The sequence below is a fragment of the Eleutherodactylus coqui genome, chromosome 7 (assembly GCF_035609145.1).
Source record: "Eleutherodactylus coqui strain aEleCoq1 chromosome 7, aEleCoq1.hap1, whole genome shotgun sequence".
Taxonomy (NCBI): domain Eukaryota; kingdom Metazoa; phylum Chordata; class Amphibia; order Anura; family Eleutherodactylidae; genus Eleutherodactylus; species Eleutherodactylus coqui.
Genome location: NC_089843.1, coordinates 220,919,007 through 221,022,415, shown reverse-complemented (window position 1 = coordinate 221,022,415; position 103,409 = coordinate 220,919,007). Strand labels below are relative to the sequence as shown.

Genomic DNA, 103,409 nt, shown 5'->3' with positions numbered 1-103,409 from the left:
AGAGGCCCAGCGCTGCCCTGGCCTTGGCTGCATGTATCCCTTGGGAGGGAGCGTGGTAAGTGCTGCTGTGACAAGCCAGCATCTTGCCCTCCCAGCTCCTCAGTGTATGCCATGTGTCCGGAGTCACTCCACGGGATGCTGCAGCAGCCTACTTCTTGGCGTCACGAACAGGATTAAATCCTCTGTGCCACACAGTCATGCTTACAATAATGCAGAGGTACTACCTAAAAAGAAGAAATGTTCAAATAGTTTACAAATGTTTACACTGCACGTTCCGACCGGGACTATTCAAAATGGCGCTCAACTGCCAAAGCTCCTCTCTGGCTCACTCATGTCCGCCAAAAGACTCCCGCCAAGTATTTGGTGCCAAAAAGACTGTTCCCTGGCCAGATAGGGGGGAGTACTACCCCATCAAAAGGACTTAACCTGGAATTGAAGACAACCCAAAAGGGAGGAGTTATCTGCAGCTGGATCGTCCCTCAGAAGGCAGCTATTATACCAGGAGGAGGATCCCCAACTAATCTGGCTATCCACTAGTTCCATGTCTCTCGCTACTACTGATCAGCGAACTAATGTGGCCACCAGGGATGCTACAGAGCCCCGGCACCCTATGTACACTTTTAGAAGAAATAATGTGACCGCCCAGGTGGAATACCTGCCGTGGATATTGAACCACCACCAGAACTCTGTCGTGAGGAACTATATTCCAAAACTCCTAAGGGCCTTTGTTCTAGAGTTTGGAAACTCCGACTTAGCCTTCCACTTCACTGGGGAGTGTCAGGCCGTGCCAGCCCATCCTTGCAACCACCTTTGAGGAGAACCGCTACGTCTCTCATTACCATTGTGGACATTTCATCCTCCAGCGGGAGCTCCATGCAAGTCTCCCCTTCCACCGCCAGTGCGGTAATATCAGATGGAGAGGAGGAAAGTGACCCAAGTCTGCGACGCAGCCTGTCAGAAGGCTCTGTGGTGAAGGTGCTGGTGAGTGACCAGTCTCCGTCTGTCATATTAATATCCAATTTTGACAGCGAGGGAAGTCAGAGGTTCCCGATCAGCAGACTGTTACTACCTGCCAACAACTTCCATTGTCCATAAAAAAAGACTTTACGTAAGAGGCATTGTTTCTGACCCTCGTTAAGCCCTTATTTTTCAAAAGACTCTAAAGTTACCCCATTTTCGTAGTTCAACACATACTTTTGCTTTTCACATTGAAAAAGTTTATAAAGTTATGCAATGTTATAATGTTTAAGTAATGTGCAGGAGGAGGTTTAATACAGCGCTTATTGTTTGCTTCACTTGCTCATGTATAATTTAAAGTAATACATCCTCCTATAAATGTAATATGCTAATTTAGAAATGTTTAGCTTAGTTATGCCACCATGTGTGCAAAACTGTGTGCATGGGATGTATGATTTAGGTGTATGGCTGGAGGTTTCATGTTCCCCATGTCTCGTCTCAGTGTTTGCAGCCCGTCTAGTCTGTCCTAATGGGTGGGGTCTTCCTTTCACCTTTCTCTTCAATCACGGACAGCGGTATTGACTTTAGCCACTCACTGTGCCACCAATTTCTACTGTTTCAGGGAGAGTGATAGTCATGCCAGTCTCCCTTTCTAATTTTTGTGGTGGTCACAGTGTGTTTCATCCTCAATAGAGAAATTGATGGTCATTCCACTTATCTCAGTTCTTTGGTCTTTGGAGAAAAGAGTCATGATTGTGCTCCATAGCAATACTAGTGTCCCTGAATTCTGTTCAGCCTAGTAGAATTTCTAAATGTACTTGCAAGTAATATTCCTTACACGCTGTCATAAACAAAAAGCCATACTCAAAAATGACACCCTCTGCACAGCTGCAGCAAATGATGGGTTAATGTATGCAAAGTGTGAGCTGACTGTCTGTAAATGCATTAATTTATGTCCTGTCCCGTGGTATGAGTGAAGGTATAAATGTGAGTGGTTGAGAGCGGGAAAGGGCTTCCATCTTGAATTCCATCTGATAGAGCAAAGCACATAGGCACATGAGGGTAGCTTCAGCCCTTGTGCGTTGAAGATGAAAGAGGAGGAGAGATTCCCCAGAGTGCCTGCTTCTATGAAGAGAGAGTGAGCCCCCAGAGATAGAGTGAGCAGTAAGTGAGCGCATTCTTCCAAGGCCTAGTGCAGAGGTACTCATTCCTAATTGTTTCACACCCAAGCGTTCTGTAGTCTGGGATCGCCAGGTGGAGGTATTCTACTTTCATTATTCACACTTCAGTGTCCTGAAGTCTGGGTCCCACTGAGTGGAGGTACGCGTCTATATTTAGTCACACACAGGCGTCCTGAAGTCTGGGTCTGCCTTGTGGAGTTACTCTAGCTTATCTAATTCCTGCACTTCTCAAATCTGTTATCTGTGCCTTGTGTATTGCTGAAGTTACGTTAAGTAAAAGTTATTCCAGGCCCTGACCGTTCACGGGGTCCTGAAGTACGCTATCATTGTCTGTAGCTCAATTATTTCCCCACCGATGTTCATGCCAGGGGGTTCCAGAATAGTGGCATCACCCGTGACAACCTCATCACCTGTTCTCCTGTTTGTGAGGCATCCCCATGCTGGGGGTGTCCGGAAGAGGCCCCGCGCTGCCCTGGCCTTGGCTGTGTGCGTCCCTCCGGGAGGGAGCGTGGTAAGTGCCACCGTGACAAGCCAGCATCTTGTCCTCCCGGCTCCTCAGCGTATGCCATGTGTCTGGGGTCAACCTACGGGACGCTGCACAGGTCATTTCAGCACAAGCTAGTGGTGTAGATGTGCAAAATGATACACAAAATGAACCTACTCTATGCAATAGATTTCTAGCTGTGACTAAACAATACTGTTTTGGCTTCCGTCTCTGCTCAGGTTTGTAGCCTGAAAGAGGATGTTGAATTTATAAGACATGATTTGCAGAAAGTTACTGAAAGATTGTCTAAAGCAGAGACGCGGATTAAGGAAATGGAAGAATAAATCATTCTTATGCAGGATACAATAAGTAAGTGCAAGCAGTCTATCCGTACTTTGCCATATAAAGCAAATAATCTGGAAAATAGGCTAAGGAGAAATAATTTGCGACTGGTGGGGATCCAGGAAAGGTGGAAGGATTGTGTCTGAGATAATTTTTTGAGGGATGGCTGAAGATACTTCATGAAACCGATGATCTTTGAGGAAGGGGAAGCAGGGGGTCGTTTTTTGGCTTCTATTAAGGCACAGGAATCATCTTATGTGGCAGCAGTGAGAAGGCCTGATAATTCTTTGGTTATAAAGGAGGATTACTTTCCTCTCTTAAAGGGGTTGTCCCGCGCCGAAACGGGTTTTTTTCTTTTTTCAATAGCCCCCCCGTTCGGCGCGAGACAAACCCGATGCAGGGGTTTAAAAAAAAAAAACGGATAGTACTTACCCGAATCCCCGCGCTCCGGTGACTTCTTACTTACCTTGCGAAGATGGCCGCCGGGATCTTCACCCTCGGTGGACCGCAGGTCTTCTGTGCGGTCCATTGCCGATTCCAGCCTCCTGATTGGCTGGAATCGGCACACGTGATGGGGCGGAGCTACGAGGAGCAGCTCTCTGGCACGAGCGGCCCCATTCAGAAGGGAGAAGACCGGACTGCGCAAGCGCGTCTAATCGGGCAATTAGACGCTGAAAATTAGACGGCACCATGGAGACGAGGACGCTAGCAACGGAGCAGGTAAGTGAATAACTTCTGTATGGCTCATAATTAATGCACAATGTACATTACAAAGTGCATTAATATGGCCATACAGAAGTGTATACCCCAACTTTGTTTCGCAGGACAACCCCTTTAATAAACCTATATGCGGTATTAGTGTATCTTGACACCACCAGGAAGCTAGGGGTTTGACAGGGCTTGGGTGCAGGAACGCCCCTGTCACACCCTTGGCTGCATTCCCCCAGGTCCTTGAAGGTCCTTTAGCTGTGTCTGTAGTGATTTTACCCTGCTGTCCACTGTTAAGGGTCGGGTTAATTTTTCCACTTAGGCTTCAGTTATAAGCTGAAGAGGCTTCCATAGAAGCATCTACAACTACTAATGTAAGCCTACCAGGGGAACAGTAACCAAAACCCTAAGCGTGTAGAGCAGGGAAAAATCACTAGACACGCTGCTGTGACAGGGGAGCGCTGATGGAGCAGAGCTCAGCTACTGCCCTTCACTGAAGCCTCCCTGTGGTGCGCTCCCTGCTCAGTGCCTACCTCTGTGTATGCTTGTGATCGCTTGTGGCAAAGCAGAGTAAATGGGAAACTGAATGACTGATAGCGGGGACTGGAGGTGGCGGAGGAGAGCCGGTGGCAACGGGGACCCTACAGGGAAGACTGAGTGACAGCGGGGGGCAAGAGGTGGGAGCCGAGCCGGCAGCAGTGGGGCCAGTACACAGAAGACTGAGTGAGTGACAGCGGGAACCGGAGGTGGCAGAGCAGAGCCTGCAGCAGCGGGGCCGGTACACGGGACACTGAGTAAGTGACAGCGGGGACCGGAGGTGGCAGATGACAGCTGACGGCAGGGGGACACTACAGGGGAGACGACCACAGTGAGAATGGGGTGCAGAGCAGCTGGGAGAGGACTGCTGCCGGGAGCCAGGCCAGAAAATCGGAGACTGACAGCGGGGAGTGGAGGTGGCAGAGGACAGCCGCAGGGAGCAACCACGATGTCTGCTAGTGCTCCTTTGCCTCCTGTACCTGCTGCAGCTGTCACTGCTGACAATTCCCCCTCCTTATTTTCTACTCACTGACTGCCAGAACTTGGGAGAGGAGACTGCCAGCTGGCCAGTCAGGAACAGGGGGCGTCAACCCCCTGTCAATCTTGACTCCACCAGGACTTCCTGGTGGCGTCAAGATACACTAATACCCCTATATGCTTCTGAGTTAAGAGTGGATTATGAAGATCTTTATGAATATTTAGCTCAGAGAGTGATGGTAGAGGCTCCCTTGACGCTGAATGAGTTAAGGGATGCAATAGCAGCACTTCCTAATGAAAAGTTGGATGGTCTTGCAAATATATATTTTTAAGCGTTATCAGGATATGCTTATTGTTTAATGCATGAAGGTATACTTCCACCATCAATGAGAGATGTTATGATTGTCTTAATTCCTAAACCAGGAAAGGATTTGTCTCTTCCTGATTCCTATTGTCTAATATCTCTGTTAACGACTGATGTTACATTTATTCTGTTTATCAGATTTTGTCAACAAAACAGAAACAATAAGAAGGAGATGCAGTTACAAATAATTCAAGCAGTACTGAACTGATTGTAGCAGTGAGTGCCTTCTACAAGCCTCTTAGTGCTTTTAGGAGGTATCTTTCATAGTCCCAACATGGTCCTCTCAGGCGATAAACAGTCTGTGAAAAACAGCTGAAGCGTAAATGAATCTGAATCCATGTCCATATACACAAGTGATGAGGCGAAAGTAATTGAGCTCTTATAATAGGAAACTGGGGAAGGCAATGGCAAACCACCCTGCAAAAACAGCCTGCCAAAAAACGTCACAATGTGACGTGACCCTAGGAGTCGGTCATGACTCTGTGCTCGAACCAGGGTCTTTACCTTTACCTAATAGCAAGCAATGAAAAAGGCAAGTTCTCAACCTGCGATTATTTGTTAAACAGCGGCACTTACCTAGCCATAACATTGTTACATATTATTGCTGGCCAGACGCTTCAATGAGGAGTCCTCCGGTGGAAGGCTTTGTAGTTGCCCATAATGGCAAGTGGTGCAAGCCTTGAGGGGTGTTGTGGCAGGATAAGGGCTTATTCCATGGTAGAAGTAGCGTTAGGATGCAGCCTCACTCTGCTGTAGTCAGGCCACACCCCCTTGACCACTGATGTTAAAACCTTGGTGAAGGTATTTGGGAATAATTACTTTTAGTAATGACTCATTTAATACAGGAGGATCTGTCTGGCTTTATGCCTAACAAATCAACTGCTATTAGATTAAGGTTATATATGAATCTGCAGGAATATCACCGAGTTTGTGGGAGTAGGGTTATTTTTTCATTCGATGCTGCTAAATCTTTTGACAGCATCTAATGGAATTATTTGTTTGTCAGTTTGTCACAAGGCTGCTGGATCTGAAAGTTGGCACTCTCCACTCAGAGAGAATGTCCTTGTTGGTCCTTCCGAGATCCAACAGTACCCTGTTGCTAGGCCTGCCTTGGCTTTGTTTGCATAATCCACCTTGGATTGGAGTAAGTTGGGGGATATCCTGCTTTTCTAAGTGCCTGCTTCCAGTCCAACCTGTTTGTTGCCCCCCTGTGCCTCAGAACCTCCTCTCACCTAAAAAAAGCAACGTCTTGACGATGTCACTCTTCCTAAACAAGCCAATAGATCCATCTGTTCCCCTGTCCACAACTGGCGTTGAGAACAGAGCTGTAGATAGTTTGGCTCCAGATGGGGTTCTCTGTTTTCAGGTGGACATTGCAAAGCAAGCTACTTCAGTTTTTAATGACAAGTCATGGACTCTCTCCATAATGGGTCCACTGTAGAGAATAGTAGCATTGAGCTTCTTCAAGATCATACTTCACATTCATACTTGCTATTCCGGGTAGATGCGGGCATCGCTCTGCTCCTTCTGTATGAATGTACTTTGCTTTTACTTTCTATCAGTACACTGTAGTTGAGCCTTCTCAGTACTCACAACCCAGCTGCAGCTTAATAGGCAATTACCCTCCTATTTAAGTGAGCTGGGGACCCTCCATCTTTGCCTGAATGTTATTGTGTGTTTGTCTCAGACACCCAGCATACACAGGTTGCCTGTCTCCAAATTATTGTCTGTTCTTATCCTGTACTTATATCTGTATTTGTTTGTCTGCTGCCAGATCCTGTCTCTGATGTATTGTCTGTTCTTATCCTGTATGTGTATCTGCATATGTTTGTCTGCCACCAGATCCTGTTTGCAGTCTGGCCTGTTTCATGGTGCCTTGCATCGGTGCTTCTGACTCTCAGGGGTCAGCTGCCAACCACCCCGGGACTATTCCAAGAAGTAGCGGTCTGCTCGGTTCCATGCAACAAAAGGCCAGATCCCTGTATAGGGTTTAAAGGGTGAATACCGGGGAACCCGCAGGATAATGCCCTTAGATTTAGCCCAAAGTCAAACCAGTTGGTTGGCACAGTGGGTCCACAATTGCTGTCTGTAACACCATCCATCTATATTGCCTTTTCATGCTATGCTCTCCTTAGTTTAAGTTTACTGGGTATTACCCTGATAATGATTTTTTTGTTGAGAGCCCTCCTCTTACCCACGCTAGCCTTGTGGCCACTATAAACTGTTTCAGTACTGTTTTTGGGGGGCTCCCCTGTGCCTCATTCAATTCTGATTTCCATTCACAAGGCATGGCCTATCCATTTTTGTTTAGTAATAGGAGCGAGCGTGATATTCCTGGAAAGCCTGGCTGTCACTTTCGCCCCATAGTTTGCGCATTTTTTGGTAATGTTTAGCTACCCCAAGACAGTAACGTGCCTACTGCTTCTTTGGTTGTTTACTGCCTGCTTTACCCCATTTTCTAGTTACTTCCTACAGCAGGACCTTATTTTTAGTCGGACATGGAGGATCCTGTGGGACTCTTAACACATGATGACTTTAAAAGTTAGCTTCCTTCAGTGTGAAGGGGATGAACATCCAGGTGAATCGGGCCCAGGTTTTGGACTTTTATTGTAAAAAACAGGTACAGATAGTTTGCTTGCAATAAACTATGCCCCCCCCCCCCCCCCCCCCATTAAAACATACCAATAACCCAACGTCTAAGACTAAAGGATTCGCAACTGTTCTCCATCACAGCCTCATGCATCGGGCGCATGACTTTATGGCTGACTCAGCTGGCCATGATATTATCCTTAGTATCAGTTGTAGAATCAAAATGTGATTGTTCTCCGCAAGAAAAGCCAAGTCATCTTGTAGATGTGATACCTTCTAATGGCCAACAAAAATACATGATGTTATAGTTAGCCATTAAAAGCTATCAGATATATATAAGATTACTTGCTTTCTCTTGCTGAGAACACTCACATTTTGCTCTACTGGCGACACCGGACCAAACAATTCTTCTTTCTACCAGTTGTAAAATTTTTATGGTGATTAACGTCTATTCACCCAATCAGTCAGGTTCAACTCCTTCTGGGTTCGATGGATGCAGTCCTCCCTGTGGCCCTGGGAATGGTTATTATTTGTGGAGACCTTGATTTGAACCAAGACCCCACGCTTGATAATTCAACTGAAAAAGCAACTATTATATTCTGCTATTAAAAAAGTGGATTGTGCTCTCCTGTTACTTCAACTTTGAGACTCGTGATATATTTCGCACTCCGATATGAGATTCTACATTTTATTCCTCATCTCATGATTCTTATAGTAGGATCCAGCCCTCTCTGGGGTCCCAGAAATGTACATTGGGAGCATATGATGGTCAGACCAGGCTTCACTCTTTTCCTCTCTCACTATCTCTTCATTGCTTCGGCCGACTTAGTCCTATAGGCTGAAGAAATCTCTATTATTGGACTCTGTACAAGTAATGTGGTTGACACTTTTATAATCTTCATGCAGGATCGTGAACAGAATCCAATCTCCGCCCATGTCAAGTGGGAAATGGTGAAGTGTGTCCTACAGGAATAATTTATCAAGCATGGCTCAGGTTTAAAGAAGGAGAACTTCCCGCACTCATGGTGGGTTCCAGGTGTAGGGAATATCAGAAGAACAATGGGGGAAAGACATTTTTTCCACAGACTTTGAGGAGGAGTCCGCTAGATCGGCGGGACTCCTCTATAAGGTAAGTCAGCTCCAAGTAACCCCAATAGGCTGGTATGAGGGCCCAAGATTTTCTTATTTATTTCAAACAAACAGGAACAAAAATGTATAAAAAAAATAATAAGACATTTACAGTATACGCACGGCAGTGGTATAATCTATGCAACGCGTTTGTGAGGCATAAACCTTTTTCAAGCATGAATCTGAGGAGTAAGTAAGTGCTCTTTATATATTTCCCTCGTTGAAGGGAACAATGTATTTCTTCATATCTCACAGCCACATATTTACCTTCCCTTCATCCTAGTGGAATTGGAACTTCTTCGGTCATGGCCCAATCTTGAGATTAACTCAACCAAATCGGAATGTCACTTTGCCATGGGCAATGCCAGCCTCTATACAAACGAATTACCCCTTTGTATGGCCTTCTACCGGCATTCAATACACTCTGACCTCTTCAAGTTATTCAATATGAACTTCAAACCTTTACTGGCCCAAATTCCTAAAGATCTTGCCTGCTGACAAAAGGGAGACGACTCTTGGTTTGGCCGAGTTTATATAATGAAATTGTATGTTCTTCCCAGGTTGCTTTATCTCTTTTAAACCCTCCCAATTGTAGTTGCTTCTCCTTTCTGGCACTCCATGCGGCCGCTCATTTGTGGTTTTGTATGTCTCGGAAGACGCACTTGCATTATTTGGGATAAACTTCTCAGACCCCCACCCCCACCCCAAAAAAAACATGGAAAATAGCATCAATATATTTATAATATATTGTTGCATCTGTAAGAATCCAATTAAAAGAGTGCATCATTTATACTGCATGGTGCGCGCCGTACATTAAAAAGAAAAACAAATGTGTTTTTGGTCACCCCAAATAAAAAAAATGCAATGAAAAGTGATCAAACATATAAACCCCAAAATGGTACCGATAGAAAATGTCATTAAGTAAAAAACAAGCCTTCACACAGCTCCATCGATGGAAAAATGAAGTTTTTGTAATCTAAAAAAAAAATGTTCGATATTTTCTAAAATTTGCTTAAGCTCCACCAGGAAGCACTGCAAAAACACAGTTTTAGCCCCAAAAAAGAGAAAGCCTGCAGCAAACAGTGCACCTCTGATACTCTATACTCCCTTCAGAGAAGGTGCAAGTAAAACCTCCCGAGGATCACCGAAGGACATGTGGCCTACCTCGGGGCTTGGATCCTCAGCCTTGCTCACCTCCCACCCAGTGTTCTGAGAGGCCATTTTACCAACTTCTGCGGGGACCCTGACACACCGCAGGAGAGGAGGCTGCTGCGCTGATCCCTGCCGGCAACAGCTGCAGACCTGGGAGCAGAGTGGCGGCCTAGGGTACCTGTCACCGGCCGACGGGAAAGCCTGGGAGCGGCCCTTTCAGCTCCCTTGGGGATTCCAGAGGAGCAGCACCAGAGGATGAGGGAGGCCTAAACTCATCACGCCCCTGAAGATAGGGGGCAGGAGGGGACTCGGGGCCTAGCGACGGATCTGAAGCCACGGCCTGGATTTCGGAAGCCCAGCTGACCGGCCTGGTGGCCGACTCCTGGGCTTGTCCTGTGGAACCACCTGCTAACCTGCAGCAAACTTTGATACTGCGCTTGCTAAGCATCTCTTTCAAGTTACTGCCACCACCTAGTGGCAAGTTCTGATAGTACAACCTCCCATACCTTATATATATTGCATCCCCTCCACAGTGATTTTTACAAACAGTGTTTCGAAAAGGCCCACAGCCAGCAGAATGAGCTTAAGCCCTTGTACTCTCTGACCAACCCAACTTTTAACTCCCGGATATATACAGCAGACCCACTAGGACCCCTACTAAGCCGGAAGGGCATATACACAGGCACGATGCTTCTTTTTCATCCGTGACCTGTGCTCCACCCCCTGGACACTTCGGTGAGAGCCAGACTGATGCCACGACACTATGCCAAAGAGAAATAGCAAACAAAATAAATCACGACCGTCTACATCCCAGAGCATGCTTCCAGAACTATTCTCAAACTCCCTGGGGCGCCGCCGATGCGCAACCGGATACTAGCAGCTGCAAGAAACCTGAGCGCGCTCCCAGGGGCGCCGATGTCTGTCCAGATTTATGCGGATATTGCCCCACTCACCCTGGCTAAAAGAAGAAGCCTGAGACCCCTCACTCAAGCTTTACAAACAGCTAATATCCGTTAAAGATGGAACTTCCTTTTGGCATTGAATGTGAAGATCAACCAGCGAATATATAATCTCTGAACCCTGGAGGAAGGAAGAATCCCCCTTGATACTCTGAATGTCGTGATACCCAGAGCCCAGCGGTCTTTGAGGATCTGGTCAGTGACTGGAACTCCACGCCGAGATTGGCCACCCCAGTAGTGAGGATCTCCACTCAACTATGGGGCTATACGGTACACCTTCATATATCTCGCAGCACTACCCCTGGGAAGGGGGGGGGGGGGAATTACAGCGAGTGGGCTGTTATGGTGTATCCCCAAGCAAAAATGAAATTGCAATGCGTTCCCTATCACTGGGGGACACACTGGGGCGATTAGTTGCTCAAGTGATATCCTGAAGGGCCCCACATGTCTTGACTTTTATATTGGGTTGCTCTCGGAACCGACAGGATGCACAGTTTGACCGATACTGAATATAGTTAATTTTCAGAATTGGGGATGGTTATCTGGCTTTTAACCCTTTTTCTTCTAGCCATATCTAACTCCAGGATGAATTGGAGATATTCGTTGCCCATACCGCCCCGGACCTCGTGGGTGTCCCACATATTATGGGGGATGTGTCCGACGTCTGAACCACTCCGGGCTTACAAGCTGAATATATTGTTGTTATGTTTCTGTTAGTTGTATGCTTTCTCAGCTATGTGTTTCTACCCAAGGTAATACCCATATGTAAGCACTATGTCTACCTGCTCCAATATGTACCGGTAGGATCCTCTAGAAAAATAACCTATGGGAAGGCGGCAGCCCCTGGACTGGGGCCTCCAGGGCCATAAACAGGCAGAAGCTTTGGGGACTCTTGTCCATTGCTTGAGCTATCAACAGCATGCAAACAATCGGTAAAATGGTAGTTATCCTCTGCCATAATGTTAAGGGGTTCAATTCACCTCTAAAATGGTGCAAAGCTTTGTCCAATATTGGAAACTTAAGCCAGATATTATCTGCCTGCAGGAGACTCACTTCTCCTCCTCCCCACCAAAGTTTTTTCACCCCCAGTATTCTAAAGTTTATTCTCCAACCGCCCCCAAGAAACAGCAGGGGGTCACTATCCTCGTGAATAACTCTCTCCCCGATGGTCACCCATACGGAAGCTGATCCACAGGGCAGATTTCTCTCTCTATGACAATAAATAACGATAGTTAATTCCAACGCCCCTGCCACAAATCCACATAAACTCTTTTCCATGGTGGCCAATAAACTCCAAAACATCCCAAACTCCCATATCTATTGGATGGGAGCTTTCAACATGGTGCAGTCCCCCTCTATGGATCTCTCTTATTCGGGCTTTGATAGACTAAGTACAGCGCAGCGAGTCTCATTGAAGGCTGCATTGGTAGATTTGGCTTTAGCGGATGTGTGGAGGGAGAATCATGAAGCAAGAAGAGGTTACACATTCTTCTCTTCGCCTCATAAGTCTTATTCACGCATAGATTGGATTCTTGTATCCACCTCGATTCTACAGGCTTTGGTCCAGACCCGTCCTATCCCATGTGCCTGGTCGGACCACAATGTAGTTATGTCAAACTTCTGGATCACCCTTCACACACACATCCGGTAAGATGAAGACTTAATGAAGCCCTTCTTAAAAACCTAGTGTCTAATTTCCAAATTAATGACCAACTCAAAACCTACTTAGATACTAATGTCACCCCCGACTCACAACCGGTTTGGGTCTAGTTAACACATAAAGCATACATGAGGGGCAGATAATTAAAATCGCGTCACACAATGAGCGAGAGAAAGGTAGGAAAATATCAGATCCAGAGAGACATTTGGGCATCCTGGAGCGAACCAACAGCTCCCGAGACTAGCCCAGATTAAAGAAATAAGAGATGCTAAGCTCTAGTTGAATCTACACATCCAGGCCGAGAGGGCCCTCCAGTGGATGAGAGCCTATTACTACCGGTTAGCTAATAAACCCAATAAGCTGTTAGTTGCAAAGCTGCGGCAAAGAGAGAGACTCAACACAGTTTACTATATTCGATCCAGCTATGGGAATTGCACCTCAAACCCGGCACTATTGCAGACATTCTGACATTTCTATAGCTCCCTTTATAAATATAAACTGCAGAGACACCCATTAGCACCACAGTGGTCCTTAGATGGGATCTCCCTACCACAACTAGACCCGAATAAACAATCTGATTTAAATCAACCCATTGAGGCAGAGGAAGGGGAAGAAACCATGAAAAAAACTTGAACCTCTACTATAAAAAGTTTGCAGACTTCCTTACCGACCGCTTGGTTAGTTTGTACAATTACCTATTATCGGGAAAACATATACCTGAAGAATTCTTAGACGCTCATATAGTAGTAATCCTTAACCCTTTCCAATCCAATTTGTATCCTGGTTTTCCTAGGGGGCTTACTCTTTTTCTGCCGTTATAAAACGGCGCTATCTGCTGGCTAAAGCCAGTACTGCATGAGGTGACATGTTGGATTGGCTCCAACAGCAGAGAGGCTGGCAATATACAGTAAGAGAACCCCGACGGACGTCTTCCAACATCGGAGCTGCACAGCCCTAAATCATAATGTCTTTAGACGTCAGACAGTTGATTTGAAAGGGTTAAACCCAATAAAGATCACACCACCCCAAAAACTACCGCCCCATATCTCTCATTCTGGCCTCCAAGACTTCTCCAGAGCAGCACCGGTCCTCTGGAACGCACTACCAAAGGCTACCCGAGCAATCCAGGACTCGCAGAACTTCAGGCGTGCTCAAAAAATGCACCTCTTCAGGGGAGGCATACCGCATTCCCTAAAAAAAACCCTCTGTACCCCCCTGATAACATGCTCCCTGACCTACTGACTGCAATCCCTGCTAGCCATCATCAACTGCCCCTGCAGTCATACTGATTCTGCCGTCACACGGCTAAATGTCTGACCATTGTCTATGTGTATAACATCGCTCACTCTCCACCTCCCCATACCGTGCACATCTCCCACCCCGCCATACCATGCACATCATCTCTAGGCCCTTTACCTTCTGTATCACCCCACTATTCGTAGTATGTAAGCTTGTTGGAGCAGGACCCGCACCCTTATTGTTTCCATCAGCTGATTACTATGTAACAGTGGTTCTGTAATTTTTGTATTTTTGTCTTTCTGTATCCCCCCTGTCTATGTAAGCGCTGCGGAATATGTTGGAGCTATACAAATAAAGATTATTATTATTATCTCCAGGCTGAGTAGTTTGGAGATATGCACGTTTAGCGATTGTGCATGCGGGTGGGTGGCTGCATATTTCCGCTTGCGTTCCAATGCTTGGGTTATGGACAGCTGAACGCTGCGCTGGAACACATTAGTGGAGGCAATGGAGGACCGTGGAGGTGAAGGGCTGGGTGCAGGCAGGTAGACACTCGTGCCTATGTCCTGGAAGGGGGAACGCATCTCAGTGCCAAGATGTGACAAAGGGGAAGAGGCAGTGGTGTGACCCGCAGGCGGTGAATAGCCTTCGTTCCACCTCGTCAGGTGCTTAGCTATCATATGCCTGCGCATGCTTGTGGTGGTCAGGCTGGTAGTGGTGGCTCCCCTGCTGATCTTGGTGCAGCACAGGTTGCACACCACTGTTCGTTGGTCGTCCGCACTCTCATTAAAAAACCTCCATACCTTTGAACACCTAGCCCTCTGCACAGGAGCTTGCAATGAGGAGGTGCTGTGGGGACCAGTTGGGGGATCACTTGCTCTGGCCCTGCTTCTCCCTCTGGCCACCCCACTGTCTCTTCCAACCTGTCCTGGTGCTGCACTTGCCTCCCTATCTGAAGCCCTGTCCTCAGTAGGCTTACCAACCCAGGTCGGGTCAGTCACCTCATCATCCACCAGCTCTTCCTCTGAATCCTGTGTCTGCTCCTCCCTCAGACTTACTGCACTAACAACAACCTCACTGACAGACAACTGTGTCTCATCATCATCATCATCATCAACATCATCATCCACAAATACCTCTTGAGAGACTACTTGGAAGATCCTCACCCTCATCACCCTGAGACTGTGAAAGATCCAAATTTTGGGCATCGGTCACGACAAACTCCTCAGGTGGCTGATGAACCATTTTTTCCGACTCAGGGAAGGGACCCGAGAACAGTTCCTGGGAGTCTGCCTGTTCTGAATCTCTCTTTTTCCTGGAGTAACCAGGCTGGGAGGAAGGAGGACCAGCATGAGGATTCACATGTCCAGTGCCTTGGCTAGCATGAGTGGACTGCATGGAAGACTGGGTGTTGGATAAATTACTGGACACGTTACCCGATATCCAATTCATCACCTGATCGCACTGTCGTGCTTTTAATGATGGTCTACCACGCGGACCTGCAAAATGTAAGATGAAGCTAGGGAGCTTAAAAAACGCGGCGCTCTACTAATCCCTCAGCAGCAGGCACTGTTTCACCCCGCCCAGGACCTCGGTCTCTGCCCACACCCTCATTCGGACGCCCACGACCTCGACCCTTACCCCTACTCTTCATCATGTTGGATAATGCACTTGGTCAAAATGCTACGCAAACTGCGAGTTATTTTGTGTACGTCTATAGGCCAAAATAGACACAATAAACAGTGTATACTGTTGTTAGATAGCGTAGATTGACAGCCCCCTCACACGGGTATATAGCGTACGCTTTGAACCCCAAAACAAAATATTTAAACAGTGTATACTGTTGTTAGCGCAGATTGACAGCACCCACACAGGTATAAAGCGTACGTTTTGAACCCCAAAATAGACACAATAAACAGTGTATACTTTTGTTAGATAGCGTGGATTCACAGGACGCACACAGGGGTATATAGCGTGCGCTTTGAGCGGGCAAAATAAAATATTTAAACAGTGTATACTGTTAGATAGCGTAGATTGACAGCACCCACAAGGGTATATAGCGTACGCTTAAAGCCCCCCCAAAAAATAAAAAAGGAGTTTTGTTACTTCCTATCTAGTCTCTGTACACCACTAGCAGCATACTGCATAAAACTGGTAACAGTATGCAGTATACAGCCAGGATGCTTGATAAAGATTTGTGCGCACTACTGCCCCCAATGAGAGGAGTTGTAGTCCAAGAAAGGACTGTTGCATTTTCGGAACAAGGATCCCTGCCCAACCGCAAACTCTACCCCACACTATCGGTTTCCCTGAATAGCAGCAGGTCTGTCCCTCAGCTAATGCAGCCTGCGTGTGAGGCGAGCATCAGGTGACCTGAGTTTTTATACTCTGAGGTCACCTGATCAGGCCAGTCAGTCACTGCTATAGCGTACACAGGGTTGGCATGTCACAGCAAGAGGTGCCAAAGCCTTCCCTGCATATTCATTGGCTAAAAATGGCGCTAAACATGTGGAGAGGAGAGGATGAAAATTTCTCGAGCACCGCGTGATGCTCGCTCAAGTAACGAGCACCTTCGAGTATGCTACTGCTCGAACGAGCATGCTCGCTCATCTCTAATTAGTATATGAGGAGGAGGTCGTCTGTGTAATATCTTACTGCATGAGGAGGAGGTCGTCTGTGTAATATCTTACTGCATGAGGAGGAAGTCGTCTGCGTAATATATTAGTATTTGAGGAGGAGGTCGTCTGTGTAATATATTAGTATATGAGGATGAGGTCGACTGTGTAATATTTTAGTATATGAGGAGGAGGTTGTCTGTGTAATATGTTGGTATATGAGGAGGAGGTCATCTGTGTAATATCTTACTACATAAGGAAGAGGTCATCTGTGTAATATATTGGTATATGAGGTGGAGGAAGTCTGTAATATATTAGTATATGAGGAGGAGGTCGTCTGTGTAATATCCTACTGTATGCGGAGGAGGTAGTCTGTGTAATATGTTGATATATGAGAAGAAGGTCGTCTGTGTAATATCTTACTACATGAGGAGGAGGTTGTCTGTATAATATCTTACTGCATGAGGAGATCGTCATCTGTGTAATATCTTACTACATGGGGAGCAGGTCGTTAGTGTAACACTAGTATATGAGGAGGAGGTCATCTGTGTGATATATTGGTATATGAGGAGGAGGAAGTCTGTGTAATATCTTACTGCATGCCGAGGAGGTAGTCTGTGTAATATATTGGTATATGAGGGGGAGGTCGTCTGTGTAACATATTGGTATGTGAGGAGGAGGTCGTCTTTGTAATGTATTAGTATATGAGGAGGTCGTCATTTGTGTAATATCTTACTGAATGCGGAGGAGGTAGTCTGTGTAATATATTGGTATATGAGGGGGAGGTCGTCTGTGTAACATATTGGTATATGAGGAGGAGATCCTCTTTGTAATGTATTAGTATATGAGGAGGTCGTCATTTGTGTTATATCTTACTGCATAAGGAGGAGGTCGTCTGTGTAATATGTTGGTAAATGTGGAGGAGGTCGTCTGTGTAATATATTAGTATATGAGGAGGGGGTCGTCTGTGTAATATCTTACTGCATGACGAGGAGGTCATCTGTGTAATATCTTACTGCGTGAGGGGGAGGTCATCTGTGTAATATCTTACTGCATGAGGAGGAGGTCGTCTATGTAATATCTTACTGCATGAGGAGGAGTTCATCTGTGTAATATCTTACTACATGAGGAGGTGGTCGTCTGTGTAATATCTTACTACATTAGGAGGAGGTCGTTTGTGTAATATATTGGTATATGAGGTGGAGGAATTCTGTGTAATATATTAGTATATGAGGAGGAGGTCGTCTGTGTAAAACCATAGTATATGAGGAGGAGTTCGTCTGTGTAAAACATTAGTATATGAGGAGGAGGTCGTCTGTGTAATATCTTACTGCATGAGGAGGAGGTCGTCTGTGTAATATCTTACTGCATGAGGAGGAGGTCGTCTGTGTAATATGTTGGTATATGAGGTGGAGGTCATCTGTGTAATATATTGGTATATGAGAAGGAGGAAGTCTGTGTAATATCTTACTGTATCTGGAGGAGGTAGTCTGTGTAATATATTGGTATATGAGGGGGAGGTCGTCTGTGTAACATATTGGTATATGAGGAGGAGGTCGTCTTTGTAATGTATTAGTATCTGAGGAGGTCGTCATTTGTGTAATATCTTACTGCATGATGAGGAGGTCATCAGTGGAATATCTTACTGCATGAGGGGGAGGTCATCTGTGTAATATCTTACTGCATGAGGAGGAGGTCGTCTATGTAATATCTTACTGCATGAGGAGGAGGTCCTCTATGTAATATCTTACTGCATGAGAGTGAGGTCATTTGTGTAATATCTTACTGCATGAGAGTGAGGTCATCTGTGTAATATGTTGGTATATGAGGAGGAGAAAGTCTGTGTAATATATTAGTATATAAAAAGGAAGTAGTCTGTGTAGTATCTTACTGCATGAGGGGGAGGTCATCTGTGTAATATCTTACTACATTCAGAGGAGGTAGTCTGTGTAATATATTGGTATATGAGGGGGAATCGTCTGTGTAATATATTGGTATTAGAGGAGGAGGTCGTCTGTGTAGTATCTTACTGCATGAGGAGGAGGTTGTCTGTGTAATATCTTACTGCATGAGGAGGACCTCGTCTGTGTTATATGTTGGTATATGAGGAGGTAGTCATCTGTGTAATATAATAATATATGAGGAGGTGGTCGTCTGTGTAATATATTAGTATATGAGGAGGTGGTCGTCTGTGTAATATATTAGTATATGTTGAGGAGGTCATCTGTGTAATATCTTACTGCATGAGGAGGAGGTCGTATGTGTAATATCTTACTGCATGAGGAGGAGGTCGTCTGTGTAATATGTTGGTATATGAGGGGGAGGTCACCTGTGTAATATATTAGTATATGAGGAGGAGGTCGTCTGTGTAGTATCTATTTTTTAAATTCGTCTTATTTTGAAAAAGGCATTGCAAAGTACAGAATGAAGAAAATTTTGTTAGGTACATCCTTATTCATATATACATTTTCCGTTATGATTAAATCAATGCAAATCTTGTTACTGTATTTCTTAGATTACTTGACAACAATCAACTTTACAACTTTTTTTTCTAACCAGTTCCGCTCTGACTTATTTCGGTCTTAGTGGAAAAACTACAGTGTGGGTCTGCTGACACTTGTCTGGGGAGGGGGAGAGGAGGAGAAGGGAGAAGGGAGAAGGGAAAGGGGGATTGTAGAGGGAGGGTGGGGGGAGGGTGTATAAATCAGGCCTCGAGGCTCATTCCATAGATAAGGTAGAGTGGGAGTCGATCCATATCCCCCATATTTTCCCAAATTTGGCCGGGCATCCCCGGTTTTGGTAGATAATTTTCTCGTAAGAGGTTACGTTATTTACCAGTTGGGTCCAATGTAGGATTGAAGGGGTTTCCATAGCCATCCACTTCATGGCCATTACCTTGCGGGCCAAGAACAGCACTTTTTCCAGAAAGGTACGGGTGTGGTGTGGCCACACCTCCTCCTCCAGTAGGCCAAACAGCGCCACCCTGGGGTCTAGGTTGATAGCCAGTGGGGGAAGTAGTAGTGTGTTTATGAGGTTGATAATTTCTGACCAGTATTCATTAATTGGAGGGCATTCCCATATCAAGTGCCAGAAGTTCGCCTCTGGTTGGCGACATCTGTGGCAAGCATTTGAGGATGCAGTGCCCATTTTGTATAGGCGGCTAGGGGTAAGGTAGGCCTGGTGCGTTATGTATAGTTGGATTAATTTGTTGTTTACGGCGGGGGAAACTGCCAAGTGGGATTCGGAAATGTTCTGCCAGGGATGGAATAGCTTGTTTCCATTTGTCATATGCTAAAGGCGGGTTGAGGGCTATTTTAGCCAAAAGGAGATGCGTGTATAGGGCCGAGATTAGCCCCCTAGGTCCCTGAGACTTGAGGATGCCAATTGTGGGGAACTTGGATAAGTGTGTTGAGGCGGGCGGAAATTGGGAGTTCAAAGCGTGTCTTAGCTGGAAAAATCGGAATAGTTGGAGATGCGGGGACTGCAACCTGTTGCGTAGCTCTGTGAATGTGGGAATACTTCATCTACGTATATGTCACTTAGTGTGTGTACCCCCTGGGCCATCCAATATTGTGGATCTGGGACTGATTGTAAGGCGGTGAGACCAGGATTATTCCAAAGGCGGAGCTCGGGTATTATGTCTTGGTATCGCTGCAGTATCTTCACCTCCCTCCACACGCCAAGGGCTAGTTTGTGAAGCGGGACCATGTCGGCGGAGTTAGTGTATTGCGGGAATTCTAAGAAATGTAAGAGATTGTTACCTTTTACTTGCTTCGCCAGCTGTTTATCTGCTATGGGCAGTTCCCCGTCTAAGACCCAGGCCCGTATGTTCCTCAATTGTCCTGCCAGGTATTAGAGTCGGAGGTCCGGGAGGGGCCATTCCAGCTTGCTCTTTGGGCCTTTGTAATGTCGACAGGCTTAGTTTAGAACGGGAGGAGTTCCATACAAAGGAGATAAGGGAGTTTAATGACTGGAAAAAGCGTTTGGGGACGGTTACTGGCATGTGCTGCAGTATGTACAAGCATTTGGGTTGGATGGCCATTTTAATGAGATTTATGCGCCCAGCCACGGAGAGTGGCAATTTAGTCCATCCTTTCAACTTGTGCTTTATATTATCTAATAGCGGGTCTATGTTTTCTGCTATGGCGTTATTATGGTCATATGGCATAAGTATTCCCAGATGTTTGAACCGGTTTTAGCCGTACCTAGTAACGCAGGGGTCATTTCCGGGGTTGACGTTTGTATACAGGATTGTCGATTAAGACCAATTGACATATAGACCCAAGAAACTGGAGAACCTGTCTATGTGGATCATGGCTTGGGAGAAGGAGTTTATTGGGTCTGATAGAAAGAGAATTGTGTCATCCGCGTATAGTCCTACCTTACTCTTGAGGTCTGCCCATCTAATACCTTTCACGTTGGGGGCGCTTCTCAGACGAATCGCCAATGCCTCAATGGCTATGGCAAATAGGGCCGGGGATAGAGGGCATCCCTGTCGGGTGCCTCTTGCCAATTGAAATTCGGGTGATGGGATGCCGTTTACCACTACATTTGCACTCGGGGATTTGTATATGGTTTTGACCCATTGCTGGAATTTGACAAGTTTACAAGAGCAGTGGGGTCCCAGTTAGACCTATGGAAAGTTTACCACTAGGACCTTCCAAACTAATGAAATTAAAAAATAACTTTTATTAAATTACTTAAAAGAAAAGAAGAACAAAACACACACAAACAATCACAAGAGGAGTTATGATGTAAATAGACACCTATAACTGGTGATCAGAAGAAAGTTCGAAACGTAAATTTACGCTCGACTTGTAGAACAAAAGCAGTTGCCACTCATGTAGTATGAACAATGACAGATTAGAGTCATACGATGAGACTCTGTTGATGTAAATCATTGGTCATAGTCCAAGTGAAGGTGATTCAGTCTAATAAGAAGACGAATCCCGTACTTGGTCAGGTATAACACCGTGCGTCAAAGGATGGAAATGACTAGCACGTGAAAGAATTAGCTCATCAAGAGCGCGTCACCCAACGCGTTTCCCCCACCTAGTGGGTTCTTCAGGGGTTACAGTACGCTAATCCCAACTAATGTGTTGGGTCGTGGCTAAAGTCTACTTATGGAGACCACATAGATGTCCCGAATATCAAAAGCATGCTAGTGGTCGCCAAAAAATGGTCTGTTTGCGTCCATTTACGGATGCCGAGCACCGAGGAGATAGAGGTGCATTGTAGGTAAAAGCAGACCAAAAAATAATTGACCTTAAGCGTGACAAAAGAATAGTCACCACTATGGTCAGAAAAAGAGCATAACTATCCTCTTAGTACAAGAAAAGGGCAGGGAGATATATCCCAAGCCCTAAAGCCGTTAGATAGAGACATGATCTACAGTCCCTATGGTCCTAAAGATAGAGCATAACTACCTAGCAGATATAGGCTAACTTAGGTTGCTAGATACGTGGATAAGTGCAACCAAAGTAAGTAGTAACGGGGAACTCGCCCCTAGGTTTATCTTCTTCTATAAAGCATCGGGCTGCAATATCACATGCACCGTCATGTGATCACGGCGCTGGCTACGTGGCCACGCCCCCTTAACGTCATGACGTCATCTATCAACATTCCGGACCTCGGAGGTTTATGATATGCTACAGAAGGGATCAGTCAGTGCCATGTGACCGCTGGCTGGCGCTTTATGAGCACTTCATATCCCTCTGCATCATGCATGAGATGTAAGTACACTGGGTTCATCTAAACTAACAGCACAAAGCATTAGTGTACCGGTAGCCATGGCTACCAGGGACAAGGTGGACACCTCCCAATTCAACTCTGATTGGCTCTGTTTATACACACCCGCCCATGGGTGTTTCTTTGGGAACCCTATTTAAAGCTCTTTGGACTAGCTATTCATTATGCTGTCACTCCACCACAAGGACTGACATGCCGCCGTTTCTTTCTTTTATTTGATTTCAGTTTTGGGTCCTGACCTAGGGGCGAGTTCCCCGTTACTACTTACTTTGGTTGCACTTATCCACGTATCTAGCAACCTAAGTTAGCCTATATCTGCTAGGTAGTTATGCTCTATCTTTAGGACCATAGGGACTGCAGATCGTGTTTCTATCTAACGGCTTTAGGGCTTGGGATATATCTCCCTGCCCTTTTCTTGTACTAAGAGGATAGTTATGCTCTTTTTCTGACCATAGTGGTGACTATTCTTTTGTCACGCTTAAGGTCAATTATTTTTTGGTCTGCTTTTACCTACAACGCACCTCTATCTCCTCGGTGCTCGGCATCCGTAATTGGACGCAAACAGACCATTTTTTGGCGACCACTAGCATGCTTTTGATATTCGGGACATCTATGTGGTCTCCATAAGTAGACTTTGGCCACTACCTGACACATCAGTTGGGATTAGCGTACTGTAACCCCTGAAGAACCCACTAGGTGGGGGAAACGCGTTGGGTGACGCGCTCTTGATGAGCTAATTTTTTCACGTGCTAGTCATTTCTATCCTTTGACGCACGGTGTTATACCTGACCAAGTATGGGATTCGTCCTCCTATTAGACTGAATCACCTTCACTTGGACTATGATCAATGATTTACATCAACAGAGTCTTATCGTATGACTCTAATCTGTCATTGTTCATACTACATGAGTGGCAACTGCTTTTGTTCTACAAGTCGAGCGTAAATTTACGTTTCGAACTTTCTTCTGATCACCAGTTATAGATGTCTATTTACATCATAACTCCTCTTGTGATTGTTTGTGTGTGTTTTGTTCTTCTTTTCTTTTAAGTAATTTAATAAAAGGTATTTTTTAATTTCATTAGTTTGGAAGGTCCTAGTGGTAAACTTTGCTGGAATTTGGGTCCAAATCCAAAGCGAACCAGACAAGCCTCGAGAACGGCCCACTCCAGTGAGTCAAAGGCCTTTGCCATGTCCAGTGAGACTAAAGCCCAGGGCATATTGTATTGGTCTGTGTAGTATCTTACTGCATGAGGGGGAGGTCGTCAGCGTAATATGTTGGTATATAAAAAGGAGGTTGTCTGTGTAATATCTTACTGCATGAGGGGGAGGTCGTTTGTGGAATATCTTACTGCATGAGGAGAGGGTCGTCTGTGTAATATATTGGTATATGAGGTGGAGGAAGTCTGTAATATATTAGTATATGAGGAGGAGGTCATCTGTGTAAAACATTAGTATATGAGGAGGTCGTCTGTGTAATATCTTACTGCATGAGGAGGAGGTCGTCTGCATATCTTACTGCATGACGAGGAGGTCGTCTGCATATCTTACTGCATGACGAGGAGGTCGTCTGCATATCTTACTGCATGAGGAGGAGGTCGTCTGCATATCTTACTGCATGACGAGGAGGTCGTCTGCATATCTTACTGCATGACGAGGAGGTCGTCTGCATATCTTACTGCATGACGAGGAGGTCGTCTGCATATCTTACTGCATGAGGAGGAGGTCGTCTGCATATCTTACTGCATGACGAGGAGGTCGTCTGCATATCTTACTGCATGAGGAGGAGGTCGTCTGCATATCTTACTGCATGAGGAGGAGGTCGTCTGCATATCTTACTGCATGACGAGGAGGTCGTCTGCGTAATATGTTGGTATATGAGGAGGAGGAAGTCTGTAATATATTAGTATATTAAAAGGAGGTAGTCTGTGTAGTATCTTACTGCATGAGGAGGAGGTCGTCTGTTTAACATCTTACTACATTCAGAGGAGGTCGTCTGTGGAATATATTGGTATATGAGGGGGAATAGTCTGTGTAATATCTTACTGCATGAGGGGGAGGTCATCTGTTTAACATCTTACTACATTCAGAGGAGGTTGTCTGTGTAATATCTTACTGCATGAGGAGGTGGTCGTCTGGGTTACCGTATATGTTGGTATATGAGGTAGTCATCTGTGCATCTTACTGCATGACGTTATCTGTGTAATCTACTGGAATAGGAGGGGGAGGTTGTCTGTGTAATATATTAGTATATGAGGTGGTCGTCTGTGTAATATATTAGTATATGAGGAGGTGGTCGTCTGTGTAATACATTAGTATATGTGGAGGAGGTCATCTGTGTAATATCTTACTGCATGAGGAGGAGGTCGTCTGTGTAATATGTTGGTATATGAGGAGGAGGTCGTCTGTGTAATATATTAGTATATGAGGAGGAGGTCGTCTGTGTAATATATTAGTATATGAGGAGGAGGTCGTCTGTGTAATATATTAGTATATGAGGAGGAGGAGGTCGTCTGTGTAGTATCTTACTGCATGAGAAAGAGGCCGTCTGTGTAATATGTTGGTATATGAGGGGGAGGTCATCTGTGTAATATATTAGTATATGAGGAGGAGGTCATCTGTGTAATATATTAGTATATGAGGAGGAGGTCGTCTGTGTAGTATCTTACTGCATGAGAAAGAGGCCGTCTGTGTACTATCTTACTGCATGAGGAGGTAGTCTGCGTAATATATTGGAATATGAGGGGGAGGTCGTCTATGTAATATATTGGTATATGAGGAGGTCATCTGTGCATTATCTTACTCCAGGAGGTCGTCTGTGTAATATATTGAAATACGAGCGGGAGGTTGTCTGTGTAATATATTGGTATATTAGGAGGTCATCTGTGTAATATCTTAGTGCACAAGGAGAAGGTCGTCCGTGTAATAAATATATATATATGGTATATGAGGGGGAGGTGGTCTGTGTAATATATTGGTATATGAGGAGGTAGTCATCTGTGCATTATCTTACTGCATGAGGTCGTCTGTGTAATATTAGTATTTGAGAAGAAGGAGGTTGTCTGTGTAAGATATCATCTGAGGAGCAGGAGGTCTGTGTAATCACCTTAATTTTTCATTAATTCTCACTATGTTTTGTTTCATAAAATTCTTTTTCTCATCTTAGAATCCCCTGTGCAGGGTAGATTTTTGGCTAATATACGGCTATATTGTGACAAAAATTAACAAAATTATGTGAAACTAGGCAGGATTTTTGTTAAGTATATAAATTGTGAACGAAAATAAAAATTCTTGAAAATATGTTTAAACACAAAAATGCGATTTATATAATCGGTCATTTTCTAATGGCACCTTCTCTTTACATGAATATAGAACAAGTTCGAGTCTTTACCCATAAACTATATATCCGTCCGCTCGGCTCTAGAACATCATACCGGCAGGTTGGACACGTTCCCTGTAATGTGTTGCTATTATATGTAATATCACTTTATATACCCCTTTGTAAAGTGCTGCAGAATATAAGCCTGGGGTCACACGGGGCGGATTTGCTGCGGGAATTCCGTCTGGAATTACGCTGTGGCAGATCCGCCTGCGGCCGCTAATCCTGGTGTTGGCCAGCCATGTGGATGAGATTTGTCAAAAATCTCATCCACATGGGACTGCCAATCCGTTGCTGCAAAGCCGGCAAAAGCCAGAGCTGTGGCACAAATTCCCTGACCGCAGCATGTCTATTCTTTTTTCCGTTGCAGCCGCGCTCTCCTCTACGGGAGAGCTGGCTGCAACGGAAAAGCATGCAGCCAAGCTGCTCCAAAACCCGCGGCTAAGTGTTGCGGGTTTTGAACCTGCGCTTTCGTGGTGGAAATCTTGCGGCTTTCCCAGTGGTTTTTCGCTGCAGCAGAATCATGAGATTTCCGCTGGGAATACGTCCCATGTGACCCCAGCCTGAAGGCATGTACAAGATTATGTAAATAACAGTTTGTGTAAAATGAAAATATTGATACAATTTCTAGTAACGAGTTTCTTTCTACAACAGAAGTTACCGGACATTTACGTGAGAACCAGAGAGACCGGATCGCTTCTCAGAGAGACAGCGGATTACAGAATAAGAAGAGATCATTTTTTTACATTTCATTAGCAAAAGCGTTAAAGGGGTTGTCCTGCGCCGAAACGGGTTTTGTTTTTTTTCAATATCCCCCCAGTTCGGCGCGAGACAAACCCGATGCATGTGTTAAAAAAAAAACCGTTTAGTACTTACCCGAATCCCCGCGCTGCGGCGACTTCTTCCTTACCTTAGCAAGATGGCCGCCAGGATCTTCACCCACGATGCACCGCGGGTCTTCTCCCATGGTGCACCGTGGGCTCTGTGCGGTCCATTGCCGATTCCAGCCTCCTGATAGGCTGGAATTGGCACATGTGACGGGGCGGAGCTACGAGGACCAGCTCTCCGGCACGAGCGGCCCCATTCACCAGGGAGAAGACTGGACTGCGCAAGCGCGTCTAATCGGGCGATTAGACGCTGAAATTAGACGGCACCATGGAGACGAGGACGCCAGCAACGGAGCAGGTAAGTGAATAACTTCTGTATGGCTCATAATTAATGCACAATGTACATTACAAAGTGCATTAATATGGCCATACAGAAGTGTATACCCCCACTTGCTTTCGCGGGACAACCCCTTTAAGGCTCATGCGCACGGGCGTATGCGTACAATGCTGACATCTCCCCACAGCGATTTACGCATTCTATAACCATACGCTCTGGCAGCAGAGACTGCGTATGCCCGAGTATCACACACGGACATTGTGGGGTGGGTGTATGTATTGCGTATGGACAGCCTATACAAGTGTAGGGGCTCACGCTGCGGATTATCTCTCTCATGTATCGACACGCCCGTATGAATCCAACAATGAAAGCGCACCGACCTTCACGGACTCCATTCACCATGTGTCACATGTCTGCACAACGCATGTATGATACACGGGGAGGACACGCGCATGAGCCCTTAAAGGGGCAGATTTCTTTTAGTATAATGAAGTCCAGACTTCCAGAGATTTTGACTGCATTGAGATTCCCTCTTATAAGGAGCCTTAATGGCAAAGTGGAGACTTTCGTCAGCTGCAAGGAAACCATTTGCATAAAAATGTGTCCTTAGGGGTCCTAATGCTCGGCTACAGTCAGTGACCCAAAGAAAACCATGAATGGGGTTTACAGGGCTGGAAAAACATGGCTGCTTTCTTCCCAAAACAGCGCCACACCTGTCCATGGGTTGTGTCTGGTATTGCAGCTCAACTTCAGTAAAGCGAATGGAGCCAAACTGCGACCAACCTGTGGACAAGTGTAGAAAGCGGCCGTTCTTCTAACCCTGGAGCCCCCCCATACCCCAATGAGTGGAGGCACAGGGTTGTGTGGAAGGCAGTTAGATGCAGGAAGAGAACCGTATAAATAATGGACACATTGTGGACAGCCGGCGATCGTCTGATTTACGATTGGAGTATTTATTACAAGACTGGAGACATGAAATGTATGTGTTAGCCCTTCTAGCATATTAGATGCGATGGGTTCTCTAATACAACAATTTAGCTCACATTTGAAGGCCATCATAAAAAATTAAAGATTATATATGAAAAAAATACCATTTGCTGTAACAGTACAAGTAGTAACATATAGAGGCTACACCGCATATATAGTCAGGAGAAATCCTCAGAGGAGCAGAGTAAAAAGAAGTATAAAAGAATACAAGATCCCTAATCCTCCCCCGTGGCGGCCGTATACTCGCCTCTGGCGGAGGCCGTGTACAATAGACCTACTGTGCTAATATCTGTAGTGTTTGACCGGTTGTGTAACCAATCTTTTCGGTTTGTCCAGAAAGAGTTATAACAAGTTACATGGACGGAATTACTTTGATAGCTAGTGTCCTGCAGCTAACGCACCAGAGCAATAAAGCATTACCGACGCCCGCTGCGCAGAAGGCGGGGCGCACCCTCCTGCCCAGAGCAGCGACGGCACCAGCACCCCAGGGATTTGGTCCTCGTTAAGTGAAAGGCTGGAAAATGGCTCTCTGCAAACAGAAGAATGCAGACCTCACTGAGGTAACGGAACGAGAACCTCCACGTAGTTCAGGGGGAAGAATCCCGACATCCCGCTGATCATTCCTTCATACCAGTTCTCATCAATCTGATTGGTCAGCGTGATAATATCCCCTTCACGGAAGCCAAGCTCGCCGTCGTTCTCAGGATCAAAATCATACAACGCTCTACAGCACGGCTGGTCGAGCGGAGCTGCAAGTAGGGGGGGAGAAGGAGACAAGTTAGCGTTAGGGGAAAATGGCTTCCGTTAACAGGAATCTGCCCCCCAGGTTTGACCCTTATAAACCCCTGGCAGCAAGTAATCTGATCAGTCATTGGGATATACATTATGCCCCATTAGCCCATCATACAGTTAATAATTAGGTTTTTAAACATCCTGTTGTGTATGCAAATTAGTTTCAAAAAATCTGATAGGCAGACCCGGACCGCTGCAGCCGCGTGCAGTCATTACTATAATACAGCCCTCCTGCTGGAGGAGTATGGCAATGCCTACATCATTCACAGGCCAGTTCTGGAAGTCAGAGCAGAACGGGTGGCCGCCCCAGAGGAGACGGGGCAAGGGTGCCCGCCCCAGAGGAGACGGGGCAAGGGTGCCCGCCCCAGAGGAGACGGGGCAAGGGTGCCCGCCCCAGAGGAGACGGGGCAAGGGTGCCCGCCACAGATCAGGCTCCTAGTGCATACGCTGGTACCACTCCGACTCCTGGAACATAGTCTACATCATCCACGCCACCCAGAGACGGGGAAGCTGGGTTACAATGAAGACTGTGGGAACGATCCACATGCACACCGGACTGTTCAAACCTAATTTACAAATGGCGATGAATGTTTGAAAAGTTAATTTTCAAAGGTACGATGGACTCAAGGGGCCATAAGATCTACATATATGGAAGCCATCCTGCTGACAGATAACATGCTGCCACTGGTTTATAGGGGCCACACCTGGCGACAGGTGGGCTACAGGTAGGCACAAAGCCGGTCACTTACTGGAGCTGCGGTTGCTCGGTGTTCTGGCGGGCTTCTCTGAGCGGAAAGACGACGAAACTAAAACAAGAAAAACAAAAAGGAAAATCCTTAAGAACAAGTAACCGTTCTGCGGTACAGAGGGTCAAAAGTAGGAGGCAGGTTATGTATTACATACAAAGAACATGGAAATGCTGAGATCCGGAGGGACGGAGCGCTCTGCACATATCCAGGTACTAAATTACCCCGATCGGGGCTGATCTTACGGGTGTATGACTGCCTTCCATGACATCACAGTCATGTGATCAAGGTCCTACCTCCAAGGACCATTGCAGAAGTCTCCTGCCCAGCACCGCAAGGGCTTCTGGGAGGTGATGGCTGTTAGAGGTAGGGGGCCAACATATCATTGGGGAAACACTGTGGCTGTCATATATGGGGAAGAGTAAAACAAATGTCAACTTAGCTTTAGTAAATAACTACAAGGACAGGGGAGCAGAGATACATGAGCATTCACACTCGTTTCAAAGCCGCGGGGCAGGCTGTCCAAACAGATCATAATAGTGTAATCACAAGACCGCTGAAAAGAAGATCAAATAGTGCCGAGCGCTACATAAAATGAGCAAGGAGTAGATAACGAGCGAACGCTCATCTGTACTTGGAAGTTACGGAGCCGCACAGCAGGAATCCCTACTGCTCCCAGATCACACGAACCGCGCAACAATACAACACAACGCGCATTTGGGGCATAAAAACATAATGCAGATAATACATGATAGAAAAGAGTTATTCTTTCCGAGGAAGTGAAAAAATGCAAAAACAGTAAAAAACATAAGAAAAGTAAAATAGTCTCTCCTAAAAACATTTATATCGAGGTCCCATTTAAGGCTAATTTCTCAAATTCAATAAATTAATCCTACAATTAAGTCAAGTGATAATTACAAAAATAAGATTGTTCTATTAAATAGGACGGCAAACTCCGTCACTCAATCCTACCCATCCCTGCAATACCAGTTACAGCCAGGTGATGGCACTCTAACAAATGTTTCCCTAATATGGAAACACATTCTCCAATGCAACGAAATGGTAAGTCAGTTACTTCCAGAAAAGATACAACAGGAAGAAATCACCATTATTGTAATCAGCCGAATTAATCCCATTGTTCTATTTTCTGTTAAAATATCAATAAACAGTATGTCTGTATATAAAAAACATGTATAAAGTGGTGATGTAGATGTGTGTGTGTGTATACACACACACACATACATATATACATATTATATATATAAATAGGCATAATATAGTTTCAATTTTGGCTGGAGTGTTTCTATACCCCCTTAAAGGTTGCAGCTGTTAGAGACTATTGTGACCTTAGTAAAGCATTTGACAAAGTATTTCATACCATAATTATTGAAAAAATGACCAAATCTGGGATTAACAAGGCAACAGTTAGGTGGATTCACAACTGGCTGAGTGATCGTACTCAAAGAGTGGTCATACATGGCTGCACATCCAAGTGGGAGAATGTATCAAGTGGGGACCACAAGGATCTGTCCTGGGCCCAGTGTTGGTCAACATTGTTATAAATGATCTGGAGGAGGGAATTGGTGGGAAACTGATCAAATTTGCCGACGACACAAAGCTAAGAGGGATAGCTAACACTAGGGAAGAGAGAGAGTATTCAGAAAGATCTAGAAAAGCTTGAACAGTGGGCAGCGACTAACAGAATAGGATTTAACAAGGAGGAATGCAAAGTCCCACATCTGGGCAAGAAAAATGCAGAAAGCACATACAGAATTGGAGGAATTGGGCTAAGCAGCAGCATATGGGAAAAAGACTTGGGTATACTAATAAAGCATAGACTGAACATGAGTCAACAATGTGATGCAGCAGCCAAAAAGGCAAACACAATTCTGGGATGTATTAAGAGAAGCATAGAGTCTAGATCACGTGAGGGCATTATACCCTCTACTCTTCCTTAGTCAGACCTCATCTGGAATACTGTGTCCTGTTCTGGGCACCCCACTTTAAAAAAGACATCGACAAACTGGAGCAAGTTCAGAGAAGAGTTACCAGGATGGTGAGCGGACCGCAAATCATGTCCTATGAGGAACGGGTAAAGGATCTGGGAATGTTTAGCAGAAGAGAAGGCTGAGAGGAGACTTAATAGCTGTCTACAAATATCTGAAGGGCCGTCACAGTGCAGAGGGATCAGCCCTATTCTCATCTGCACAAGGAATGACTAGAAGCAATGGGATGAAACTGAAAGGGAGGAGACGCAGATTGGATAGTGAGGGGGATCAATGAGTGGAACAGGTTGCCACGGGAGGTGGGGAGTTCTCCTTCAATGGAAGTCTTCAGAGGCTGGAGAGACATCTGTCTGGGATGATTTAGTGATCCTGCACTGAGCAGGGGGTCGGACCCGATGACCCTGGAGGTCCCTGCCAACTCCACCATTCTATCATATGTATGCAGCCCTCTTCATTGTAGGTCTATAGGACTTATGAAATACTGGGCTGTTACCTCGATATCAATCAAGAGAAAGGGATGTTGTGAATCTTACCTGGCGGCTTGTTTAGAGGGTTACAGGAAATGCCTCCATTGGAATGGTCAGCATCGCCATAATCATAACTTTCCTGCGTCTTCACTTTTATTTCTCTCTTGGGCCGGGAAGAAGATTCGCGAACGCTGACCTTGAGCTTGTCTGACAACTCCTCCAGAATCTGAGCTGCTTGACGGTGATAATCTACCTGCGCCTCCACCAGGGCCGACAGCTGGCTGACTTGTTCTACCTGTAAGAGTGTAAAGATCATACAGTGAAATGGCCACACACTCCCCCCGCGGGGGCCAGCCACACACTCCCCCCGCGGGGGCCAGCCACACACTCCCCCCGCGGGGGCCAGCCTGTCCACGAGAAATCGTGGCATGTCCTAGCTTTTCACGTCCCTCGAAATGAATTGCCTATGGTTTTCAATGGGACAGTAAAAGACATTGCACGCCGTGCGATGTGTACATTACTGCAATGCGAGGTTTCGAATTGAAAACAATGGGAAACCCTTGCTGATCCATAACTCACCTGAGAGCCGCTACTTCACAGAAGTGATGGGAGGCACTTTTGCTGGAAAAACGCCTTGCATCGGTGTGAAAATGCACATTGGCGAGTGCGATATCGGGCCAAGTTTCGTGGCCCAAGATGGCGCTCGTCCGAGTATAGGTAGCCTAAGAGTGAATATTTTATATTTTGGCCAAGTATTCTTTTCACTTTTGGCGGACCGAGGGGCCTAAATGTGGTACCAAGAGGGAACTGGGATCTTTAAATTTTGAAGGTTTATGCAGGAAAAAGTATGGATGAAATATGTAGTTTCCTTCCTTTTCTCGCTCTTGTAATGTAATACAATTCATATAACCAGGCAGATTTAGAGGACAGAACATTCTGACCACGGTACGATGCAGAACTACACCAAATATATGTAATTCCCACCTACATGGCTTCAAAGCCTGACATCTACTGCCTTCAGATGGTATATGGGCTCTGCGAGTGCCCCAAGCATCCGTCTACTGAAAGGTTTAGGCATGAGAGTAGAGAGGGACGAGGGAGACAAAATGTGGCAACAAGTCATCAGACTTCCATCAAAGAAATTCTGTAAATAGGACTGATTATTATATGCATCCATGAGGTCCAAGTAAGATGCTCCCATGTCATAAAATAGTCCTGGAAAGGCATCTAGAAAGTGAATGAGGAGACTTATAAAGCCCTGCAAGCTCCTCTGGGAAATATATGCAAATAAGGGAGATGGAACAATACCTCTGCAGCGCCACCTATAGGATGGCAGGATTCCTGCAAGTCAATGTCCATATAATATAATCCATATAATCATTGCTATAAAGACCCGTATTAAGGGTCGGACATCGATTTGCAGGAATGCTGCCTTCCAGTAGGCGGCGCTGCAGAGGTATTGTTCCATCTTCCTTAATTGCATAAAATAGTCCCTGATGGTGCAGGTGGGTTTCCAGACAAGTGTTTTATTTTACATGCTTTTTATTTCCTTTTACCATTTTCTTCCCTGCATCAGGAGGCAGCGGGAACAACATACGCCCTCCCAGAAGTCTCTGCATGCAGTTCAAAGATAATGGTGATCCGATGCTCGCTGACCACTATCAGCAGTGATCTGCATACACAGATCCTGTCCTCTGCCCATCCGACTGCTGAAGCTTGTGAGGGCATCCAGCTGTCACCAGTCTCCACAGCAAAGGCATGAACGCAGCAAGGAAGATTCCTGCATTTGGGTCCTACGACAGGGACCACTTTGGGATATTTTGTGACATGGAGCTGTCATCCCAATTTCTTTAATGGCAGAGCACTATGCGGAGCGATCGTCCATTAAAGAGGACCATGTATATTTACGCCCAGCTGCACAGGGCATCAGCAGATGGAACACAAATATATGTATTGTAGTCAGCTAGATGGCAACAGAAGAAAACCATCAAGGCCAGAGTGAACTATTTGAATTCAATGGGAGCTGCGCCTGCAATACCAACCTTGGCCACTGCATTGTGAACAGAGCTGTCTGCTTCTTGCTCCATTCGTAATGACAGCTTGATATCAGCTGGATCCCAAACGGCGGACTTGCATCGATCAACTACTGATGATGTATCCCGATGATAGGTCAATAACAGTAAAGCCCCTGACAACCCTTTACGTTTTATTGGTGGATGTAGTTCATAGCACTCGGTAATTTGTAAATACATGACAGACCTCTTCTAGTTACACATTCGGGCGGATGGATGTAATGTTATGACCGATCCTTCTATACACAAAGGTTTCAGGGCTGCAGTTTTGTAACTCAATCCCACCTCCTCAAGATGAGATTTGGCATCTCCGAACGGACGCTAAGAAATGTCTTTATATTAACCCTTTCTTATCCACTGACGTCTAAAGACATTCTGATTGAAGGCGGTACAGCTTCAGATGTCGGAAGACGTCCGGCCAGGTATTCCTACTATATATTACTGGCCGCTCTGTTGTTGGGGGCCTCTCTAGCATGTCCAATACCGCAGTACTGGCTCTAGCCAGAAGGTGGCACCATTGTATAATGGCAGAAACAGAAAACCCCCTAGGAAACCCTGAATCAAAAATTGGATTGCAAAGGGTTAAACAACATATTTGCACTTAAGGAATAACAATAATGTCTGCTTCTTACATCCGTGTCCAACAGATTGAGCATACTGGTGGTGGCCACCTCCTTGGACTCTATGAACTTCTCCCAGGCTTGCCTCAGCTCTTCATCCGGGATCTTTCCTTGGCGTTTCTTTTTGTAGTCATAATCCAACCTGCGGCCTTCTAATTTCTTCAGATGGTGCTGAAAGGAACAAGAGGTGAAGGTGATGGAGGTTGTACAGGAAGGAGCAGCACACAGGGGGCGTCTAAGGAGGGACGCTGAACCAGAGACCCCTTCATTCTCAAGATCTACGGAAGTAACCCTTTACAAGGAAAACAAAAAGAAACGAGCAAAATAAGAAGAAAAGGAATACTATTGTACAGAATAACCTTTATATAGCACCAACATATTCCGCAGCGCATCATCCTTGTGAGCCGCTCTGTATAATACAAGAGTTGTACAGTAATACTACGGGCTGACATTCAATAAGATGCAATTAAAGGACTTGGGCCTCAAGCTACTATAATGGAATATCGGTACATTGGGAGACAAAATTCTAAAGGTCAGAAAGGGTCGGCAACATCTTGTACATCGGTCATGTGACCGCTGCAGCCAATCACTGGCCTCCGTGCTGAAGCTAGAGTGTACGCATGTGACCGCTGCAGCCAATCACTGGCCTCCGTGCTGAAGCTAGAGTGTACGCATGTGACCGCTGCAGCCAATCACTGGCCTCCGTGCTGAAGCTAGAGTGTACGCATGTGACCGCTGCAGCCAATCACTGGCCTCCGTGCTGAAGCTAGAGTGTACGCATGTGACCGCTGCAGCCAATCACTGGCCTCCGTGCTGAAGCTAGAGTGTACGCATGTGACCGCTGCAGCCAATCACTGGCCTCCATGCCGAAGCTAGAGTGTACCGCATGTGACTGTCGAGACCAGGAATGAAGTACATGAAATAATTGCAGTAGGAAAGGTGGGGGAGAAAGCAGCGAGACAATTAAAGGGCGAGTAATAGTCTTTTTATTAAGTATGGTTTCCTGGAATTAGAACACTAAAAAAAAAAATCCCCCCAAAAACCCTTTAAAATTGACAAAAGAATAAAAAGCAAAACCTAAAATAGAAAACTCACCGGAATTACAGCAAAAGATTGTTTCTGGACTATTCTAGGATCTGATTGTAAGCGGTCACAGAGGGCGCTGAGAACGGGTATAGGTTATGGTTATTATGAAGGATATTGCTTATACTGGTCGCCTGCGGCATTGGGGAAATGTGAGGGCAGGGAAAATATTCTGATAAGAAAACATGTCTACCTGGGGGAAAGATGAAGAAAAACCCGAAAAACCCCTTTAAGGACCAAAACCTTTCTTTTGCCCATATTATATCTATCTCCATATCCCTGCAGAAGTTTGGGAATGCCCCATGTATTGGACAGAAAGTCAGAAATATACGTCAGGTGCGCTCCTCATCTGACAGATATCTGTGTGTGAATATACCCTAGTAGAGAGTTACAGCGCTTGGATATGGCTGTGACCGGCTATGGTCTGTAACGCTGCCGACAAACCGTTGTCTACAGTTTAAGGCCTCCCTCACGGACGTTTGCAGAAAGGCGATTACTGCGGCTTTTAGCACAGCTAAAGAACCTGAAAAAAAAAAAAAAAAAAAAAATCAATACTGCCTAGTAGACGCCGTCGGTCCCTGCTGATGCTCTCCAGGGCTCTGTGCAGGCTTCCAGGCACTTGTAATCCCCGACAGACCATCTTTTGCTGATGCCATGGGTTGAATACCATGCCTCCAGCAAGAGATTGCTCTGATTGCTCGAGCCATTTAATGAATGGCTGTGATTGGCCAAGCGCCTCAGCCAATCAGAGCAATCTCTTGCTGGAGGCGGGGTCTTCAATCCCCGTTATCAGAAAGAGATGCTCTTTTGGGGATGACAAGTGCAGGGGAAGCCTCCACAGAGCTCCGGAGAGCAGCGTCCGGAACCCAACGGCGTCTGCTAGGTGAATATTGATCCCCCCCCCTCAGGTAGTTTAGCTAGGGTGCTTAATGCTGCCAAAAACACGGTACCAAGTTGTGCCGCATGTTCGGCAGCGCTGAAACTGCTGCCCATTCATTTCAATGGACAATGCAGGTCTAAAAACGGACAAAGATGGAACATACATCACTGTCAAAGCATGGCAGTGATGTATGTGTGAGCAGCCCACTGAAATGAATAGGAGCGTTGTATAGCGTTTAGCGTTTACGCCTGTGTGGGAGCCTGGGGCTTATCTGTATGGTTTTATAAGCAGTTCAGCGGTTTGTTTTTAGATTCCATTTTCGGTACGTCGGCTGTTCATTGAATTCTATGACGAAGGCCCAATGTCCGCAGGCAGATTTGAATTGTGGAATCCACGCATGCGATCCGCAGTTCAAGTCGCCCACAGCGACACATGGGCGCCCACAGCTGCATGAAAGCATAGAGATTTGATCTGCGGATCTTTGGATGTGGAAATAAAATTGCGGCATGCTCTATGTCAGTGCAGTTCAATTCAAGTCAATGGAAGCCATCCGATCCGCAGCCGCAGATTCTGCGGGAAAGCTGGAGTTTAGCCAAAAAAAAAAAACCTCTTCTGTACTGCGCAGGAGCCGGACAGGTACACACGGTCCTCGGCCGCGGGCAGGGTCAGATACCGCTGAGGGCTACCGCATGCGGAGTCCAACCTGCTTGTGGACATGAGGCCTCAGAAACCGTGTCATATCTTCAGCATGCTGCCACCACAAGGCCTTAAATCGAAGCGCTGCGTGCGGACAGCCCCATATGATAATACCGACGCTCACCATCTGACTGCAGCGATTCAACCCCCGCCACAAGTAGTGTAAATACCGACCACTTAGAGTGATGTGTAGCAGCGGCCTGTAACGCCCCGCTTCATCGAGTCTAACCTGGATTTCTTTGAGGTCCTTGTCAGAAAGGTTTTGCAGAGGATCCAGGAAGTTTTGCTTTACATCTATGTCCAGAGAATCTTTCACTTCTGCAAGTCTCTTCATCGCCTCTCCGGAATCCAACAAGGCATTACCTATTAGTAAAGAAATCACATGATAAGCAGGTCGTTAGTGAAATTACACTAACAGACGTCAGGCAAGAATGTGAGCGGACACAAGACTGATGGCGCCTCTCCTGTGGGCCGTGCCCAACATTACCAGTGTATGGGAGGCCGTACGGAGAGACCCTTTGGGAGTACCTGGCTCCCACACACTGTCTGCAGACTGTAAGGATCACCCACAGCAGTTCCTGGAGCACTTGTACCGCAGGGATGGTATTGCAGCTTCCAGCCACCATGGGGAGCTCATCACAGCAGACAGAGCTAGGTCTTACTTTCGAGGGAGGCCTTGCATTAGGACTTCTACTAGGTCTTATTTTCGGGGGAAACATGGTAGTTATACAGCCAACAAGGTCCTCGACAGAAGAGCCCTCACGTCACCATCAGAGGCGACACTTCCCTTTGTAAGGGCTCGCTCACATGGACGTATCTTATATAGAAATAAGATTTAAAGGTTTCCATTCCGCTCACCAAATTTAGATTCTTCTCCAAGTTCCTTCCCATAGCGGACCATGCTTTCTCCCAGAAGACCTTCTGGTTGAGGATATCCTGGATTCTTTACTTGCCCTCGAATTTTGGATACGGTGTTGAGCATGGAAAGCTTGGCACGAGAGGCTGGCCAGAGGAGAGAGGAAGGAACGGTCAAGATTACCAATGAACACGACACACCAGAGTACTTCAAAAGATGGCCTAGATAGGATGTATAAAGCTGAAGGCCCACATGGCTGCTGGGGCCGACCTCCTACCACGTGTCAACCCCAAACGTTAGCAGCGACATCCTGTACACAAGGCTGGAGCTATTATGTGGGAGCCAATGTGACCCGTATACAGGATGCCACAGGTCACATGATGCACCGCGGTGAAAAGAACGAGAGTATCAGCATGGGGGGGGGGGGGGGGATACAGTGTTTGAAGTTTTGACTGCAGGGTTTGTTCAGCTGAAGTCATGAAGGAAATGTACAAGTCCTGACCTTGACAGTCTGAAAGCCATGGAAAGAGATCTGTAGTCAGAGTGCAGAGGTACACAACAACAACGCCGCACATGAAGGGGGGAGAGACGGCCCATAGAGTGCCACATGTATTATCCAAGGGAGACAATCCCAAGACCCGTTTCCAGGAGCTGCTGACATCTATAACCTTCGGTCGGAGCACCTGGAAACTGCTCTACACATTCTCCACCTTGAAAAATAGCTTTGATAGCCAGGCCACCAAATGAAGAGCTTGGAAAATTCCACAAGTGCATCAAGAGATTTGGCTGTTAGCACAAGGCGACTGCAGACTAGTCATAGTGATTGCATTTAGGACTCAAATGATCCTTCCCATGAAGCATCTGTCCTCTCAGCTGGCACGGCTATACCCGCGTCTTACCCAAGGATGCCCATAGCCTGGCTCAGAGGCCTTGGGTTACAGCAGCAGGTCAGCAGTAAGTAGTGAAAAGGAAGATGCTCACATGAACAGGAACTTGCAAAAAAAACAACTAATTGTTAGGCCCCCTGCCCACGGCCGTGGGGAAAAAAAAAATCACCAGCAATATTCCGCCGCAGGGACGAAGGGGGAGCGCTGACAGGTCTCAGCGGTGAGTTCATCTAACAGACAGGCTCACTGCGGAGAATCGCGGCATGCTACAATTTAGATCCCGCGAGTGAAGAATCGCTATGGAAAGCTTCACACAGCGTGATCGCCGGTGGATCATCACCAGTGGACAGGCAGCCTTAACCTTGCTGGCATGGTCTGCGATGTAAATCATCAAGGAGACGGACCAGTAGATAAAGTTATTTCTTTAAAAGAAAATAAATAAAACCATTTACTACACGCTTCAGTCCAGGACCTGCCCCTTTGTCACCCCGATCCACGACCCGCCCCTTTGTCACCCCAGTCCACAACCCGCCCCTTTGTCACCCCAGTCCACAACCCCCCCCTTTGTCACCCCAGTCCACAACCCGCCCCTTTGTCACCCCAGTCCACAACCCGCCCCTTTGTCACCCCAGTCCACAACCCGCCCCTTTGTCACCCCAGTCCGAAACACTTGGTAAAATAAGGACCAACAAATACACTTGTATTTTTTTTATACCATTTCCTAGAGGTTTTGGGCTGAGATGACACAGAGCCGAGTCCTGGTTCAAAATACATACGTGGTATTTTACACACTGTCAAAAAAAAAAAAAAAAAGAAGAGAGCCCCCAGAAAACGTCATTTTGCTGCAAAAGTCAGCATGCAGTTCCATCTCAGGCAGATCTGTAAATCATGAGTTGTGGTGATTAGATGGACGGTCTTGTCACCTGAGGCTCTAAAAAAGGTTTTCTCTGCTGGCCTAAAAGGCTCCTTCACACGAGAATTTGCGCTCGCCTCATTACAACCTTTTTGCGCATGTATCCGTGTATCCAACTATACTTTTTTTCATAAATCCTTTTTTGTTATATTTTTAAAAATATCAAAACAATAGGGCATCATAGAGCGGAGCACATTATATGATATATATTAGAGCTGCGATCACAGGGATCCTTTGTCTCGGCCCCCGAGGAGGACATGCAGGAGACATTGGAAAAGCTTTCCAAACTTATAGCCAAATGATCGCACTCATGTAGCCGGTTGGTGCGGGCCGCTTCCCCTAGGCGGGAGTAAAGCGAGCAGAATACCCGTGATGGTAAGAGACATATCACCCCAATACTAAACCAGTAAATCTACAGGGGAGTATAGAGAATGTATCGTCTGCTCCATCTCTGGTTGTTTATCGATACATTGAAGACCGCAACATTTCACAATGCCACATTACAGCCGGCATCTGAGGAGAGCTTTTCCTATATGGGTATGGGATATTGGTTTAGGTTACTTTAAGGCCTCATGTCCACGGGATACTTGTTATATACTTTTGGCGCAGGGTTATACATACATGTTCATAAACATTTTTTTGCATTTTTACAGAAAATTGGAAACTTGAAAAATGTACCCGATTAAAACAAAAAGATAAGGATGTAACACTTGACTCAAAAACAACCGCATACATTTAGATGCACAAATCCATCGTCATCCATGTAAAACATTTGGTCACAGTGTAATTTATAAAGACTCCATGTATAAATACCAGGACATATTAAAACACAAAAATACAAAATCTAAAAAGGAAACAAGTCAACCGGTGACAGAAGGTACCTGGGTTTGGTTGGAGATACTCAGTGGTCTTAGCCAGCACTTCAGACACTGCTTTACTGGTAACATCGACCTTCTGCAAGAACACAACATAAATAAACTACAGACGTGCAAACAAGTTTATACCAAATTAATTAATTAGAATTCCTACAAAATAAAAAAACATGACCGACCAATTTCAGAACGAACACCGGCCCACCAGCTAGACTAAGCCTGAACCTGACAGAACGCAGCAGATTCAAGACAGAAAACCCCTTGTTAGGTTTGGCATTGAAGCCTGGTCAGGGTCTTGTTGGCGATTCAACCATCAGAAGTGCTGATGTAGGCCAGGATTTAGATGTGCTGCAGGGGGTGAGATCCTTCCAGGTGCCACAGCCAGTAGAGAGATGTACTAGGAATACGGTAAAGGCTGCACAGAGCAACAGTGACGCTGATCTTGTGTTGCATTTTGGAAGCAATGACTTGTTCTAAAATAAATTTAAATTTCTGCACAAAAAGAATTCCAACATTTTAGGCAAGAGATCTGCAAGAAAACACGATCCGTTACATCTTCATAGATTTTGCCAGTCTAATCAGATGAGCAACACTTCATATCTCAGAGATTAATGCATGGCTAGGACAGTGGGGTCAAACTGAAGGTTTGGGATAGGTTAGACAAGATGTCAGTAGGTGGTCTAACAGAAAAGATAGAGGAGTACTCGGAGAGGAATTCAGAATTTAGTTTTGCCAGACATTTAAATAAGGTGAAGGAAACAAATTTAATTTACAAGGACGATTTCTGTCCCCTGCCAGTTAGGTTGAAGCAGTGTGCCGTTAACTCCAAAGACATGGTGCTTAATATTGGGTGCGGAATTGACGTAACTGCTAAGCTGCATGTAATGTTCCCCACACCATGTGTACTAATGCCTGTAGCAATAGTTTAGACCTGGCTTCCATAACAGAGACCTAGTTCAAGGATTGTAATGACTGGGAAATAGCTGTACCTGGATACACGTTGTACAGGAAAGAGTAGAAAGAAGAGGCGGTGGAGTAGCTATTTAAGTCAAGGACAGTGTTAAATCAATGTGATTCAAAATACATGCCAAGAACTAGACACTTTCTGGGTCTGCATGTAAACTAAGGAGGAAACTAATGTAATACTGGTGTTGTACATAGGCCTCCAGGGCAAACTGAGGATTGTGACAACTTTTGTGGTTGATTAAATTACTCAAATGTCAATAAAAGGAAGATAGCTTTTACAGAATTCACAGTGTGGCAAAAAGGACTTGCCGCCTTTATCCTGTCCAGCAATACCCAGATTATGTCGTTTGCGTTTTACTACTTTTAAAAATTAACAAGCAGTCGCCGTCTTCAGAGACCTGAAGTGGATTTTATTTTATCAATGGGCGATGTGAGAGGCTTCCTTTTTTTGCCTGGTAAGCTGTAGTTTTCATTACTACCATTCTCTTATAAATACAATTTTTTGATTACTTTTTATCAAAAATTTTTTTTTTGGGGGGGGGGGGGGGGGAGAGGGGGGAGATGGGATGACCAAAAAGCCCTCCATTCTGGCATCGTGATTTTTTTTGTTTGTTTGTTCCACCACATGGTAATAGTGCGATATTATAGTCATTCGGGCTTTTACAAACACAGTGATACCAATTATGGTTTTTATGGTTTAGATTTTTATATGGAAAAAAAGGAAAAAAGTTTAACTCGTTTTTTTTAATTTTTAAGAATTTTAACCAACCCTTTTTTATATCTCTTCTCAGTCCCCATAGAAATGAACCTGCAATCACTTGTACATTATACTGCAATACTTCTTTGTTCAGGACATCTGACCATACACCCAGGAAGAGGGTAAACAAATCTTATCCCCAACAGTTACCGACAGATAATAATGTGGTACGGCAGGCAAGGCAAGGCAAAAAATATATATATATTTTACCTTCTCCATTTCCTTAAAGTCTTCATCTAGTTTTGTCCCTTCTGCTCCTCCAACCTTTTCACTTACAAGCTGAAACAAAAAAAAAAAAAAAAAATCACAAGTATGTTTATGTAAGACACAATCTTTTTATTTTATTTTGATTTTAAGAAATCTAGTAAGTTAGTTACTTTTATTTAGTTTTCTTTTTACATTTAAAGCATTTCTGACTTTTCAACAAGTTTTCTAAAACTTCTAGCAGGTTCTACTATTGTACCTTGTCACCACCAGAAGCTAGAGGCTGACCGCCTTAGGTGCAGTAGACGCCCCTTGTCACACCCCTAGCTTTCGATTGGCTCATGGGTTCAGTCCCGTTATCCGCTTATATGGGAACTGTATGATACTTCTTTTAATGAGCCTTGTCTTGCATTTGCTTGTCTAAACAGGCTGCACGACAACAAGCGGTGACGTCACTAGCTCAGTCAAACAATAATTAGCTCGTCTGAAACCGCCCCCCCCCCCCACCGGACCACTCCCGAGCAGAGGAACAGCAAAGAAACCGCCCCCCGCCGGACCACTCCCCAGCAAAGAAACCGTCCCCCGCCGGACCACTCCCCAGCAAAAAAACCGCCCCCCCGCTGGACCATTTTTGCATCACTTGCACACAGTGGTTTCAAGAGCATATTTCAGGGCTCATGAGAAAGGCCGAGTAGTGGGGACGTTACATATAGTCGGTTCTCTATGTTGTCAGCACCCCTGCTGTGATTTAGTAGGCGCAGGGATGCAAACAGATTCCACTAGAAGGGGTTTTACATCATTTTAGAGAAAAAAAAAAAAAAAAATTCACAATGGAAAATAAAAATAATTCATACTCCCCTCATTAAACCCATCGCAACTCCAGTGCTGGAGCTCCAATCACGGAAGAAGCTGCAGCGAGCTCATGCCAGTTTTTGTGCATGTGACCACTCAGCCAGTGACAGGCTGAGCGGTCAGGGGTACAACGGACAGCACGTGACTGCCACAGCCAGATGGCAGCGGGATACTAACTGCCCAGTGACCTATGAAGCGCCGCTCAGCGCTAAAACTAGGTAGCCCAAATAGATCCTCGATACACAGTGGCGAAAAAAAGCTGCCATGTGGTAGACGGAGAAAATCTGATTACTAATTAATAAAACGCGCGTCTGACTTCACCACTTCTAGGCGTTACGTAGAGGTGAGGGAGAGGCCGGCGAGGTGAGGGAGAGGCCGGCGAGGTGAGGGAGAGGCCGGCGAGGTGAGGGAGAGGCCGGCGAGGTGAGGGAGAGGCCGGCGAGGTGAGGGAGAGGCCGGCGAGGTGAGGGAGAGGCCGGCGAGGTGAGGGAGAGGCCGGCGAGGTGAGGGAGAGGCCGGCGAGGTGAGGGAGAGGCCGGCGAGGTGAGGGAGAGGCCGGCGAGGTGAGGGAGAGGCTGACCGTGAGGTCTCCGCTGATAAGATATGCCGCGTGTTCTACTGCTAGGATGACTGATCCAGGCTGACGCCCTACAAACCAACAGCAGCGCCTACTTCAGCCCAGCACTGTTAACACACAATATGCCATATTGTTCCCCGGCTGCGGACTCCGTGTTATATCCTTCAGGCTGCGATACCAACAATCACAGGGATCCCCTGCTATACTGCGGTTCAATGATTAGAGTTTTTCGCTATATCATGGAATTTTGCGGTACATGCAGGAAATCCAGTACGCCACTAGCGCTGCCAATGTGAGATTGTACACAGCACACTATTGGCTGATGGAATGTGTTCTGTATCCTGGGCGCTGATTGGCTCACTGATCGCAGCATCGGTCTGATTGCTCACTCTTGCGATTGTTCGGCAGACTGATCTGTATAAATATAACGCCGCTACTTTGCTGATTTTCACGTATCGCGGGGGTCTCCGGAACGTAACCCCCGCGATAGACGAGGGATCACTGTACTTTGGTATAACAAAAAATACATTTGGCGCGGTCCCACATTGAGGTATTTGACTTGGAATCAGGTTAGATTTGGCTTTTAGGCGTGTTGCCCCATGTATCTCCACAGATCTGTCCGCCTTTGTTCTGATGTTGCAGCCATATACCGTCATGCCGGCGGTTAGCGGACCGGAGAAGCAGAACCGACCAACTGGTTTTGTTCTTGAGCTGTGCAGTGTAACAATTTGGTTAAGCATTACGCAAAGTCATTTCGAAGCCCCTTTGAGGTTACATCGCGCGTCCCTTATTGTTGTGTGAGGCTGGTAGTACATTTTCCGTGTTCGCGGGCACAAGTTGAGCTTGTATGTTGGATTCCAGCATCACAGCCACCATAGTTCAGCGATGGTCACATGTCAGACTTTGCACAGCCTTCGCGGTTGCCGCGGTGCGGTTGGTGGGACCTCCATGCTAGCGGCTGTGGTGCTTCGGGGATATGATATCTGGAGCTGAAGCTTTACAGAACCTCCCGTCACACATACATGTTACATCCATACATCCATGGAAATTCTCAGCAAAATTGGAGCTGGTCCAGGGGGACCCCGGGTCCGGGTGACGCGGAATGACCCCGGGTCCGGGTGACGCGGAATGACCCCGGGTCCGGGTGACGCGGAATGACCCCGGGTCCGGGTGACGCGGAATGACCCCGGGTCCGGGTGACGCGGAATGACCCCGGGTCCGGGTGACGCGGAATGACCCCGGGTCCGGGTGACGCGGAATGACCCCGGGTCCGGGTGACGCGGAATGACCCCGGGTCCGGGTGACGCGGAATGACCCCGGGTCCGGGTGACGCGGAATGACCCCGGGTCCGGGTGACGCGGAATGACCCCGGGTCCGGGTGACGCGGAATGACCCCGGGTCCGGGTGACGCGGAATGACCCCGGGTCCGGGTGACGCGGAATGACCCCGGGTCCGGGTGACGTGGAGTGACCTATTGGGCTTTTTTGATCACTTTTATTGCAGCATAACTGGTTAATACCTTTGCCTTACCCAAACACGCCAATGTCTTTCTTGAATGTCAAACTTTTTGTACACATTGGCACAACAGGATATTTGTACATTACTTTACAAATCAGCGTGCCTTTAACCCTTTAAAGACCAAACCCCTTTTTGTGTGAAACGCCACAGGATTGGCTTCCTTTTGTCTCCCGGAATTACCGACGTTTTTCATACAGAACTGCTTGAAGTTGTTTGCAGGGTATCATTTTAGGCGGTGCACCCATTGGTGGTTAACCCCTTCCTGCTGTGCTCAGTTTATGCTTTGTCACTGTTCTAGAGCTTCTATTCCCGCTGGCACAGAGGTACGAGGGCCGGCGCTTCACCACTAGTTCTTTCTAATGGGAACATTTAAGTGGATCCACATAAAATACTAAACTTTTAAAACATTTTAAAGAGACTGTCACCATCTTTTTGCACCCCTCTCTGCGCACCTTTAGGTAGTGCCGCTCACACTGATTACATTAGATATCTGCTGGGTGGATCCGTGCAGGAGTTTGGGAGAAACTTGCATTTTATCAGTAGCAGCATAGAGGACTTGAAGTAGTCCTGGATATTCGCTAGCTCCACCCACCCTGCCCTCCAGCCAATGACTGACTGCTGTCTGCCTATTACTGGACATAGAAAGAGCTGCCAAGCATTGGCTGGAGGGTGGGGTGGGAGTGGCTAGCCTGCAAGCTCATGAATATGTAGGACTAATTCTGTTTGGCTGCAGCTAGTAAAATACAGGTTTCTCCAAAACTCCTGCACAGATCGCACAGCAGACATATCACTGTGATCGATCAGTGTGACAGGCACTACCTTAACCCCTTTGTGATCAAGCCTGCTTGCGCCTTAATGACCAGGCCAAATTTTGGCGATCTGACACGTGTCCCTTTAACATAGAATAACTCTGCAGAGGTTTTGCATATCCAAGTGATTCTGACATTGTTTTTTCGCCACATATTGTGCTTCATTTAGGTGGCAAAAACAGACCAATAGCATTTGTGTACATTTATTAGAAGCGCCAAAATTGGGAAAAATTTGAAAAAAATTGACATTTCTTCTCCTTTTCAACTGCAATACCTCAAATATGGGCAAACATACCGTACAAATTTTTGATAAGATATATATTTCCATCTGTTTACTTTATTCTGGAAGCACATTGGAAAAACTTTTGGTATTTTTAACCATTTGGGAGACGCACAAATTTAACATTATTTATCAACATTTTGAGGAACACTTTATTTTCCTGCACCGAGCCAAGATTGGAAAGGCTCCTAGGTGTCCGAATGATAGATAACCCCACAAATGACCCCATTTTATAAACTACACCCCTTAATATATTCACTGAAGGGGGTAGGGGCGTATGTTTTTGATTGCCTGCGAATTATCAGATATCACACGGGCAAATACTGCACGCATAATATGTGGTAATTTTACACTTGTGTGAGCCCGGCCTAAAGCCCCATTTACATAGGATGAATATCGGGCAAACGAGATCCGCCACAGGATACCGCAACGCCCGTGGACAGTGAGCCTTAGGCTGCTGCTGTCATCTTCCAATCTAATCAGATTCTATGGGCAATGGCTCCATGTTCCCTTGCGGCGGCTTGGATCTACCCCCCCCCCCCCCCGCCCCCCTATTTAAATTTAAATTTCCATTAGATCAGCTTGTTTAGTTACCAAATTAGAAAAATAGAGCAATTAAAAATAAACGACACATCAAAGCAACATTAAGGCCTCCTGCCCACGGATGGAGCGGGATGCGCCCGCGGTATTAATGGAGGCCTCCTGCCGCGGAAAAACGTGGAGAATTGAACATGCTGCGATTTTTTTCCTGCGGCAGAATCCCGCATGTGAGGACTGAGCCACGAGGTTCAATAGAACCTAATAGTTGCGTCATTTCGCCGCGGGGAACGCAGCAGACATCCGTCCGTGGGAATTAGCCCTTATGTATAAGAAAATGGGTTTAAAAAGAAGATATTCAGCCACTAGAACGAGAATACTAGCAACGCAACATTCGGGACGCCCATCTGTCGCCCGCCAGTCCGAAGCCTCAGACCAATCATGGAGAATTACTTTCCGACCAGCTGGGAGCGGCCGATCCTACGGCCGACCAATGAGACGCCGGCGACTAGAGGTCAGTCTATGGAAAGGGCAGGCGACAAAGTTTAAGTAAACTTATTACTAGTCTTCACCGCACAGTCGGACCGCTCTGCCACAGATCTGCTGAGGTCGGACGGTCATGGAGCGCCGGCCGCTACAACATAAATGAAGGTTTCAAGTTGTTGGATATTTTTTGACATCTTTGGTTGTTTTATCCTTCATATAAGGTAACGGAACAAGCTGATCTAATGGAAACTAAGGCCGCGCTCCCACGTTTACCATGTATTCCGCGCACAATGTCTGCGGTGTGACATGCGGTAATTCGCAGAAAGTCAAATACATTGCCTTGCGCTGTTTTGCCCACATTGGCGAGTGCGTAATACGAGGGTATAAGAAGAACGCAGCGTGCTCCATTATGCTGCGCATTACATGCGAGAGACCATTATTCTCTATGGGCGCATTATGAACGCCGCCCATACGGAATTGCCTTAGGGGCGGGGTATATACGCGCTGCTGCGATGACAGAGCGGGAAATGTAGACAAAAAAAGCAGGAGGAGGATTGCGCATGACACAGAGATACGCGGTCATACGAAGTACAATATGGCTGCCATACGTGCGGTGGGCCGGCTCATCAGCGGTTAGACCCCGCACGATTCACACAGGGTTTTACGTATATGGCCATGTGAGCCCGGCCTTAGTTTTTCCCGCATGGGCGATATGAGCTGACAATATGCGATTCGCATTGATGTACACGCGTTTTTTAGGCGGGTGGTGAAAAAAATAACATTGCGTGTGATTCTTATATCTAAAACGGTAAACGCGTCGCACGCAAATCGCATAGCATGTGGATGTGGTGGGTTTTTTGCTGCCCTAGGAAATAATGGGCAAGAACTCCCCAAATACAGGACTTCTGCCTCTACCTGAGGAGCGTCGCTTGTGCCCATTACCCGATTGGAAGTAACAGGTTATTTTCATGTGCAAGTTTTATCCGTCTCGCAATCAGGCAGAACTGACATTTACCCGCGTGACGAGCGGGTCGGACTCCAGCTGTGAGCCCGGCTGGTGGCCCTGCGGACGGCCCTTCACTGTATTGTGCGTGTCCGCAGAGGCTCGCTGGCCGTCAGGCGCAATACTGTTCTTTTCTTGTTCGTATTTCCCGCAGCGTGGCTTAGCGATGACGCAGGGACCCGCAAGCCCACATGTAATATTAACTGCACATGGGCTGCGGGCTCCACGCCTCCAATGACATCAATTAAAACACGTCTGCGCAGGCGCCGATCGCAGAGTCCGCAATTCACATCCAGTCGTGTGCGCCGGCCTGACAGTGTGGGGGGAACGTGAGAACGATGAACTTCGGGCATTTCGTTTTACTTTAAATGGATGTTAGAAGTTCTAGATTTTTTCACCCCGGACATTTTAAACCCCCATCAGTCTTTAGAAGGCGGTCCGTAGGAGCTAAAGAAGTACGGCCACCATATGCAGGGGGTCCAGAGGAGCCACAGTGCTAAAGGAGTACGGCCACCATATACGGGGGGGGGGCGGAGGAGCCGCAGCGCTAAAGGAGTACGGCCACCATATACGGGGGGTCCGGAGGAGCCACAGTGCTAAAGGAGTACGGCCACCATATACGGGGGGGGGGGGGGGGGGGGCGGAGGAGCCGCAGCGCTAAAGGAGTACGGCCACCATATACGGGGGGTCCGGAGGAGCCGCAGCGCTAAAGGAGTACGGCCACCATATACGGGGGGTCCGGAGGAGCCACAGTGCTAAAGGAGTACGGCCACCATATGCAGGGGGTCCGGAGGAGCCACAGTGCTAAAGAAGTACGGCCACCATATGCAGGGGGTCCGGAGGAGCCGCAGTGCTAAAGAAGTACGGCCACCATATACGGGGGGTCCGGAGGAGCCGCAGCGCTAAAGGAGTACGGCCACCATATACGGGGGGTCCGGAGGAGCCGCAGCGCTAAAGGAGTACGGCCACCATATGCAGGGGGTCCAGAGGAGCCGCAGCGCTAAAGAAGTACGGCCACCATATACGGGGGGTCCGGAGGAGCCGCAACGCAGAAGGAGTACGGCCACCATATACGGGGGGTCCGGAGGAGCCGCAGCGCTGAAGGAGTACGGCCACCATATACAGGGGGTCCGGAGATGCCGCAGCGCTAAAGGAGTATGGCCACCATATACAGGGGGTCCGGAGGAGCCGCAGCGCTGAAGGAGTACGGCCACCATATACAGGGGGGTCCGGAGGAGCCGCAGCGCTGAAGGAGTACGGCCACCATATACAGGGGGGTCCGGAGGAGCCGCAGCGCTAGAGTACGGCCACCATATACAGGGGGGTCCGGAAGAGCCGCAGCGCTGGAGCATGGCCACCATATACAGGGGGGGCCGGAGGAGCCGCAGCGCTGAAGGAGTACGGCCACCATATACAGGGGGTCCGGAGGAGCCGCAGCGCTGAAGGAGTATGGCCACCATATACAGGGGGTCCGGAGAAGTCGCAGCGCTGAAGGAGTACGGCCACCATACACAGGGGGTCCGGAGGAGCCGCAGCGCTGGAGTACGGCCACCATATACAGGGGGGTTCGGAAGAGCCGCAGCGCTGAAGGAGTACGGCCACCATATACGGGGGGTCCGGAGGAGCCGCAGCACTGGAGTACGGCCACCATATACGGGGGTCCGGAGGAGCCGCAGCGCTGGAGTACGGCCACCATATACGGGGGGTCCGGAGGAGCTGCAGCGCTGGAGTACGGCCACCATATACGGGGGGTCCGGAGGAGCCGCAGCGCTGGAGTACGGCCACCATATACGGGACCCCCAGTGATGATGTGTCCCGTCCCCCTGTGATCGGCCAGGACCCCCCAGTGATGATGTGTCCCGTCCCCCTGTGATCGGCCAGGACCCCCCAGTGATGATGTGTCCCGTCCCCCTGTGATCGGCCAGGACCCCCCAGTGATGATGTGTCCCGTCCCCCTGTGATCGGCCAGGACCCCCCAGTGATGATGTGTCCCGTCCCCCTGTGATCGGCCAGGACCCCCCAGTGATGATGTGTCCCGTCCCCCTGTGATCAGCCAGGACCCCCAGTGATGATGTGTCCCGTCCCCCTGTGATCGGCCAGGACCCCTCAGTAATGAGAGTTCCATGGACAGCGAGTGCAGAGCTGCGAGCAGCGCCCCTATGCGGTCACACCGACCCCCGCAGGCTGTGCCCCCGGCGGCCCCCGCACTCAGCGCCGGAATGTGGGAGCCCCGGGCGGCGGTGGAGCACAGGCTGCAGCCCGGCTGCGGGAGGAGGCCGCTCACCTGACTGGCCTTGTAGAACTGCTTCTTCAGCCCCGCCACCGACATCCTGCCGCCGCTGCCGCCCGCCGGCCGGACTGCAGGGAGTTTGGAAAAAGCCACCAACTTGTGAGCCTCTCGGGGCTCCCGGGTCAGGAAGTTACATGGCAGGCGCCACTTCCGGTATGAGGGAGGAAGCGGGGCGGGGAGGCGATGCTGGAGGCGGCGGTACCTCAGCGGTCAGCAGACAGTCCGGCCCGAGCCCCGCTGTAGTATGAGGCGGCAGCGGCCCCACAGCTACCCCGCCGCCCGTCCGGTCCGAACCCCGCTGTAGTAGGAGGCGATGCCGGAGGCTCCACAGCGGCCAGCAGTCCCGCACCAGTCCGGCATGACCCCCCGCTGTAGTAGGCTGACATGACTGATAATCCGGCCGAGACTCCCGGTGATAGTTGATACTTCACACCGAGACTGCGGGGCGCTGGCGGATCTTAGTGTGGGGGCGAAGCACAACACATGAGTACCGTATTGGCCTCGGGGTCCGGTCAGGCTGCGGGAGTACCGTCCCGGCCTCGGGGTCCGGTCAGGCTGCGGGAGTACCGTCCCGGCCTCGGGGTCCGGTCAGGCTGCGGGAGTACCGTCCCGGCCTCGGGCCCGGTCAGACTGCGGGAGTACCGTCCCGACCTCGGGGTCCGCTCAGACTGCGGGAGTACCGTCCCGGCCTCGGGGTCCGCTCAGACTGCGGGAGTACCGTCCCGACCTCGGGGTCCGCTCAGACTGCGGGAGTACCGTCCCGGCCTCGGGGTCCGGTCAGGCTGCGGGAGTACCGTCCCGGCCTCGGGGTCCGGTCTGGCTGCGGGAGTACCGTCCCGGCCTCGGGGTCCGGTCAGGCTGCGGGAGTACCGTCCCGGCCTCGGGGTCCGGTCAGGCTGCGGGAGTACCGTCCCGGCCTCGGGGTCCGGTCAGACTGCGGGAGTACCGTCCCGGCCTCGGGGTCCGGTCAGGCTGCGGGAGTACCGTCCCGGCCTCGGGGTCGGGTCAGGCTGCGGGAGTACCGTCCCGGCCTCGGGGTCCGGTCAGGCTGCGGGAGTACCGTCCCGGCCTCGGGGTCCGGTCAGGCTGCGGGAGCACCGTCCCGGCCTCGGGGTCCGGTCAGGCTGCGGGAGCACCGTCCCGGCCTCGGGGTCCGGTCAGGCTGCGGGAGCACCGTCCCGGCCTCGGCCACGTTGCGGGAGTACCGTCCCGGCCTCGGGGTCCGGTCAGGCTGCGGGTGCACCGTCCCGGCCTCGGCGTCCGGTCACGTTGCGGGAGTACCGGCTCAGGATCTGGTCACGTTGCGGGAGTACCGGCCCAGCCTCGGGGTCCGGTCACGTTGCGGGAGTACCGGCCCAGCCTCGGGGTCCGGTCACGTGCGGGAGTACCGGCCCAGCCTCGGGGTCCGGTCACGTGCGGGAGTACCGGCCCAGCCTCGGGGTCCGGTCACGTGCGGGAGTACCGGCCCAGCCTCGGGGTCCGGTCACGTTGCGGGAGTACCGGCCCAGCCTTACAGTATGGTCACAGATGGTGGATTTGCTACGGATCTTCAGCAGTGGACCACATCAAATGAGCTGATCACTGATCTTGTATGCTGTATAAATAATGGACGATCAGCTAATCCTGCAGTTTAAACAGCGGCTGTTCAGTAGTGAACGTCAGCTGTGTTATCTCAATGGAGAGGGGGCGGGGAAGTGAGAGAAATCTCCTGCACTGCCCCGCCCCCTGCTGGCTGCTCTGTGAACCAGCTAGCTCCTGTGCAGGAGCAGGAGAGCAAGAAAACACAGGGACGAGTGTCGGGCATCGTTTACCCAAACATTGGTCCCGTGTAAATGGACTTTCACCTGTTTGTAAATTTGGCACCAGAACTTACCAAAGTACATAAATACACCGTACCAGGAATACAGCTAAAGCTCATGACATAAATATTGTCCCCTGATATATTTATACATAGTATTTAGAGCGCCCTGATAAACATAGTTATTAGAGCGCCCCCTTGTTACAGTCCGGGGTATAATAGATGATAGGAGAGATCTGTACTGACCCCTGATATATCTATACATAGTTATTAGAGCGCGCCCCTTGTTACCGTCCTGGGTATAATAGATGATGGGAGAGATCTCTGTACTGACCCCTGATATATCTACACATAGTATTTAGAGCGCCCCCTTGTTACAGTCCTGGGTATAAATAGATGATGAGAGAGATTTATGTATTGTCCCCTAATACGTATCAATATATAGTTATTAGAGCGCCCCCTTGTTACAGACCTGGGTATAATAGATGATGAGAGAGATCTCTGTACTGACTCCTGATATATTATGCATAGTTATTAGAGTCCCCCTTGTTACAGTCCTGGGTATAATAGATGATGGGAGAGATCTCTGTACTGACCCCTTATATATCTATACATAGTTATTAGAGCGCCTCCTTGTTACAGTCCTGGGTATAATAGATGATGGGAGAGATCTCTGTACTGACCCCTGATATATTATACATAGTTATTAGGGTGCCCCCTTGTTACAGTCCTGGGAATAAATAGATGATGAGAGAGATTTATGTATTGTCCCCTAATACGTATCAATATATAGTTATTAGAGCGCCCCCTTGTTACAGACCTGGGTATAATAGATGATGAGAGAGATCTCTGTACTGACTCCTGATATATTATGCATAGTTATTAGAGTCCCCCTTGTTACAGTCCTGGGTATAATAGATGATGGGAGAGATCTCTGTACTGACCCCTGATATATTATACATAGTTATTAGAACGCCCCCTTGTTACAGTCCTGGGTATAATAGATGATGACAGAGATCTCTGTACTGATCCCTGATATATTATACATAGTTATTAGACCGCCCCCTTGTTACAGTCCTGGGTATAATAGATGATAGAGAGATCCCTGTACTGACCGCTGATATACATAGTTATTAGAGCGCCCCCTTGTTACAGTCCTGGATATAATAGATGATGAGAGAGATCTCTGTACTGACTCCTGATATATTATACAGTTATTAGAGCGCCCCCTTGGTACAGTCCTGGGTGTTATAGATGATATGAAAGATCTCTGTACTGATTCCTGATATATTATACATAGTAGAGCGCCCCCTTGTTATAGTCCTGGGTATAATAGATGATGGGAGAAATCTCTGTACTGACTCCTGATATATTATACATAGTTATTAGAGCGCCCCCTTGTTACAGTCCTGGGAATATATAGATGATGGGAGAGATCTCTGTACTGACCCCTGATATATTATACATAGTTATTAGAGCGCCCCCTTGTTACAGTCCTGGGTATAATAGATGATGGGAGAGAGCTCTGTACTGACCCCTGATACATTATACATAGTTATTAGAGCGCCCCCTTGTTATAGTCCTGGGTGTAATAGATGATATGAAAGATCTCTGTACTGACTCCTGATATATTATGCATAGTTAGTAGAGTGCCCCCTTGTTACAGTCCTGGGTATAATAGATGATGGGAGAGATCTCTGTACTGACCCCTGATATATTATACATAGTTATTAGAGCGCCCCTTGTTACAGTCCTGGGTATAATAGATGACAGAGATCTCTGTACTGACCCCTGATATATATAGTTATTAGAGCGCCCCCTTGTTACAGCCCTGGGTATAATAGATGATGGGAGAGATCTCTGCACTGACTCCTGATATATCTATACATAATTATTAGAGCGCCCCCTTGTTACAGTCCTGGGTATAATAGATGGTGGGAGATATCTCTGTACTGACCCCTGATATTATACATAGTTATTAGAGCGCCCCCTTGTTACAGTCCTGGATGAAATAGATCAAAGGGGATATCTCTGTACTGACCCCTGATATAGTATACATAGTTATTAGAGCGCCCCCTTGTTACAGTCCTGGGTATAAATAGATGATGGGAAAGATCTCTGTACTGACCCCTGATATAGTATACATAGTTATTAGAGCGCTCCCTTGTTACAGTTCTGGGTATAATAGATGATGGAAGAGATCTCTGTACTGACCCCTGATATATTATACAGAGTTATTAGAGCGCCCCCTTGTTACAGTCCTGGGTATAATAGATGATAAGAGAGATCTCTGTACTTACCTCTGATACATTATATATAGTTATTAGAGCACCCCCATATTACAGTCCTGGGTATAATAGATGATGGGAGAGATCTCTGTACTGACCATGATATATCTATACATAGTTATTAGAGCGCCCCCTTGTTACATTCCTGGGTATAATAGATGATGGGAGAGATCTCTGTACTGACCCCTGATATATTATACATAGTTATTAGAGTGCTCCTTTGTTACAGTCCTGGGTATAATAGATGATGGGAGAGATCTCTGTACTGACCCCTGATATATTTTACATAGTTATTAGAGCGCCCCCTTGTTACAGTCCTGGGTATAATAGATAAGAGATCTCTGTACTGACCCCTGATATATCTATACATAGTTATTAGAGCATCCCCTTGTTACAGTCCTGGGTATAATAGATGGGAGAGATCTCAGTACTGACCCCTGGTATATCTATACATAGTTATTAGAGCATCCCCTTGTTACAGTCCTGGGTATAATAGATGATGGGAGAGATCTCTGTACGGACCCCTGAAATATTATACATAGTTATTAGAGCGCCCCCTTGTTACAGTCCTGGGTATAATAGATAAGAGAGATCTCTGTACTGACCCCTGATATATCTATACATAGTTATTAGAGCGCCCCCTTGTTACAGTCCTTGGTATAATAGATGATGGGAGAGATCTCTGTACTGACCCCTGATATATTTTACATAGTTATTAGAGCGCCCCCTTGTTACAGTCCTGGGTATAATAGATAAGAGAGATCTCTGTACTGACCCCTGATATATCTATACATAGTTATTAGAGCGCCCCCTTGTTACAGTCCTGGGTATAATAGATGATGGGAGAGATCTCTGTACTGACCCCTGATATATTATACATAGTTATTAGAGCGCCCCCTTGTTACAGTCCTGGGTATAATAGATGGGAGAGATCTCTGTACTGACCCCTGATATATCTATACATAGTTATTAGAGCATCCCCTTGTTATAGTCCTGGGTATAATAGATGATGGGACAGATCTCTGTACTGACCCCTAATATATCTATACATAGTTATTAGAGCGCCCCCTTGTTACAGTCCTGGGTATAATAGATGGGAGAGATCTCTGTACTGACCCCTGATATATTTTACATAGTTATTAGAGCGCCCCCTTGTTACAGTCCTGGGTATAATAGATGATGGTAGAGATCTCTGTACTGACCCCTGATATATTATACATAGTTATTAGAACGCCCCCTTGTTACAGTCCTGGATATAATAGATGATGGGAGAGATCTCTGTACTGACCCCTGATATATTATACATAGTTATTAGAACGCCCCCTTGTTATAGTCCTGGGTATAATAGATGATGGGAGAGATCTCTGTACTGACCCCTGATATATTATACATAGTTATTAGAACGCCCCCTTGTTACAGTCCTGGATATAATAGATGATGGGAGAGATCTCTGTACTGACCCCTGATATATCTATACATAGTTATTAGAGCATCCCCTTGTTACAGTCCTGGGTATAATAGATGGGAGAGATCTCAGTACTGACCCCTGGTATATCTATACATAGTTATTAGAGCATCCCCTTGTTACAGTCCTGGGTATAATAGATGATGGGAGAGATCTCTGTACGGACCCCTGATATATTATACATAGTTATTAGAGCGCCCCCTTGTTACAGTCCTGGGTATAATAGATAAGAGAGATCTCTGTACTGACCCCTGATATATCTATACATAGTTATTAGAGCGCCCCCTTGTTACAGTCCTTGGTATAATAGATGATGGGAGAGATCTCTGTACTGACCCCTGATATATTTTACATAGTTATTAGAGCACCCCCTTGTTACAGTCCTGGGTATAATAGATAAGAGAGATCTCTGTACTGACCCCTGATATATCTATACATAGTTATTAGAGCGCCCCCTTGTTACAGTCCTGGGTATAATAGATGATGGGAGAGATCTCTGTACTGACCCCTGATATATTATACATAGTTATTAGAGCGCCCGCTTGTTACAGTCCTGGGTATAATAGATGGGAGAGATCTCTGTACTGACCCCTGATATATCTATACATAGTTATTAGAGCATCCCCTTGTTATAGTCCTGGGTATAAAAGATGATGGGACAGATCTCTGTACTGACCCCTAATATATCTATACATAGTTATTAGAGCGCCCCCTTGTTACAGTCCTGGGTATAATAGATGGGAGAGATCTCTGTACTGACCCCTGATATATTATACATAGTTATTAGAGCGCCCCCTTGTTACAGTCCTGGGTATAATAGATGATGGTAGAGATCTCTGTACTGACCCCTGATATATTATACATAGTTATTAGAACGCCCCCTTGTTACAGTCCTGGGTATAATAGATGATGGGAGAGATCTCTGTACTGACCCCTGATATATTATACATAGTTATTAGAGCGCCCCCTTGTTACAGTCCTGGGTATAATAGATGATGGGAGAGATCTCTGTACTGACCCCTGATATATTATACATAGTTATTAGAACGCCCCCTTGTTACAGTCCTGGGTATAATAGATGATGGTAGAGATCTCTGTACTGACCCCTGATATATTATACATAGTTATTAGAACGCCCCCTTGTTACAGTCCTGGGTATAATAGATGATGGTAGAGATCTCTGTACTGACCCCTGATATATTATACATAGTTATTAGAACGCCCCCTTGTTACAGTCCTGGGTATAATAGATGATGGTAGAGATCTCTGTACTGACCCCTGATATATTATACATAGTTATTAGAACGCCCCCTTGTTACAGTCCTGGATATAATAGATGATGGTAGAGATCTCTGTACTGACCCCTGATATATTATACATAGTTATTAGAACGCCCCCTTGTTACAGTCCTGGGTATAATAGATGATGGGAGAGATCTCTGTACTGACCCCTGATATATTATACATAGTTATTAGAGCGCCCCCTTGTTACAGTCCTGGGTATAATAGATGATGGTAGAGATCTCTGTACTGACCCCTGATATATTATACATAGTTATTAGAACGCCCCCTTGTTACAGTCCTGGGTATAATAGATGATGGGAGAGATCTCTGTACTGACCCCTGATATATCTATACATAGTTATTAGAACGCCCCCTTGTTACAGTCCTGGGTATAATAGATGATGGGAGAGATCTCTGTACTGACCCCTGATATATTATACATAGTTATTAGAGCGCCCCCTTGTTACAGTCCTGGGTATAATAGATGATGGTAGAGATCTCTGTACTGACCCCTGATATATTATACATAGTTATTAGAACGCCCCCTTGTTACAGTCCTGGGTATAATAGATGATGGGAGAGATCTCTGTACTGACCCCTGATATATTATACATAGTTATTAGAACGCCCCCTTGTTACAGTCCTGGGTATAATAGATGATGGGAGAGATCTCTGTACTGACCCCTGATATATTATACATAGTTATTAGAACGCCCCCTTGTTACAGTCCTGGGTATAATAGATGATGGGAGAGATCTCTGTACTGACCCCTGATATATTATACATAGTTATTAGAACGCCCCCTTGTTACAGTCCTGGGTATAATAGATGATGGGAGAGATCTCTGTACTGACCCCTGATATATTATACATAGTTATTAGAGCGCCCCCTTGTTACAGTCCTGGGTATAATAGATGATGGTAGAGATCTCTGTACTGACCCCTGATATATTATACATAGTTATTAGAACGCCCCCTTGTTACAGTCCTGGGTATAATAGATGATGGGAGAGATCTCTGTACTGACCCCTGATATATTATACATAGTTATTAGAACGCCCCCTTGTTACAGTCCTGGGTATAATAGATGATGGGAGAGATCTCTGTACTGACCCCTGATATATTATACATAGTTATTAGAACGCCCCCTTGTTACAGTCCTGGATATAATAGATGATGGGAGAGATCTCTGTACTGACCCCTGATATATTATACATAGTTATTAGAACGCCCCCTTGTTATAGTCCTGGGTATAATAGATGATGGGAGAGATCTCTGTACTGACCCCTGATATATTATACATAGTTATTAGAACGCCCCCTTGTTACAGTCCTGGATATAATAGATGATGGGAGAGATCTCTGTACTGACCCCTGATATATCTATACATAGTTATTAGAGCATCCCCTTGTTACAGTCCTGGGTATAATAGATGGGAGAGATCTCAGTACTGACCCCTGGTATATCTATACATAGTTATTAGAGCATCCCCTTGTTACAGTCCTGGGTATAATAGATGATGGGAGAGATCTCTGTACGGACCCCTGATATATTATACATAGTTATTAGAGCGCCCCCTTGTTACAGTCCTGGGTATAATAGATAAGAGAGATCTCTGTACTGACCCCTGATATATCTATACATAGTTATTAGAGCGCCCCCTTGTTACAGTCCTTGGTATAATAGATGATGGGAGAGATCTCTGTACTGACCCCTGATATATTTTACATAGTTATTAGAGCACCCCCTTGTTACAGTCCTGGGTATAATAGATAAGAGAGATCTCTGTACTGACCCCTGATATATCTATACATAGTTATTAGAGCGCCCCCTTGTTACAGTCCTGGGTATAATAGATGATGGGAGAGATCTCTGTACTGACCCCTGATATATTATACATAGTTATTAGAGCGCCCGCTTGTTACAGTCCTGGGTATAATAGATGGGAGAGATCTCTGTACTGACCCCTGATATATCTATACATAGTTATTAGAGCATCCCCTTGTTATAGTCCTGGGTATAAAAGATGATGGGACAGATCTCTGTACTGACCCCTAATATATCTATACATAGTTATTAGAGCGCCCCCTTGTTACAGTCCTGGGTATAATAGATGGGAGAGATCTCTGTACTGACCCCTGATATATTATACATAGTTATTAGAGCGCCCCCTTGTTACAGTCCTGGGTATAATAGATGATGGTAGAGATCTCTGTACTGACCCCTGATATATTATACATAGTTATTAGAACGCCCCCTTGTTACAGTCCTGGGTATAATAGATGATGGGAGAGATCTCTGTACTGACCCCTGATATATTATACATAGTTATTAGAGCGCCCCCTTGTTACAGTCCTGGGTATAATAGATGATGGGAGAGATCTCTGTACTGACCCCTGATATATTATACATAGTTATTAGAACGCCCCCTTGTTACAGTCCTGGGTATAATAGATGATGGTAGAGATCTCTGTACTGACCCCTGATATATTATACATAGTTATTAGAACGCCCCCTTGTTACAGTCCTGGGTATAATAGATGATGGTAGAGATCTCTGTACTGACCCCTGATATATTATACATAGTTATTAGAACGCCCCCTTGTTACAGTCCTGGGTATAATAGATGATGGTAGAGATCTCTGTACTGACCCCTGATATATTATACATAGTTATTAGAACGCCCCCTTGTTACAGTCCTGGATATAATAGATGATGGTAGAGATCTCTGTACTGACCCCTGATATATTATACATAGTTATTAGAACGCCCCCTTGTTACAGTCCTGGGTATAATAGATGATGGGAGAGATCTCTGTACTGACCCCTGATATATTATACATAGTTATTAGAGCGCCCCCTTGTTACAGTCCTGGGTATAATAGATGATGGTAGAGATCTCTGTACTGACCCCTGATATATTATACATAGTTATTAGAACGCCCCCTTGTTACAGTCCTGGGTATAATAGATGATGGGAGAGATCTCTGTACTGACCCCTGATATATCTATACATAGTTATTAGAACGCCCCCTTGTTACAGTCCTGGGTATAATAGATGATGGGAGAGATCTCTGTACTGACCCCTGATATATTATACATAGTTATTAGAGCGCCCCCTTGTTACAGTCCTGGGTATAATAGATGATGGTAGAGATCTCTGTACTGACCCCTGATATATTATACATAGTTATTAGAACGCCCCCTTGTTACAGTCCTGGGTATAATAGATGATGGGAGAGATCTCTGTACTGACCCCTGATATATTATACATAGTTATTAGAACGCCCCCTTGTTACAGTCCTGGGTATAATAGATGATGGGAGAGATCTCTGTACTGACCCCTGATATATTATACATAGTTATTAGAACGCCCCCTTGTTACAGTCCTGGGTATAATAGATGATGGGAGAGATCTCTGTACTGACCCCTGATATATTATACATAGTTATTAGAACGCCCCCTTGTTACAGTCCTGGGTATAATAGATGATGGGAGAGATCTCTGTACTGACCCCTGATATATTATACATAGTTATTAGAGCGCCCCCTTGTTACAGTCCTGGGTATAATAGATGATGGTAGAGATCTCTGTACTGACCCCTGATATATTATACATAGTTATTAGAACGCCCCCTTGTTACAGTCCTGGGTATAATAGATGATGGGAGAGATCTCTGTACTGACCCCTGATATATTATACATAGTTATTAGAACGCCCCCTTGTTACAGTCCTGGGTATAATAGATGATGGGAGAGATCTCTGTACTGACCCCTGATATATTATACATAGTTATTAGAACGCCCCCTTGTTACAGTCCTGGATATAATAGATGATGGGAGAGATCTATATACTGACCCGTGATATACACAGTTATTAGGGCGCCGCAACTGTTCCTTTATTGATGATTTCGAGAGAGAAAGTGAGAAACTGCCCAAAAGACTTATGGATCGAGGCTATCTAGAGATCATTAGGGTGGCCAAACAATTTGCAGCAAACCAAAATAGAACAGAATTACTACAGCCGAGAAAAAAACAACAGAGGGGGGAAAAAAAAAAAATCTGGATTATTGGTACTTTTGATTCAGCAGCTTCTGACATCTGGAAAATCGTGGGCCGGTTCGGAGACTTACTGAGAGAAGACACAGACTTGATAGAACATCTCCCTGAATACCCAGCCATTACAGTCAGACGCGGGCGGAGTCTACGTGACACATTAGTTAAGTCATCTGCAATCAATAACCCCAGACACCATGCGGGTTGGACGCCACCATTTTGTGGGTAAATACCCATGTTCGAACTGTGCAGCCTGCCCCTTTATTAATAAACGTTCCTCCTTCACAAGCGCATCTACACTTACCACTAGAGATGAGCGAGCATACTCGATTAGGAAAACTACTCGAGCGACTAGTGCCTTATTCGAGTATCTGCCCGCTCGTCTCTAAAGATTAGGGGGCGGGGAGAGCGGGGAGGAACAGAGGGGAGATCTCTCCCTCTCCCCCCCCCCCCCCCCCCCCCGCAACTCACCTGTCACCGGCAGCCGAATCTTTAGAGACGAGCGGGCAGGTACTCGAATAAGGCACTACTCGCTCGAGTAGTTTGCCTTATCGAGTATGCTCGCTCATCTCTACTTACCACCTATACTAATCCCGAGTTCATCAATTGTAGGAGTGCAAATGTGATACACGTAGCAACCTGCACTTGCCCTTAATTGGCAAGGCTTCGCAGCAACTACGTAGCCGTATTCTAGCACATGTGGGGAATGTGAGAAGGAGAGGTAATACCCCCATTGCTAACCATATGTGGGAGAAACACCCAGGGGATCTAAGCCAATTAAAATTCCAAGATATTGAATCTATCCGTATATACGGTCGCAGGGGGAATATTGATAAAAGACTCCATCAGAAGGAGGCCGGTTGGATCTGTAGGTTCAACTCTGTCCATCCACCGGACTTAACGAGAATCTGTCATTAAATTGCTTTATTTAATACCTGTATCAACATAATTGTGGGTCGTGTAGCATGTACTGAGTGTTTTGTAATAAACTAAGAGACTCATCGAACGTCCACTGTACTAATGAACGAAGACTAGCTATAAGACATCGCGCTATATACCTGTATATACATGGTCTGAATATGACAAAGTGGTACTAAATAACGACAAGCACATGGTGAACGATAGAATCTCTTTATTGAGCACTGACCTGAGATCCAGGCTGACAGTCATATAATAGTACAATAGTCTGTATGCATTACCACCGCCCATTTAGCCTATAACGCATGTCCTCTAACATACCACGCAGGCACAGTGTTGGGGATTATGATGCGCAGCCTTACTCTGTGCGCATGCGTCAGACCCTGGGATACCGATGTGAGTACTGACATCTCACCGTCATTATATCATAACGCTGTTCGCTGCGGACCATCGGCTACTACACCCCAAGCTGATACAGATGAATATGCTAAGGCGCATGCTCAGATGGGGTGATGCGCTTAGCTCATCGGACGCTGCGCTCCAGATGGTGGAACGCAGCAGACACCATCGGATGACGACATCTTAGCTGCGCCCCCGGGAAGGTGGAATATGACTTGAGGGCGGAGATATGCATATGGATGGAGTGAAGCTTCTTCTCCTTGTGGCGGTGTATGGGAAGAGTGATCGTACAGTGGAATAGGGCAGAATGCACTATATGAGGTCAGTTATATGGCTGATCATACGATAGATGGTCGTACTGCATTCAAACACTGCTCTATATGGCTTTCCCTGGTTACCATGGCCACCTGTTCAGTGCTGTGGATCTGAGGGTTGTTCCCTCGGAGGCATATATGTGCCTTTTGGTTCATCCTAATACACACCCCTGAAAGGAGGGTCAAAGTAATCCCTATATAAGAGCCCGCACTGGAAACAGCTCATTGATACCAGCAGCCTACCATCAAGGCTGTTGGTTAGTTGCTCCACCATTTCCTTGATGTAATTCTTTACCATACTTACCAACAAGAGGCGTATTTAGAGAACAGAAAGCAGGAGACGGGTCAGATTATTAAAACTACTGTGTATTCTGTATAGAGCGGAGGATGTAGTATTCATTCCTTATTACAATCTCACCTCTTGCATGAATATCTTCTATTACCTCTTACTGGTATAAGATATATGGCGGTGTTGCACAATCACCTATATGCTATTACTAGAGGAATAGCTGGGTCCCTGCAGAGCTCCTTTTGTGAGTGAAACGCGTCAGCCCAGGACCAATTTATCTTTAGATTGACCAAGTTGACGCGCCCCTCCGCCTCCGGGGGTGCCGAACAGGATAAACTATTTTTTGATAAGTCATAGTGACACCAAACACAACTCTACAGCCACCTACTAAAGTGGATGAAAAACTTGTCCACATGAATCCCGATCAGATCACTCACAGAAATAAGTGAGAAATGCTCGATGGTTTTCTAATCCTCATTAATATAAGATGTTTGTTTGTGAGTCGGTGTTTTAATTTTAACGGTATTATTAAAAGTTACGTTTTATAGTCCAAAACAGTGAAAAGACTTTTCAGTCAGCTTTAAAAACCTCATTGGCTCGCTGGCTTCTCGTCCTGTGTAAATCCTCCTATAGGAGGTGAAGCGCCGAGAGAGAAGCCCACGATCCAGCGGCAAGTCTTTCAGTTTAAATGCACTGCATGAGCGCTGATGACATCAGCGGTGACGTCAGCGCTCGTACAGTCGTTTGAAAGACTGTCAGCCCGTGTAAAAGGGTCTTTACACGATGCAGGACAGCGCTCCTCTATAGTGTAATATATATGCAGAACAGCCTCTGACATCGAAGAGAGGTCCTGCATAGCGTTAGAAACACGGCTATGCACATTGTATACAGTTATAGGATGCCTCTATCTCTGTATGACAGACAGGAAATAAACATTGTCTTATTATATAAATGTATGTAATATACGAATATTTACAGGATTATTACAAATGATCTTCCCAAAACACTCATAACTTGTGTGTCATTTTCAAACAATTGCTAATAAGATCATCATGAAGGGTCGTTTTTATGTATTTCTGTGGAGTAATTCCAAGGAATCCACAAAGCGCTGTCCCACCCAAAATAAATCAGCGCTGGGGAGCGTGCGGGTGGCGGGGAAAATCGGATTGGAAAGGGTTAAAGCAGAAGATAGCAAAATCCAAAAGAAACCTCACGTATAAAGACAGTTTACCAATAACTCATTACAACCTCACAGGTAGACTTATGGAAACCTGCACAAAAACAAGAGTGCGATGGGATTGGGTGCTGGAGCCATGGGTGGCATGCTACGGCCCGGAGCGTCCCATGAGTTATTAGAGGGCCTTAACCCATTACTGTCGGCTCCAAAACTAACGGGACAGCAGGTCTACAACTGGACCTTGTGCACGGCCATCCACACGAGAGACAGAGAACTTTACACTCCAGCCAGCTGAAGCATTTGGACTGACTGCGGCCCCCATAACATCTGAGTAAGTGGACCTCTATAGGGATCCCGAAGAGCGTGAAGTCTCTGCAGTGTACTCAGATGGGTGGGTCACCTTGGCATCATGGTCTGGTATCACTGGAGGTCTATATTACAGCTATATGTGCACTGTTGCCGGTCAGTAAGCCGCATGGTTACAGTTGATAAACAGGTATACAGCATGTGGCCTTGGGGTTCATTTATCTTGTCCGACTCGTTCCTGGTATTTCTTGGTCTTCTCTACTCGGTGTCATCGCTGTCAGAATACGCACCCAACAAAGACAAGGAAGTTGCTCCTGAATTTGAAGTAGCAATTTGGGTGTGATGGGCGTTTCCTGCAGAAGAACAACAGATCATTAAAACACTATATGGCAACAGAATATTCCATTGTACATCAGGAGAAGCCCAAGCAGCCATCACTGTGATCTGGCAATGTTGATCCAGAGGAAGACTAAACAAAAAAAATGAGGCACTGTAACAAGGGGGCGCTCTAATAACTATGTACAGATATATCAGGGGTCAGTACAGAGCTCTCTCCCATCATCTATTATACCCAGGACTATAACAAGGGGGCGCTCTAATAACTATGTATAGATATATCAGGGGTCAGTACAGAGATCTCTCCCATCATCTATTATACCCAGGACTGTAACAAGGGGGCGCTCTATTAACTATGTATAATATATCAGGGGTCAGTACAGAGATCTCTCTCATCATCTATTATACCCAGGACTATAACAAGGGGGCGCTCCAATAACTATGTATAATATATGAGGGGACAGTACAGAGATCTCTCCCATCATCTATTATACCCAGTACTATAACAAGGGGGCGCTCTAATAACCATGTATGGATATATCAGGGGACAGTACAGAGATCTCTCTCATCATCTATTATACCCAGGACTGTAACAAGGGGGCGCTCTAATAACTATGTATAGATATATCAGGGGACAGTACAGAGATCTCTCCCATCATCTATTATACCCAGGACTGTAACAAGGGGGAGCTCTAATAACTATGTATAGATATATCAGGGGACAGTATAGAGATCTCTCCCATCATCTATTATACCCAGGTCTGTAACAAGGGGGCGCTCTAATAACTATGTATAGATATATCAGGGTCAGTACAGAGATCTCTCCCATCATCTATTATACCCAGGACTGTAACAAGGGGGCGCCTTCTACATCTAGAAGAAAGGTTTCTGCACGGACCTAGAATGGGGTTCTTTACTGTAAGAGCAGTGAGACTATGGAACTCTCTCTACCTAAGGACATGGGGATAGTGAAATCGATAAAAGAGTATAAGAGGGTCCTGGACGCCCTTCTTGAGTAATACAATATTACATGTTATATCACTGATTACTCAGGAGGGTCGGTGATCTGCGGATTATTCCAATTGACAGATTGGAGTCGGGAAGGAATTTTTTCCCCTTAAATGATGAAAATTGGCTTCTACCTCATTGTTTTGTTTTTTACCTTTCTGTGGATCAACATTGGGGGGCAGAGGGGTGGCTTAAAAGGCTGAACTGGATGGTCATGTGTCTTTCAGTGTAGCTAGATGATGGGTGGGGGTTCACCGCTCGGAATCCCCGCAGATCAGACGATTCTCAGCACTGCTATCAGTACAGACAGAGCAGCAAGCCAACTGCACCCCCCATATTGCAGCGGCCTGGACTGGTAGTGAGGGCACCGATCCTAGTGAACTCCATGTACACTGGCACAGGGGCAGCAGGGGTTTTGGAACTGATGCTAAAGTCCTAGATAAAAACACAAAACAATGGCCATATACTTACTATTATGTAACACGGGGTGCAGGTAATGCCCCATATCCCTCAGCATGCAGACAAGCAAACTGCTATCAGGAGGGGCACAGGATAGCATGTGTTACATATTAGTAGGTATATGGCCATTTTTTGTTTGCACATGTCCTTTTTCAAATGCCTAGATACGGCTGGACAGTAATGGTATACAGCTGGATAAGCCTGTATACATCATCACTCCTCCGATCTATGTGGAAAGGGCTGTACCACTTACCGCAGACTGTATGGGCAGCTCCCACGCATTGCAGGGAGGTACTGCGTACACGACTGCCCACATTCCACTTACACATGGCAGTATTTGGCATCAGTATTTGTAAGTCACACCCAGGAGCGGGTCTAGAAGGCGGACGTTCTATTGCAGTATATAGCAGAATCCTGCTGTGTGAGTGGGCCTCGGGCTGTAGATGTGACAGACTTGCTACAAAATTTAGTGTGGATTGAACAAAATCCACTACAAAGAACAGTACATGTGAGTAGCGGCACCTCCGTGCGCCAGGCCTGACCTACTGTATATCCCTGCATATTCTGCCATAAATTCTACATAAATCTGGCAGATTGGGAAAGTCACGCCCCCTGGCAAAGCCCCACCTACTTTGCAGAAAAGTGTCGAGGTCGGCACAAAAAAAAAGCTAACAAGTCCTCAATCTTTTATGCAAGTAGGACTTGTACAACTTTGTCAGAATGCTGCCATAAAAGCCTTTATAAAGGTCCCCAGAGAGTTCTGAGACTTTTCTGCTGTAGATTTGCAAATCCCCAACATGCCAATTATGTTGCACATTTGCCGTCAATTTCAACAACGCTCCAACCCATGCAGCCCGCTTGTGATTCACAGTACACTTAGCACAGCAAGTTTAATCCCTGCATCCAAACTCACCCGTAACTTATTATAGAAGCACTTTTGTAACTCTCGCTACATGATCTGTAGACTAAAGCCCCATTAACATGGGACGAATGTTGGGCAAACGATGCCCAACACTTGTGCCCATATGTACTGGCGCACATGCTGCTGCACAGGAGTATCGCTGGCTCACAGCGGGGCGGCTGCAGGAGATTTCTCTCCTCTTTCGCCCCTCTTCATTCCCTTAACGCAGCGGCCGTTTAGGACTGATCGGCTGATATTTACACTCATCGCTCATCGGTTAAGCTGCATAACATCCTGATCGCTCAGTATAAACAGCCACCGGTCAGTACTGAACGGCCGCTATGTTAAGTGAATGGAGAGGGGAGAGTGAAGCAAGAAATCTCCTGCAGCCGCCCCGCTGCGAGTACGAGTGTCGGACATCGTGTGACCAACAGTCGTATCGTGTAAATGGGGCTTTAGGCCTTATTTAGATAGGAGAGTGTAGTAATCCCTCGACTCTGGAGATCTCAGAGTTCCCCGACAAGATTGAATTGGGCAACGGCTATGGATGAAATAGGCCGGATGGAGGAGCTGAGGGCCAGAGAGGATGATAAATACTTGGGAGGCTTGGATGACATTCCACAACTGTGCAGGGTTCGAGCAGTGGCTAGCGGACGGGGCCTTACCTAATCATGGTTAGGTGAAGGGTATTGTGGTTGATACTGGACTGAGGCATTTCTTCCTTTCTTCTATACGTTCCTTCCATACTAGCCTTCTTTCTCCCCCCTCCCCCCCCCCCCGATTTTCCTTGTTTCCCCTCCCTCCCCCCCCTCCTCCGTATTCTTTTGACCTTACAGGGTGCCCTTGCTATTCATTAGCTTCTGGAAGTATGGTTACATGTTATTGGTCTTTCCTTTCTACTCAGTTCCCATGGGCCGGTTTATTTCGCCTGGTTGGTAATGCAGTAACATGGGTGACCTGCGTAGAGGTGACTTAACCACCCAAACGACTGGCTACCAATGTTTTGTATATTTGCCATTACATTGGACACACCAAAGTAATGTATTTAGGTCTGCTGTAAAGGTTGCATTGCACAAAGTTTCTAATAAAGATACTTACTGAACAGGTAGGTGAGCGTGATGTTGGTCAGCTCATTACACTGCAGAGGCCGCGCACTTTACACCGGTTTTCGAATTAACGTACAAAGGAACGCGCTTCCACGCCCTGCAAGTACTTTTTTTTTTTTCTTAAACGCACCCTGTGAGCCGTACCCCAATAGGACATGCTGCGATTGTTTTCCCCCTTAGAGGCATCACTGGTCTGTGGGGGAGGGGTGGGAACGGACATGTGACGTAACACGTTGACTTTAATGGCTGCGAGTTCTGTCAGTATAAAAGTTATATAAATCTGAAGCCGTCCGTGTGAACAAGACCTCGGGGTGCCTTCACCTCCCACCGGAAAAATGCCAATGGATTTATCTTGATTTGACATGGATATCGATGTGGTTTAGCGAAAACCACAACCGCATCGAAAACCGCTATAAAAGCTCACGCCGTTTCCGCAGTGCCGTATAAACCACGCCTCAAGTATACTTTCTGAATACACCCTAAAAGAAGTGAAAAGTAATCCAAAAATTGGACAGATCCTAGTAGGAGAATCCATCAAAACCATTCAAAAAGTTCCATAAAGCAACAGAAAGTAACCCCAGTCTAAGTGACAGATGTGAAGGAGACGTCTGCGGCAGCCAACGGGCGGCAGCCAACAGGCGGCAGCCAACGGGCGGCCGGCATCCAGAGAATGGAGACGATTCATCCAGTTCAATTTAAAAAGTTATGCAGTTTTTTAAACACTTCATCAACTTCTTGTGGTTTCCATGATGTTGAATTCCTGACATGACTTGTGTGTCCTGGGAGTAAATGATGAAGGTTCCTACTGAAGGATTACAAGATCTTAACCCACAAGCGGTGACATTGTCCAATATACTTTATCTTACACTTCAAGCAGCAAAACACTGCATTTTCTGAGCCCAGAATCCCCTTGACCGGCTGTCCTTACAGCGGAGGACATGCTATATGTTCAGTGTGATGCCCCCCTTACCTGTGGTAGAGTCCCAGCGACCCCCCCTATCTGTGCCATAAGGGGCATCGGCCTGCTTGGACAAAGGCTTCTTTCCTTGATCGGAGTCCGGGTTCCTTGAAGTCCTCACGGGATCTTGGCTGACGCCGGCCACGGAAGTCACTTTAGTTTCAGGACCTTTTTTCCTTCTTACAAGTTGGGAAAGTAGATTACAGCTCTTAGATCTGCCGCCATCATCATCTGCCTTTTCACCGCAGTGCTTCTTGCTGGGATGGGAGATCTAGAGTAGAAAGCACAAATGTGTCATATAACACCAAATGGAAACATATAACCTCCACGGCACATAAGAGCCGCCATTAGGAGGGATTATCCTCCGGACAGGCCATCAATAGCTGATCCGTGGGGCTCCGCTGTTGGGGTCCTCCACTGAACAGCGGATTGAGGGGTCCGCGGCGGCCCCTTCAGTCTTTACATTAGAGTACAATCCTGTTCACACGCCGAAGGCAGTACCTTTTAAAAGACACGTTTATTGGTCTATTTCTGCAGTACAAGAAAAAAAAACCAAAGATAAATGTGCAAATTCAAAGAACAGCAATTGGAAAAGAACGTAAAAAAAAAGGAGAATTTCAACACTGAATGGCTGTGATTGGCTGACGCCGCGTGTGTTAGCCAATCACAGCATTAGCTTTCTGGAGGCGGGGATTTCAAGCCCCACATGCAGAAAGCAATGCTCTGTCGGGGACCAGGAGGGAGCGACAGCCTGCAGCAGCGCCGCAGAACGCCGGGAGAGGCGAGTACTGCTTTTTTTTTTTACACCGCATTCCCGGCGTATAAGCTGACAGTTGGGGGTCGTCTTATACGCCGGACTATACGGTATTTCATTTTATACGTAGATACAACAATGCTTATTCCGCGCATCCAGGCCGCTCTGGTCGGCTACTTAGCAGGTTTCCAATTAAGCAATATTACTTATTTTTAGTAACAAAAGATCATCAATTGTATAGTCGGAGCTGCTGAATTAACTGGAACACCTCCAACAAGGTCAGAGAGGCACGCCTTAGGGTGCAAGATGGGTGGCGCTCCCAGTTGGGACTCCATGAACTCCAGGACATCACGCCAGAAGTCCCGCAGAACGTGTGCATGACCGTACCCACACCCATTAAGGATCTTGGAAAATCCCCACTGGGGACAAACCCAGAGTATATAATCAAGAAGGAGTGCAATAGATCCTATGTAGAAGTGTAACTTGTATTAGTTGCTCCCTAGCGCTAAACCAGAGGAGGACCAGAGCTGAACAGCAAAATCTCTCCGAGCATCCGAGTCCAGTTCTAGTAGATCAAGCTCCCATTTCCAAAGGGGCAAAACTTTGTGTCAAATGCCTATAAAAGTTAGAGTGGTCTCCGAAAATTGGCCATCTGAGTCAGTCCCTCCAACAGAGTCCGGGTGAGGGGGATGGTAAAACTGCCACACTGCTCTAATGGCATAACCGCATTGAAGATATCGAAAAAATCAGCTACTGGGGAGGTTCAAGAGTAATTGTGAGCAAGTACAGAAGTCTCCTACCACAATATCCGAGGGTAGTAACCGCATCCTGTCGCCAGAACATGGAGTCTGGAAAACGTTACAGGTGCCAGAGATATGGACTGCACCGCAAGGAAGTATGGGGGTCCATTTAGTCGGCTCATCTGGTACCAGAGTGCAAGACGGCAGATTTGTAAAGGTGACCCTCATGAGTATGGACTCCAGTCAGGGTCCACCACTAGGTTACCATCTGAGGAAGACCGCCACCATCCCGCATACACTAACTGGCTAGCCAGGTAATAACAGTAGGGGTGGGGAAGCGCCAGTCCCCCTCCCCCCATGGGCATACAGAGAATTTCTAATTGAATTCTTGGGACAGAGTCTCTCCACAAAATAATCCTTCCCATACTGTGGAGAGCGGTAAAAAAGTGCTTCTAGACCAAGATTGGAGAATTATGGACTACGTATAGAAATCTGGGGAGTAGCTCTGTCTTAATCAGATTGACACGGCCTACTAGGGTCAATGAAGGGGAAGCCCAGCGGGTCTCCAGCCCAACAAAGCAGCGAGGTTATCCTTGTAAGAGTGATCAACAGATCAGCGTACGACTATCCCGAAATAAGTCACCCCATCAACCCAACACAAGGGAGCGGGGAGGCTGCAGACGGACCAACTGATAACAGGCAGGTCTTATCCCAATTAACCAAATGTATCAAAAATAGGAAGTACTGGAGTCAAAGAGGACTCTGGATCTTGTAAGAACAGAAGAGTCGTCAGCATATCGTGCCATAGCTCCTCAGGAATCCCCAACTTGAACCCAATTACCGATGTGGACCTACGGATCTGGAGCCCAAGTGGTTGAAATGGCAAACAGGGCTGGAGACGAGGGCAGCCCTTGTGTCTGCCCCTAGTGGGAGGAAATGATGTAGGTAGGTGAGCATTAGCCCCGAGCTGCAGGGAGCGATACAGAACTTACACCCATCTAAGGAAAAGCAACAAGTATCTCCCCCCCACCAAGTCAGGAGCTTCACCTCAATACGAGCAATCAATCCCGAATTAGAAATGTTCAATGTAAGATTAGTAAAGGTTGGCTAATATTCATACTCTGCCCGATGTAAATCCCAACTGATCGGTGCGCATAATCTGATTAACAGCTCTATTAAAGCGGATTGCCAATACTTAACCCCTTAGTGACGTTGCAGGACGTGTATAGAGGGAGAGCGCGCCGCTATTTATCTCCATACAGCGCGGGCATTTATTACAGCTGACACCCGCAGACTATAGCTGCGATCGGCCAATCGCAGCTATTAACCCTTTAAATGCTGCTGTCCATTCGGACAGCGGCATTTAAATCTCCTGAACGATGTTTGGGGGGCCCGTTCAGCTCCCAAGCGGTGAGATCGGGGGAGCCGTGCAGGCGTCATGGCAGCCGGAGGCTTTCTAAAAAGGCCCCAGGGTGGTTTTGGGAGACTGCCTGTCAGAATGCAGTATGATGTAATGCTATGGCATTACGTCATACTGCAGGAGTGATCAAAGCATCGCTGGTTGTGGTCCTTTAGGAGGACTAAAAGAAAGTGTAAAAATAAGAACAAAAAGTTTTACTAATTATTTTAAAAAAAAGTTATAAAAGTTTTTTAAAAAAACCCTTGCAATAAAAAAAAAAAAAAAAAAAAAATCTAAATAATAAACCAAAAATGTGTTTGGCATCGCTGCGTCTGTAAAAGTCCAATCTATTAAAGTAACACATTATTTACCCTGCACAGTGAACGTGGTCCGAAAAAAAAGAAAGAACGCCAGAAATGCACTTTTTTGGTCATTCAATGAATGGCTGTGATTGGTTCATGAGTGCCGTGGTTCAGCTAATCACAGCCGGCCCTTCCTGGAGGAGGGGATTTTGATCCTCCAATCCAGGAAGGGCTGGCAGAAGACTGAAGACGAGTGTCGGAAAGCTTCAGTGGAGAAGACACGCTGGAGATGACAGCGCCTATTAGGTGATGCAATGGTTTTTTTACTGCAGCTAGGGCTTATACTTCAATCCCTTTATCTTAATGCTCTCACATATCTAAAACGTATTATAATAACTTCTAGTCACCTTGGTCAGGACATCAGTTGGTTTCTCGTCCCAGGCCGGCTTGGATACATCAGAGACAATTTCTTCCTCAGAGTCGGAGTCCGCCACTAATCGCCTCTTTTGAGCTTCAGCCAACATTTCCCTACAGATAAAGAGGACATATAAAGGCTTTATTCATACAACACGACCAAACAGCCCAGAGTCACCGTGTGTTCATCTAAAACGTCCAAGATGTAACTCCTAAAAAATGGAGAAACTGCTGACATACGCCCGAAACACAACGGAACAGAAATTAAGGCTACAGAAGATCTAGAAGTATTCTACAATTTCATCTAAAAGTCCTAAAAGAAATCCTTCAGGACTGAAAAACCTAAATGTCGCGCAGAAACGTGAGAATCCGAGTTACTGACCAACTCCTCTAGGACAGGACCAGAGAGAAGGACATCGCCAAGTCAGAGGGTATAAGTAGTGGCCTACCTAACAGGGGTCTAGTATACCCTATTAAAGGGAATGTGGCTTCAGACAATGACCTATTGTTTAAATACATTTTTATCTTAAAGATATTTTTATTTTTTCTTCTCATTTTCCAGGTCATTATGTATACTTTAAAAGATCCTACGTGGTAACTTGTTGTTTTCACTCAGGTCACTAATGATAGGCGGAGACATCCTGTTCTGTACGGCTGCCTCGTGGACCACAGACATAGGTGCCACTTTACACAGGACCACTGTGCCCGACAGACGTCCCACAGACTATCTGTGCTGTCAGACAGAAGCAATAGCTGTTCAGAGAATGGGGGTGGAGCGCGGCCGGAGAGCTCGTTCAGTGCCGTTCGTGGCCGCCTGTACACCGAACCACCATCACCTGTTTCCAGCGATTATTCGAGCACCAATCGCCCCGTGTAATGGTATCTTAAGACTCATTGACTTCTATGGGAGTGATTCCAGGCATGATCTCCGTGAAGAGGTCAATGTGCAGGGAGTAGATAGACACCGCTGACCACCAATTGTGAATGGTGGATCCTGTGCCATCTACATCTACAGTGGGTCCGGAATGTCTTCAGATCCTTTCACTTTTTTATATTTCGTTATGTTGTGGCCTTGTGCAAATTGGAAAAAAAAAAAAAAATCTAGTTTTTACTTAGGGACATTGTCTTGTTGGAAGCGGACCCTTCTGCCCAGTACTGAGGTTCCTTGGCCTCTGGATCAGGTTTTCATTAAGAATATCTCTGTACTTTGCTTCATTCATCTGTCCATCAACCCCGGCCAGTCTCCCTGTCCGAGACGCTGAAGAACACCTCTACAACATGATGCTGCCCCCAACAGACAGAACACTTGGAACTAAGGCCAAAAGTTCAATCTTGCTTCCATGAGAGCAGAGAATCTTGTTTCTCACAGTCTGAGGGTCGGTTGGCTTTTATGTCTCTTACTGAAAGCCCAGATTGGTGGAGGCTGCAGTGATGGTTGACCTTCAGGACATTTCTCACATCTGCACACAGGATCTTTGGACCGTTGGGTTATTGATGTCCTCTTTTACCAAGACCCTTATTCCCCGATGACTTAGTTTGGGGGGGGCGGCTCTAGGAAGAGTCCTGGTTGTTCCAAACTTCTTCCATGTAAGCATTATGGGCCGCTGGGCTCTTGGGAACTTTCAGGGCAGCAGAAATGTATTTGTCACCTTCTCCATATCTGCGCCTCCACACAATCCTGTCTCTGAGCTCTACAGGCAGTTCTGTCCTCCTCATGACTTGGTATTGACTTGGATATGCATTGTGAGCGGTGAGACCTTATATGTGTAGAGGAGGGGGAGGGGCCAGGAACAACCTTTTAAAGCTATGTCCAATCAACTGAACTTCCTACAGGTGACTCCGGTGAAGGTGTAGAAGCATCAAAAAGATTATTAAGAGCACTGGGAGTCCCCAGATCCAAATTTTAAGTGTCATACCAGGGTCTGAATGCGGTCAATGCAAAAATTTAGCTTTTCATTTAAAAAAATAACTTACAGATATTCCTAAAATTCTGCACTCACTTTGTCCTGATGGGGTACTGAATGCAGAGTGATGGGGGAAAAACTGACTTTTTTTCCTTTAAACTTGCACAAGGCCACAACATAACAAAATGTAAAAAAAAGTTAAAGGGTCTGCCGACGTTCCGTACCCACTGCAGGCGTCGCCTTTAATTGTGCCTATGATGACTGCTGAAAAGTTCTCTCTACAGAACAGGAGGTGTTAGACTTGTTCGGCCCAGTGGTTAGTCGGAAATAGTAAGGATTTTTTTTTTTTTAAAGGGGAAAAAAAAAAGCCCCAAACACTACAGCAAACATTGCGCTCGTCGCGGCGCTTTTCTTATTTTTAATCTTATTTCCTCCAAATTGAAAAAAAAAATCCTAACTCTTATTTATCCATCAACATCGCTGTCCGAGAGCCGCTTGTTGGTTTTTGCGGGACGAGTTGTATTTTTCAATGGTACAATGTAGAGTATCATAATATACTGAAAAACTTTTTAAAAAATTCTGAGTGGAGTCAAACGGCAAAAAGCGCAACTCCGCCATCTTTGGTGGGGTGGGGTTGTTTCTACGGCGCGCACACGGCAGAAAAAAATGACATACCAAATATGTTTTAGGGGGGTTTTTTTAAGTTTTTTTTTTTTTTTTTTTTTTACAAATATGGGAAATGGATTTTAATGCCACTTTCAGAACAGCAGAATTTAAAGGGTTAACAGACACAATCAGCAGGAGTGCTGATCGCAGCTGTTACTTACAGCCGGCACTTGCCTGCAACAGCCGGCACCCACACTGTATAAAGCAGGATTGGCTCCCAATCCCCCTCCATACAAACCCTGAACCTGCGTTAAGGGGTTAAACTCAGCAAATAAAAGCAGTTCCCAATGACTCGAAAAGGAGTGCATTAATAACATAAACGGAAGTTCTGCCCAGAAAACCACTGCCTGTAGAGTATAGGTGGGACCGACGCTGCTGCATTACTCAGGGCTACGTCCATCCAGCATTACGAGATGAGAAGCAAAACAATAGTAATACGTTTGGTGCTACCATCCCTCCATAATGCTTAGGGGCCGGTAGAGAAGGCAGCCTAAATCTAGGTGCCCCACCCTGCTAATACAAGGATCGTAGTAGGCTTACTAAGAAACAGTCAGACAAGGCAGGCAAAAAGGTATAAAAATTAAGGAAGGGAAATCATTTTAACCAAGTTTCTAACGACCAATCAATCAATGGCAGAGAGGCGCTGCTACAATTTCTAATAAATAGTCTTCTATGTCAACCACCGTACTAAGGCCTCATGTCCACGGGTGCTCACGGTGCAATCCCGCAGTGGCTTCCACCCGTCCTCGCAGCCATGAGGCCCCAAATGATATTTACTCACCTGTCTGGACGCTGCGGGGCTCTCCTCCGTCGCGGCCGGATCTTCTCTTCTGCCTGGCGGATGCGCTCATGCTGAATTTTTATTTTTTTTAATCTCCTGCTCTCCCGCGGATCTGCGGCACAGTCACAATGAGAGCTGCGGGTGTGCCACAGCAGGGATGGCTTCCATTGACTTCAATGCAAGCCGCCCCTTGGGATCCACAGAAAAATGGAGCATGCTCCGAATTTCGACCTGCATGCTGGGAGAAATAGATATCTAACATCCGCATGCATTAAGTTGCCCGACGGATGCTAATTCATCCCTATGGGCTTCTAGAGCTGCGGATCTCCTCCGTGTGAGACACGCTCGGTTTTATAATAAGTCCTAAAAGGTCAAAAAGCACCATACAAAGACCGCCATCACCGTACTGTCAGCTACCTGATCTGCTTCTCATCTTCCTCTTTCTCCCTCCTCTTCATTTCTTCTTCAGTCTCTCTGTAGACACCCAACATAGACTCAAAGTCCACATTGGCCTGACGCTGGTTCAGCTCTTTCAATTCTTGCAAATTCTCCAAGATATCCATTTCCATTTTAGAGTCCTTTGTTCTGTTTTCAAGAACCTGAAACACATTAGGTACAACTGTTAACAAGTTAATGATACAGGCCGACTATAGAATACTACTCTATGGCGTGAAACCGGGTTTTAGTGAACGCCGACGCTTGTGGGACATTTTTTGCAAAAAAAAAAAAAAATGTTAACTACGAAATGTGTTCTAAATTTTTTCATCACTTTTGGTGTTTTTTTTTCCCAAATGAAGCGTTTTCTGGGGTGTGGAGGTTTGTTTGTTCCTCAGGCATTTTCCCATAAGCGTCTCGAAAGAGACAAAATAAAGGACTAATAAATATAAATGTATGTTGTGAAGTAGTGACCTAAAAAGGCACCAAAAAATAATTGGTATTCAAGGTGTTTTTCTACCAGCTTGAAAAGGGTAGCAAAAAAAAAAAAAAAGGTCTTTGAAGGTCATTTCCACCCAATATGCATATTTGATATAAATTAGATTAGTGAAAAAAAGAGAAAACTTTGCTAAGTGTTTTGATACTTCTGTACAAAGAAATAGGAATTATGTTGCAGACAAGGACTTACAATTTCATAAAATCATGCAATGGTGTCTAAATACTTCCCCGTACTGAACGCCAATAAGCTGGAGCTAGGATGTAGAACAAACCCCACTCCGTGACCCAGCTTGGTGTATGCATTACCCGAAAATACACAGTGCTTATATAGCAAAGGCTTTTTTAATGGTGGACGCCCCCCTGCAGAAGCAGACCAGTGTAAGGCGCTAATGGTCAACCATTTCTAAACAAGAAATTCTATTGGGATTGTGTCATGTATGTTGCGTGTGAATTGTGATGAAGGCGGTGGTCAGGCAGGAATAGCCCCATGACGTACAAGGTACGTGTTTGCAACACACAAGTGGTTTTCTCACTGCCTGCGAGAGGTTTTATTGATACCGACATGTGGCTTGGCAAGCTGGAAACGCACGGCCTGTCCGTATGTCTCATGTGTCGGCGGGTCCACACTCCGGGGCCCGGCAGCTGAGGGTTTGTGGTGTTTTCATAAACTATGTTTATCTACTCACCAGTTCATTAGCCCATGTACTAATAGTAAGGAGCTACCTGGAAATGCCCTAGGAGGCCACACTGAGTCAGCGCTGGGACCCTTCGAGGTCTGCCCATACTCATACAAGGGTCCCGTCTTTGGTCTCACCTCTTGTATTCTGCGGTCATGGCAAACAAACGGCTAAACACCAGATCAGAGGTTTGCTGATCTCAGCCACCAGACTGCAGCTGCTGCAGGAACTACAGCCATTGCTCCTGATCGTGCAATAGCCATCATGATGTGGGACCACCCGACACCCAGAAGAAGCAAGACCCCCCTGAGAGGCTGTAAGGAAGATGCCACACTCCCCCCATAAGACATTGTTATATATTTACATGTACTACTGATTAAAAAAAAAAAAGTAATAAGCACCTTTTTATTGTATAAATTACCAGATTTCTATAAATGTGTAAAGAAGCCCCCACCTCTGGCTATAATATGGCGCGCCGCAGTGACTTCCTCCCACGGCGGCGCCATTCTCTTAGTAACTTTATAGTCATTGAGTGTAAATGCCGGCAGCAGCTGACTGATAATTAGCTCATTCTTCAGTTTCTGCAGGCATAAAACAAGCGGCGATCAGCCATGTAACCAGGCCGCTGCTCGTCGCTGTACACCTACCTGTCGGTCTCACTTTGGCTGCTGCTTCCATTGATATTCGTGGTCACATAGTAACTGCTGACTCATCACCAAATGGATGAATATTTAGTGTCTGGGCTGCAGTCAATGTCAGATGGCTGAGGCTGAGCGCGGCCGCCACTCGTCTGTCCCGACTACTGATAAGACGTCTTTACTATATTAGTACCTTCATGGGATTATTCAGCTCCTCATCTTCACGTTCTTTCTGAAACCGCTTCTCTTCCTCCTCGATGAGTTTTTCTGCCTGGAAGTTCCGCGTGGCTCCGTGTTCCATGGCATAATCTGTATTTTCTGGATCTGTCTGGTGGATGACAAGTGATCAAACAGTTATATGCAGCAGTGAATACACGGACGACTCCATCCCTAATCAGACCCGGACATTTACCATATCCTGCAGGGACCCCCCGCGATCATCTACCATGTCCTACAGGGACCCCCCGCGATCATCTACCATGTCCTGCAGGGACCCCCCGCGATCATCTACCATGTCCTGCAGGGACCCCCCGCGATCATCTACCATGTCCTGCAGGGACCCCCCGCGATCATCTACCATGTCCTGCAGGGACCCCCCGCGATCATCTACCATGTCCTGCAGGGACCCCCCGCGATCATCTACCATGTCCTGCAGGGACCCCCCGCGATCATCTACCATGTCCTGCAGGGACCCCCCGCGATCATCTACCATGTCCTGCAGGGACCCCCCGCGATCATCTACCATGTCCTGCAGGGACCCCCCGCGATCATCTACCATGTCCTGCAGGGACCCCCCGCGATCATTTACCATGTCCTGCAGGGACCCCCCGCGATCATTTACCATGTCCTGCAGGGACCCCCCGCGATCATTTACCATGTCTTCCAGGGACCCCCGCGATCATTTACCATGTCTTCCAGGGACCCCCCGCGATCATTTACCATGTCCTGCAGGGACCCCCCGCGATCATTTACCATGTCCTGCAGGGACCCCCCGCGATCATTTACCATGTCCTGCAGGGACCCCCCGCGATCATTTACCATGTCCTGCAGGGACCCCCCGCGATCATTTACCATGTCCTGCAGGGACCCCCCGCGATCATTTACCATGTCCTGCAGGGACCCCCCGCGATCATTTACCATGTCCTGCAGGGACCCCCCGCGATCATTTACCATGTCCTGCAGGGACCCCCCGCGATCATTTACCATGTCCTGCAGGGACCCCCCGCGATCATTTACCATGTCCTGCAGGGACCCCCCGCGATCATTTACCATGTCCTGCAGGGACCCCCCGCGATCATTTACCATGTCCTGCAGGGACCCCCCGCGATCATCTACCATGTCCTGCAGGGACCCCCCGCGATCATCTACCATGTCCTGCAGCGACCCCCCGCGATCATCTACCATGTCCTGCAGGGACCCCCCGCGATCATCTACCATGTCCTGCAGGGACCCCCCGCGATCATCTACCATGTCCTGCAGGGACCCCCCGCGATCATCTACCATGTCCTGCAGGGACCCCCCGCGATCATCTACCATGTCCTGCAGGGACCCCCCGCGATCATCTACCATGTCCTGCAGGGACCCCCCGCGATCATCTACCATGTCCTGCAGGGACCCCCCGCGATCATCTACCATGTCCTGCAGGGACCCCCCGCGATCATCTACCATGTCCTGCAGGGACCCCCCGCGATCATCTACCATGTCCTGCAGGGACCCCCCGCGATCATCTACCATGTCCTGCAGGGACCCCCCGCGATCATCTACCATGTCCTGCAGGGACCCCCACAATCATCTACCATGTCCTGCAGGGACCCCCACGATCATCTACCATGTCCTGCAGGGACCCCCCGCGATCATTTACCATGTCCTGCAGGGACCCCCCGCGATCATTTACCATGTCCTGCAGGGACCCCCCGCGATCATTTACCATGTCTTCCAGGGACCCCCGCGATCATTTACCATGTCTTCCAGGGACCCCCCGCGATCATTTACCATGTCCTGCAGGGACCCCCCGCGATCATTTACCATGTCCTGCAGGGACCCCCCGCGATCATTTACCATGTCCTGCAGGGACCCCCCGCGATCATTTACCATGTCCTGCAGGGACCCCCCGCGATCATTTACCATGTCCTGCAGGGACCCCCCGCGATCATTTACCATGTCCTGCAGGGACCCCCCGCGATCATTTACCATGTCCTGCAGGGACCCCCCGCGATCATTTACCATGTCCTGCAGGGACCCCCCGCGATCATCTACCATGTCCTGCAGGGACCCCCCGCGATCATCTACCATGTCCTGCAGCGACCCCCCGCGATCATCTACCATGTCCTGCAGGGACCCCCCGCGATCATCTACCATGTCCTGCAGGGACCCCCCGCGATCATCTACCATGTCCTGCAGGGACCCCCCGCGATCATCTACCATGTCCTGCAGGGACCCCCCGCGATCATCTACCATGTCCTGCAGGGACCCCCCGCGATCATCTACCATGTCCTGCAGGGACCCCCCGCGATCATCTACCATGTCCTGCAGGGACCCCCCGCGATCATCTACCATGTCCTGCAGGGACCCCCCGCGATCATCTACCATGTCCTGCAGGGACCCCCCGCGATCATCTACCATGTCCTGCAGGGACCCCCCGCGATCATCTACCATGTCCTGCAGGGACCCCCCGCGATCATCTACCATGTCCTGCAGGGACCCCCCGCGATCATCTACCATGTCCTGCAGGGACCCCCACAATCATCTACCATGTCCTGCAGGGACCCCCACGATCATCTACCATGTCCTGCAGGGACCCCCACAATCATCTACCATGTCCTGCAGGGACCCCCACAATCATCTACCATGTCCTGCAGGGACCCCCACAATCATCTACCATGTCCTGCAGGGACCCCCACAATCATCTACCATGTCCTGCAGGGACCCCCACAATCATCTACCATGTCCTGCAGGGACCCCCACAATCATCTACCATGTCCTGCAGGGACCCCCACAATCATCTACCATGTCCTGCAGGGACCCCCACAATCATCTACCATGTCCTGCAGGGACCCCCGCAAGTTTCCGGACTTCCTTACCTTAAACGTGATTTCCGCTAAGCATCTTGTACATTTGATATAGAAGCGGAAGATGGGCAGCCCCAGGTATTGCTCACTTTGAACAGTTTCCTTTCTGGCATTGAATTTTTTGCCTTTATATATATACTCCCCACATGTTTTACACCTATAAGAAGAAAGATTTGGTTAAAAGTCATACTAAACCTACAAGTACCATAAATTATTTCAGGAACTGCCAGATTATCGGGTACATTGTTCTAATAATGGGTAAAATCATCAACCGCTATCCGCATTCCTCCGCAGAGTCCCCCGACATAGATCATGTGACATGACAGCATCACGCAGTCGCTGCAAACGTGTCACCTGCATATTAATACCGCAAATCATTAATCCAAGACACCAAATTCCTTGTTATGGAACCAGCTTTAAGGAGTCGCCCAAAAGTGGTAAAAGTGGGGCAAAGGCAGCGGGTAATTCAAAATAAAGTAAGCGTTACCGATAAAGCCAGTGATTGGCTGCGGCGGTCATGTGTTGTCCTCGTGATGTCATAGCTACAGCCCCGTTGTCCGGGGGTGTCCAACTCATTTCCACCAAGGACCATTTGTAAAGGCTCATTCACACAGGCATATTTGCGAATTGTCTTACTAAGTGCATATTTTTTTACGCTCGCAATACTGACAGCCTAAACAGCACTGATTTGCATCGGGGGAGTCAGACAAACACATGAAGGAAAAAAATGTTCCATCGCAGCGTACCCCATTGTGGATGGTATTAGGGACCAAAATTAAAGTCAATGTGATTGCATAAATACGCAGTGCAGACTTGTCATACACGCATAGTCACTGCGGATTCACACACCAATGCAGGATGAATCTCTGCACTTCTTACGTCTTCTTGTGCACAGCAAAAACGTAGCGAATAAGCGTGTAAAAAAAACACAAAACCGCAAGAGGGTCCAAATACAGAGTTAATATGCAGTTTAAAAGTGATGTGTACTTCACAGGCAAACTGCATCCGCCGGTGCGAATGAGCCCCTCATGTCTATGGAGCTCCCCGCACTGTGATGGGTTTCTCTCCTTCCACCTCTTTAGCCCCGAGCTTCCTACCTTGGCAGATGGCTAGGGTGCCAGGTAGGGGGTCAGAGCTACTGCCACCTTAGAGGGGCTGAACAGAGAGGTGTGGAGGTGTGCCGGAGCTCAGAATCAAAGATGGCAGCCACTCCCTGTGCTGGCCCGCCCCCTCTGCGTCCTCTGGGGCAGTGTTCCCCAACTCCAGTCCTCAGAGACCCCCAAGAGGTCATGTTGTCAGGATGTCCCCAGTATCGCACAGGTGATGTAATTATGGTCGGTCCTCAGACATTGCCACAGGGGTTCTTACCATAGGATATCCTGAAAACATGCCCTGTTGGTGGTCCCTGAGGACTGGAGTTGGGGACCCCTGCTCTGGGGAGTGTGGAGGGCTGGGAGATGTTGCTGCAGCAGTGGAGGATTCAACAGGCAAGTAACACTTACCCGATCTCCGACAACCCCTCTAAGACCCCCATAGTCCGTCACTTGTATCACTGCTGGAAGTGGCAATCAGATGGTTCATTTTGTACCGCGATGACTCATTAGTAATGAGAGACCCTGAGCTTGTGAATCAAGACCGGATAGATCTGTGTGATGGATAGTACATGCTGTCCAGTTAGTGCGCCGCAGAAGAACGGGGACGTTGGACTAGTAGCCCCCCTATGTAGGACAGACTTCTCCCCACTAACGGGGGACAAGCTGCTGATGGAATACCGGTAACAAGTTATAGGAGCCATCTAGCAACCAGCAGCCACCAGAGAGCACTAGAGGGGATTACTAGCGCTCATCATTATAGTCCAGCTGTGCTCTAAATTTCAGTTTTATAACATAAATTTACACACATAGAGTCGGGCTTAGTCAGTATTCTTTGGATGCCAGGAAAATAAAAATAATCACATTTTTGCGGTATGTGCCCAAACTGCACCTTTTAGGGCTTTGGCATTGAGCCATTGCAAACACATGTGACCGTTGCAGCCAATCAGTGAGCTTGGTGATCTACGGCTGCTTACCGCTCAGGCCAGCGATAGTCTTCAGCGATTACATGTGTATACGGCAGTTTACTGCTCCAAGCAATGCAAACAGAGCAGCGGCGCGGATGAGAGCAGCGGCGCGGATGAGAGCAGCGGCGCGGAGTAGCGCTAGTTTCTATTTAACCCCTTTCCTGCCTTCTGTACATTTTAATATAACTTGGAAAACCCCTTTAAGTCCAAACATGAAGAATACAAGTATTACAGCCGCCACGTCTGGAGTGCCGAGAACACTCAGTAATAGAGGCGATGCAGCTCTATGAAGGGCCCCAACCTGCTGGATCACAGACCCCCACAAGGGCCCGGGAACATGGCGGCGGCAGCATAAGACTTCTTACTGTGACTGTGCAGGCAGTTAAATGGTTAATGTCTTGTGATTTACACGCAACAAGCATACTTGCCTCATGTTGAACGGCGCCATCAGGCGCACCACATACTGCCGGTCCTTGGGAAGTTTCAATTTCGGGATCTTAGATGGATCAAAATCCGGCGGATAATATTTCTAAAGTTGAAAAGAAAAAAACTGTTATTTTCCTCTCGGAAAGAGAAGAGTGACGTAAAAAAGACGAAGGCGGCGCGGCAGCGGGGATGCCCCCTACGGGCGCAGAACTACGAATGGGATTCTCGGGGTTTTCCCATCCAGTCAATGCTGGTCTCAGCCATCAGTGGAGAAGACGCTTCTGTACTTCACGGGCGGCCGCTGATCTCACCAACACCTCCTAAAAGGTCACACGGCAGGATTATGCATCCGACGCCCGTCCCACAACGCGCCAGCAATGCCCCCTGTGGCCCATCCTACAATGCACCAGCGATCCCCCCCGAGACCCATCCTACAACGCGCCCAGACAGGATGGCAGCAGTCTGCTGGAAGAGCCACATCTGGCAGGATGGGGGCCGCAGGGTCGGGGGATGTGATTGTCACACTTGTGACACAGCAGTGGGTCCTCATCATAGGTGGGCACACAGCGGGGGAGGGGCATCAGGGCACAGACCACATCCTGCGGCCGCCGGCCCTTCTGGGAACTTATAGCTTTAGTTCAATCCCACAAGCTGGCAGCTTCCTTAAAGGAAAAATTTACTTCCCACATCGGGGGTCACCGGGGTCAGGTCTCTTCGGGGTCACCGGGGTCAGGTCTCTTCGGGGTCACCAGCGGCAGGCGGTGTGGTGACAGACATGCTGGCCTCAGCGGTCACTACCAGCAGTCCGCCCTGCAGAGGAGTCTGTGCGGACCATCAACAATCACATACCGCTGTCTTCCTGCGCACAAGACTGCAGACCCCGCAGGTGGCGCTGCCCGCCTCTGCCCCCGGCGACCCCGCAGGTGGCGCTGCCCCCCTCTGCCCCCGGCGACCCCGCAGGTGAAGACCTCAGACCGCACGAGCTCTGCCGCCCCCGCGGCAGCCGCTTGTCTCCCTGCAGGTGGCGTGGGGTCCCCCTAGAGGCACCGCTGCTCCATAGTCCCTCCTTCCCGTGAGTAACACCAGACTTACATTCAATACTTTACGCTCCGACATCGTTCAGCCGCTGCTGCTTCGTCGCACAGATGATACGTCACAGCCGTCCGCCGGATGTGGGGAAGGTCACGTGCTCTTCTGTCGCATCGATTTTACGTCACAGCCGGCAGCCGGATGTGGAGAGGGTCACGTGCCCCTCAGTGACTACACGTCTGCTTGTCCTGGCCTCGCCAGCCGCGCACAGCTCTCTTCGTTCCTGGGAGAAGGGTGTAAAGTTGTGGCGGCGCTGCTGAGTGTGACAGCGGCCCCCTCCATTAATAGATGTATAAGCGGCCACTGGAAGGTGTGCGGGGCGGCAGCCCTGCGGAGGACACCCCTATGGCCATAGAGCTGCGGCCCTGCGGAGGGTCAGGCAGAGGATACCCTTATGGCCATAGAGCTGCGGCCCTGCGGAGGGTCGGGCGGAGGACACCCTTATGGCCACAGAGCTGCGGTCCTGCGGAGGGTCGGGCGGAGGACACCCTTATGGCCACAGAGCTGCGGCCCTGCGAAGGGTCGGGCGGAGGACACCCTTATGGCCATAGAGCTGCGGCCCTGCGGAGGGTCGGGCGGAGGACACCCTTATGGCCATAGAGCTGCGGCCCTGCGGAGGGTCGGGCGGAGGACACCCTTATGACCATAGAGCTGCGGCCCTGCGGAGGGTCGGGCGGAGGACACCCTTATGGCCACAGAGCTGTGGCCCTGTGGAGGGTCGGGCGGAGGACACCCTTATGGCCACAGAGCTGTGGCCCTGTGGAGGGTCGGGCGGAGGACACCCTTATGGCCACAGAGCTGTGGCCCTGCGGAGGGTCAGGCGGAGGACACCCTTATGGCCATAGAGCTGCGGCCCTGCGGAGGGTCGGGCGGAGGACACCCTTATGACCATAGAGCTGTGGCCCTGCGGAGGGTCGGGCGGAGGACACCCTTATGGCCACAGAGCTGTGGCCCTGCGAAGGGTCGGGCGGAGGACACCCTTATGACCATAGAGCTGCGGCCCTGCGGAGGGTCGGGCGGAGGACACCCTTATGGCCACAGAGCTGTGGCCCTGTGGAGGGTCGGGCGGAGGACACCCTTATGGCCACAGAGCTGCGGAGGCCACCCTTATGGGCACAGAGCTGCGGCCCTGCGGAGGGTCGTGCGGAGGACACCCTTATGACCATAGAGCTGCGGCCCTGCGGAGGGTCGGGCGGAGGACACCCTTATGGCCACAGAGCTGCGGCTCGTTCACACTTGCGGGTTTTATGGCTCCAGTTTTATTAAAAACTGAAATGAAACCCATTTGTCCCACCTGCACTGCTTCCTGCTCATCCGTGTGATGGTTGCTCAGCGGCCGGCGCTGTGATCTGGTCATCAACATCTGATGCCGACGTCACCCGATTAGTAGGTAGGACCTCGGCACTGCGAGGGCGCAGCGCGAACCACTGAGCCACCTTGTTCCTTCACCTGCAGAGGAGATCTCACCCTGATGCTAGTTTCCCACGGCGAGGGCCATGTCACACCCTGATTCACGACCCCATATCACCCTCGCCATCCACGTGAAAACAGCCTCTCCTCTCTGCCGCGGCCGTCACAGCTGCATCGGGGAATCGTGGAGCTCTCCAGTTGCTTTCAGTGTGGCCGGCGCCGCTGCAGCCACCCTAAGCATCGATGGGAGATCTGGCAGCTGGATATATTGTGCCGCCATGTGCTTCCTGTACCGCGGTGCCATGTGGGGGAGCATCGCTCATGTGTCGCCCCATTCACAGAGAAGTCATATTCCTGCGTCTCACAACACACAAACCACGCGCCTTTCTCACCGGTGTGAAGGCCTCTTAAGGGTAGTATCACAGCGGCGATCGCTGCACTATCATAATTCTGCGCCGCAGCGCTGCTTTTTCTTGCAAGATCATCACTGACACTATTTTCTCACGCAAACGACAACAGGACCTTCTAATGTTAATTAACATCGTATGGAAATCACAAGTTTGTGCATTACAATAAAACAAAGACTCCATACGGAAACGGGCAAAAAAAAGAGCAAAACGCGGAAAAACAGGACAAGCCAAGTTATGCAATACATTACATGTACCCGATCCCGGTTCCTATAAAAACTAGAACTTGTCCTACAAAATCTAAAGGTAACCTACAGCTACACTGACCGGTAAGAGTGATGACCGATGGAACACAAAAGGGGAAATGATTTACCGACTCCTAGGCCTGTTTCACACGGGCTACAAAATGGCAAGAGGTTGGCACCCCTATGGCGTTAGGGGGACCAACATGCTTTTGTATGCCAACTTAAAATGCTACCAAAAGCATGTGGATCGGTTGAGAGAACCGGCGCTCCAACCTTTCAAAGCAGAAGAAACTCCGTTTGTCCCTAACTGTATAGTCCTTCTCCCACAGAACGGGGCTCGGCCTAAAATCAGGTTTTTATTTCTATGCATCAGAAGCTGGAGAATCCATAAGCCACTGGCAGCGGAAGGGTTAACTTGCGCTCTGCACAGTCTCGGAGATCTTTCTCAGCATATAGGCTGTAGTTCGGGCTTTGGACGTAAGATGATGCAATTGGTGAGTGGAACCATAGCAGGAAATAAAGATTCAATATTCAAAGTGTTTATCTGGACGGGTCATAAATATCATTTCAGTGGGGGTCCAGCTCCCGGGACCCTCGCTAATCAGCTGTCTGAAGAGGCCATTGGCACTCAAGCTAGTACTGCAGCCTCCTCATGGCATAGTGGTAGTGCCTGGTACTGCAACTCAATGCTTTTCACTGGAAGGGGACGGAACTGGTCAAAGAATATCAATACTTAAGTCCTGGAATCCCGTATTAAAGCATGACGAGTGGAGAATGTACTCCAGAGGTACAAAAACATAGAAAATTTATTTCAAATAAACCCAATCAGGTTGATGATTTTCATGATTGTTTCACTTTGATGGAAGTTTTCTTACTCCGGTACCCATGGGAATCAGGGTTGCCAATCGGCAGTAAAGCCACAGAAACTCCAGCTTCCATTAAAAATCAGATTTTTTTCCAGCAGGGAGGAGCTTGTGCAGCTTATTGTAACTCTATTACAGCGCAGCGGAACTGCTGTTGTGCGCATACTGGTAGCGAGCGCTGTATATACCGTGTATACATGACATGTTAGAATTACTATGCAGAACACAAACAAAATGACATCAGCAACCCCAATGGTAAGAAAACACATGGCGAAACTTTATAGAAACCCAATAAGTGCAGTCAAAAAACTGCTGCATGAATGTCTAAGTGTGCAAGAAAACGGAAACCGCTCTGCTCCTGTATACAGATGCAGCATATACAGAAGACATCCTATTGTCTCTATAGATGGGCAAAAGGTGCGTCCAAAGCTCTGCGGCGCCATCACAATTCTCCGTGCGTTTTCTTAACCACGATTTTTAGCATTGAGAGAGATGAAGAGAAACCACCGGGAACGGCCGCCACTGAAAGAGAAGGGGAAACCGGTTACTCATCTGCCCTTGGCCAGCATATGTTACTGGAAGTTCTAAGCAGGGCCGTGGAGTCGGAGTGCCATTGTGGTGGAGGCGGTAGCAATGTGTGTGCACGCGCGTGTGTGTATATATCACATGGTATAATTCACTAAATGCAGACTGTGTCCAGATTTCCTTTCATAGGAGCTTAAGAAGGTCCTATAAATATATGTTGTATTCATCTAAGCCCCCCATTTCTCAAGGCCCCCCGCTAACGAGGATCCATCAACAGATCAGTTATTGGCTGTCCAGATTGTGTCCCAATACATAGATCTTCTGTTCCATGTAAACAGCGGCATTATGTTATGATGTAAAGCCGGATGTTCCCGTCTTAACCCTTTCCAATCCGATGTCGGGCCTGACCCGACATCATCGTTTCCCTCCACAGCTCCGTTGTCGGGGCAGGCCCGACACTGCAGTGCAGGAGTGCATCTGCACCTGATCATCAGACACATCGGGTGCAGATGCACTCCTGCACTGGTCCTCATCGAGGACCCCCGAGGAGAAGGTAGAAAGGGTTTTTAACCCTTTCTGCCTTCTCCTTTGCACATTACATAGCGCTCAATTAGCTCTATGTAATGCACAGACATTCTGGCCGGCGATCACGTGACCGGCGGTGTTACCTGACCCCCAGCGGTCACATGAACGCCGAGCCGGGAGCCTGCACCGTGGGGGGGGACCTGCTTACCTGTCCGGCGTCTTCCGCATTCTCCCTTCTGCCTCCCTGCCCGGCGATCATGTGACCGCCGGGTGCCACCTGACCCCAACGGTCACATGATCGCTGAGCCGGGAGGCAGAAGGGAGAACGCGGAAGACGCCGGACAGGTAAGCAGGTCCCTCCACGGTGCGGTGAGCACCTGCACCCTCCTGAACTCTGTCAGTTCAGTAAGGTGCAGGGAAAATGTATTTTTTCTCATCCATTCTCCCCAGCTCCAATTTATTTGGAGCTGGGGAGAATGGATGAGAAAAAAATAAATGGATTGGAAAGGGTTAATAACAGGAGTCCTAGATGAAGTATCGGGGGTTTGGCTTACTGACCCCACAGCCCCGATTCTAACGGCTTGCATATAATTCCCCGCTGTATTCGGTAAGGGGACACATGTCTGTGTGTTACATGCATGTACTTCCTCTCGCTTAGTTCATGATACTCCCTCATCACTCAGATCGGACTCACCGCTTGTATCCTTTATTTCATATTCAGACTTTTTCAGCGGCTTGTCTGCCTGAGACTGAGAAATAAGAGGCGGTAAAGTTAGAAAAGGCATGAAAGTTAATATATGTACAGTTACAGGTTATGTGCGGCGGCCTAAAGTACGAGGTATGGAGAGTTCTATCCGTCACGTTGTACCTGCAGAACCTCTCAGACGCAGGGACAGCGGGTTACGGACAAGGCAGAGCAGTCAGCATGAGCTACAGAGGTGGGGGAACAGATCACGGATCCCGGCTGCAGCCTGTCTGTTCCCAATCCCAACACATTGCCTTTTGATTGCATGAAGGCCACCAGAAGCGCCGGGTGAATTCCTACAATGTGCCCGGGTGGTTACTGTCAGAAGATATTTGCACATAGGGGGAGAACAGGACTTTTTTATTTTATAATTTCAGTTTTATTTAAGTAGGTCCAAGTGTAAAAAAAAAAATCGGTCCAGCGAGGAGAAGGTTACGAGCGCGTCCCAAAGGCTTGACCGACCAGTCAAGCAATCGTACACGGCAGGGATCTGCAGGTCTACACGCTCCTTTGCTGGAATTAGGCTGCAGTGACTGTAAGCTGTGGGGACATTTATCCACGTGACACTTCATTCATGTGACTATAAGGTCCCGTGACGGTTAATGGGCAATATGATGATCCTAGGAGACTGCTGTGGAACCAGCACTGCCGCCGCTTTGTGATCACACCGCAGCCTGCTGGGGGAAGTCAACAAGGAACTTTGAGATTAAAGGAGTTTTCCCACAACTTAAGATTGCTTCACGATCACTTGTGCTTCCTGATTTCTGCTGACAGATCATGTGACTGCTGCAGCCAATCACTGGCATAGAAGGTCACTGCTGTGATCAATGATTGGCTGCAGCAGTCACATGACCTGTCAGCAGGAACCAGTAAAGACAAAGGAATTGCGAAGATATTTTAAGTTGTGGGAAAACCATTTTAAGTTTCTTCCAGACTTATCTATCCATTACCCTGCAGGTTACGATGACGTCCGTTCCACCTTCTGGTTCGTGGACACTCGGGAGTGAAGCATATGGCTAGAATCTACCATCACCAAATAAGACCCCATCTGCATTTTGGTTGCACCATTATGGGGGCCTCGCCACAATGGGCTGTGGGACTATGAGCAAGGCTCCTGGGCTGGAGTTGTGCGGGTTCCCAGGACATCCCTTTTGTGGTCGTTTATTTGACATATCAATGTAGAAGCACAATGACCAGTAAGAGCAAATAGTCTCCACCACCCCGACTAAAGGCGAGCATCATGTGCACACGCTGTAGGCAGGGGGGGAGAAGATGCTGCAAAGGGAGAATTTATTCAAAAATAGAAGGCGTCTGATTCCAAACGTATTCTGCAGCGGACAACAACTCCCAACATCCAGCCGATGGCATCAAGAACTATCTGCAGAAGAACAAGGAGTCCTGGAAGCGCTGATGTGCCCGCGCAGAGCCCGGATCTCATCATCATTCAGTCTGTCTGGGGTTACATGAAGAGACAGAAGGATCTGAGCGAGCGACATCCACAGAAGATCTGTAGTTAGTTCTCCAAGATGCCTGGAACAACCTCCCTGACGACTGCCTTCAAAAACTGTGTGCAAGTGTACCTAGAAGAGTTGATGCTGGTGTGGAGGTGAGGGGCGTCACACCAACTATTAATGGGATTTACATCTTTGGTTCAGTCACTTGCATTTTGTTTGCCAAAAATAAAACTATTAACATTTCTATTTTTGAGGACGATTCTCACTTTGCAGCATTTTATTCACTTCTGTCTAAAACTTTTACACAGAGCTGAACTGAACATCCAGCTTTGTGGTTTTATCCCAGCTACGCCGGCAGCCATTCGTCTCCCCGCTGTTTCCCTACGGCTATCTCGGGTGCTGAAGCCATAATAAATGTCCATTCTGATGAGGGACGTCCGGACAAAGATGGAGAATTCATTTTAAAGGGTTTCTGACATTCCATTCACCTTCTACAACTTGCTGCCCATTGCCCCCCCCCCCCTCCCCCCAAATGTGGCATCTAGACTCCTCTTCCTACCAGCCGCTCCTCAGCCGCCCCCGCACTACGCCAGTCGCTGCACCGGCTGCCAATGTATTACAGAACTCAATTTACTCCTCACCCATAGAGCTCTAGATGGCGCCGCGCCACTGTACATCGCCTCCCTCCTGTCCATACGTCACCCAGCGCTGCGCTCTGCCAACACACAGACTGGGCGTCCTCCTAATACGCACCTCACTTGCCCACCTCCAGGACTGACCCTCTGGAACGCTCTACCCCAAGACATCCGGCTTATCCCCGATGCACAGAACTTCAGACTCATCTCTTCAAAGAAGCATGCCAACTCCCCTGACTTTAGTCCCCGCCCTCAAACTACAGCCAGGATGTACACTCCCTGCCCCTATACCCCACCCCGTCCTGATTGACCCCCCCATGCATCAAATGCGCTGCGGAATACGATGGCGCTATACAAATAACGATTAATACTATTAATATAGATTCCCCATAAATGAACTTACAAAAGCCTCGCAGGATTCTATTTTCCCTCCGGACACTTCAGCTTTGAACCGCATGAAATACAGATAGGAGGTTCCCGACGGCCTACAGAGACACAACCAAACAACATGAAGTCCTTGTAGAAGAAACCCGGCTGAAAGGTGGAAGAAAAGCCAAGATACTTTACCGCCAGATCAGGCAAGAAAAAGATCCGCTTGCGTCGTCTACTTCAATACTCATCTGCCATTTCTGTGGGGAAGAAGTCAAGAGCAGAGTGTGAGACTGAGGGAGAGCCCGAGGATACATTGTAGCATCTGGAGGGTCATGTGATCCAATTGTGACCACCCGGGGATTACCTGGCTGTCTGTTCTCTCCAGGAGTCACTATTTCAGTTACCAGAAATCTTGTATGGACTGTACCACACACACTCTTCACAGGGGGGTATAAACGCCCCATCACAGATGCCGATGATGATTAGAGGTGATCACAGCTGATCCTCCCAGCAGTATAATTATGGTCTTACTTATTTAGGTGACTATAGAGGGTGTAATAATCATATCATCCTCCCAGCAGGCAGAGACGATACTGGCTCTGAATCCTGCTGAGAAGCCCGGGAGGGGAGGAGCCTCTGCAGACAGGAGGGGGGAGGTGGGAAGAGACTTCACAGACAAGGGGAGGAGCCTTCGGAAATAGGAGAGGAGCCTCCGCAGGTCACGGTGCTGTACGAGGAGATGCTTGCAGAGGGCGGTGTACAGTATGACAGAGGGGCGGAGCTAATGGCACTGCTGGAGAGGCTTAGCTCCTCCCCCTCATGGCCGTCTGCCGGGGTCCCCTGGATCTGCTGCCGCCCGGGACCTTCTTAGGGGAAATTTACACCTAGTGGAAAATTCTGCAGCATTTCTGCATCTGAAAGAGTCACAAGCCTCCGCCTATCCGCCGCTGATCCCAGATGTAGCGCCACCTGACCAGCGGCGCTGCGCTCACTACAGCAGTCACATGATGCATCACATGACCATCTAAAGTCTAGATGGTCATGTGATGCATCATGTGACTGCTAGCAGAGGAAGAAAAAGCGCAGAAATCTTAAAATCAAAATGGTGTCCGTTACGTATCAGACAGGAGGTCGCACTGCAAGAAAGTGACTTACTATACATGGGAGACCTCCAGAGTGTGACAGTCAGGTGAGGGGTGCAATGATGGAAAATGGGTGTTGGCTTGAGTGTCCCTTTAAGGCCCCCCCTGTTCCGCGGTGTAGTCACAGATTCTATCACATTTTATGGAAATAAAGTTTTAAAGGGACATGGGGTTGATTTCTTAAAGTTCTCTCTTCTGGACAGGAACGGGCGTGAACACCGGCGGGCAGCGGGTGCAGTGTGTGCAATACGTCCTTTAGGCCGCTTCCACACGGTTGTGAAAATCGTGCGAGATTTCTGCGATACGAGACTCACAAATATGACCCCTATTCTGGTGAAGGGGTCCTATCCATGAACGGTTAAGCGCTGCGGAATATGTTGGCGCTATACAAATAAAGATTATTATTATTATTATATTATTGTCTCCCAGCATTGCAGTGTGAGAAAACAATTCCCGGCACGCCCCATCGTTCAGCGGGCCCCCATCGTTCAGCGGGCCCCCCCATCGTTCAGCGGGCCCCCCATCGTTCAGCGGGCCCCCCATCGTTCAGCGGGCCCCCATCGCTCAGCGGGCCCTCGGAACGCCTCACATTTTTTTCAATGGGGCTGGAAAGCGCATCAGACGGCGTGCCGATCGGAGGATCGCAGCAGGTCTGAAGTGATGGAGGCGTTCTTGGCACGAGTGTCAAGCACTCTATGGCTTCCCAGCTTTACTCATTCACACCTGTACCAGGCGCCCACTGGCGGGCATCATCTCACCTCGTTAGTGCCTCCCTGAGCCGCGTAGGAAAAACTGCAGGAGAAGGAGCCCTGTGAGGAGAAGAACCGGGTCAAAGACTTCACATTTGTCACCCAACGCCAACCAAACCAGGGGCAGCGGGAACCCATGGGGCAGCGGGCACAGAACCCACGGGGCAGCGGGCACAGAACCCACAGGGCAGCGGGCACAGAGCACCATGTAGGTCATATTCTCAAATGCAACGTTTCACGATAAACACTCTTTGAAGCTTGGCCTGGAACAGAGCTCTGAGTCGCGGAGGCAGCTAAGGCGGCATCTCTCCACAACGCCGCCGCTACGGGACTGCTGGGGAAGGGAAGGGGCAGCAGGAGCCGCCTCTACGGGAGCGCCGGAGGAGGGGGGGGCAGCAGGAGCCGCCTCTACGGGAGCGCCGGAGGAGGGGGGGGCAGCAGGAGCCGCCTCTACGGGACCGCCGAATGAGGGGGGGGGGGGGGGGGCAGCAGGAGCCGCCTCTACGGGAGCGCCGGAGGAGGGGGGGGCAGCAGGAGCCGCCTCTACGGGAGCGCCGGAGGAGGGGGGGGGGCCGCAGGAGCCGCCTCTACGGGAGCGCCGGAGGAGGGGGGGGGGCAGCAGGAGCCGCCTCTACGGGAGCGCCGGAGGAGGGGGGGGGGCAGCAGGAGCCGCCTCTACGGGAGCGCCGGAGGAGGGGGGGGGGCAGCAGGAGCCGCCTCTACGGGAGCGCCGGAGGAGGGGGGGGGGCAGCAGGAGCCGCCTCTACGGGAGCGCCGGAGGAGGGGGGAGCAGCAGGAGCCGCCTCTACGGGAGCGCCGGAGGAGGGGGGAGCAGCAGGAGCCGCCTCTACGGGACCGCCGAATGAGGGGGGGGGGGGGGCAGCAGGGGCCGCCTCTACGGGACCGCCGAATGAGGGGGGGGGGCAGCAGGGGCCGCCTCTACGGGACCGCCGGAGGAGGGGGGGGCAGCAGGAGCCGCCTCTACGGGAGCGCCGGAGGAGGGGGGGGGCAGCAGGAGCCGCCTCTACGGGAGCGCCGGAGGAGGGGGGGGGGCAGCAGGAGCCGCCTCTACGGGAGCGCCGAATGAGGGGGGGGCAGCAGGAGCCGCCTCTACGGGAGCGCCGAATGAGGGGGGGGGCAGCAGGGGCCGCCTCTACGGGAGCGCCGAATGAGGGGGGGGGGGGGCAGCAGGAGCCGCCTCTACGGGACCGCCGAATGAGGGGGGGGGGGCAGCAGGGGCCGCCTCTACGGGACCGCCGAATGAGGGGGGGGGGGGGGGGGGCAGCAGGGGCCGCCTCTACGGGACCGCCGAATGAGGGGGGGGGCAGCAGGGGCCGCCTCTACGGGACCGCCGGAGGAGGGGGGGGCAGCAGGAGCCGCCTCTACGGGACCGCCGAATGAGGGGGGGGGGCAGCAGGGGCCGCCTCTACGGGACCGCCGAATGAGGGGGGGGGGGCAGCAGGGGCCGCCTCTACGGGACCGCCGAATGAGGGGGGGGGGGCAGCAGGGGCCGCCTCTACGGGACCGCCGAATGAGGGGGGGGGGGCAGCAGCAGGAGCCGCTTCTACGGGACCGCCAGGGAATGGGGGGGGGGGGGGGGGAGCTTTCTGTTGTGCTGCAGGAACCAGCCGGCGCTGTACACTGTGTAGTGGCCCAGGTTGGTACTGCAGGCTTTACTGCAATAGTTATCGCCCGGCTGCAGCCAGGAGTGGGCGCCCCCTGTTGGTTCTGCCCTACAACTACATGGGTGCTGCGGTTAGGGGGTCTCACACCTGCGTCAGGGCATCCGCCTCCTCTGTCCGGGGAGCAGGGGGGTATCCCCGCGGACGGCTCTAGGCTCGCTGACTACGGGTCTGTCCGGTTTCCGCTGCCGGCTTGTAGACAGAGGCGGATCTGCTGCGGAACCTCCAGCGCAGGCGTGAGACCCGAGCGGTGTGCAGTAACGATACCGGGGTTAATAAACGGCCGTAGAGCGGTGATGTCTGACCCAGCTCCGGGTGACCGTGTAGTCCAGCCCGCCAGGCTTCACGTCAAACTCCTCCGCGCCGCCATCCGCTCCCGTCCGGCAGAGCAGCAGCAGCAGAGCGCCCAGCACCGCCGACATCATCCTGCCGCCTCATAGGGAACCTGTGCTGTCGTGCGGGCCTGCTATTGGCCAGAACCGGCAGCCACGTGGGCGGAAGGTGGGAGGAGCTTCGTGTGGAGGCTTTACATCCTGGACCGGGAGTCTGAATCCTGCTGAGGAGACGGGGCGGCTGAAATACCAAATATGCAGACGGGAGGAGGAAGTGGGAGGAGCCTCCGCAGACAGGGGAGGAGCCTCCGCAGGTCACATTTGGTGCTGTACGAGGAGATGCTTGGAGAGGGCGGTGTACAGTATGACAGAGGGGCGGGGCTTGGCTCCTCCCCCTTATGGCCGCCTGCCGGGGGTCCCCTGGATCTGCCGCCGCCCGGGTCTTTCGGGAAATTTACACCTAGTGGAAAATTCCGTAGCTTTTCTGCAGTCACCAGCCTCCGCCTATCCGCCGCTGATCCCAGATGTAGCGCCACCTGACAAGCGGCGCCGCGCTCACTACAGGGCGCACTGACAGCGCTGAGCCTGCGGTATCCGCCGCTGATCCGCATGACGGCTGCAGACTGTGTCTAGGATGCAGAGACGCTGCGCGGCTGTCCTCACATGTGCAGCAAATAGAAGCATTGACTTCAGTGGGTTCCTTCACACGTGCTGCGCAATACAACATCTGAGCAGCTGACCTGCTTACAACACAGGCGGCCCGTCCTCAAACATGGCGCCGAGGTGAGCGGTCCGGGCTGTGCAATAAAGTACTGATGCGGGTGGCCTGCGATGGTGCACATGCACATGGCGTATACGTCCCGCATTGGCGAGTGTACATGCGCTCACGCTCGTGTGAGGACGCCATTACGAGTTCTAAGAGTCTAAAAAGGCAACGAGCCCCAACCCAGTATCTGCACTGATGCTGCTGATAGCTGCGGAGGCTCTCCTGCCTCATCCTGTGCTGAGGAGGCTGCGAGGAGGCGGGCGGCGGCAGCGGCGCTGGTGAAGACCCTGGCTGGGTGTCAGTGCAGGGATGAGCTGCGGGGATCGCCTTACCAGGACATTGTATTCCCAGCAGCAGGAGGTCCAGGCAGGCCCTGAGCAGCGGCCCAAACTGCTGATTGCTGCTGACAGAGGCGCTTGGTGCACAGCCGGCAGTTCTGGACAACGTTCTCTCCCCGCCCAGAGAACAGCACCATAGACCCACATAACACAAACACAACCGCTCTTGTGCCTCATCACATAAGGGAGGCTCCTTCCGGTGTGTGCTGCGACCCCTATAGAGTCCAGCAAGAAGTGATATGTGGACCCGCAAAGCAGAGTACCGAAATACGTCGTATTGGGTAACCTGCTGCACGGCTCCAAGAGAACAGCACCATATATCAACTAGAACAAGCAACGGTTCTTCTGTCGGCCTGACCGCTGCAGCCAGCACCGTCCGCCTCAGTGGTGACGCTGTCATCACTGCCATTGTCCGCCTCGGTGGTGACGCCGTCATCAGCACCACCGTCCACCTCAGTGGTGACGCCATGATCACCGCCATTGTCCGCCTCGGTGGTTACGCCGTCATCACCGCCATTGTCCGCCTCGGTGGTGACGCCGTCATCACCGCCATTGTCCGCCTCGGTGGTGACGCCGTCATCACCGCCATTGTCCGCCTCGGTGGTGACGCCGTCATCACCGCCATTGTCCGCCTCGGTGGTGACGCCGTCATCACTGCCATTGTCCGCCTCGGTGGTGACGCCGTCATCACCGCCATTGTCCGCCTCGGTGGTGACGCCGTCATCACCGCCATTGTCCGCCTCGGTGGTGACGCCGTCATCACCGCCATTGTCCGCCTCACTGGTGACGCCGTCATCACAGCCACCGTCCGCCTCACTGGTGACGCTGTCATCCCCACCCATGTCCGCCTCGGTGGCGACACCCGTCATCAGCGCCGTCATCCCCACCTATGTCTGCCTCAGTGGTGACGCCGTCATCACCGCCATTGTCCGCCTCGGTGGCGACACCCGTCATCAGCGCCGTCATCCCCACCTATGTCTGCCTCAGTGGTGACGCCGTCATCACCGCCATTGTCCGCCTCGGTGGTGACGCCGTCATCACCGCCATTGTCCGCCTCGGTGGTGACGCCGTCATCACCGCCATTGTCCGCCTCGGTGGTGACGCCGTCATCACCGCCATTGTCCACCTCGGTGGTGACGCCGCCATCACCGCCATTGTCCGCCTCGGTGGTGACGCCGTCATCAGCGCCATTGTCCGCCTCGGTGGTGACGCCGTCATCACAGCCACCGTCCGCCTCACTGGTGACGCTGTCATCCCCACCCATGTCCGCCTCGGTGGCGACACCCGTCATCAGCGCCGTCATCCCCACCTATGTCTGCCTCAGTGGTGACGCCGTCATCACCGCCATTGTCCGCCTCGGTGGTGACGCCGTCATCACTGCCATTGTCCACCTCGGTGGTGACGCCGTCATCACCGCCATTGTCCGCCTCAGTGGTGACGCCGTCATCACCGCCATTGTCCGCCTCGGTGGCGACACCCGTCATCAGCGCCGTCATCCCCACCTATGTCTGCCTCAGTGGTGACGCCGTCATCACCGCCATTGTCCGCCTCGGTGGTGACGCCGTCATCACCGCCATTGTCCGCCTCGGTGGTGACGCCGTCATCACCGCCATTGTCCACCTCGGTGGTGACGCCGCCATCACCGCCATTGTCCGCCTCGGTGGTGACGCCGTCATCAGCGCCATTGTCCGCCTCGGTGGTGACGCCGTCATCACAGCCACCGTCCGCCTCACTGGTGACGCTGTCATCCCCACCCATGTCCGCCTCGGTGGCGACACCCGTCATCAGCGCCGTCATCCCCACCTATGTCTGCCTCAGTGGCGACGCCGTCATCACCGCCATTGTCCGCCTCGGTGGTGACGCCGTCATCACCGCCATTGTCCGCCTCGGTGGTGACGCCGTCATCACCGCCATTGTCCGCCTCGGTGGTGACGCCGTCATCACCGCCATTGTCCGCCTCGGTGGTGACGCCGTCATCACCGCCATTGTCCGCCTCGGTGGTGACGCCGTCATCACCGCCATTGTCCGCCTCGGTGGTGACGCCGTCATCACCGCCATTGTCCGCCTCGGTGGTGACGCCGTCATCACCGCCATTGTCCGCCTCGGTGTTGACGCCGTCATCACCGCCATTGTCCGCCTCGGTGGTGACGCCGTCATCAGCGCCGTCATCCCCACCTATGTCCGCCTCGGTGGTGACGCCGTCATCACAGCCACCGTCCGCCGACAGCAGATTGTTTCTGCGGTGCGTGATGGTTACATTATTCATCCACGCAGTTATTTCTCGCCTGCCCTTCCCGTCCTTGTGTACGTTTTCTGAACTTTTTGGAATAACCTGGATTTCTGCATTAGGTGACTTTTCCCGGACCCCGGCCGTGACACACCTCATCAGACAGCTGGACCATGGAGCTGGCCATCAGTTCTTCATAGTCACAGGGTAATCCGAGGCTAGAGCTCTCCTCCCATGGCGGACGCATCCCATGCACAGTCCAGCACTTGGCCTCCATGCTTGTTCCACTCCGGTTGGGGGTCCAGATCCGGACATCAGTGGAGCTCCTGCCGTATATTATAAGGCTGAGCCTGTTTTCGTTGAGATGCACTCTTAGGCGTCTTCCGACGTGCATTTTTCATCCGCCTGCATGAATGACAAAAAGCTGGGACCAAGTCAGGCTAAATACCGTGTTCTCTCGCTCATTCCCACGGCCGTATTTACACCGCAGCCCAGAATACCTTCGGCTAGCAGAACTACTTCAAATGGCTGAATAGAGGCAGCCGACATCGTCCGGCAGCGCTGCCACTGCTAAACTCCCTCCCTCTCCATTTGATGACAGCTCATATAGAAGCCTATGGGAGGTGCCAGCTGATCGCAGCCGAAAGATGGGGGAAGACCGTGTCAAAACATCAGCCAGTGTGTTTGACCGCCAATGTCCTAGCTTCAGCGGACGGGCGTCTTTACACGACAATATAATCGGCCATGTGAATGAACGCCTTGGAATCCGATGCTGCACACGGCCGCAATTTGTATCGCGGCTAAATGTCGCATAAAGACCGCTCATATGAATAGGGCCGTACTGTGCGCAGCTGGGGCAGGAGACTTCTATGGGCTCCATCAGTCTAGCCCATAGAAGACAGAACAAGGCTGAGGGTGCAGCTTAAGACTTCTTCATGAGATGTGCTCAGTCGTAGCAGAGTTCTATGGGCCCTATTGATCTCAGTGGGGCCCCCAGGGAAGACTGCATCTAGTTGAGCACACACCGCCCTTTACACGGACAGAGCTGCCGTCTTGCTTCCTTTAGATGTTTAACCCCACATCTGCTGCAGGTAATATGTAGGGACACTTACTGCCCGGTCAATCCTTAACCCTCTCCAATCCACTGCCTGACATCTAAAGACATTATAATTTAAAGGGGTTGTCCCGCGGCAGCAAGTGGGTCTATACACTTCTGTATGGCCATATTAATGCACTTTGTAATATACATTGTGCATTAATTATGAGCCATACAGAAGTTATAAAAAGTTTTATACTTACCTGCTCCGTTGCTGGCGTCCTCGTCTCCATGGTGCCGACTAATTTTCGCCCTCCGATGGCCAAATTAGCCGCGCTTGCGCAGTCCGGGTCTTCTGCAATCTTCTATGGAGCCGCTCGTGCCAGAGAGCGGCTCCGTGTAGCTCCGCCCCGTCACGTGCCGATTCCAGCCAATCAGGAGGCTGAAATCGGCAATGGACCGCACAGAAGAGCTGCGGTCCATGAAGACAGAGGATCCCGGCGGCCATCTTCAGCGGTAAGTATTGAAGTCACCGGAGCGCTGGGATTAAGGTAAGCGCTCCGGTAAACTTCCTTTACCTCCCTGCATCGGGGTTGTCTCGCGCCGACCGGGGGGGGGGGGGGGGGGTTGAAAAAAAAAAAAACCCGTTTCGGCGCGGGACAACCCCTTTAAGGCTGTACAGCTCCGATGTAGGAAGACATCCGTTGGGGTTCTCTTACTGTATATTGCCAGCCTCTTTGCTGTTGGAGCCTATCCAACGTGTCACCTCATGCAGTACTGGCTTTAGCCAGCATATAGCGCTGTTGTCTAACAGCAGAAAAAGAGTAAGCCCCCCTAGGAAGACCAGGATACAAATTGGATTGGAAAGGGTTAATAGGTGACAATCTAGGTCACCGCCTTTTGGATCCCTGTATTGAGCTGAGCTCCAGTAATACTTCTGTGGGGATCAGGGAACGGGATTCCAACATGTTTCGGAGTAACAGACGTTGGGGAGCGCAGGGGCACCGTGGAGCCAGACACTTGATGACGGCAGCAGACAGCTGACGTCAGGGCAGACCAGGCTCGCCCCATAGGGATGCTGGCGCTGGGTCACATTAGCAGATGTACCAGAGTCTGCATCAGTTACTGTAATATTGTATAGAGGATGTGGTGCCGCTACTCCAGTAATTGCTGGTAGTGTAAGCCCCCTGATGTATTAGTCCCGCAGGACATAGAAGTCGGCTAGTGGGACCCCGCTTAGTCATTTCTTTTAGTTTGAATCTCCCGGGCTCTTCTTCCTCCGATGGTCATGTGACCTCATCCCACCCCGCTCCGCTCTACATGGGGTTAGGCTACACGCACGCCCTGATTAAACTCAGGTGCAATAGTAATTGATACCTACCATTCTCATCCAAGACTCAGACATAAATCGGACGTGCTGCAGTTTATTTCTCTGACTCTTCGTCAGGGTTAAAGATGTGTAAATACCCCCATTCATATTAAGAAGCGCCACGTCCGTCTGATTTTCAGATCAGTTTAAAGCGCTGCGGAATAAGTTGGCGCCATACTAGTAAAGACTATATTACTCGATCTGAAAATCAAATGACTTGTAGCTTTATGCTTTCTGAAACTAGTCAATTTTCAGTCTGTGTTATGCTGTTACTAAGCACCTACTACAGAAACTGCCTGCAGTGGGACACAGGCACACCTATTACAGGTACGAGTGATAATCACACAGGTATAAGAGAGGAGATCACAGCTCTGCCTCCTTACAGGTACGAGTGATAATCACACAGGTATAAGAGAGGAGATCACAGCTCAGCCTCCTGTCTGTATCCTCGTGGGCTGTAGCTCATTTCACCGAATATAAAAGGTAATGATAATTAAACTGTTCCCCCAGCAGGCAGAAATAGTACAGCCTCTAGCTAATGTTGTGCTGATGGATCTTGGGATTGATTTGAAACTGAAAGTAAAAAAATCCCCCCCCCCCCCCCGCTTAAAATGTTGCCTGATAAGCATGCCTTACGTATTGGGTCATTGAGGAGGCCCAAATCATCAAAAAGAAGAGACAATTGCTGGTGACTTTGGAAATAAAAGTCCTATTTTAGGGGTACAGTCGCAGCAACTAGAACCCTGATCTACAAGCGGACATTTCCTCTGACCCCATCTTAGAACATAATTTAGCCTTTTTTTTCTTTTCTACTGTTAGTAAAGCTATATTCTTATGAATAA

At 48.6% G+C, this 103,409-nt stretch overlaps 3 protein-coding genes across 3 annotated transcripts; all 3 read right to left on the bottom strand.

Moving 5' to 3' along the window:
* Positions 1-27,613: 27,613 nt before the first annotated feature.
* SH3GL1 (SH3 domain containing GRB2 like 1, endophilin A2) lies at positions 27,614-51,001 on the bottom strand. Its single transcript, XM_066574452.1, has 9 exons — positions 50,832-51,001; positions 42,492-42,560; positions 40,568-40,640; positions 37,889-38,032; positions 37,260-37,393; positions 34,384-34,542; positions 31,746-31,974; positions 29,210-29,266; positions 27,614-28,417 (listed from the first exon to the last, which is right to left on the bottom strand). Exons 1-9 carry the CDS (start codon positions 50,874-50,876, stop codon positions 28,221-28,223), a joined length of 1,107 nt encoding a protein of 368 aa, XP_066430549.1. The 5' UTR covers positions 50,877-51,001; the 3' UTR covers positions 27,614-28,220.
* An 11,838-nt stretch (positions 51,002-62,839) lies between these two features.
* YJU2 (YJU2 splicing factor homolog) lies at positions 62,840-85,848 on the bottom strand. The gene is made up of 8 exons (XM_066574451.1): positions 85,749-85,848; positions 84,659-84,759; positions 82,184-82,328; positions 79,297-79,431; positions 77,273-77,454; positions 73,498-73,618; positions 69,908-70,166; positions 62,840-65,480 (listed from the first exon to the last, which is right to left on the bottom strand). The coding sequence occupies exons 1-8, from the start codon at positions 85,770-85,772 to the stop codon at positions 65,386-65,388; spliced, it is 1,062 nt and encodes a 353-aa protein (XP_066430548.1). The 5' UTR covers positions 85,773-85,848; the 3' UTR covers positions 62,840-65,385.
* Positions 85,849-88,595: 2,747 nt separating this feature from the next.
* On the bottom strand, positions 88,596-96,970 carry MYDGF (myeloid derived growth factor). The gene is made up of 6 exons (XM_066574450.1): positions 96,805-96,970; positions 94,827-94,877; positions 93,122-93,183; positions 92,958-93,039; positions 90,415-90,469; positions 88,596-89,192 (listed from the first exon to the last, which is right to left on the bottom strand). Exons 1-6 carry the CDS (start codon positions 96,922-96,924, stop codon positions 89,113-89,115), a joined length of 450 nt encoding a protein of 149 aa, XP_066430547.1. The 5' UTR covers positions 96,925-96,970; the 3' UTR covers positions 88,596-89,112.
* Positions 96,971-103,409: the final 6,439 nt, after the last annotated feature.

Excerpts from the sequence above, each read along its gene's own strand:
- SH3GL1 (XM_066574452.1), bottom strand. The coding sequence starts at position 50,876 with ATGTCGGTGGCGGGGCTGAAGAAGCAGTTCTACAAGGCCAGTCAG. Across the intron at positions 31,975-34,383 it reads TCAATCTGTTGGACACGGAT|GTAGAACAAGTCAGCCAGCT; the intron begins GTAAGAAGCAGA and ends ACACTCTTACAG. Across the intron at positions 28,418-29,209 it reads ACCGAGCAACCGCAGCTCCA|CTCCGCTCGACCAGCCGTGC; the intron begins GTAAGTGACCGG and ends CCCTACTTGCAG.
- YJU2 (XM_066574451.1), bottom strand. The coding sequence starts at position 85,772 with ATGTCGGAGCGTAAAGTATTGAAT. Across the intron at positions 79,432-82,183 it reads TAGCGGAAATCACGTTTAAG|ACAGATCCAGAAAATACAGA; the intron begins GTAAGGAAGTCC and ends GTCATCCACCAG. Across the intron at positions 70,167-73,497 it reads CAACTGATGTCCTGACCAAG|ATCTCCCATCCCAGCAAGAA; the intron begins GTGACTAGAAGT and ends TTTCTACTCTAG.
- MYDGF (XM_066574450.1), bottom strand. The coding sequence starts at position 96,924 with ATGATGTCGGCGGTGCTGGGCGCTCTGCTGCTGCTGCTCTGCCGGACG. Across the intron at positions 94,878-96,804 it reads ACACGGTCACCCGGAGCTGG|GGCTCCTTCTCCTGCAGTTT; the intron begins GTCAGACATCAC and ends TTCTCCTCACAG. Across the intron at positions 93,184-94,826 it reads CTCAGGGAGGCACTAACGAG|AAATGGCAGATGAGTATTGA; the intron begins GTGAGATGATGC and ends TCTTCCCCACAG.